The 115,783-nt window shown below is 43.9% G+C and overlaps 8 protein-coding genes across 14 annotated transcripts; 4 read left to right on the forward strand and 4 right to left on the reverse strand.

Moving 5' to 3' along the window:
- Positions 1-6,769: 6,769 nt before the first annotated feature.
- Positions 6,770-29,611, reverse strand: rab15 (RAB15, member RAS oncogene family). 2 transcript variants are annotated; one of them, XM_078093058.1, is made up of 7 exons: positions 29,477-29,611; positions 11,016-11,076; positions 10,700-10,760; positions 10,271-10,348; positions 9,701-9,790; positions 8,767-8,832; positions 6,770-8,501 (listed from the first exon to the last, which is right to left on the reverse strand). In XM_078093058.1, exons 2-7 carry the CDS (start codon positions 11,060-11,062, stop codon positions 8,340-8,342), a joined length of 504 nt encoding a protein of 167 aa, XP_077949184.1. In that variant the 5' UTR covers positions 11,063-11,076; positions 29,477-29,611; the 3' UTR covers positions 6,770-8,339. The 2 variants fall into 2 exon arrangements, with proteins under 2 accessions (XP_077949184.1, XP_040015956.1); XM_040160022.2 differs by lacking the exon at positions 29,477-29,611 and adding an exon at positions 19,625-20,004.
- Positions 20,204-31,537, forward strand: fntb (farnesyltransferase, CAAX box, subunit beta). Of its 2 annotated transcripts, none has more exons than XM_040160021.2 (12): positions 20,204-20,632; positions 21,998-22,062; positions 23,798-23,870; positions 24,371-24,462; positions 26,343-26,489; positions 26,769-26,852; positions 27,287-27,373; positions 27,480-27,609; positions 29,506-29,638; positions 30,078-30,189; positions 30,306-30,420; positions 30,976-31,537. In XM_040160021.2, the coding sequence occupies exons 1-12, from the start codon at positions 20,534-20,536 to the stop codon at positions 31,093-31,095; spliced, it is 1,257 nt and encodes a 418-aa protein (XP_040015955.2). In that variant the 5' UTR covers positions 20,204-20,533; the 3' UTR covers positions 31,096-31,537. The 2 variants fall into 2 exon arrangements, with proteins under 2 accessions (XP_040015955.2, XP_040015954.2); XM_040160020.2 differs by having other exon boundaries at positions 20,236-20,632; positions 29,955-30,189.
- A 363-nt stretch (positions 31,538-31,900) lies between these two features.
- On the reverse strand, positions 31,901-39,948 carry max (myc associated factor X). Of its 4 annotated transcripts, none has more exons than XM_040160025.2 (5): positions 39,727-39,941; positions 39,423-39,449; positions 34,447-34,608; positions 33,625-33,748; positions 31,901-33,312 (listed from the first exon to the last, which is right to left on the reverse strand). In XM_040160025.2, exons 1-5 carry the CDS (start codon positions 39,760-39,762, stop codon positions 33,125-33,127), a joined length of 537 nt encoding a protein of 178 aa, XP_040015959.2. In that variant the 5' UTR covers positions 39,763-39,941; the 3' UTR covers positions 31,901-33,124. The 4 variants fall into 4 exon arrangements, with proteins under 4 accessions (XP_040015959.2, XP_077949186.1, XP_077949185.1 ...); XM_078093060.1 differs by having other exon boundaries at positions 34,501-34,608; positions 39,727-39,930; XM_078093059.1 differs by lacking the exon at positions 39,423-39,449 and having other exon boundaries at positions 39,727-39,948.
- A 2,536-nt stretch (positions 39,949-42,484) lies between these two features.
- On the forward strand, positions 42,485-49,126 carry slc10a1 (solute carrier family 10 member 1). The gene is made up of 8 exons (XM_040160031.2): positions 42,485-42,589; positions 44,604-44,814; positions 44,906-44,992; positions 45,870-45,982; positions 46,287-46,488; positions 46,734-46,912; positions 47,007-47,206; positions 47,352-49,126. The coding sequence occupies exons 2-8, from the start codon at positions 44,614-44,616 to the stop codon at positions 47,450-47,452; spliced, it is 1,083 nt and encodes a 360-aa protein (XP_040015965.1). The 5' UTR covers positions 42,485-42,589; positions 44,604-44,613; the 3' UTR covers positions 47,453-49,126.
- srsf5b (serine and arginine rich splicing factor 5b) lies at positions 49,023-54,235 on the reverse strand. The gene is made up of 9 exons (XM_040160034.2): positions 54,045-54,235; positions 53,591-53,764; positions 53,057-53,274; positions 52,810-52,880; positions 52,581-52,718; positions 52,189-52,261; positions 50,786-50,859; positions 50,537-50,644; positions 49,023-50,443 (listed from the first exon to the last, which is right to left on the reverse strand). Exons 3-9 carry the CDS (start codon positions 53,180-53,182, stop codon positions 50,083-50,085), a joined length of 951 nt encoding a protein of 316 aa, XP_040015968.1. The 5' UTR covers positions 53,183-53,274; positions 53,591-53,764; positions 54,045-54,235; the 3' UTR covers positions 49,023-50,082.
- A 938-nt stretch (positions 54,236-55,173) lies between these two features.
- On the reverse strand, positions 55,174-83,323 carry susd6 (sushi domain containing 6). Its single transcript, XM_040160030.2, has 7 exons — positions 83,052-83,323; positions 77,803-77,980; positions 60,562-60,756; positions 59,906-60,100; positions 59,631-59,769; positions 58,058-58,539; positions 55,174-57,533 (listed from the first exon to the last, which is right to left on the reverse strand). Exons 2-7 carry the CDS (start codon positions 77,936-77,938, stop codon positions 57,508-57,510), a joined length of 1,173 nt encoding a protein of 390 aa, XP_040015964.1. The 5' UTR covers positions 77,939-77,980; positions 83,052-83,323; the 3' UTR covers positions 55,174-57,507.
- A 1,556-nt stretch (positions 83,324-84,879) lies between these two features.
- On the forward strand, positions 84,880-88,356 carry LOC120807715 (acyl-coenzyme A thioesterase 2, mitochondrial). Of its 2 annotated transcripts, none has more exons than XM_040160027.2 (4): positions 84,880-85,149; positions 86,150-86,638; positions 86,727-86,929; positions 87,421-88,356. In XM_040160027.2, exons 2-4 carry the CDS (start codon positions 86,182-86,184, stop codon positions 88,009-88,011), a joined length of 1,251 nt encoding a protein of 416 aa, XP_040015961.2. In that variant the 5' UTR covers positions 84,880-85,149; positions 86,150-86,181; the 3' UTR covers positions 88,012-88,356. The 2 variants fall into 2 exon arrangements, with proteins under 2 accessions (XP_040015961.2, XP_040015963.2); XM_040160029.2 differs by having other exon boundaries at positions 85,113-85,162.
- Positions 88,357-89,154: 798 nt separating this feature from the next.
- On the forward strand, positions 89,155-99,001 carry gpr176 (G protein-coupled receptor 176). The gene is made up of 3 exons (XM_040160026.2): positions 89,155-90,137; positions 94,819-95,071; positions 96,892-99,001. Exons 1-3 carry the CDS (start codon positions 89,906-89,908, stop codon positions 98,123-98,125), a joined length of 1,719 nt encoding a protein of 572 aa, XP_040015960.1. The 5' UTR covers positions 89,155-89,905; the 3' UTR covers positions 98,126-99,001.
- The last annotated feature ends 16,782 nt before the right edge of the window (positions 99,002-115,783 follow it).

Below are 115,783 nucleotides of genomic sequence, written 5' to 3' on the forward strand. Positions count from 1 at the left end.
ACAATGTCAAATGTTTATTATTCGGCCTCGATCTGTTAATGTTGTTTCATTGGATAAAGATAATTTTGAGCTTGCAGAAAAAACCCACCAAGGTTTCCTGCGTTATTTTGCTAGTCACTTTGTGTCACCGGCCTGCAGGGAGTTTGCGTGATTCTGGAGGCCCCTGGCTGTGGGGGAAGGAGCACGGGGCACTGAGCCAGTCTTTTATTGACTGTATATTATGTTACAATAAGCCAGTTTTGCCTCAGAAAGCAATACAAGTCACTTAACAAAGTAAACCTTTCTAAACAGAAAGGCAGTAACGTATCATTTTTGTACGCATGCACACATTTAGAAGCCAGACAAACAATATGCTGGAAAAGTGTATAGCCTGCTAGAATTAGCATACACTTTGATGGATCTGTTTATTTACAATCTAATATCATTTAGGTTAATCAGTCACAGTAAACCAACCAAATACGTTCAGATAGCAAACAGATCTGGGATACTGCTTTATTTGGTCATTTTCTTTCTATGCAAAGAATTATTATTCAAATAATGGAAATATATTCAATAGAATAATTATGAAATCATATCATAAAAAACAAGGTCCACTGACAAAGTCACAGTATTTAATTGCAGGTATTTAATTTCAAGGCTGGCACGATGAATTCTCAAGCTGCACGGTCATCTCCCACCTGGGAAAGACTATTTTGTCGACTTGTGCAGGAGTGTCCGAGGCTGGGAGCCGTACGTTAGTTAGACGAACAGTTGGATGACGGGTTGTACAGAATCTGTTGAATGAAAACCACAACAGCGCTGGTGAGGGCAGGTGTCTCAGTCTCGCGGCCGCATCCTGCCCGCCGCAGGTGTCCGACGAGCGCCGCCGGACCGTCAGCGCCGCCCCCTCGCCGGGTACCGGTCGCCGGTCGGACCGTCAGCACCACACTTCAATATTAACCCCGAAGTTTAGTTTCTGACTCACCGATCAGTCGATTATTTGTACGTAAAATCCACCCGCCGCTGTTTCCTCGTGAAGACGTCGATCGCAGCGGTGTAAACTCGTCTCAGATCGGTGATATCGTTGAACACCGCCGTCATATTGAATTTCGCGGGGATTAGCCTTACAACGTGGCTGGCGTAGTGACGTCACCGCGCAAATGTCCAGCAATATCTCGATTTTAATTGGTCCATGTGAAACGTAACGCAGATGATTACTTGTATAACTTGCAAAGGCACAGCAGAGTTGTAATTTTCGCCGTAACCCTGTGAGTGACTAATAATTGGCGCTATAAACACATAAAGTGTTCTCTTATAGTGTGAGGCACTTAAACAAACAGACCAAAAAAAATTGAATCGAAACCATATGTGCAAGTATTTACTCAGATACATCAGACATCTTTCCTCCAAGATTCACATGTTGCATGTAATATATTTCCACAAATACAAGTTGAAGTAGTCTAAAGGAAAGGATACGAATTCTTGAAAACAGCACATCGTTCAGTACAACATATTATCATTCTACACTGTGCACAGACCACAACTGATTTGAATAGCATTTAGTAATAAATAATTTAAAAAAATTGTAGCCAAATGTTTTTTAGTGATAGGGATTCTGTTTAGGTCTCAAACAGACAACTCTGGTCAAATGCTATTCTTGCATGGCCAGTTAACGATTCACTTCATTGAAGCTGCAATAAAACAAAGGAAAGAAGCGTGAACTTGCATGCAAAACCCTCAATTGTCCCCTTTTAAGTAAGACGTGGATGGGGAACCTTACTGGACTCTGACAAAACGGCAAGAAAAGGACCACCAAGTAAATATCTTCAAAGAGGGGAGGGGGAGGGCATTTCAGACCAGAATATCACTGTGCACTTTTCATAGTTCTACCATAGTTCACGTTTTGAAAAACCTGGTATGTACAATGCAATGAGCAGTTTTTAAACTCTTTGTGCTATATATTTTTATAGACACAGATAACATGAAAAAGCTCATCATTTTGCAACAGGGAAGTTGAATATCTTGTGCGGTCTTACGTCGCTGATATTGCAAGCTGCAAAATGTATTTACTTACCCGATAATTGAACAAAAAAAATGAAATAATATTGTCTGCATATATTTAGAATCCTTTCATTCCCTTAAATGGAGTAATTGCACGTGCAATTAGAACCAAAAACAAAAAATAAGAAATGTGAGCCTTATTTACAGTTTTTCTCGATTGCTTAAACACAATTTTGACTGCTTTGTTTTGTTTTTCATTTCACTCACACAATTAGCGCAACCACACACCCAATGAGCAAAACACCTCAGATCCATTGCAAAATGAAACACTCTTGTAAAAACTATACACTAATTTAACAAAACCATCTTTTGTTACCATATGAAACACACACGTTGCATATGACGGAATTCTGTTTGTACCACTTACACACTGCTGTTATAAACCTAAAACACTTTTAGCAAATCTATTTCTCAGTGATTAGAGTAGTGTAAGTGAAGTACACAGAGAAAGTGCAAATATTCAATAAATTCGCCAAACACTACACAAGACCAATGCTGCAGACTGATGAAAATATTATTTAATTCTCTCCATATACACAAACCAGTCAAACATGGAGAATCACAACAAAAACAACTAAACTTGTCCCAGTTTTCATAACTGCATAACACTGTAAGCTATCGGACAAACATAACATCATATCCAGTACCAAAAAAAAGATCTAACCCCCCCCCCGAAAATACTGTACTATGCATCATCTCTCCGCCTAGCTGGATCCGGCCAGAGAAACTCATCCACATCACAGGCAATATCCTCATTGGCCAGACAGCGTGGGAAGAACCGTCGGGAATGCCGAATCCATCCCTGTACTGCCACAGCGTCAATTTGGTCACAGGCGTCCTCCATGGCCTGAATGAGGGGTACCTGAGCCTGGAGCCGGAGATCGTACACCTTCCACCGCCATGCCGAGAAAAACTCCTCGATATTCTTACGTAGATGATATTGCAAGCTGCAAAATGTCTTTACTTACCCGATAAATAATATTGTCTGCATATATTTAGAATGCTTTCATGATCATGAACGCATATGAGGAGATAATATGTGAATTTGAATCATTTCTGTCGGATGATTTGAACGTATTATAGATATTTTACGTTGTTCATTCTGTACGTCCATCACAGTCTGTCCGTCCCAGGGAGGATCGTCCTGTGTCTCTCTAAAGGTTTCTTCCTTCCTTTCCTTTATTCTCCCCATCGAATACTTGTTCATTGTTTGGGGAGTTTTTCTTGAATTACATTCATGAACACGTGACATTTGAAAAAGAACAGAACAATCTATTGGCTCGTATAATATTTCCCTTCAACAACACAAAACACATTAACAGGTGATTACGCACAATGCCATCGACACACTTTCAGGGCACCCACGTGTTCTGCTCTGCCCTTATGCCGTTATATTTGTGCCACCATCCTGAGCGTGTAACTTTAAGTTTTGAGCACAGAGAACTATATTTTAGCAAAGAAAAACATATTCCGTGCGCGCAGTTCACAACGCTTCCTAAAGAAGACGGAAAAAAGTGATATTAGAAGTCCGGCTAGCCACCATCAGACATGACCCAAGCAAATGATGAGAACAGCAAGTGTTTTAATCCAGGCCATTAGCATTTAGCACAAATGCTGCAAACTTCAACAACTCGCTGAGCTTCCGCGATGCTGTAGGTAGTCCTACTAGCGTTGTGATTGAAGACCAACAGCCAATCACAATGGACCTTCTTTAGTTCTCTGATTGGTTGGTTTTGTGGCACAAATGTAACGCTGCTGCAAGTCGAGCGAGCGCAGAGCGAAGAGGTGGAGAGAGCGCAGCAACGGCTGCCTGCGCGCAGAAAACCAGTTTGTGGAGAGGGCACCTGAGTAAACTGCGCGCACGGAATATGTTTTTCTTTGCTAAAATATAGTTCTCCGTGCTCAAAATTTAAAATTACGCGCTCAGGATGGTGGCACAATGGTGGGGGGGCCCAAATATGTTCAATGAAATAATCAATCCCAGATTACATTAGTGAGCACGTATATGATGGAATATTTCCTACACTGAATATTTCAGTAAAAGAGACTTGTATAATTGTCTAAAATTTTATTCATTTCAAGTCACATCTACAAATACTTTTATCCGGCCAATTTAAGGTAATAGTAATAATAAATACCTGTTGAGTAATTCCACAACGTGTACTTGAAAAAGCAGACATTTTAATAACTGGACAATTACAACGGTTGTTTTAATATCTGACAACACACAATCCTTAAAGAGAACAAGAATCGCTGAAATTGCTAAAATTTGATTATTGAAAGCGTTGGCAACGAATTTCATTATCGATTCGTTGTGTCGGTTCAAAGAAAGACGCAGAATGCTTTTGTCTGCATATATTTCTATTTCTATTGCATCAATGTAATTTCATTTAATATTGCACTTTTTGTATATATTGTGGATGTAGTAAAATTACCTGTTCACTGTTTATGTGTTTTGTGTTATTGACGGGAAATACGAGCCACTAGATTGCTGTGTTATTTTTCAATGGTCACGCGTTGACGATCTCCTAAATGCGTGTACAACGTACAAGGTTTGGGGATTGGTCATTTCATTGAACATATTTGGCTTCACCCAGCCACCTAGCTGACCGGCCGGCGCCCGACCCACCACCTTGCCAGTCGGTCAGCTAGGCGGCCAAGCCAGCAAACTTACATTGCTAAGTTGAATAAACAGGTACTATACGGTCATGTGAACTTAGAGAGATCAGTCCAGAGCTGAGTTAAACACAACATTACGAGTTGTACCAAATTGTAAATCCAATTTGATTTTTCTCAAAAGTCTCCAACATTTGGTGGCAGAATACGTGTATTTTAACCATTTATTTAATTATATTAAACTGTTTATTTTATTTAGCCAGGTTAGTACAGATGTATTTAATGCAGTTCATTTTATGTGATTTTTATGGTTCATTTGCAACCATTGTTGCATAATCTTGTTATATTTATTTTAGGGAAGAGGGAACACGTGTTTATTAAGCAGTACGTAATGAGAGTTTATGAATACAGACGTTTGTTTTCATTAATTGTGGTTTATTTGTCACACTTCCATCCAAAATGGAACGGTTAGGCCCAAGAGGTCAAAGGGCCCTGATGATAAGAAATAATGTTGGTCAAATGCTGCGGTATAAGGAAAATGACTTGTATGGCTTCATGGCATTCAGACATTTTGACTGTAGAATATTTGACATGTTTCTCACTAGGCAAGAACAATTAAGAAATTAATTGATTCTCTTTTCTCCATTGCCTCCATGTAATATTTCACGTGACCCTTAGAGTGAATCACCTGTTCACTATTCATGCGATTGCCAGGGAACACTGCCATGACATTTTTGAGAATTGTCATAACTACATGTACAAGGTTTTAAGTAATTGATATAGTACAAAAGGTTTTCTTTTGATTTGAAGATTTTTGGTTTCAGTCACGGTTTGCCCCCATTGCATTGTGGGTAATGACGAAAATGAACAAAAGTGTAATCCTATTCATATGAGAATAAGAAATGAACGTGTTCACTAGTGGAATTTGGGATTGATTATTTCATTAAACATATTTGCCCTCCCACCACCCACCGAAATTTGGCTCTCACCCAAATCTCAGAAATTTGGCAACCCAATTTTGAATTTTGGCACTCACACACCGAATCTTCAATTTGGGACCGAATCTTTGCGGCCAGACCAGCTCGCGACAGCCTCCTGGCTGCAGGGCCAGGAGGCTGGCCGCGAGCTGGTCAGCCGACTTCCACATGCCTTATGTTTGGACTCGGGGCCTATAACTAAACGTCCCAGTGACGTTTGGTGAGGTCAGTAAGTGTCATATCGCCGCTAATTATAGTGGACACGTCATTACCCACAATGCAATGGGGTGGGGGCGGTGATGTTTAGAACTAGATCTCAAGATTCTTACAGCTTGTAGTAGGACCACCATTTACGCTGCGTTTTGATACAGCTGCAGCGGTCGGTTGAGTTGGTCCATCAGTAGGTGGGCTTGATCCGGATGATCCTGCACCTCGCTGTCCAGCACCACCAGGCGGCTGTGACATGCATCCAGCCAGACCGTCAGCGCCGCCCCCTCGCCGGGGACCGGTCGCCGGTCGGACCGTCAGCACCACACTTCAATATTAACCCCGAAGTTTAGTTTCTGACTCACCGATCAGTCGATTATTTGTACGTAAAATCCACCCGCCGCTGTTTCCTCGTGAAGACGTCGATCGCAGCGGTGTAAACTCGTCTCAGATCGGTGATATCGTTGAACACCGCCGTCATATTGACTTTGAATTTCGCGGGGATTAGCCTTACAACGCGGCTGGCGTAGTGACGTCACCGCGCAAATGTCCAGCAATATCTCGATTTTAATTGGTCCATGTGAAACGTAACGCAGATGCTTACTTGTATAACTTGCAAAGGTACAGCAGAGTTGTAATTTTCGCCGTAACCCTATGAGTGACTAATAATTGGCGCTATAAACACATAAAGTGTTCTCTTATAGTGTGAGGCACTTAAACAAACAGAAAAAAAAATCGAATCCAGTCGGCCAATGAGGAAGTAATACAAGTTTTGAGAATCTGCATCTATCCACCATATTATATTCAACTATATGATGAAACACCATCGGGTTTGAGTTCACCGCGATGTTAAAACACTCAGTGCCTTTATGTTACACAAGGAAATAAGTACCGGGAATACCGGGTCTCTGTATAAGCATGACGACGAGTCATATGTGCAAGTATTTACTCAGATACATCAGACATCTTTCCTCCAAGATTCACATGTTGCATGTAATATATTTCCACAAATACAAGTTGAAGTAGTCTAAAGGAAAGGATACGAATTCCTGAAAACACAGGTCATAGTGAACTTCGAGCTTAGTCCAGCACATCGTTCAGTACAACATATTATCATTCTACACTGTGCACAGACCACAACTGATTTGAATAGCATTTAGTAATAAATAATTTTAAAAAATTGTAGCCAAATGTTTTTTAGTGATAGGGATTCTGTTTAGGTCTCAAACAGACAACTCTGGTCAAATGCTATTCTTGTATGGTCAGTTAACGATTCGCTTCATTGAAGCTGCAATAAAACAAAGGAAAGAAGCGTGAACTTGCATGCAAAACCCTCAATTGTCCCCTTTTAAGTAAGAGGTGGATGGGGAACCTTACTGGACTCTGACAAAACGGCAAGAAAAGGACCACCAAGTAAATGTCTTCAAAGGGAAAGGAGGGCATTTCAGACCAGAATATCACTGTGCACTTTTTTTTAGATACCACCCTATAGTACATTAAATGAATACCCAATACCTTCATAGTTCTACAAACATATAATGTTTTGAAAAACCTGGTATGTACAATGCAATGAGCAGTTTTTAAACTCGTTGTGCTATATATTTTCATAGACACAGATAACATGAAAAAGCTCATCATCTTGCAACAGGAAAGTTGAATATCTTGTGCGGTCTTACGTAGATGATATTGCAAGCTGCAAAATGTATTTACTTACCCGATAAATAATATTGTCTGGATATATTTAGAATCCTTTCATTTCCTTAAATGGAGTAATTGAACGTGCAATTAGAACAAAAAAAAACAAAAATAAGAAACGTGAGCATTTTTTAACAGAACGACGCTCCAGTGTGTGAGCTCTTTTCACAATGCACGTAGCACCCTCTTGTGGCCGAGTTCTTACACTACATCTAACGCATTGACCAATAAAAAAGGCGGTGGCTGCAGCTTCATAGAATATACTCCTACATAGAAAGGAAAACACGGATAGGTTGAATGAAGGCCGAATGGAATCAACCGCCTTGTTGATTTGAAAGGCAACAGGCCCCATGATCAATATAAGAGATTGGAAAACAAAATACTACATTGTGGAAAATTTCAAGTGGTTCAGTGGTCGATAATTCATTCTCCATTTTCAAACACAGTATGAAACGATTCTGCAATCGTATCTTTGTGTTAAGTCCTTTTGGCTGTATCTCGATTGCAGAATATGTAGAGGACATGGAAATGTATTTGGTTACATTATAGACAACAAGTGAACTCAGCCAGAGACAATAAACATTCTGTCCCACCGAGGGGAACCTTGACATTTGAAGCTTCGGCTGGTTAGTCCACCGCACACACACGCACCTTTGTCCTCGAAGCCGCTCGCTAGCATTTTTGGCACATGGAACAAAGGAATAAAAATTGCTTCACTTTATTTCAACTAACGACAAAAAGAAACGTTTTGCCTAGTGTGCGAAGTGTCCAGTGGTAACAGACGATCAGATCTGAATTGTCTCTCTAACACCAGCAGCCTTTGCCTCGGTCGGCCGCCTCGCTGTCACAGAGTCCTTCCTCTTCCTCCAGAGCGGCAAGATTAATCTCGTCATTGACAGACATCCGGAGAAGATCCAGGTCCTTTTTATTAGCTGCCAGCACCTGTTCAGCCAATCGTGTGAAAGTCTTCGAGGGAGACACAGACACAGGTTGAAAGACATCTTTTTTTTTTAGTCTTCAATCAAGGTAATGCTTCAAAACGCAGGTTGGAAACACTGACACAAGGGTTGTGAGGTCGATTTCGACTGGGCCCCTCAGACCTTCAAATTCTTCGTCTGAGTGCAACGACATTGAATTCAATCAGGTCCCTCCCTCCCACCGTAACCATCTCTACATGTATTGTACATTAGATTGTAATGCTGCTCTGTACGTGGTCATAACATCATCTCACCTCGGATATATTTTGGTTGGTGAAGGCACTTGTCTCAAAGAAATCCATCCCGTAAGCCTTGGCCAGCTGTGAGACAGACATCAGTAAAGCATTGACTTAAGAAAACAACAACAACAACAACTGAATGTCATCCCCTTCCACACATGTGCAGTGTGATCTGCGGGCTGTCGGCTTTATGATGATTATAACAAACGATTATACGCGTTTTGAGGAAGTTGAACATTTTGGTAAAGAAGCTCGTGGACTTTGCTGCCTTGATTACATCTCTTATGTGCAATAATGATAAGAGTTAGTCGAGCTTAGCTTAAAAAGTGAAGCGGGATCAGACAGAGAGCCTCGATCTCTCCAAAGTTCAACATTCAGCCAAACAACACTGGCAACATTTTGCATCTCGAGTAGCCAAGCGCAGTGATTTGTGGTGACAGTGTGGTTGTTCAGCTGGAATCAAACTAAAATGCAAGTAGTCTGTCTACATTTATATCAGTCTCTCCTTTCTTTTTGCATTCGTCTGCTCGACTGGGTGAAGTTGTTTTACGACGAGCGGTTCTGGAGAGAGAATACGGGCGGCCGAGCCCTCAGCTCCGTCCTAACAGGCAGCTTTTTGTTTGGCCGATGCACGACTATGGGAGCACTGTCGCTCGTAACAGCACATAAAATGTCTAGGACATCCAACTGCATTTCTTCCATAAAGTGGCAACACGCTTTTCCTCAAATTTGAGCCAGTTTTCTCACGGAACCCAAATGGCTTTGAGTGCTCAGTGAACCAATTTCTCACAGAAAAAACAGCATCATAATAAATGTTAAAACATTATTTTTAAACCGTGTTAAGGAAGGCCCTATGTAAAGTGTCTTTGGATATCTAGAAAAGCCATATGTACAACGTATAATTATAAAGTATAATTTTTATTATTAATCCATTATGAGACTAACCCACCTTGACTCCTTGCTCCGTGGCCACCTGCCTCTTGTCCACCTCATCTGACTTGTTCCCTACGAGTATCTTCCGGACCTTCTCAGGAGCGTACTGCAGGGGTTTGTCAAGGGAATGTGAAGAAAGAACGAAAGAAAACAAAATTAAAGAGGATATTTCAAATGTCATAAGCTCGCAAAGGGGAGAAAACACAGCACTCAGGAAATGAGAACTAGATTAAAAGTAAACTGCAAATGTGCCAAGATCTTCAGAGTGTATATTCAGACGGACCCATAGAGGAAATTAGGTCCATCATGACTAAATTAATAGAATAAAGTCATCTGGGGAAACGACAGCGGGAAGCAAATCAGACAAGATTGCTTCCTGGAGCCTTTGAAGCAGACAGAAAAATGTGACTGAGGAAAACAAACATTCAGACAGATATCAGAAAGGGAGGATGGAGCACAACAAACACCGTAAAGCATCATCCGTCGGGCCTCAGCATTTGGTGGTTCTCACACCGTGTAAAGCAGCTGTTCCTGGTCAACCTGAACCTCAGTGCTGCCGGTTTAATCACCAACCTCCGTGACTCACCTCATCCACATCACTGGCCCACTTCATGATGTGTTGGAAGGATCGCTCACTCGTGATATCATACACCAGGAAGATTCCCTGAACAGAGATTTACATGGCTTTAAAAAAAGAAAAAACTAGTGCATTTTAAAGCATGACTAAATGACTACATTTGGAAAAATATATACTATTCTACATAAAACAGACCACCACTTTAAATTAATAGTCTCTACCAACAATTTATTTTTCATTGTAAGCCACTGGCAGATTGTAAAAACACAAAACAGGAACCGGATGTAATATCATTACAAGTTTCTGGTAAATGGACAATTTCATTTCAGGCATTTTGACCCATTTAACCGGCACATAACACTGTAAGACACGTGAAACAGTCTCACAAGTTAAAGGTCTTTGGGGTCTGAGTCAGTGAAGAGAGTGGAGGTGGACTACCTGTGCTCGTCTGTAGTATTGCTTAGTGATGGTCTGGTACCTTTCTTGTCCCGCAGTGTCCCTGGAGAGAAAACAAACTGATATGAACATTGGCATTGTACATCTTTTTATGATTCCACATCCCTGAAGATATTCAGACATCTCAAAGTTTAATTATTTAGATTTTGTCACTGTCCAATGTGAAACCCTTGTACTCAGGCGTGTCTCTAGATTTAAAAATGATTCATCATCCCTCCATCCAACGGTTTACTGTGTAATATCCAACAACATTTTTTAATCTCCTGCACAAGGTCTTCCAGCGAAGCCACAGTCTTACCATATCTGTATCCGTACTTTGATACCATCTATTACTAGCGTCTTCATTTTGAAGTCGACTCCTGTAAGAGAGGAAGAAAACGGTAAGGGAACACAACAACATCACAGAGGAGCTGCAAATGTACTCAGACTAAACGTTCTGGCTTTCATCTCAGTTATTGACTGAAATCGATGGACCCGGCGCGTCTTCTATAGACGGAGGGTCACCACTACACCCTGCAGCTTTGTACCATCACAGGGCGGATCAACGTTGATAGAATCAGCCTGTTAGGAGATGGGGATGATGATCCAGCCGTTCAGTTCTTCTCTTGCATCACACAGGAGTTGAAATGAGGGAGCGGGGGTAAATAAATACTGATTATTGGACAGATGTCAAGTTGTCCAAAAAGAAATGGCTCCACTCTGCTCTCTTTTTTTAGACGTTGGACCGTCTCCTTGGAGTAAAACACTCGTTTTAGGGCTTCTAGAGACCACACGAATCCCCAAGAAATCCATTAACAGTTCATCCCAATTAACCCGCCGCTCTGCATTTGTCACAGCCAACATCGGCGTCAGAGAAAGAGCTACCGAGTCCAATCGATTCATATCAGAACTGTTGTTTGTGGGGGGGGGGGCGTCTCTGCAGAAACAGCTGAGCTATTGGCGGCCTGGTAAGTTTCAGAGCTCTTCAAAAACAAGCTGGAGTCAAGGAGAGACTCGACGGCTTGCACTGCACTGACTCCACAGTGTAAGGCCTCGTTTAAGTGGTGATGCAGCCTTTGCCTAGAGAGCATTGAGACTAGGGCTGCAACAAACGATTATTTTTTCAATTAATTGGTCGATTATTTCTTCAATGAATCAGATAAAACAAAAACAGCATTAAAAAGTTTAATTTCAAACCCTTTATTCTAAAACAGAACTGCAAATTCACATTGCAAAAATACAGGTTGCTCCTTGAACACAATCATTTATTAAAAAAGAAAATAAAAATATAAGTCTCCCTCACAGTCTCCCTCACAAACACACCCCCATGTTCACTTGAAGCTTATTCATTGAATAATTACCATCATTGTAGTGCAAGTTAAGTAAATATATACACCCCATCTAAGTACAGCTAAACAACAACCAAGTGCTATGTGATTAATTTAAAATGGCATTTGTTAACAAATGTCAGGCGTCAAGTTGGGAGAATTGATTTAAGTATTGAATGGGTTTCTGATGCAGCGGTTCTTTTTGTCCTTTTTGTCTTTGCAGTTGGTAAATACCAGGTTTTTCAAGATCATGTTCCTCGTACGTGGTTCAACTAAGTCGATCAAATGTCCGATTATCCAGCTCAAATTATCCCACTAAACATGGGACGTCGGATAGACGTGCAGATCATGTCTATATTGGGTTCGTCGGTCCCTGACCAATTGTGGACATCTATTCGACGTCCATACTAGGTCCACTATTTGGACGTCCAACCATGACCCAACTTGGACGACATATTTACGTTCAAAATTTGACCTTCGAAGCGGGTAATTTTTGTGGACGTCATCTGGACGTCAATGACAGGCTGTTTATTTATTTATTCAGTGGGTAATTTTCCTGTTTTAGTGAAAAAAACCTACTGAACAAAACTAATAATAAAAAAATGTTTAATTTTATTAAATTAATAAATACATTCGAAGTAGCCGAGAGGGGGGGCTTTGGCCACTGATCTCAAAATAACCAACAACAGCAGAAAAGTCACAGCCGAGGACAGGCTTTGGATTTCAACCAGAGATGGGTCGTCGTGGCGCAGGGGTTAGAGAAGGTGGGCTGGGAAGCACAAGGTTGGTGGTTTTGAGTCCAGGCTGCCCCATGTTCCATGTCGAAGTGTCCCTGAGCAAGACACCTAACCCTTAATTGCTCCCCAGGCAAAAATGTGAAAAAGCCATGGGTTTAAATGTGTGATGTAAGTCCCTCTGGATAAAAGCGTCTGCTAAATGACATGAATGTAATGTCATTTGAAAACCAGTCAACGTCACTCTGATTGGCTGAAGCACACACATCATGTAAACGCCACTTGGTCAAGGCTACACGCCAGACATATGGCACGATTCAGCGTGAATTTCCTCTAAGTTGAAGGTAAGTTCTATAAGCCTAATGCATTCTATGTCCATGCCCTATTTCGTAGCGAATGGCAAAGCATGCCTTAACGACACACATTTTTATTTTGCGTTAGCTAAACAAAAGGAAATTAACTGGTACAGAAAACATGTCCCCTACCTCTTAGTTAGTATAAAACGTCTAAAATTAGTCTAAATTTGACGTTGAAAAGACGTCTAAAACGACCACATTTGTACTATAAATAGCCCTTATATGGAGGTCCCACGGACATGAACATTAGACGTGCAGTAGACGTCAAAAAAAAAGTAACACAAAAAAAGTAACGCTCACACATCCTCGTTAGTTTGAACCAGATGTCAATCATCAGGATAATGGCGCGTGCGCGTCCTACTTTAGAAGGCGGAAGAGTCGATCAACGAAAAAAGGATTTTTAACAGTATAACGGCAAACAAACTTAAAGGAAGAGCGTCTTTTTTCTCCGCTGACGAGCAGGAAATGATCATGAACGCATATGAGGAGATAATATGTGAATTTGAATAATTTCTGTGGGATGAATTGAACGCATTATACATATTTTACGTTGTGCTGTCACCGTACGGGGAGGTCAGGTCAGGTGAACTCAGAATGACCTTATTCTCTAGGCACCACGTGCCGCGTTCCAGTGACGTTTGCTGAGGTCAGTAAGTGACATGTCGCCGCTGCTTACAGGTCATTACCCGCAATGCTGGGACGTTACCAAGCCATCCAGAAAAAGTGACTGAAAAAAACGTGACTGAAACCACTAGTCGAGGCACAGTTGTCTACCTAGAGAACTCCTATACAGCAGTACCTTACCATCTTCCTCCAATAGTTGGTCGACTGGTGTGGTGCTTCCTCCGAGCTGTGCGAGCGCCTCCTGCCTTCCGAAAGGCAGCAGTGACGCTCTAGGTATCGGTAGGTTACTAGTCTGTAATTGCATCTAGTTCAGACGAGCCAGAATATGTAAAATCTGTCAAAACACACGCCAAAGGGTGCGTGTACGTGCAGTGACGTAGGGGCATGTCAGTGACTTTTGGGAGAGAAATCCCATCATCATTGATTTCAATCATTTAAAAGGAACTAGTGGCTCTTATTTTCCATCAACAACACAGGACACATTAACAGCGTTAGGCGTCCAAGCGTCTCGCTTGGGTTAACAACAACATTAACCCATAATGCCATTGACACGCTTGATCGTCGTCAGGTCCCGTGGCCCACTAGCACCTCACATAGGTTCCCAGGCCAGAAACCTTGGTGTGATTATTGATGGGGCGTTTAAATTAGACAAGCAGGTCAGCTCTGTAGTTACGGCTAGCTTCTTCCAGCTTCGGCTTCTAGCCAAAGTCAAACCCATCTAAACAGGGCTGACCTCAAAAAAAGTCATGCTTGCTTTTATATCTTCGCGCTTGGACTATTGCAACTCCCTGTATGTCGGTATCGGCCAATCAGAACTCAACCGTCTACAGCTATTGCAGAATGCAGCAGCCCGTCTCCTAACCGGAACAAAGAAGCATGGGCACATAACGCCAGTGCTTTCCTCTCTCCACTGGCTTACGGTTAGGTTCAGAATTGATTTTAAGAGTCTTTTATTGGTTTTTAAGTCCCTGCATGGACTGGTCCCAGAATATTTATCCAGCCTTATTAATGTGCATCAACCCTCCAGAGCCCTGAGGTCAGCTGACCATCTGGTTCTAAACGTTCCTCAGTCGTTCCTTAAAACAAAAGGAGATCGAGCCTTCGCAGTAGCGGCAGACTGTGGAATGCTTTGCCGTTTTCTGTGCGGTCTGCGACGAGCCTTTCACTTTTAAAACTCGCCTTAAGACTCACTTGTTCACATTGGCCTTTGGCTGAGTTAAGCCACCTGCATTGATCTTTTATGAGTTTGCCTTTTACCGTTTTACTGTTTATTTTTATTTATTTTTATTTTATTTTTTGCTTGCTTGTTTGTTTTACGTTTGCTTGTGTAGTTTTTATCCTGTAAAGCACTTTGGCTGGCCACTGGCCTTTAAAAGTGCTGTATAAATAAAATTGACATTGACATTTACACAATGCAATGTGGCAGCGTCTTTCAGACCCAATAACGTGAAAACTAAAGTACTTAATGCAACTATAAAAAGGTTGGAGCCAAATTACTAATTCATTTGGTAATCAGGATGACATATCATTACTATTCTCTCTACACACCTGTAGTTATTACTTAGATTCGGTGGCGATTTCGCGGGGATTAAGTTTACGGACGTCAGCCATACGTATCAACATTAGTCCATGTTTGATAGGTAACGTAGATGATTACTTGCATAACCTCTTTACGTCAAAAGGCACAGCAGAGTTGTGATTTTCGCCGTACGTGTACGTTTCCCTTATTCGCAATGAATGGACGGCGCTGATTATTTCTTTTTGATTATGCGTGGGCTATATTTGTCATCGTAACGTCTAGACAATTGGAATAACACACATATTGCATATATTATAAGAACAGTAAAATACATAAGTTTATTAAATTAAACGATCTTTACCTGACGCTACGTCACTGGTGTGCATATGTGGCCGAACCCTTTTGAGAAGGAAAACATGTATAAGGCAAATTAAATGGTTTGATAACACTTATGAATTTGTATACGTGTATATGTTGGGGATTCCCCCAGTAACTTTCAATTATCCTTTTCATCAGGCTTTGGGAATAAATTGATTGAGTACAGATAAAAGTACGTCTGTCAGGTGTCATGTTTGGAGAATTGATAATTGATAATAAGTATTGATTGCGTTTGATTCATTTGTCCTTTTTTCCCTCCCAATTCGAAATTTGATATTCAAAATGTATTGTAACACAAACAAATTAGCATAAACATATCAATCTATCCATCTTGAAAGAGCGCCGCCCAATGGCACATCGTTGCATTGGAGAATTCCAAACAATCCATTGGCTCGTATTTCCGGTTAACAACACAAAACACATAAAAAGTAGGATAATCACCACGGTGGCTGGAACAAACGTGATTTAGTCTGAGGGCCATCCCACCAAATCAGCACATAAACTGATACAAGTGATTTCTTTATCAATATTCTAAATAAATTTGTGTTTATCAAGTTTGGGATTTTCAATCTTTGTGATAAACTGGGAGAGGAAGGATGTTTCTTCATGGGTCAAGAGTATTCTGCTTCTTTAAGATACATCAGCTATTTAAAAGCACTCTTGGGTCAAGGTTGCCAACTGTTAGTTTCATCATGTAAAGTAGACATTAAAGTACTTTAAAAGAGACAAAACTCATGTACACAGAAATGGGCAGTATTTCTATTACTTGTATTTACGTATTTCAATGACTTGAGTATTTTGTAATTTGCATTCAACACGACCAATAAAAAAAAAAATCTAAATCAATTTAGAGTGGAAATGTTGTATTTAAAATGCTCAATACACACTGGATTTCATCCACCCGTATTCTAATCAGCTATATTGACGAAACAAATAGACGCTCCAGTCCACATTGTCTGCTTGTTTTGTTCAGTTGAGTCAAATGAGGCCCTTTTATTGAAGCAGGTGTTCTTACTACAATGCAAAAAAAGGAATGACGCAGCAGACTGTTTGATATTTTACTGAATCTGGGTGTTCATCACAACAGCGGAAGTTCTGCAACAATTTGTCAATCTGCATGAGACTTATGTGCTTAAAATTTGCTTTCACTGCAAAATAAATGCTTAAAAGAAATGAGTCAGTTGTCTTGGCTTCCAACACTTAAATCAAAGACTTGTTTTGAAACCAAAGTAATTATTCCCGCTCCTCTTCGGAAGGAACTGTGACAATGGAGAAGAGCACAATGTGCAAGGACAGGCCGATGTTAACTTAAGGTGGCAGCCTTTCACAATCAGCAGTGTGAAAGCCATGTACAAGCTAATGGGTACACACCCAATTGCCTTAACACATTAGCAGGGTTCCACGATACAAGGCGGCAACACACGTCGGTGTGCTGTGACAGGCTCACTAATGGACGGATGGGCGCCCTGGCACTAGTACACCGGGAATGGGTCTGTGGACGGCCATTTGAGGCCTTGAGGTGAGTATTTGGGGGATTGACACACAGACAACAGCGTGGTGGCAGCCAGTCAAACACAAGGTGGGCAACAAAAAGGACACCCTGCTTACTTTTTGATTCTAAAACAAGGGCATATTTTGGATTAACATCCTGGTGTATTGAAGGAGACTTTACACTAGTGATTGACACTATAAACTCATGTTTCCAATGTAAACTGAGATAACCTCAGGATAACCCTGAGATGTGCGGTGGACGTGTCCCATTGTCCGGCCCCTTAGAGACCACAACACCGCTGGGATCGCGACTCGGAGGACAGACGCTTGTTGAGCGGTGAGTTAGGGCAGCGGCTGGGCTCGTACTTCAGGTGCAGAGACAGCAAAGAGCTCCGAGCAGGGACGGTTAGGAAGATTAAAGTCAGCAGTGTGACTGAAAAGCATTAATAAATCACCTCAGCAGCTGCTCAGTGTCACAGAAACGTGCACTCGGGGGCCAAGACTGAAGTCTTCGAAAAACGGAGTGACTTGTTAAAATAAAGTGTGATAACCGGACGAGTGAGGGGGTGTCCTCAAAACATTTTTGGACCAGAGGGATTTTTCTGATAATGGAGACTGAAAGTTGAGCTTTTATTTTAGTGAGCTGTAGTTCTTTGTGGATTCCACTATTTAGCCAGATGTGCCATTCATTGTTATCTAGATTTCAGTGTCCCACTCATGTCAAAAAGCTGTGGTTTCGACCAACTCTTCGGAAATTGATTGTCTGAAGGCCTCAGGGATAACTATATACATCCTACCTACCGGTATTTTATGAAGCTTGTAAAATACCTTTTATTATTACTGGCCACGAGAAGCCGCATTTAACATGAAAAAGAGAACTTCAAACCCAGTCATAGTTTGAGCCAAATCTTGATGCTAGAAAATCCAATAATATCTTAGATGGTATTGTTCAAACTTTGTGGCAGTCCAAAAATGTATGGTCTCGCAGTCTTTGCTGGTCATATAGGTTCAGATTTCATCTGCAGGGATCAGTTTAAACTATCGCGCATCCGTTAGAGTCTGCTGCTCACAACTATTCCTCTGAATGCATTTTCTGTATTCTATTGCCTTTTAACACTTATTTTGAGCAAAAGCTGAAACAAAGATGACTACATGCAGACATGATTGCAATTATATAAATAGGACTACTGGGAGGAATAGACAAAAAAAAGGGCAGTTAAATGCAGAATGACGAGCAGAGGAGTCTAAAACTTGAGCCTCCTGCTGTGGATGTGGGTTAGTTGGTTTGCAGAGAGCTTGGGCATCAGAAAGCTTTTGAATTGACCATAATAACAGCGATGCAAACGCATCATTGGCTGGAATATGTTTATAAATGATGTTAACATGAACCTTGAATAATCAGCTTTATTTCCCTGAAGACGTTTTGAGCAACATCTGCCTGCAAATTACAGCTTGACAACCAGCTTCATAATTATTCTCACGACCTTATTCAGGCAGATATTTTCGACTAGAAAAAAAAAGAAAAGAAAAAAATCTGTCAAATCCAGGAAGAGCATTTCCTGACATCAGCTTATCTCAAGCTACACTGGTACCGACACGTCACCTTCCATCCAATTACTACTATGTCAGAAAATAGTTGCTACCACAAACAATAGAAGCCAACTAGGACACAACTTCTCCATTAACCGGATACACCCACGGATGAGAGACAATTGCACTATGTGACGGAAAAGAAAAAAAAAAAAAAAAAAGAGTAAATGCGTTTATTGTCCTTCCTCATTGCCCTCACCTCAAAGTGAAGCACGATAATGTGCTCGTCAGGTTCATGTTCTGTCCTAACCATGGAGGTAGATTGCACAGCCCATGTTTACTATGAGGGAAGAGGTGAATAGTTCAGGTAAGTTTTAAATCCATGACCAAAATGCTACAAGGTTTGCTCTGTATACACTGAATTAAAAATCAATAACCTTCAATCTATCAAATTCATTTAACAAAACCACTTGTGTCATGGCTTGGCAGGGAGCAATGGAGACTGAATCACACAAAAGGTTGTGTGTGTTGGTTTGTTTTTACAAACAAACATTAAAACCAAATTATACAAAATATTACAGGCATCTAACTCTACTTATTAAAACGGAGTAAATTAAAACTGTCAAAAAGCAGCTTATCCCCAAATATGAAAAGTGGCTTTGCCACTTTTAAAGGTACTGGTTAGTGTGCTGTTAACTCATCTGCATGGCTGCCAAGTGTTGGACCCCCCACCCCAACCAATGCAATCACACTGATTTTATAGTCGACACTTCTTTATTGTGGGTGAACAACGCACCAGAACCACTTAGTGGATCAGAATTTAAATATACAATGCAATGACGACAGGGAGAGAATTACGCGCAAACGACATGAAACGTTAGAAATTCCCGGCGAAAATATGTGGCTGTTAATTAACGCAATTGACTGATGCAATTGAATTAACTCGTGGTGGTAAGGCAGAGTCTTACCGATTGTGGAGATGTGAGACGGGTGAAACTCGTTGTCCGTGAATCTGCACAACAAACATGTTTTCCCAACCCCGGAATCTCCAAGGAGCAGGAGTCGGAAGAGCACATCGTACTGCTTCGCCATGGTGTTCGGATGTAGAGTTGAATTATTAATTCATTAATAATTAAAATGGCAGTCAGCTAACTCGGCGACGGATGACTGATCCTTCCCCGGCTGCTTCCCATGTCTGCTCAGGTGGTCCACATGAGGCGTTGACGACGCTGCTTCTGTGTCTTTTTGTTAAGTGACGCTGGGCGACTAAACGGGGATGCTCAGGCTCCGCGTGCAGCCTCCAGCTTCCAGTGGGTGCGGTGGACCATTGTCAAGTACGACCCGATAAGAATAGAGACTTCCGGTGGGGTTCTCTCCAGCATAAAAGCAAATGACACATCAGGGTGACCCATCCTGCACTAAGATATCCACACTTGAAGGACCTTTTTTATGTACTTAAAAAAGGACATTTTATTCTGAAGCATCAGTGACGATTATACATTTTATATGTTGCTTTATCTAAGATTTGGCAGGAAATTGACGTTTGAATGCACTTTTATTTTGAAGGCAAAGACATACCATTTCCGGTATTTTGTTGATGCACTATAGATTCGCGAGAGAAAGCGCGCGGTGAGCTTGTCCTCGTTTTTCTTGATGTTGGCGACGTATCGCCAATTAAAAACAACGTATTGTTTTTACGTTAAATTACTCGTTAACCCTGCCGTTACCTAATAAATCTCACTTTCGACTCAAGAGGCTGCGCGTATCGGGTTTTTTCAGCGATTAAGATCGTCCTCCTGGAGACACCGTAGTGGGTCATCGCGTAGTTTCCGCCACACTTTCCGCACCCCTGTTGCTAACGGTTCCCTCAAATCAACATGGACGGTTTACCGACGCCTTTGCGGTGCTTCAATGAGTGCCACCCGGCAGAAAAGTTCGCGGATGACGGCGTGGAAACGGTGACTTCTGTGGAGCAGGTGAGGGGAGGCAAAGAGGATCGGCGTTAGGGGAGGGGGCTCATGCTAATGTTAGTGGAGTTTGCTGCTCTTCAGGTCTGGAAAAGTGATTGAAAATAAAACTCAACACTTCTTAGTTCTTATTGTTATGAATCAGCCCATGTATTCGACGCATGCTTGATAATTATAAGCATTCATAGCTAGCTGGTCAGCGAACTAGAACTTTTAGCTAGCATCTTCAATGTTACTATAATGGGATTAGGCATTAATTCAATTAGCTGTTGGCTAAACCCGAGACGCCGCCATGTGAACTAACGAGACTCCAAATGGGAAAAAAGCTCCAAATAAATGAGATATGTATTGATCCAGAGTTAGTGTGTTATTGGATTCAAACACGGGCCTTTTAAGTAAGAGACCCCTGAGAGTATAGTGACCCCTTCTCGTTGTTTGTTGGCCAGACATCGGCCTCGGAGTCCAGGATTGTCGGCTTGTATTAGCTAATCAGATATTGTAATTGGCATAATAATACTTTATTACAGGAGATTGCTTATGAATGGATCTAACCTTACTTGACCCGCGAGAGAACCTCTACATTTTGTTTTAGTATCAGGCACCTGTACAGCTAAGTTACTGCCAGTTACCTTTTCCCCCTCATCACTGCCCACCTCTCACCTGAAGGGGAAACTCCATTTAAACCAGATCCGCCGGGACACAAAGTCGAGTGGGTCCCACATCTGTGAGGAGGGGCTCGAACTGCTCACTTTCTTTCCCTCCGAAATGAGCCACGTCCACGTTGCCGGACCTATAAGCTGCCTCTCTGCACACCTGCTCTGATTAAGGTGCCTCCGTCCTGTTGCTTGAAGGGGAGGCCGGGGCCTCCACCCACTCTGCAATCCATCCCACAGTCGAAGTCCTAACGGCGCTCTGGGTATTTTGTAGGCAGTGAAATTGAACGTGTGTCTCTTTTCAGAAATGTAATTGGAGTTCCTGTTCCCGGTCTATGCCCGTTCACACTTCTTAGGGTTACAGTCTTAACCTTAAGGTACTGTTTGTCAGGGTCATAAACACACCCACCAGACAATATAAAAAACAACAACATACAAACAAAAAAACGATCATCCTCCCCACAAATCATCAACGGAGACGCAGCCCGGCCCACGACTACCTCCAGTGTCCCCTCGTAGGACTGGCTAAGCTGTGAGAGACATAGAAACATCTGCACCAGGAGGATAAGGAAGCCTAAATCCAATTATTGTCAGTCAGCTCTTTCTGTTGGTGACAGCTCCACTAAATGTTGGCTCACAGTTTTGTTTTTGCTATTCTTTAGCTCACACTGACCTTTTGTGATGTTAACACTTCTTTTCTCGCCCTTTTGTTTTCCACTAGAGAAAAGTGGAACAGAGTATTGAAGAAGTCATCAGTGTTTACAAGCAAATACACAGCGTACCACAGTAAGTATCCAGAGTGAAATGCGCTAGTCGAACAAATTGAAGGAAATACCGCGGTTGAGTTTGAGTTTTCTCTGATTATCTCTGATATATGAAAAGATGTGCATTATTTTAAGAATCGTCCGAGGATATATGTGCTGCATCGGTTTTAAAACTGTCCATGAGTTTGACAATCTTTTATTACATGTAATTTTCTCAGAGTGCAATGCTAAATGGGAGAAGTTTATTAAAAAGAGAATTGAATCTGCATCATCTATATCTATAAAAAGGAGTCTAGAAAATAAGTACATTTTCAAACCCATGGAAACAAATTGGTCAGATAATGTGCGGCTGTAGTCATGACGATCACCTATTTAAAGGGCTCATACCATCGTTGAACGCATTTACTGCCATTAGGAGGGATTTCCCAGGAGGTCGCTCATTGGCTGTGGCTGCTGTAGATCACAAACACCTGCTGTGCGCCTGTAGAGACGGCCGCAGGGTGATGCGCGATGGCTGTTATCTAAAGGGTGTGTTGATCAGCCCACGTTTTGCTGCTGTCAGCTGTCATCAGTCGCCTCTTAACGGGGTGACTCATCTCATTACTATGACAACTGCATGCCCCGTAATGTCACTGCTATAGCAGCCAATGGGAGATGTTCTATACTATAGTGGAGCGGTATTATTCATTATTCCACTTGAAGTCATTTAGAACGTTTTTAATATTGCATTAGACTTCCCGCTGTTCGCCCTCTCTGTCCGCGCCGACATGTAAACAAGCCGAGTTGAAGTCCTCTTGACAACATAACCGGGTGGGCTGGGTGGCTTTTTATCCCTCGTCCTCCCTTTCCGATTGCTGTTGTGTTTCGTGTCGAGCCGTGAATCGCGGGGCAGCGATCTGTGACCCGCCCTTTGTAGGCGGAGCATGATGACATTCGTTCTTTGGCGTTTGGTGTTTCTGTGGAGCACACGGTAATTAAAGTTACTTTCACAGCCAAAGATTAGGCCTTCCACGAAAATATTATTCGTGGCGTACACTGATGCAATTTTGCTCCAATAGGTGACACGATAGAACAAATTGAAAATGGCTTTTTCCACCACCACTAGTTGAGGCTTTATTGTCTTACAGGCGCACCGCCGTATTACCGGTTAAAATTATTATATCATCACTTTAAAAATAAAAACCACCTAAAAAGGGGTTGGATCAACGGTAGAAATGGTATTACAATCTTAGTCAGGATGATTTATTATATTACTTATGCTTACCTACTTACTTGCATTGTTAGGAAAACTTGTTTTTTCAGGAATATATATTTATTTATTACATTATTTGGTGGGACAACACATAAGTGTTGATGTTGAATGTATTGTGCAGCAGACAAAGTAGTCCCAAAGGTTTACCCAAACTCACCAAAAGTACTGACAACACAAACCCATCAATGTTTCAGCAATGTAATATTCTGCATTTCAGTGTCTTTAACCCTTTATTAATAGTTATTTGGTTTTATTTTCCTTGGTTGTTCTTAATAAGAAGTTACACCCTAATGACTTCCTGTTGACAGAAAGTAAAGAGCTGACTGCGGTTGTATTCACTGCTTTCTCTCACACTTTCTCCAGTACTTTTTAATCTGAAAAGAGAAGTTTCCTTTCTCCAAAGGGTGTGAAATGAGTTTGTTTCTCAGACGTCTGTTTTGACATTTTCCCTTCAAGCTGCGAGTCTTTTTCTAACTGCTCCTTCTGTCCTATGTTTGTTCTTCAGGCCAACGTTGTTGCGGGAACAACACTACCAATATCTCAAGAAGGGCTTACGTCACCTATCAGATGCTTACGAGGTACAGTATCCCACGGGTCGAAACCTCTTCCACGGCCATCTTAAGTGTGCGATAAACCCAGTGACCCGTCGAGCCCGTCCCCCGACGTCCACTCGGGCGCTGCTTTGGTTCCTGCGAGTCAGTGAAAGGAGCAACGCTCTCTGGACGTAGAAACTAAAGCGAGTGTGCGTCGCAGAAATAACACGTCCGATCACCGCGGCAATGTTTGGCCACGGAAATTCCAATCTGAGCCTTGCCGTGATACAAGAAAACGGCACATTAGACCTCCAACTGCTGTATTGTTTTGATCATGAACACTGAAGACGTGATATTCATCCCTGCGTCTCTCAGCTCTTCATCATTTTCGTCTCCGAAGGCCGAGTCTCTGCTGCTGCGTTTGCTGCTGTCTCACTGACTGATCTCACCATCTTGTTTACTGCTGCAATTGTTCATCTGATGCCCATCTGATCGTGTGTGTGTGTGTGTGTGTGTGTGTGTGTGTGTGTGTGTGGTCTATGTAGTGTCTAGATGCCAGCAGACCGTGGCTTTGCTTCTGGATTCTTCACAGTCTGGAGTTACTAGAGGAGCCCATTCCTGCAGCTGTCGCCTCGGAGTGAGTTACACACTCTAACAACCAGACTCCTGTCGAGGGACACTGCCAACGATTTATTAACCTTGCATAGTTCTCATAATAACTGGAGGAGAGCAAATGGTGCTGTAATGAAAATGCTTCTAATAAGCAGCAGCTACACATACAGTGTAGTTATATTATTATCATCACACCTGAAGATTCATCATAGATGGAAAAGACTAGAAAGATAAACAAAAATCCTCTAATGAGCAGTGGTCTGTGCATTTTTCCAGCATAACATCAATAATAATCAGCGTTGTACTGTTATAGTAGTTTGGTGCCTTTTGTAGTCCATAACTGCAACACTCAGCGTGGTTACATGGATTCAAATAACTGGCTTAGTTGGACTGAAATCGAATGATCCGTTTCACGTAAACACCTTTGTCCGACTATGTGCGGTCCGACTACGATCCGATGAACACCCCTGGATAACTCAATCCGATCCAGTTGATAGTTCGACTATTGCGGCATGTAACGGTGAATCGGATAAGGAACTGGGCGTCTTCTCTCCGTTATCAAATCAGCCAATAGCGCCATTCGCATTCGCTGTACTCCTATTAACATCATGCAAACATAGTAGAGGGATGTAGCTTCACCTTGCTCTCCGTTCGCCATCTTTCTCGTAATGTTGATGTTGTTGTTGGTGGTTGTTGTTGGTAGTGGTGAAGCGGTCAAGCGGAAATGGCTGTATCACAACTAGTCGTAATGAAAACAGCGCCACCTATCGTATCGGATATGACATGCTTTCGGCCAATGATTCGATTTATTCACTGCCATGTATATTGGGATAATAGCACTTGCCCCGAAAGATAGCATAGTCCGACTAAGCAAAGATTCGAATTATACCATCATGTAAACACGCTGACTTAAATCAAGAGTAGTGCAGGAAGGAATTTGTGTTTTTTCCCCTCCAGTCGAGTGTCACGACGCTACTGGGCAGAGCGAGCAGGTGTTTCCTTTGAGACACTGTTGCTTTTATTGCCATTAAAATGTCATCTGATTAAATCACTGCCAGTCCAAAGTAACACTCAGCCCACCCCCCCGGTGAGCGGCACGTCCAGGCTGCCAACCCACTCTCATTATTACAGCGCGGCGTGCCAACACACCGGCTGGCACTGCCCAGCGCCAACATAACACACACACACACACACAGAGGATTCATAACAATGCATCCTACAGCAGATTGCTTCCTCCGTCCCATGAAATGCTCACTGTTCACAGGTCAGTGGTGCCACCCGACTGGTGAGCAAAGGTCATCGGCTTTTCCTTCCAGAGCAGTTTTTCTTACTTCTCTCCGTGGGGGAGGGTGATGTCAGGGGGAGAGGATGGGAGGATGAGGGGACCGGCCCGGCGCACAGAGGCTGGAGAGAAACGAAAGTCTTCTGCTCTGTGCCACGTCGGCTCCAGGGAGCCGAGCCAGGGGCCGCTGGGCGGAAACAAGCCGGTACATTATGCTTGTTCTGCAGAATACTCCCCAGCCGTGTAGTTCTCGTGGTTTGAAACTGTAATTACGTTTTTAATGCGTGACAAAAGGGGTCGTCAGAGGAGGATGTGCACCGTATTAGGTTTTGTTTTTATCTCACAGGAAAATGTATGACGTGTCTTTTTCTTTTAACCAGCGTTGCACGTAATTAGACACAATCGCGCCGAGATTCTGCACAGCCTCTGACAGCAGCTCAGACCTTCTGTATAAACCACGCTGACGGTGCATTGACACACGCTCCAATGTCTCCATCCTCAGTGATCCAATGTACCGCTTCTGTTATTTGACTTTTCAGCATTAGTCGAGTGACGTTTGACTGTCTGTCTGTCTGTCCGTCCGTCCGCTCTTGGTCTAAACTCTGCGACGTTCTTCTGTCCAGCGTGTGTCAGTTTCTGGCTCGCTGTCAGAGCGCCGCGGGCGGTTTCGCCGGAGGACCGGGACAACACGCCCACCTCGCGCCTACCTACGCCGCCGTCAACGCGCTGTGCATCATCGGCACAGAGGAGGCCTACAATATCATAGACCGGTACGGTGCACCCACTCACCAAGAATATACAAAACACTGTGTATCCAATCAACTTAAGGGTGTCCCTGTGTTCACATCCAGCCTCAATGAAGAGGCTGCAGATTATAATAGCTAATATTCACAATGTCTTCAGTCAATGGCTGTATAATGAAGTTTTCCATTAAAAATCATTTAGTATAATTGATTTATTAATCACTAGCTAATTATACGAGCATGCAGGTTGTGTTCACAAGGCTTTGACGTCTCTCCCTCTCTCTCTCCCCCCTTCCTGCTGTCCAGGGAGAAGCTGCTAGATTTCCTAATGTCCGTGAAGCAGCCAGATGGCTCGTTTGTGATGCACGTTGGGGGAGAGGTGGACGTCAGGTGAGATCCCACAAAGTAACGCTACTTCCTGCCCCTCTGTTCGGTTCCCTCCCTCCCTTCCTTTTTTTTTTTTTTTTTCCAGCGTGCCACAGAACTTCAAAAGTCAAACTCTTTCACTCTTTGTTGTTTTGTTGCCAAGCAGCTAATGTTCTGCCGTCATCTATTATTCAAACTCTCTTCCTCTCCGACGCATTTGCTTAACTGTCTCGGTGTGAAACTAAACTATGAGTGAACAACCAGGATTTAAATTCAATCATGACTGAATCTGACTAATAGGTGGAGAGAAACTAGTCCAGTCACTGAGCACGCTCTGACATAAAAAAACATTTTAAGTTTTTCGGGTTAAGAACCGACTTCCTCCATCTGTCTCTCTGTCTCTCTCTCTCCCTCTTGATCCACATCCACCTGCTTTTTTCTCCCTCTTTTCTCTGTAGGAGTGCGTACTGTGCAGCTTCTGTAGCGTCGCTCACAAACATCCTCCTCCCTAAAGTGTTTGAGGACACGCCCAACTGGATCCTCAGGTACGGCCCACCGCCGACTCGTCAAAGACCCATTTGTACCGTTCCTTTCCTGCGTCAACCAGGGTGTGTATTTTCAGTGTGTGTGTTTTGTTCCCCCCCACCCAAGCTGTCAGAACTGGGAAGGTGGTCTGAGCGGGGTGCCGGGTTTGGAGGCCCACGGCGGGTACACGTTCTGCGGCACGGCGGCACTTGTCATCCTGGGAAAAGAGCACATGCTGGACCTTAAAGCGCTGCTGGTGAGAAGCTCATCGCTCTGCTTTTAAAAAAAAAACATTTTCTTGCTTGTCCAACAAAAACCAATTGGTTTTCAAAAAACGGGCTGACCTGGGGGGGCCGCCTGGACGCTATCGGTGTCAGTCACAGCAGGGCCTTTTGTGCTCAGGCAATATCCCGTGTACAGTGTGCTCGCTGGCGTGAGCAGACCAATAAGAATAAGACCGTACCACCCACAGAAGGTTCCATTAAGTAAAAGAACTGATAACGCCTGCTGGAGACTCATTCGGATTCATTTTGTGCTTGTTTAGATAAGAGTTGGTCCTGTATCTTGATCCAATATTTTCTTTCCTGCAGATCCATTTAGAAACATCGCCGCGAGTGTTCTTTGTAACAACATTTTTTTGTTTATTTGGTCGCCGGGCTCTTATTGGAGGTCAAAGTTTCCGCCAGGTCGTGTCACAGCGGCGTGTGATGTCCCCTCTGGGATACTTTAGTTTCTCTTGTCATGTCGCTGCTCCGGGAGAAAAGAGAGGGGGAGAAGCGCCGCCCTGGAGCCTCAGGTTGGGGGAGGCTTGTGCTCAGGGACAGTGGCTGTTTTATACATCTCTTATTCAAAGAATAAAAGCAGCTTGGGTTGGTTGCTGTGGATTATTTTAGTCAACACTTTGTAGATTTAAAGGCAGTTATGGAATATGAAACGGATTACCATCTCTTCAGTTTAAAATCCCCTGATACTTAAGAATCGTATCTACACAAAGACTGGGTCCTCTTCAGGGAGGAGGATGTTCAGTTGGTTGCAATCTGCAATCTTCCCTCTAGATGCCACTGAATTCTGCCCACTGGTCCTCTTTTAATAACCTGAAACAGGAAGCCTGTTTAACGCTCCACCGGCGGCCGTCGCGCCGTCAATATTTACACACCATGTTCTAGTGTCAGTGTGATCGTAAAGGGAAACGTGCCTCTGACCGGTCTGAACCAGTTCCCCACCCCGCATGCTATCCGACTGCTGCCCTCTGAAGTACCGTGTGTCTGTGCAGGTCGGGTACCATCATGCAGAACGCGAGTGGATGTGAACCCAAACCAAAAGCCTTCATCAATTTGTCCCTTCTACCGAGTGAAGCCGGATGAGTCACGCTGCGCAAAAGCCGCCCCGGCTTTCGTCTCTGGGAGAATTAATTTGCCTTCCGGGACCTGAGCGTCCCCCGCTTCGCTAAACGAGACCCGTGCTTCATTTGAATGTGGGAACATTTCACCGGCAGAGAAGACTTTTACATATTGCCCGGCGGTGTACAGAAAAGGGGAGCGGCGTAATTCCCACAGAGCAGCGTGTTTATTCTAATCGAATAAAGACGGCGCTGAACTCAGCCGCAGCGCGCGTGAAGCATTTATGGTGTAGATTACTGCAGGAGGACCACGTGCCTTTATTTAAAAGCGAGAGCGTTTGGCTATTTGCATGTTACAGCTGCATAACCGGCGCTGTGGAAAGTCTCTTTCCGCTCTTCTTTGTTTCACACTGTTCTGCAAATGTGTGAAGGCCGGTAAAGAGAAAAACCGTGAATATGATGGCTAATTATAAAGCGCGCGTGTCCTTTTTGTTTCACAAGCGCAACTACAGAAACTGGTGTTTGTCTTAAAGACGTTTCCTTCCCTAAGGGCCGAAATGAATGCCTCAACCGTTAATAAGCTGAACGTTGTTCCCCCCCCTTCATCCGGCAGACTGGACCCCGGCGGGTATTAAACTCCGCAGGACTGGATGTGCACCAATTAGCTGTTTGTCGACAACATCGCAAGTTCTTCTATTTAAATAATATGAAGATGTTTCCCCTCTGGGCCCCGACGCTTAAAGCGAGTAGAGGATCAGAGTGGAGCCCCCGGCAGGTCACTCACGGTGTGTGTTTGTCGCGTGTCCTCCTCAGCGGTGGGTCGTCAGCAGGCAGATGCGGTTCGAAGGCGGCTTCCAGGGCCGCTGTAACAAACTGGTGGACGGCTGCTACTCCTTCTGGCAGGCGGGACTGCTGCCTCTACTCCACAGGGCCTTGTTCAAAGAAGGTACTGCATGTTTCCCCTTAAAGCCTCCACAAAGTCATTGTCAAGATGTGTGTGTGTGTGTGTGTGTCCTACAGTAAACGCCTTGCAGGTATTCTGTGTAATTGATAGTTTTCAGAGCTGAAGAATCCGTCGGGAGGGATTGATTGAGTGCTGTGTTTACTCTCGCTACACTGCGCGGATGATGTGCAGATAAACACACGGGCTCGTCGTTTCCAGTCTTACCAGTTCCTCCGACCAAACATTCTGAGCACATGTTCTACTATTTTTTGGTTTCGGACGGATTTTGAAAGACACTGTAAACACGGTATTCCCGTAGCAGCCACTGCTCCGCAAACGCATCGCACACGGAGAGATGGAGATGAAGATGTGGGGCTAAACTGTAAAGAAGCTGCTGGTGCTCGTACCTCTGGAAGTGGTTTCAGTCTGAAGTTGTGTGCAGGGGTATCTGAGCTGAGTCGGCAGCGGTGGATGTTCGAGCAGCAGGCCTTGCAGGAGTACATCCTCCTGTGCTGCCAGAACCCGACGGGGGGCCTTCTGGATAAGCCTGGCAAGTCAGTACCCCACCATCTGGACACACATGCGCTCTGCACACAGTTCAATGTGATTCACGTGTTGTTTTCTTCCCCCTCATGAACATGATTTACGCCGTTCTTTGTTGCGTGTCCAGATCCAGAGACTTCTACCACACGTGTTACTGCCTGAGCGGCCTCTCGATAGCGCAACACTTTGGAAACATGGACCTCCATCACGAGATGATCCTCGGCAGGGAGGAGAACAGACTGGTGAGGATGAAATGACACCGATATTGGCAATTTTCGATATTCTTTAATAGTAGTGCAGCCCCTCATGGATTTTGGTAATAAATAAAAAATCAGCTCAGGGTTCATATTTTAAGATTTAATGGTCTCAATATCTCAAGATTAAGATGAATGGTGAATAGAGCGTGACACCGTTGCTTTGAACGAAGGGCGTGCCTTTCATTTCCAGTGTGAACGTCTGATTTAAATGTGTGGTGTTGATAAGATCGCATGTGGTTTCACATGTCGGTGGAGCTGGTTTCATTTTTTTTTCATGTTTCCTGTCGCATTCCTGGCAATTAGGGTCGGTTACAGTAACCCCCCCCCCAGATATGCATATACCAACACTGGATTATAATACAGAACTAAGGAGCCAGCCAGCCGGTAAAAGTAGAATGGCTTCATGCTCGGGACATCTGAAATGTCTCCATGGAGACCAGAGGACAGTTTCCGCTGTGCTGTAATTAAAAGGCACATTATAGGCAATAGACAAACTGAGAAACAACGCAGGTTTTATATTTCCCTCTGATTGTCTCGCAGGCGCCGACTCATCCAGTTTACAACATTTGTCCGGAGAAGGTGGCGAAGGCTCTGCAGCACTTCCACCGGCAGCCCGTCCCCCACGACGACACCGCCGGATCACGTGACCATCAGTCCTAGCTGGCCACCAGTGAAGCCGGGACCGCCCGCGGGGCAGCAGACCCGACCCCCCCCCCTACGAACGGTTGACTGCAGCTTAAAGGCGGGCCGGACTTCGTCTGAATAGGTCAACTGTTTGCGGGGCATCTTAGCATTCGGCTGGATTTTTGCTTGCGCTGCGTAACGTTTTCTATACCTGAAATAAAAGTAGAACCTCAGTTAATAAATCTTTGCAAAGAACTTCTTGGTATGGTTATGAAATGGTTCACTGCAACGGTCGACCGTTAAGAACTTCATGGTCCTGCAAAATCTACATGTGTGGACGGATGTAACTGACACCAGTATTTTAAGCCTAAGTATACTCAAATGTGGTTATTTTTAGGCCAACAAAATAAGATTCAATACATTGTTAATCTTTTTATTTTCTATAATTTACTAATAAAATGACTTATTAAAAACCGAACAGTGAGAATGTCTGTTGGCTTGACAATTAGCAATATAAATGTTCATATTCCCAATAATGCTGCTCTGTTTAAAACTAATGTACAAAAAAATCTGCTTACTCTGTAAAAGAAACATACTTTTTGCGGTCCGTGTGGGCTCTGACATGCATGTTGGCTGGTTCCCCTCCACACATTTTAAACTAAACCAGTGGGAGAGGAGGAAAGGACGTTTTGTTCTTGGCCTTAATTCTAGACACTTGTCAGCATCGCTGGAACTAATGAACCAGCAAGTCGCGTTTGCCTCCTGAAAGCTTTAGGTTGGAGGGAAGAAAGCTGACGACCCGATTGTGTTCTTCTGCAGCTAAATGACCACAAGGAGCACGTTAAAGGATAAAATAGTTTATTTTATAGTCTCATAGTAAAGGTAGGCCTTAACTTGCAAGACAATTGATGGCAGTATGTACAACATACTTGTAATCTCCATGGAATGGAACGAACAAATAACTATCACTAATTATATCCTCAAATGGAAACAATATAAATACACATGTTTCCTAGAGACGCAAAATGCTTCCTTTTTTTCCTTGGGGGCGGGGTGGGGATTCAGCAACATTGACTTTTACTGTGTAAAGCACGACACATCGACAGGAAATTATTTTGCCTCCTCGTACTGCAAACCACGGGAGCTACTGTTGGACATTCAATACCTATTTCAAGGAAAACTACATGTGTTAAATTGGCCTTTTCCATGACTCGTGAGATTACTAAAAAATGCATAACATACTTTAGAACTTAAACATCCAATCAATGCATTTGAATAATATATAGAACGAGATGCCTAACGTATTCAGCCACCTAAAGTCATCACTACTTCAAGCTAAAGGACAAAATACGATACAAGTTTAGGAATATTCTGCTTCAAAACATCAATTTCAACAAAAGGAGTCATGTTTTCTTTTTTTTAATTTTAATCCTGTGATCACGTGTCAGGCAGAATTCGTCTGCAATCCAGGGGGCCTGAGGTGGGTTTCACTAACATTTGCTTCAAAGCGTCTTCACATTCTTTAGTGGAAAAAGCTACAAATTCATTTCTCGTTTTTAAAAAGGTAAACTTCTCTTGGACAATTTATCTACGTATGTGTGTAAATTCTGAACTGATTTTTTTATTTCATCAAGAATAACAAAAAAGAAGCAATATAGCAGTGCTTTGAGTACGTAGGAGCACCGCCCCCCCTTAAAAAACCTGGGGAGGAGGAGGAGCTTTTTTGAGGGTACAAAGAAAAGCACCAAGTCCTTAAATAGCCGAGCTGCCTCTTTCTGGGCTTTAGATTGTAGATGTTGGGGGGGGGGTAGCAATGAAGGAGAACCAAATTAAAAGAGGGGAGGCGAGCGAGGGGAGGGGGAGACGACAACCTGAAGCTCTCTAAATTGGTTGAAGCGGTCATCCGCCACCCTGCTGTTCTGGGGCGAGAAACAATGGTTTGGTGTGAGGATGTTAGCGGGGAGTCTCCAGTGTCAGCCAAGCCACGTACGGCGGGGGGGGGGGGCGCTGGAGGTGGTTGCTGATGGCACGCGGGAGGGAGGGAACCGCCTCAATCCGGCGCCGTCTAGCTGGCCTCCACGCGCAGCTTCTTCCTGTTGGGCGGCTCCTCGGCCTCCGACTCGGAGCTGGAGTCGGAGCCCCCGTCGAACGCCGACACGGCGCTGCCCTTGGGGTTGGTGTACAGGCTGCTGTCAGACGAGGAGTAGCTGGCCTGGAGCTGGGCGGAGCCCTTCACCTTCTCCAGAGCGCGGACTGCGCGGCGACACCACGGGAACCAACGGGGGGGAGACGAGGTCGGTGAGCAAAAGGAAGGGTTTCAAAACGATGGTGGGGGAAGAAATATTCTGGCCGGAGGTCACATTTGCTTTTTCCCTATCAATCAATTAGTGGCATAAACAGTTTAAGCGTAACAATTTAAATAACAGTGTGTGGCATATGTTCCAAAGAGGACATTGGCGACTATCAGCAGGCTACAAATATGGAATTTGCCCCAAACCTCGGAGTACTGCTCGGTTAACAGAAGGCGGAAGGTGTTATTGGTGTGAACCCGTCGAGCTTTGTTACCTTGCTGCTCCAGCAGCGCGTTCTGCCTCTTCAGGTCGTCGATGTCCTGCTGGTGCGTGTGATTTTTTCGCCTCATGTATTGGATGTACTCTGTGGCTTTGTCTAGGATCTGAGCTCTCGACGCCTGTTTGGTAGACGCTTGTTAGTGACACGTGCAGAAGTGAAGCAGTGACGACATTTTGCGGAGTCTCACGTCACACCTTCACGCGCAGACATTCGCTCTCTTTTCGTTGTACTGCAGACCGAATCAACCCGGAGAGAAAAGGCACCTGGAGGCTGGACGGCGACATTTTTATGAGGAAACGAGGCGCCTCGCTCCGGCTCTTATTGATTAAGTAAGAAGGGCCTCCCTCATGGACTAAAGTGAGGTTTGTACTTTGGCCCCTGAATCCGTTCAGCTCAAACTCCGCCTCCGGCCATGTGAGGAAACTATTGAGGAAAAGAGCACAGACGTTCCCCTCACGTCATCCCATGAGTCCCGCCGTGGGAGCCATGAAGCGGTGTCAAGGGGAGGACTGGTGTGTTCCCGCGTTACTGAGCCAGCTCTCCAAATGTCCTCATAACTTGTTGACGCCGGTCCAAGTATTTAGACCGCGTCGCCGTCTCGCTGCTGCCAATCTGCACTCGCCCGCCATCTTCCCTCCTCCCAGTGCCATTTCTCTCCACTGACACACACGCATGCACAAACACACACAAACACTATAAAGACAAAGAAATCACAACACAAAACGCACTCGTCCCCCACGCAGCCTCTGCAGTACAACAACACATAATACTTCACCTTTCAGAACACACATGGTCAAAAGTTCAAAATTTCCTTACATGGGAGCCTGAACATCGTGTGCCTGGAGGACTTGCAGGCTGAGCTTTACCAACCTTTTCTCCCTGCAGGGCGGGGACAGAGTCCCGAAGGCTGTGAAAGCTGTCTTTGATGTGGTCCCTACGTTTGCGCTCCAGGGCATTGTGGTGTGCCCGTTTGTCTGCCTGCAATGACAAGAGCCACACAGCCTTTAGCCCGCGCAGCAGAGCAGTGTGGGTGGAGGACGGCGAGGGGGGGCGAGGCCCCCCCCCGGTCCGCCTGCACAAACGGCTCTGCTGCCGTCATGGCGACGAAAACGCCGCTGCAGTTGTGTCAAAGGGGGTCATTTTCATTATTGATTCTCTGCAGATTATTTTTAATTGCTAAATTGCTTAAACAAATAATACTGAAGAATGGTCAAACAGAAATGGTGTAAACACGACAGGAAAACAAAGATCTAACCCTAATTTCTGCCAGATTAACTTTAACAAAACATTTGTACGGTCATTATTCTTGGTTGGGTTATATTTGATTTAAACGAACAACTTGAACATTAAAGAACGCTCTGAGGACAGATTTTATTTACATGAAGCCTTCACATACGTGAGAACTCCAGCTCTTGTGTCAGTAGTGATGGTTGCGGTTAGACCTTGCAAACCACTTCACAAAGGACAGAAAATAACCATCTTGTATATAGTCCGTAAATAGATTAGAAAGTGTCTAATATATAAACTACATTTTTACAGCAGCAGAACCGTCTAAAGACAATACAGGCTGTTGAAACCTGCCGGATATTTTATGTTCTCAGTCATCTTGAGATTGAAAACAAGAAAATATTGAAAACTGAATCCGGTTAAACAAAAAGTTTCAGAAACCATAAAAAAAATTCTGTATTCCAACTAAAGAACACAACCCAATTATAATAATGAGGATACACCGGGAATTGGCCGAAATATGTGTAATGAAAGAGTTGTGTAATTAATGTGACACCGTGGTGTTATTCAAACTAATCACATGCTGCTTGGCCGGACTGCGTGGGCTCCAAGTAGCGCTTCGCTTTGGGTTCATCCCAACAAACAAACCGCCAGGGAGAAGGACGATTGACAGCAGTCGACCACCGAGGTAAAACCAAAACAATCAATTCAAATTGAGAGTTACATGGGCCTCTATCCTGTGGCCTTTTTGTCTTACGGCCCCCTAGTGAGAACTACCCTCCCCCACCCCCACCATTACATTTGAGCTCCTCCTTCACTGCAGGAGCGGCCTCAGATGGGGAGAGACCAGGACATCCAGAGTGAATCAAAGAGCAGAACTTGTGCCGTTTAGTTGAAGGCTGCTGAGAAGTGCAGCGCCGCCTTATTCATATTACAACAGCCACACTGTCCAATGGGATTTCAGCCAGCGGTTTGCAACCAAACCCTTATTGTATACGTCCCCAATTAAAATGCCACGGCTCATCTAACGGCGCCTGACGGGCTACAAAATTCAGCCACACACATTTGAATTGTAATTAGACTGTAAATGCACAAGATGGCTGCCGTGATCACATGACCTGAGGCAGCCGGGAGATCAGTTTGCTGCCCGTCGTCCGACCTGTTTTTAGGCCAAGCCGCCCCGGCCTCCAATCACATGTGATTCCGGGCTTAATCCAGGCTGTCACCAGGCCCAAGAGACATTAAGTCCAACGGCCAATCAAAGCCTGCGCAAGCTCGACCCATCATCACGCTTCACGCGCCTCCGACAAAGCGAAGCCCTGACTTTGAGATCAGCAGTCGAAGGGAGACAAAGCAGAAGTCACGTCGGTGTCACGTGACTCATTTAGAGAAAGAAGAAGCCACAAGCGAGACAACACGCAGGTCAAGACAAGCCCGCCGCGTGCTGCGCGCTTGGTGGGAAGGGCGGCGCGTTGCGCGTGACCAAACGCAAGTTCTCACTGAGCAACGTGGCGCTCGATAACAACTGATCCCACCAGATGCCTCGCAAGGGAAACCGAAACCATGATAAAAATCACGTTATCAAAACATGACGTAGTCCGACTGCCATGGTTTCATACACAAAGCCACAGAGGGGACGAGGCTCCACTCCCTCCGTGCACGCACACAAACACATGACGGGCATGATTGGCATGTGCCAGTAGACGATACGGTGATACGGATGGTTTCGGTTTACAGGGAAGACGAGGCTGATTCCTGCAACTGAAGTTTAAATACCAATCATAATATATATATTTTTTAAATTAGGGTAAGGGTTTTTTGTAAATATGTGAAGTTAGATGTACACACATACATATATATATATTTTTGTATCTATAGTTTGTTTGCATTTCCGACCCCAGGTTTGAGGGAACTTTTCATCAATCACATCTTCCGGTTAGATTTCATGTTGCTGACAACCTGTAACACTAAAGACTGTAATTTGTATCATTAATATTTGTAATTAAGATCCTGGGATGTATTTAAACACTACTCTCTGGAGCTGCTCTGTGTATAATTATTTTGCAATTATGGACATTAAAGTGCCGTGGGGGACTCCATGTGAACACGTAATATGCTTCTTCCAGATATCAATTCTTTGAACCTTTCAACGTTGTGGTTGAATCCCACAATAATCTCGTTTAAAACTATTCTACAAGGAAAGCCACGTGCCATTTTACTCCCCCCCCCCTACAGATGTCGAAAGTGTGTTTAGAGAAGGTCTGCCACCTCTATATGCTCCTGTGATGTAAATGATACTCTTAAATGGAAGAGGACAGAACAGTAGATTCTGTATGACTGCAGGGATCAGAAGACTAGACGCATCCGGATCGCAGCGGTTTAACCATATGGATAAAATATGTAATCGTTATACATTCAATAATATCAATACAGGCTACATTTTCTGATGGACAAATATACTAACCAGACAGAAATGTGAGTTAAATTGATGGAGCAACGGCCAACAAAGGTTGACTAATTTAGATACTATTTCATTCCAGCTCACTTGATGACAAACAAACCGGTTCATTAAAACCAAGTTGTGCTACGTGGTTCAAGCCTGCGCAAAAAACAGGTGTCCAGTTACCTGAGAACCACCATTATCAGTTCATCGTAAAAACGGTAGCTTTAGCCACCCGCCGGACAGGACACGGCAGCAGGGCCGCCCCCTCCGCTCCATTCATACCCGACCACGACGTCTTACATAACGGGTGCCGGGTGGAGGAGCTGGTAGCTGCCTGCTTCTTTGGTGCTGATGACCAACTCGCCGGCTTTCTGCGTGGAAGCAAGCAGACGTTTTGGGGCGGGTGGCTTGCATGGAAAAACAACAATCGTCCTCTGCCGATAACCGCAGACACACCAATAAACCAGAAACTGCAGCGGGCGAATGCCGCCCCTGTTGCAAAAATAAAAAGACTGCGGCATGAAATCAAAAGCCCCTGTTCTTCGCCCGTGAAGATTGATTCCACATTGAGCTGCAACGACGAGCGGTTTGCTTTTACTTCAATTTAGCTCAGAGTGTAAACGGTCTATCACACGTTCTGAGAATCCACGGTGACGCGTTTCAGTCTTGGTTGGTTCAAGTGATTTAGAATGTGCAACAATATTAAAAAACAATCCTCAAATTTGAAAATCAATCCCGGGAATTGCAGATTTTTTTTCTTAACAATTTAATCAACTACGTAAACTGTTGCCTGTTCATTTTGTGTCCATCACCTCCAAACTTTAGCATTACGTGTCATAAGGCTGGCCCTCGGTATATTATCTCACAAACAAAGACCCACCATATAGAAAACAATATCTGCCACACCCTCAGGGATTCACATCCTTTCTTCAACGCTCAGCTGAATGACGCCTCGTTTTTAAATCAAAAGTGTAATTTAACAGGCAGCAGTCAAAGCTATTAATCATTTCCCAAATTCAGCTGTATTTGTATACTGGCAGGTATTAGAACTCTTTACACAACCATTTAGGACAAGATGGAAGCAACTGACTCAAATGATGAACTAAAATCAGGTTGGAGTTTCTCACATGGCTCTGCGAGGAAGCAAAGGGGAATGGCCTGAGCCAAATATACCACTAATGTATTTTCTCAAAATGGAATCGATCTCCGATTGTCTTTCTGTTCTCCCCTTCTGGTAATCTGGGTGGGGGGGGGGGGGGTGTGCAGCCTGTGCATTGTTATGTTCTCTCTCTCTGTGATGCGGCTGTACGTCATTCATTGAGGCTGCCAACCCTTTGGTGGCCTGTAGGGAGAAGATGGCTCTAATCACTGGCTGTGCAACACAGGAAAACATCCCCCCCACTAACACCACCCAACCCCCCCTACCACTCGTCCGAGATGCAGGAGCGGCTGCGCTCCACCCCCCCCCCCCTACACCTTCACCACTGTATCATCATCATCATCATCATCGTGGTGTTGAATGCAGCACAGATGCAAACGGATCTCTCTGTATGGAGATGACCTAGATGTGTAATTTGCAAAGAGGGGAAAAAAAACCCCCCAAAAGGCACACTGATCACGAGCGGACCCCCGTGGTGAACCGCTGGGGGGGCTTGGGAAGGGAGACTCGGACTGACTATCGGACTAACACCGATCACGGAAAGCTATGTATTAAAGGGGGGGGGGGGGGGGTATAAAACACGCAACAATTTGTAGCGGGATAAAGCTTTGGTCTAAATATAGACGTCGTGCCATCGTCTCTCTACGGCCGCGGACAGACGGGATGGGGGAAACCCTGCAGTGCAGAACGCCGATGCAGAGGAATAATCGCAACGTCAAAATGTACGATTGCACCATAGTTCAAAGCCCCAGAAAATGACGTGCACACACACACACACACACACACGGGTTAGAATAAATGTAGGTCCGCCACGAGGCAGAAATAAGTACACCAACCTCCACGATGTAGGCCTAGCAGTCGATTAAATACCAATAAAATAAGCAGAATGTGATGGATGAATAAACTTTACAACAGTGAAACATTTTTCGACATTGGAAAAAAAAATCCCCCAGCATTACGCACCACACAGTGATATCTCGGTGAGTCTTCCTGCAAAGAAACAGAACAAAAAGTACAATTGTAGCCATAATTGTTCAGCAAATCGTACTGCCACGCTGACGTCACTATAAGGTCAAACTTGGTAGGTTTATAATGCTACAAGGCAAGAAAGGATAGTGCGGAGTAGGATCCCGACAAAAAACACTTAAAACAGAGAGGCTAGCAGGCGTATGGGTAGCTAACGTTAGCTGAGCCGCTAGGTCGGCTAACGTTAAATCGTAAGCTAGCAAAATAACATCGGTAAAAAGACAAGCGTGGTCATACTCACGTCACTATCGACTTCGATATCGTCGTTATCACTCATTCTTCGATACAATAGTCTACTTTAAAAGGGACAAGTGGCTAAAAAAACAACATGAATCGGTTTAGCACCGACCGGCGCTCTAGCAGGCAGACTGGTTAACGCTCACGTTCTGTTTGGACAGGACTGAGGAGGATTGCACGTGACTGCCCTCACCGCACGCAGAGGCCACTGCGCAGCGCGGGTGCGCAGCCTCCCCGGGGGGTGGGAAATGTAGTTTCTCAAGCTATTTCTTCCGTCGATTCTTTCAGAAATTGTACGTTTCTGAAGGATATTTGAAGTCAAATAACTTCGCAAAGAGAGATATTCATCAAGCCACGAGCGGTTCAAATATTAGAACGTTCTTTGATACTATCAAAATAGAAGGCCATTCTTATTTATACTCTACACTATCCAGAAGGCATTAATCCCGAACATGACGTCACAGCGTCTCTCCCTAGAGGAGCATTATGGGAATTGCTGTAAGAGTATATATTTGTATATATATATCACACACACACACACACACACACACACACACCGGCATACACGTATAAATATATATATATTTTACACAACACATTTTTTTTTATTTTAGATTATTTTATTTCCATGTCCTGGTGGAGAAAAACATGTCAGAACACATTGCAAATAATCTGCTGTGGTGCTTATTTTTTTCACTAAATTGTGCTGTAAGGAGCTTACACTGTGGATTATTGTGCGCTGCAACAGTGGATCAGCAAATGTATTGAAAAAATTGGAAGCCCCCCCCCAGCAGGTCAAGAGGCCACAGCAGCTGCGGGCGACACCCTGGCCTCCGTGTCCAATATGGGGCTTTAGACCTGCCTTCGTCCTACCTTCTCTTTTTCCAACTTCTAGGACCACTTATGCCCCCCCCCCCCCATCAGTTTGACCTCTGAATCTAGCCCCCTGCCAATTTTTCACCCCATGTACCATTTTATAAACTTGTCCTGCAAACAGGGTCACCCAGAAACATGGTCTGGAGCAGTAAAGTCTATGTAAAGGATGAATAAGGCCAGGCTTTTAATAATGCATCCGCTGAGTGACGTCCCTCTGCCTCCATGAATACCATCAAGAAAGCATCTATATGCATTTGTGCGCTACGATTGCATTTGCAATTACCTCTAGGGATGGGTAATGTCACAAAAAATATATGCCAATGAGAAAAACAAGAACCAAGATTTTTTATATTGGCCGTCTCGCCTCAACCTCAATGTTATCCCCCCCCCCTCTCGGCCTGAGTTTCAGCCAATATTATTCAAGCTGCAGGGAGCTCAGGCAGTGATTAGTTGCGGCCGGGGCAGGGAAGGTAGTAACGGGATTGTGAAACATATTTGTTCTGTATTTCTGTATTTGCCTCTTTCGACCCCGGCTCCCAGGTACGTCACTAATGTTACCAGCACACATATCTTATGCAGGTTGATGGGAAATGTTCAGGCTTGGGCCTTTTTGCAGCTGATTGGTTGACGTGACAGTGGATACACACTGAAGATCTGCCTCGCACCAATTTAAAACTTTATTTTACTGTTAATGGTTCTTCTTGAATGATCTGCTCTATAAATCCACATGTGGTGGAATGTTACCAAGTCAATTTCCTCAAGTACTGCATTTGGGTACAAATTATACTTTCAATTATACTCTGAAAACAGAGAGGCCTTTCAGTGCTCATGGGAAGTTCACTTTTCACACTTTTCTCAACTCCGCAGAGAGGTTTTGCAGCCTGCTTAGCGACGGCAGGACTACGCAGCAAAGGGAAAGCTATCAGAAACTATGGCGTTAGCTTTAAAGAAATAATCTGTGTACTGCCCATTGTTCGGCATCGTGTGCAGAGTTGGTACTGTGGCGAAAGCAAAGCCTCTAGTGTTTCTGTTGCTCTGGGGACATTTCTGGCCTCCTCTTTCACTGCATCATTTATTAACCAAGAGCAGAGGATATTTCTATAACTAGTTACCCCCAAAACTGTCGTTTACACCTCTCAATCTGCTGTTACGTGCCACTTTCTATTGTGGCGTGCGATGATATTTGCAGCCTCTTGAGGCTGCTAGAAGGTCTTGTAGACGTTTGTCTGTGAGGTGAACAGATCAAACAGAGAGGACTCAAAGGGGTTTTTGATGAGACGCTCACGGGCTCTCCACTGATCATTTGCAAAATGCACAAAGCTTCACAAGAGATAATCATATAAAGTCTGCATTCTCTTTTTTTAATATCACAGATCTATGTAAATTCTCTGAAAGGCTTCTGACAGGCTAAACAATATATTTAAAGTATATTTTAAAATGAATATGTTATTTCATTGGTCCGGCTGTGGGGAGTCACGGCATGACCGATCTCAGAGCGCTTCTCACAGTAAGTCTGTGGCATGCGCTCACTCATGCAGACCCCCAGTCTGCTGATTAGGAATAGCAGCTACTTTTATAGAAATGCAATTTGTGTCTTTCTGTAATTCTCACGCAAGCAAACTCATCCAGCGGGCTGAGCTGGACCAACTAGCGGCCCGTTGACACCTCTGATGTAGACCATCATTTAAGGCACCACGAGATTCTGAAAAATGACTGATAAACATTTGCATTTATCAGATGATGCGGATGATCTGCCTCTGTGTGCGAGAGAGACTTTCTACCATCTAACTGATATTGAATAAGGTGAAACATTACTGCAGTTTTTCTCATTTAGTGCTCACGGTGCACAAGTCAACAGTTGCACTAGATGGCACATCTGGGTGACTTGTAGCCTCCACGTGTCATTTATGATTGATAGAAAAGAGCCCGCAAACACAGACTGAGTAGATTTGGCGCAGCAGTGAAGAGCACAGGAACCTCTGTCCCCAAAGGTAAAGACACTATTTATGAAACAATGGCTGTAAACAAATCTGTCGGTTTCACACTTTAAACAGAGGTAAGTGTTTTGCTTCTGGTGAATCCTCTCGGGCTTCTTCTTTTTTATTCAAGCTGATCTCCAAGAATAGGTGTGCAATTCTCACCTTCACCCCGGCGATCGAGAAGTCAATACGCAGTTGAATGACACATTTATGAAGCCGTGGGCTCTTGTTTTCTGATTAAGATTTTATGGGTGCAAAATTAACGTGAGAGGCAATTTGTCTGCACACAGCATGCGAGCATGCCAGTCGGGAGGATGTGGTGGTTTTAATCTAAGCACAAAGAACAGGAAGGTTTGGAGCGAGCAAACAATGTGTGTGTGTCATTTAAGTGACTTGCTGCGGAAATATATGTTTTAGGTTGGAAAATATAAATATGAAACAAGAGTAAAGTCATAACTCTATGGGGGGAAATACAGTTGCAATGAAACATAATGTGTCTTTGTAGGAAAAGTCACAATGGCTGATAAGTACTGGCCTCAACTAACACATATATTTGTTGGAAGCTACTATACTATAAAATGCTCAGATGTTTGTATTCAGCTTATGAAGGATAAAGTGAAGTGCTGCCATTTCTTTGCATGTAGGGAAGCTGGTCTATCAGTATGTGCTGAACAAACATACATATATTTATAATTGGAATATCACATGTTTCTATGAAGTTTTTTCTTTAGTACTTTTAGGTTATTGCATTTGTCCTTTTCTTGACATTTAATCATATTTTGAAAATACCGGTTGTTAGCTGTTAGCTGTCAGTGTTTCAGGCTGTAACGCTAAATTACCATTATGTAAAAGGTTGCTGGGCTCATATTGTGTGTACTATGACCTGACAGATAACGCGGCTTATCAACAGAACAGTGACCTGTTCACAGGAGTACGCAGTCATTTATTGAATCAAAGTATCTGACCTTGGGATCTCAATAATTCTGTCGGGGACTGGTGCCCGTTGCTTTCTTATTTGAATGACCTCATAATGGTTGGAATTTCAAGAAGAATAGTTTAATATATTTTTCAGCACTTTCTGTGACGTACATAACTGTAATGCACAGTAATTGCATGATTTGCAATCTCCCTCGTAATTTTTAAAGTGTGGTTGTAAAGTATTATAGACACAGCCATCACCGAAAGTGCAACTGAAAATGGACTTTGTATCAAAAAGAATACGGACAGCACTATCTTTACAGGCAGTTCATCACGCCTATAGGGCGTCCTTAGTAACTTGAGTAAGCTGATGGAGCGTAGGATGAAACGTCTGTTTGAGCCTGCTCAGCCTCTCTGCAGGACCTTTCCTCCTCCTGTCTGCTTAAATCTCAGCTCTGTTTATGGGGCAATGCAGGTAATGGACAATCTAAGTGTGCCTGGGCCTTTTTCTTCCCCCGAGAGAGCAGCTAAGACCAGCCTCTGTTTGGTGACTGATTTGGAAGGCTTCTTTTTGTATAAATACATTTTAAAAGCACAATTTTGTTTCTTTATTTAATTATACATAAATAGGTGGAGGCAGTTAGCACTGTCGCCTCACAGCAGGAAGGTCCTGGGTTCGACTCCCCAAGTGACCTTTCTGTGTGGAGTCTGCATGTTCTCCCCGTGTCTGCGTGGGTTCTCTCCGGGTTCTCCGGCTTCCTCCCACAGTCCAAAGACATGCTCTGGGGATCAGGTTAATTGGGAACTTTAAATTGCCCGTAGATGTGTGAATGTGAGTGTGAATGGTTGTATGTCACTGTGTAGCCCTGTGATTGGCTGGCGACCAGTCCAGGATGTACCCTGTCTATCGCCCGAAGTTGGCTGGGATGGACTCTAGCCCCCCCCCGCGACCCTGTGTGCAGGATAAGCGGTTTGACGATGGATGGATGGAAGGATGGATGGATAAATAGGTGGAAACTATGAAAACATTTTAAATCCCCGTTGTAGGGGCCGGGCCTTTTCTGTCTTTTGGTCCAACACATTGTGTTTCCACATCACCCCTCCCAAGCTGCTGCGACATGGCGGACTCCTCGGACTTCACAGGTTCTCCATGGGGAAACCACAGCGTCTCCTTAAACGCGACGGCTGCCACCAACGGCTCCGCTTTCCATGACCCAATGTCGCCGGAGATGAATAAAGTCATCAACGTACTCCTGCTAGTCGTCGTTTTCATTACCATGGTTTCCCTGGGATGCACCATGGAGGTGTCTAGGATCAAGGTGACGCATTTACATCTCTACGGCATTTATGAATAGGCTTCACCATCATGCTGACAGTTCTGTACTAAAGCCTCGTTTTCCTTCTTTCCAGCGCCACATACTGAGACCTAAAGGGCTCATCATAGCAGTGGTGTCCCAGTATGTTGTCATGCCACTAGTAGCATTTTGTCTAGTTCAGGTTGGTATTCCTTTACAATACTGGGGGCAAAGGCTGCAGTCCACCTGCAGTCTCAATGTCTGCAACTTATCCTACTGATTTATACATTATTAATGCCGTTAAATATATTTGTTTTCATCTATTTTCTCACATTTAATGGCATTTGGTTATGCATGTATCCTCCTAATCTAGTTCTGTTTTTTGATTGTTTAATACATTTTGATATATTGTTTATTCAGCCTCTCAATGAAGATTTGCCCCTTGTGTTTGATTTCTTATATTATCGTTTGCTGGTTAAACTGCACTGGATTATGAGACTGGATTATGACATTATTAATGCCGTTAAATATATTTGTTTTCATCTATTTTCTCACATTTAATGGCATTTGGTTATGCATGTATCCTCCTAATCTAGTTCTGTTTTTTGATTGTTTAATACATTTTGATATATTGTTTATTCAGCCTCTCAATGAAGATTTGCCCCTTGTGTTTGATTTCTTATATTATCGTTTGCTGGTTAAACTGCACTGGATTATGAGATGCTACTTATCTGAGTATTTCTAGGATGAACAATTAGTTTTAAGGGATACAATTAAGTTGAGTCTGTAATGTTTAGGACATATTCCCTCAGACAGTAAAAACCTCCAGATTTCTTACAGCCACAAAGTGAGAAAAGGGACAATAACAACAATTATGATCATTGTGACAAAATTCAAGATTCATGCACAAGATTCAAAGTTCCAAAGGATGAAATAATAAGCAACGCTCACTTGCATTGGTGTTTCCTACTTTTCCACATTTTACTCACTTACTGGGCATCACCACCACCAGTAATCAGTAATGGGCGACACACTCCGGCATACGAGCCGTGTATTATTGACATTGTTTCACTCCGTAGGCGTTCCAGCTAACTGAAATCAGGGCGGTGGTGGTTCTGATCTGCGGCTGCTGTCCTGGAGGGAACCTCTCCAACATCCTGGCCCTGGCTCTGCAGGGAGACATGAACCTCAGGTACACGCCAGCTCAACAATCCTCCCCCAACTGCCAGCCACCCGTTTGGTGCTAATTACGTAAAAGTAGAAACAGCACAGTGTGAAAAATACCAACTAATAACAAAAGTACTGGTACCCTCACAACTAATCACTCACAACCACGGCGCACAAAACAATCAGAGTATTTCTCAACTGGCTTTTTTGACATCCCATGAATTCAGTTTGAAGGATAAATGGTGGCCCGGTAGCGGTTGTTTAGCTGCCCCCCCCATCACCAGGCTGGGATTAAGTGAGTTACCCCCCCGCTGTGTGTTTCCCCCCAGCATTTTGATGACAACCTGCTCCACGTTGTTGGCATTCGGCACGATGCCGCTGCTGCTCTCCATCTACTGTCGAGGCTTCGACCTGCACGCCGCCATCCCCTACGGCGAGATCAGCATATCGCTGGTCATGACCCTCATACCCTGCGGCATCGGCGTCCTCGTCAACTACTACAGGCCAAAGTATGCTAAGATCATCACAAAGGTCCGTGCACCCACGAGAGGGTTGTGACAGAAATCTTTTCTTTATTTATTTATCCTTTGATTGTCAATAAAGGCTCATTCATTTCTTTAAACAGCTGTGGCATTAAGCCAATTTGGGGAGTATTTAACGGAGGCGAATTGATTGGCATTTGGAGCTTTTGGAGGGTAAACAACAGTGTTTTCAGTATCAAGGAGCCAAATCAAAGGCCAATGAGTCTAATTTGTCTCCTGTGTGGCTGTTCTCAGGTGGGCCTCTCTTTCACAATGATAGCTGTGGTGAGCATCATCATCATGACCTCCTACACCAACGGGGGCTCAATCCTGACGGTGCTCTCCGGTCCCCTCATGGCCATCAGCGCTCTCATGCCCTTCATCGGCTACGCCTTTGGATACTTCATCTCCTGGCCTTTCAAACTAAACCAATCGTGAGTTATTCGGCGTAAAACACAACGCGCCGCGGTGACCACGTGGGAGAATAAATAGCCTTTCCTTTCTATGCATCCTCGGCTCATGAATCAGGGAGATGAGGACAGTTTCCATGGAAACAGGCTGCCAGAACACCCAGCTGTGCACCACCATCCTGAAGCTGGCCTTTCCCCGGGAGCTGGTTGGCACCCTGTTCCTGTTCCCCATGGTCTACGGGTTTTTCCAGGGGATGGAGGCGGCGCTGCTCATCTTGGTGTTCAGGTGTCACCAAGGATTCACACTCAAAAAGAAAGGTGAGACTGACCCGGCGGTGTTGAAGGGTCAGTAGAAAAAGAAAGCGATGCGAGGACCACACAAACCGTAACTATGTAAATACAATACTTGTGTATGTTTTAAACCGTTCGTCTGATTTAGGTTTATAATCTGTGTGACCTACAGAGAAATACCAGACTGCCAACACTGAAGACCGGCTGAAGGACGCCTCTGAGGGGGACAGCATGACAGAAGCACCTAAACTCACCAACGCCGCCACTTCCTGAACAGAAAGACTCTAGAAACAGACAGCCGGGGACCTTTCAGGCCAAGTCCTTTTTTATATTGAGATGTTTTGTGAAACCCAATTTGAACTTTATATTGTTTGCAATAAAAAGCCTGTATGAACTAGATGTAGACGTAAAAGGTCAACATAAGAATCAGTGGCTTGCTTTGCCCGGAGGGTTGAGAGGAGATGAAGAAGGAGAAGCAGTCGTCACGAGTCCCCGTCCAGCTGCATAGGCAGGGATTGAAGCTCCAGTCAGACCTCATTCATGCAAACAGCAGGATTCCGGATATGGGCTCATTTTTTCTTCAGCTCTAGGAGGAGCTGGACCAAATCTGGAAACCTAAGAAAATATCTCCACAGGCAAGTCTTTTTAGGATAAATAAAAATGAGTACCTATTAAAGAAATAAGGTACGAGGGCCGCGAGATCCAAAAGAGTTTAAGGACGAAAGGGATTAAACACCTCGGAGACATCAATCAATTATCTTTACTTGGGATTCCCCCCGTGACTTTCAATTATCCTTTTATTCAGGCTTTGGGATTGAATTGAGTACAGATGGAGTTGACCTGCGGAAAGGTGTCTAAGGTCGAGTATGTCAGGTGTCAAGTTGGGAGAATTGATTTAAGTATTGAATGTGTTTCTGATGCATCGGTTCTTTTTTGTCCTCTTCTGGAGTCACTTTCACCACAATCCACCAACACAGAGGGAAAACTATTGGTTATTTTTCATAAATTAATCCTTTGCAGTTGGTAAATACAAGGTTTTTCAAGATCAGAACAGTTTCAAAAATTAATTTAAAACTTTTAACTGAGACTGTGGCGGCTGATTTTGTCGGTATGGCTATCCAATTAATTCAGAAAACATTGTAGAATGATTCAATCCAAAACCATAGAGGCATCAAACACGCAATACTAATTCGAAGTTTGATATTCAAAATGTATTGCAACACAGACGAATATCAACATGCAATGTGTCAGCGTCCAGCCCCATTCAGACCCAATAAAGTGAAAACTAAAGTATTTAATGCGACAAAAAAAGGTCGGAAAACAAGGTCTGGGACGTCACCAAGCCAGGGACATAAAAAAAAAAAACCTAACCTAGAAATAGCCAGAAAAAGTGCACCGTGACTGAAACCGCTAGTCGAGGTTCAGATGCATAACTCGAGTAGTTCTATGAGGCAGTAGCCCCTGCATCGTAAATCCCCCTGTCTTCATTGGCTGGTAGGTCGATGTGTTGGCTGGCTGCTGGTAGGCGGGCGGAGGTGCAGGCGAAGCACATGTTGAATGGAAATAGGGAGTCCCAGATCCCTGCGTACTTACGGTACTGTAATCTGGTTGACGTTGTTCACGCATTGATTCCATTCGTGAACACGTGACCTTTGAGAAATAACAGAACAATCTATTGGCTCGTATTTCCCTTCAACAACACAAAAAACAAACAGTTAACAGGTGATTACGCACAATGCCATCGACACACTTTCAGGGCTCTTACGTGTCGCGCATCGATAATGAAATTCGTTGCCAATGCTTTGAATAATCGAATTTGATCGATTCGTTGTTGCAGCCTAAGTAATGATGTAGTTAAAATTGTTTATTGTTTCAATACACCGTATTCCTTACACCATAAGAAACGTCCATATTTTTCACTGAAAATAAAATCCATACATACAAAAAGGTTGCATTTATTTCCTTACCTCTTGTCTACATGTTCATTTAAACCACAGTAACAGACACCATACCTACATGCATTCTTGGAATTACATTATACACTTATGTAGAAACAAAAGTCAGCAATGCTGTACACAAATCTAAACAAAAAAAATACAAATTGTAATTACAATGCTAGAATAAACTGCATTTTTTAAATAATTTGTATGCGTTGACCTCATATTCAAGATTTTACAACAAAATAAAAGTTAAACAGTCAAAGACAAAAAAATGTCAAATCAATAAGATTAACAGTGATTTACTGTACAGCTGTTTAACTGTGCTGTCTGTGCACATCTGTACAGTGTTCTTGATACTGCCAATAGTACAACTCGAAAGTTTGATCAAACGAAAACCACGTGCAGGCATCCTCAGGTACACACACACACACACACACACACACACGCACACACGCGCTGTTGAGACTACAAAAAAAAGACATAACTTGGAAATTGATAAAAAGATCGCAAACGAAGCACAAAGCAAAAAACAAAACAGATTGCGATAAAAAGAAAGTGGTCACACAACGTATCAAAAGCATTGTAGTTCTGCCCAACAAAAAAAAATACAGATTCCCTCTTTACGGAGCCAATAACGGGGAAACTTGGCGCTGGTTCACTTGAGCTTTTGTGAGACGATGGATGAACTGGGAGTAAACACACACACAGGGCAAATGACCGTGGAACAAATATCTTCCGTTCATGGTATTTAACTTTAACGCCCTATAATAGCAAATATATGAATGAATATAATAGTTCCTGTCTGACAATGTGTGTGTGTTTTAAAACGTGAAAAGCTTCAGGATCATTATGAGAATCCACACAGAAACAAAAAGCTTGTGTCTGCGTGGTCACGGAAGTTCCAGATCCGGCTTAAATCAAGTTGATTCTGCTGCTGATTTCCATTTAACGGCAGCGCAGCGCTTAGCGCTGGCTGTCGGTAGAAGGGGAGCGAGAACGGGAGCGGGAGCGGGAGGCTCTCTGGGCGGGCGGAGGGGACGGCGGGGTGGCGGATTTGCTCGTCTTGGACAACCGTTTGGCGGCCTCCTTGGACTTGGAGCCCGGAGACAACGAGCCGCCGACCGGGGACCTGCTGGGGGAGTGGGACCGGGACCGGGAGTGGGAGCGGGAGCGGGACCGGGAACGGGAGTGGGAGCGAGAATGGGAGCGGTTGTGGGGCTTGTGGGGGGGGCTCCGGGAACGCCTTGGGGAGCGAGACGCCGAGCGACCACGAGAGCGGGACCGGGAGCGAGAGGAGCTGTCAGAACGGGAACGACTTCTCGACCTAACAATAAAAGAGAAGGTTAATATTAGGAATCACATACGCGCGTGTGTGTGTGTGTGTGTGTGTGTGTGCATGAGATAGAAAGCAGCTCACCTCTTCCTGGTTGCCTCAATGAGCTTGATTTTCCTGCCATTGATTTCTTTTCCAGACAATTTGTCCATGGCATTTTTCAGATCGCTGCCAGAAGCAAACTCAACGACCCTTTGAAAACACCACGAGGGGACCTCGATTACAACGTGCATGTGCTTATTTGTAATGAATTGAATAGTCTACTTCTTCAAATGACAAGACATAAGCCTGATGTGCCACCCAGGACAGCCACCAGGGAGCGAATGGTCTCACCCTTCGTTGAGCTTGGGCCGATGTGCGTCTGCAAATGTCACCTCTCCAGCTTGTCTCATGAAATCTTTCAGGTCCTACACATGTAAACATCAGTCAACGTAGGGGAGAGGCTCAGGACACAAGCACAGGCAGAGACACATTACAGGACTAATTTACCCAAAAAGAGAGATGGTTAGATTTTCTGAGAGAACTACACAGGGTACTGCAGATAAGGAGGAGGAGTCCAAAAACCTGGTTGGCTGTTTAGTTATTAAACAGTGTGTGTGTGGGTTGCAGAAAGTAAACAGAGAAATACAACAGCTTACTAAATATACAATGTTTGCCAATTTGGATATGAGCCAATTCATTTTAGCATTAGCATTTGTTTACAGGTACAACAAAAGAAGTATTTGTGAAAAGCTTTGAGATTCTTGGACTCGTCACAACTACAGAGACATGAACACCATCTGCATGAAGTGAACTGCAGTGGTGCCACTTGGGCAGCCTTTGGCACTGAGAGCCCCATTGTCCCTGGCAAGGAGGGCACAGGGCTCCATGCCGGGGACCACCCGGTCTCGGCACCCTGCCTCGGTAAAGAGAGTGAACAGGGTGGAAGAGAGGAAACTACTACCTGAGAGCGAAACCCCTCGGGGTGGGCCGCAGGCTCTCCGAGCCCACCATAACCTCGGGATAACAGCAGATTTTATCCATGGGCACCTGGGAGGAACTCGCACTCTCTCTCTCGCGATGTGCGGGGGAAGGGAGGGGGGTAATCGATCGACCCGAAGCCCCTCAAATTAACGAACCATCGATCAATACGGCACCACCATCGACTCTCGCTCTTTCCTCTCCTTTCCTTCTCTGCCAACTCTCTGTTTCCTCTCTCTCGCTCTCAGCCACACACCGGTCATCCCCCTGCATTCGACGGGGGGCGTTGCGGGCGAGTGAAGGGGGGGCCGGCAGCACCTCTAGTGTGGAGCGATCGCTCACATGACCAGCAGGCGTCAACTAGGAGTAGGACAGACTGACGCCAGAGGCTCAACCCAGACAGAAGGACCCAGAAGGGGTAAATTCCACCATAAGCGAGCTCCATATGACACAACAGTCAGGCTGGCAAATAAAGGGGTGAAGAATTGGTTAAAATTTTGAAAAAAAGGAACAAATTCAGTGTTTGCTTGTTGTTATAGTCAATTGAGTCATTACATAGCTGCATGAGATTTAATATGAGCACATTCTTAAAAAAAACAATTCAGGCCTCGTCACAATAAAATAGCTGTTTTTTTAATACACATTAACAAGTTATCATTTAGTTATTTAGCAGCATGACAATCTACAATTGTACGTGTGTATTGTTGGAGGCCATAACATGTGTGGTGTAGCAGATTGTAGAGACTCGCTAATTATGAATATGTTGCAATACTAACCTGCCAGCTGACTCGAGAGGACAAATTCTCTACGATCAGGCGGTTCTCAGTGCGCATCGGAGGAGGATTTCGGCTGCAAGCGGGAAAATCAAGCTTTCAATGGCTGCTCATCAATAGCAAAACTTCACTTAAAACAAAAGATGCAAGACAGTTTCAGCGTGTAGTTAATTCATGGAATCCTAAATGAAACTGCTTCACCGAACCCAAAAAGTGAAGCGTGGACAAGAGCACTTCTAAACATCTGCTGCAAAAATCAAAACAAATTAAAAAACTTTAAAATGAAAATAGATATGGAAAATAAAAACACGTTCGTTAACATTTTCCCACACACGGTGCATCCTAGAATGACGTCATGAAAACATGCGAAAACACGGGTGGCCTAAGAACTTTACCTCCGACTGTTCTGGGAGCCGCGGCCAAAGCGATCAGGGAAACGTCCTCCTGCACCTCCGCCTCCGCCTCCACCCCCGACTCCAGCGCCTCTGCCACGGCCGCCGCGCAGACGGACGCGGGCGTGCTCAATAGTGACCCTGAAATAACAGGAAATGCTTTTTCCCCCCGTTTGGGTTCCTTTTTTAGAGGTAAACCTGATTTCCGTGGAAACCGTTAAAACAGTCCTACCTTTCACTGCACAGCTCTTTGCCATCGAGCTCATAAACAGCATCTTCAGCGTCTCTGGGGTCCTCAAACTCCTACAACACAACAGCACGTCTTGACCCTTCTGCTCCGCAAACGGTCACGCGTCACCTTTAGGGCGTCTTATTGTGGCACAACAGCATCCGTCTCACCGAGAAGACCAGAGATATTGCAAGTAAATGGAACAGGACCCATTTGGACCCCCCCACTCACCCCCCCACCGAGGACTCACCACAAAGCCGAAGCCTCTCTTGAGGTCGATGTCTCGGATGCGGCCGTATCCTTTGAAGAATCTCTCCACGTCCTTCTCTCTGGCAGAGGGACTCAGCCGGCCGATGAAAATACGACATCCGCTCATTGTTGATGTCGTCTTGGGGGAGCAGCAGCAGCAGCAGCAGCAGCAGGAGGAGGAGGAGGAGGAGCAGGAGGAGGAGGAGGAGGCGGCGCTACCTGCGAACAAGACGCAACGGCACCCTCGATGAATAGCTCTGACGGGCGTGACGTCAGCCGGCACGGAGATGAGAGACACACGGCAGAGACACGCGTTGGGGACATTCAGTAGTTTTTCGGGGGACGTGACACCCGTGTCATTGTTGTGTCGCTGTTGTGTCAAATTGTGTCTTGCTGGCCTCAACAACCTGCGGGGCCTCGAGACCCAAGACGCTGCACGGCTCGCTGCTTTGAACTAACGGCTCGCTCACGCGGCGGATAATGTTCATGTTTAACAGAAACGACATTGGGTTTTTTTAGAATGGGAAACACGTACGTTTGAGGTGGTGCTGGTGGTGATGTTTTCCTTGCAGGATGTAGAGAGTGACCCGCAAAAATAATCAAACAAAATGGATCCTCTGCTGTTCACGGAGGGGGGCGTAAACGTAGGATGGTCCTCCTCGTTCTTCTTCTCCTTCTACGTATTTTTCTTCTTCATTTGCGTCTTCTTCTGCTCGGGAGAGATTACCGCCACCATGTGGTTGTTAGCGAACTCTACGCTGATTTTTTTATCTTCATATCTTTAGGTGAAATGGATGATTCTGAACGATTCATAACAAAAATGACCTTGAACGGCATATATTTATTATGTCTTCCGATAACAAACGTGTTCTCATCCAGAGAAATGTCAGGGAGAGAGTTAGTGTCCAGCATTAAAATGAGGCATGAAGAAAATAATAAAAAAGCAGTTGAAATATTAAGGTTAAGTGCAAAATAAATTTGTCACTCACCACATCGATCACAGGGCTCCATGTTTACCGTTGTAGAACGTAGTAGAGTAAGTCATCGTTTACAACGAGTTTTGGACAATTATTGAATTTAATATCTTCCTTGGGTGGATGCTGTCTATTAGACTTTGGGTTAAATGTTAAGGAATATATATTCCCAGACATGTTGTTGGTCTCTCACCTTTTCACAGTTCCAAACCCAATGAAAACGTATTCATCCGTCCAGGACTAAAACACGTCCTGGATGGCGCAGTGGATCGAAACGGTTGGATTTTCATTTATCGTAAAAAATATGATTGTATCCATTATATCATTTACATTTTACCCGAATACAAGTACACGTATAGTACACTTTTGCTAAAAAGGGAGATAACATTTCGTGTTACGCTGCAGAACAAGAACATGACGTTACCAATGGTGTAGTTTCAAAATCTGAACCCTAACCCTCATACACCGTAATGTTATATAGGGAGGGAGAATGGATCACAGAACAGTAGGACAAATAAAAAAGAAACTAGAAGTTCTGCCAGTAAAACATTTCCATCATACATAATTGTTTAGAGGAAGTCATTTCAAATGTGCTGTGGCTTTAAAGCTTCACAGACAGGTAATTACGCAGTCAAATAAAACACAGAGGCATATTCCAGGAAGCAGCTGAGGATCAGTCATAAAAAATAAATTAAACTGCCACCACAACGGACCAAGTAAACTTCCCCTCAGAATGGTAAAAGGTGGGTTTTGAATTGATGGACCGGATGAGTACCACCCTACTCGGCATATATAGTTGGTAAAGGTATCATGGGTGCAATGTGATTAATGTCGCACCGCATGCCTATAGACGCAGACCAGGAATAGCTTTTGAGTTATTTTTATTGCCGGCTGTGCAGTGCCAGGAACAAGGTTCGTGTGTTCATTCAAGCTGGAATTGAACAGAAGCAGAATTGTCATGTGCAGAGGTTCGAATGTTTCAGGATTTTTTAAACGATGGATGAAAAGTACTCGAAACGTCTTGACAGCTGACCTAATTTACAGCATGAAAATGTTTACCGTATGTTAATTTCATACATATTTTCCAAAGTGACTCAGCATAGGACAATATCCTGACATTGGCTTGAATAAATGACACGTCATCTTCCACATTCAAAAGAAAGCTTTAATTAGAAAGTTATGTACACACACTGTAAAATTAAATTAAACTTTATACAAATATTAAATTACTATCTTCACACCCACTGCCATGTACAGAGAGAAAAAAACGTAATGCTGAAAGCATTTGAAACCAAGAATCAAGATGTGTACTTTTTTACCTGTAATTTTCAGGGACGCAACACCGTACAACAGTGCTTCTGAATGCAAAGTTAATTAAGTTTCTTTTCTTTTCAATCCCATAATATTGTGATGCCTTGAAGCAAAGTAGTAGCAACAGAATATTGAAATATAGGTGCTTATAGGTTCATCATCACCATCACAGTAGCTGTAAAAGCTAAGGGAGGACAGAGAAGAATGGACATTCGTTTAGTCGTGTCCACAACTAAAGTAAACTGATAAATACACAAAGACAGTTGTATGCATAGAATAGAAAAGAACAGATTAAGGCCATTGGGAAAACAGAATCTGTTGCAATATCGTAAAGCAACCAACAAGGAGGCTTAAGTTTATACAAAAAAAAAGAAAATGTACAACTCTAAGGCAACATTCTGTTTGCATTAATAACGGAGCAGACAATGACAGACAACCACAATTGCCAAATCAAATCAGAATAAAAGGTGAACGTTGTTCTGGGTTGGGTTTTTGCTGAAGTTCTCGGATACAGGACTTCGGAGCCATGCCTTTTCCAGGGTTACCAGCTCAACTACCAAAGCTTCTCAACTGGAGATGAAAAACAGAGACAACATGTCACGATTCTCTCTCAAATTTGCACTTGGCGTGAGGAGGGTGAGCGAGTGTACGTGGCGGGTGTGGGGAGGGGGGAAGGGGCTGCAGCGCTATGAAACAACACCAAAGCCTTTCACTGCAACCAGTTGCAGTTGTGCCCATAACGCACTAAAGTGTAGAGTCTTCTGTCCGGTGGGGAGGTGGACGGGAGCCGGTTCTTCTAAAGGGACTTTGCTTTTTCCAGCCGTTCAGCAGAAAATGGTAAATATTCTAGCTTGAGAGCAGATGAATAATACACACATTGTGTAGACGAGTTGTTGCCTGAAGTGACGCTGGTCATTGCAGGGAGGGACATTTTCCTTTGGTGAAAGACAGGGGAAATTGTGAAGTGTCTGCTCTGAAGAGCGGCAAATTCAGGAAGCGGCTCTATCGAGGCCTCCAATATGAGGACATGTCCTCTCCTGCCTGGCTGAACCACAATGACGCACGCACGCACGCACACGCACACACAGCAACTCAAAGCAAACCCAGCAACACACCAATAAATACAGGGAAGAACACTCGACACGCACAACCCTAGAGTAAAGCCCACTCGGCACATTGAAAGAGGAGCGTCTCCTCGGCTTTCAGACCCAATGTGAAATGACGTCTCCTCCTCCTCGTTCAAGTAAGATGCACAGCGCGGCCCGGGAACCAAAGCACCAATCAACCCCACTCACGCAACAGGAGGAGCCCCTTCCAGACCGCCGGCAACAGAAAGGGGTGGAGGGGGTCTCCTCACCGTTGCGATATGGTACTTGGTAAATCGCTGTACCCTGCTTTTAGCTCCCGGGAAGTGCTTCTCAATCCCACCGATCCAAATGCGGGACGCCGCCCTGATGCTCCGAAAGCTGGAGAGAGAAACGCAGAGAGAACGACAGAGAGACAGAGAGAGCGAGAGGGAGAGAAAGAGAGAGGGGGGGACGGGGGCAGAGGAGGCTTCATGCTTCTTAGAGTGCCACCGTGCAGCAATAACAAAAAAAAAAAAACATGCAGCATTCACCAAGCACCCAGCCGTCACTCACAAGTTTTCAAGTACAGCGGGAAGACGATTCTGAGCGCCGCGGCGTCGGGAGCGGGTTGTTCATTATTCGTTTTTAGCTTCTGTTGTTTGACCTGTCTCGGTCGCTGTGGCCTCCTCCGATGAAGCCTCCTCGAGCAATGTTTTCCTAGAGACCTGCACCTGGGAGGAGGCCACGGTAGGCCGCTGACATGGCCTAAAGTACACATCTGTGACTCGGTATGCACGTTGCACATATACATCGGATCTACAGGGTTTATGTTGAGCTGGCACCACTTATGTTTGTCCAGATCGTCTCAGTCTTTTCATCCGCTGGTGTCGGTTGTTGGCTTTGCTCTGCGCGGGCAGTAATGGTAGGAGAGGTTGCATGGGTGATGAAGGGAATAGTTCAAGTCTTTTCTCTGCTGGCGGCTGAGTGGGAATGGGGAGGGGGGGTCAGATTGTGGACAGCATCAGTCAGTCCTGGTCAGCGTTTGGGAGATGGAGAAAATAGGCCTCCGCCGTCGGATGTCGATTGCAGGCTGGGACGCTTCATGCTTCCTTCAGCAGGGGAATATCTGCAGGGAGAAGCGGACACACGGGTCATCAGCTGTCCAACCAACACACGGCCGCGTAGGCGTCACATCCTCCGATTGAGATCTTAGTCGATGAGTATTAAGCACGTTCACAATTTGTAACAATATTGCAAATACCGAAAGGTAGTCTGAATGTCTCTAAAGCAACTCCCGACTCCACACAGTAAATAACGCTGGGAATGCATTTCAATTGAAAATGTATTGATTATGTCAACCAATGAAACCACTCTGAAAGGCTGCTTACTTTAAGTATTGTGTGAATCGTCAGATATTTGCAAACTGCATTTGGAAGCAGGAACATTGTTTATATTTCAACCTTTTTTCCTAAGATAATACTTCTGTTTAGAACAGTTTGGTAATAATTATGTTAAAGAATCTGTCCCAATATGGTGTACATTTTGTATTTGTGTAGAAAGAAAATACTGCTGATTTGTCAAATAGTAATATTGGTATCTGTCTTTCTCTTTGTAACAAAGACATCGTGTGCAATACACGTTTTCTCTCACCATCAGAAAAGTCATCTGTAGAGGTGATGGAAAGCACACTGTGCTGGTCGCTGCTCCCGGAGTCTCTACGGAGAGGAAGGGGGCCTGCGCATGCACCCCCGGGGTGCTCTCGAGCCCACGATGATGATGAGGAGGAGGAAGAACAGGGGGCCTGATGATCTAGCACCGTCTCTGCGTGACGGCGGGAGGAGAAGGACGTCAAGGAGGACGTGGACGGGAGACAGAAGTCCAAGTCTCTGCTGAGGCGGGCTCTGCTGGCGCTTTGGCCCCCCGAGGCGCCCTGAGGGAGACCCTCAGAGAGCACGATCGGTACGCGGGTCTCCGGGGGAGCTGGAGGAGGAGGAGGAGAAGGAGAAGGAGGAACACCCGAATCGTCACCGGGTCCGCCGCTTCCGTACACGGCTTCTTCGTAAGAGGGCAGCGCCACCTGGACGCCCTCCACCATGATGGAGCTGGACTGGCCCGAGACCCCCTGCTCCCTCCTGATTGGTCGGAGAGAGACGGAGAGAAGGTGTGAGACAGGTGGACCACGACGGCAGGCTCAGCCCGATTTGGTCCACGCGCGTCACCGCTGAGCTACGCAGCCCACAACACAATCAGCAGGATTGCCAATGAGCATTAGACTAGTCATCGTTTATTTTAATCCATTTTTTTAAATCACCGAGGCGGTTACCGACGGTAATGGGATAAACTCCTCCTGCGTCATTTCTCAAGTATTTAAGAAATGCTAACTTGTATAACCCGTTGCCAGGCATTTTATGTCACTAGTTTCGCCCACAGCTGAACAACAGGTGTGTCCACAGAAGGAGGGAAAGTCTTAACCTGCTGTATCACTTTGTTAAGTACTGTGAGGTGGTTTTACACCAGAAACTGTTCTGAGTAAAGACAAACACGGATTTCAAGCATTTCTGGCAACAAACAAAACATCTGTTTCAATATTATCCCCCTCCTCAGTCCGGTGAGTGGGATAGAAAAATGCACAGAAAGCTAAATTTGCGTTGATGGCTCAAGGTCAAACGGGGCAATCAATCTACGGCAAAGAACAAAGGGGTTATTTTGTCATTAACATAATATTGTATTTATGTCACGTGTCAGCTACCCTACGAAATGATTCAAAATGGAGTCAAGTGAAGGACATTTGAAGGAAGAAGAATAAAGAGGCAGGATATCGTCCACCATTTCTTTCATCTGTCTCATTCTCCGAAGACGGTTCTATATTACACAAAGCAGTGGTCTAAGTGGGCCTTTTAATACCTGTATTTTATGCAGAAACTGCAGGAACACAAGTGTAAGTAAACAGTTATGTAAAGCCATGCTAAACATGACGTTAGTGTGACTATAAATAGGATTTGGCATGGCTACAAATCAAAAAGTGACATGACAGAACTAAGCACTCAAAACCGCAAATGGGTCCACAGTTATCATATCAGGCTTAAATTCTAAAATGAATGCATGATATTCTAACAAAACTTGACAGTCTTGATACAGATATGGGGATGCTTGCTAAATATTGGGGGTGAGAACCCAGTGATACCAGTGTGTGTTTGTGTGTGTGTGTGTGTGTGTGTCTTACCTGTTGTGATGGAATGACTTGAGCTTTGGCTGCACAAGAACAAACAGCACCACCAACAGCAGGATGAGGGCCACAGAACTGGCTGTGGACGCCACGATGGACAGAGCGGGTATACCCAGCGGAGAGCTCGGCTCCTTGTCTGACCGCCACAGGAAGACACAGGGAGGAAGTGAAAAGCGTGTTCACGTGTCTTAACTTTCCATTTCCTGCATGACGCTTTGCATTCGTGGGCATACGTGATCCGCTAAAGGTGAAAGCCAGCCGGGGGGTCTGACCTTGCGTGAGTCGGCAGCTGATCTGCATGGGGCCGTCCCACTCGCCATTCTGGCAGGTGAGGAACTTGTAGTCTCCCTTCAGAGCGTAACCCTCGTCGCAGAAGTACTCGATGACGGTCTTCTGGGTGAGGCTGGGGCAGGGAGACGGGTGACAGCGGTAGCCGCCGTTCTCCGGCTCAGTGGGGGGTGAACACACTGAGGAGAGACGAGGCAGTAGAGGGTTGAATGAGCCCGCGTTATTTCTACCCGCGGTGAGGTTTGGTTCCTGCGGTTTCAATGCTCAAATTGCACGAGGCATCCCAGCGTTCCCTGCTAAATCTCAAGGACGATCCTCGCTACTGGTGCAACGATAATACGATGAGACATTGAACTGACGCCGCATTTCAGTATTTTTGTCCATCATTCTATGAACTTAACCTTGACATTTTTCAATAGAAAAAAGCAATGCTAATTAATTATTCTACTTAAAATAAATGTTTTCGACACGCCGACGAATTAGGCCTGCATGCGAGGACACTTGGCAAATAATGATCTTTTAAAAAACTGCAAAACAGACCATAATAATGGATTAATAATGCATTGAGAAACAGAAAGTATACAAAATGAGGTTGTTGGAAGCTTTGTACCATGTGGCTGCGTCTCTCAGACTGACTCACCGCTGATCCTGATGCAGCGTGGGGGTTGATGGGACCAGGCCCCGGAGCTGGTACAAATGATGCTGGTGGTTCCATCTGCGGTGTAGCCAGACTCGCAGCCATAAGTCAGCAGGGTGCCCGGGGGAAAGGAGCCACGGTTAGCCTCGGTCTGGTTCAGCAAGTCTCCGTGCTGGACGCCAGGGGGCCGCGCACAGCCTAACAGGACCCACGAGAACGAGAACAGGAATGAGCCGGCTTATGAGAGAGCTCAAAGTCTCCGGACAGGCTGGAGTTATGATCACCCAGCAGCAGCACAATCCCGAAGCACATTTTAATTATTATGTATTATTTAATTAAGAGGTCACAAGGTAATTGAAACATGCAGGTAAACTAAGTAGCGCTGGAAACTGCCACACAGGATGTGAGACAATTTAAGTCGGGGTGTAAATGCTTTAGAGGCCTGCTGGGGGAACAAGGACTATTTGTCTCACATGTGGCCTGGTTCTCTGACAAATAATGTGCTAATATTTACGAATCGCCATCAATGCTTGTTCCGACAGGCTCTGTCACGGTCTAACAGACAACCATGAGGATTTCACCATTACAATAATTCTATCATCATGCCGATATAATCTGCCTGCTGGTCTGTGCCACCGGGTCAAGGCCTTCTTCACAGCAGAGAAACACTGTCAAGTTAAGCTCGTAATTAAAACTTCGAAGTATTGCTACTTGAAACTCGGCCGCATTTGACACCGGCACGAGAGAAGCACTGTGTCAACACGGCAAGCTAAGGTGGAGACAGCCATGTTGCGCCATGCAGAAAACACCTGAAGCCCCATCAGTGGGTAGAAATGCCACACGGCGCTTGAAGTAGATCCAATTTCTCTCCATTATATGCTGCTCACTAAAGTGTCTTCATCCCAATTCAGGGTCTATTCGTCCGGCGGTGGGACAGGAGCTTCATTCCCTTCACTCTAATGACAGACACGAGGCTCTAGGCCAGTCACAGTATGAGGCATGAAAACCTAAAGACAATTGAGCTTTGATCCACCCTCCCACGCGTCATCGATGATGTTGCTGCATCACGCCAGCTCTTTGTGTCGCGCGTGACAGAGTGCAGCACGTATTATCAAAATGTATGCTGCACTCCCTCAGCTCCAAACACTGTCCACACACACCTACCTACCCAAACACTTCGACCTGCAAGCTGGAGCGATTAGAGCATCTAAATCTAGCCGGACTGACATAACACCTGTGTGAAGTGAGACGTGAAAGCTTAATGTCCAGTAATTCGGATCTTAGAGAACGGCCCACAGACATGCCAATTGTATTACTCTGATGTGGTTATGTAAAGACTTCGGTGGAAATGTTTCCGATACTAAAGGCCACGGCTACGGTTTCCTTTTCAATGGGACTTTCGTGATTGGAAGTCAGCTGGGTCGGCATTGTGTCCCCACTCAAAGAAACCAGCCAATCCGATAGCGATCGGATATATTATGCGGACAAAGGAGCGGCAATGTATTGGTGAATAAACATAAAACAATTCCTAGAAACTCTTTGTTCATTTTGTTTCTTCCATTAGAAAAGTCTTCCTCCCCACAGACTTGATTTATTGAAGAAAAGCTGACAATTAAAGGCTTTGGCTATTTTGTTATTTAAAAGCTTTTATTTTGAAGCAGTACAATTGGGGAACGTTGGGATGTCATTAGCAGCAACTTAACAGGACTCGGCTGTGCTCCATCTTTGTCCGGATTGTGCCCACATGCTGTCCAAATCTCAGGAGATCCTCACTCAATGTGAGCCAAGCCCCCTCGGCATGTGGTCCTGCTAATCGGATCTCAATGCAAGAAAGAACCGATCTTGGAGTGTAAAGACTTTACCATTAATGCGTCCTGGCATGATCGGATGATGCAAGTGTAAACAAGGCCTTCAACACTACGAGCAACTAAGCAGCTATACGAATATATATAATGTATAATATATATGTCTTTCATGAGAAGATTTATCGGATTATCTCATCTAGTACAACAAATTTGTCCCCACAATAAAAGACCATAAATAACTCCATCAACACTAATGACCACACGGCTCATTATTTAATCCTTTGCCTTCATTCATAAAATCATATTAGCCGTGGTCTATTGCAGGGCCTTATCGCTTGCTTGACGTAAACAAGCACAGCAAACATTGCAAAGAGACACTTTGTTTTGCCTGTGTGTGTGTTTAGTTTGAAAGGCAGACCATTTCCACAGCAGTGCCTCGAACATCCTCTAATCTCCTGGAAGCAAGCTGGCAGCACGAGATTAAAAGCAAACACTTAAATGTGCGAGCGCCTACTCATCCAAACACACGGACACATTCGACACCCACAAAGGCGCTCCGAGGAACAAGTGGTCTGACACCCAACAGTGCTTTACTGAATTTGGCGTGGGGACATTATTGGCGTGTGCTCAAGGCATGCAAACACGGTTTACTACAGGTACACTATAAAACTAATAGTTATCTTACAATTACTTAAGATATTAGGTCGCTTATATTCAAACATTTTTCTTTCTTGATCACAATATAATTATAGGGCTACAACTCCCCTTCTGTTTGAGCTATAAAACGAAACTAGTGAAAAATTAACAATGCCACAAGGTAAGCTGGAAATAGTCAAATTTCAGGCTGGTACCAAAGAGGTTTGGTCAGTAAAAACCCCCCCCTGAAACATTAAAGCTATTGTTGAATATTCATAATATATTTTGTTGCTTGAGTAAGTTAATTAATCAACGTATCATTTAAACTCAAGCTAGCTCTTCAAATACAGAATGAAAATAGCAGTTGTCATTCAAACCACTCACCCATTAAAAAAACAGCAACTATTTTGATTAAAGCAAAGATTGATTTAGTTCTGACTTGTGTTAGCGGATCCACTATTAATACTGATAAGAGCAATCTGGTTTAATGAGTCAAACACAAGCTTAAGATCTGTGTGTTAACACAGTATTAGTCTTTTCTCACTCAAAACACACCAACGCAGAAACACAAGCTGCACAAGCCACGTCCCGGGACGCCATCGGACACCGTGACCTGTGCAGTTGTTCCCGGGGCGGTTTGAGGGCGGCTAAAAGCTCTCCGAGGAAGAGATGGAATTAAGAGGCGCTAGAGGTGATTAATTGATGACCCACGGTTGGGAAGCAGCAGGGGGGGGGGGTGGCCCTTAGGGGCCAGTTGAGGACAATAGCTACGAGCCATCAGCCGCTGGTGTGATCTTTTGTGGAGAAGAGTTAACGGCATCCATTTTTCTGCTTTTGCATGGCTTTGTTATCTGCAGGATTGTGCACTAAATAATGGCACGTGCATACAAAGTACCTCCATTCATTTCGTATATTAACAGCTATACAGTGGTGTCTTTACACACCAAACATCATGCATTGATTTACAACCGTGGGAATTTAACACAAAGGCTTCGCACAACAATGTATTTTTTTTCTCCAAATGCCATGTGGATCTACTGAAGTTACACAAGCACCAGCAGTTGGACGACAAATTCCGCTACAAGCCTTTACCTGCTGCAAAGAAATTGCACTTAAAATCACTCTCCCCTCTGGGATTACACTTGAGCTGTCTCATTATGAAACAGATAAAAATATATTGAGCATAAAAACATGAAACTACACTTCTGCAGATTAGCAGGAAAGAAAAACATCAGGGGAGTAAGTGAGAATCCAAAAACTAAAAAAAAAGAGACAAAAATACTGACACAACGAGGTAGTCATCATCAGATCAACCAGCAGAAAGAGTTGGTTGGGAGCGCAGAAAAGGCGTTGGCATGGTGGAGCTCCGCAGCCCCGAGCAATTACAAGGCACAACGAGACGTGTCGTGGCAGGTCGACCAACACTTCTCTGAGCAAGGGAGCGGCCAGAGGAACATGCCGCGCTGCACACCGTGTTACAGGAGAGGAGGAATGCTGCTTCGCTATCTAGAGAGGGCCGAGTGAAGCACTCGGCCCTCTCGGACCAGGTTGAATGTTGGCTTTGAAAGACTGAGTGGAAGAAAACTAACAAACGACAATCGTTTTTTTTTTTAGTGGATTTTGGAACGTCCATGTTTTGTGCTCTTGAGGAAGGGAATGAGTCACGGTTAAACACAAGCTGTTCTCCCACTGGTCCGATGGTAAGAGTTTGCCCGAGAGAACGAGATTGCTGAAAACACAAAGTCACAAGCGCCTTTTGAAAGCCGGAGGAAAAAGGCGAGTGAGGCAAAAAACATAGAGAAGAATCCAAAAATAACAGATGTAGATTTGTGTTTCTAAGACAGTGATTATCCCATGTTTGCTTTGAATATCCACTGAAGACTCAAGTGCTTAAGATCGGTCACTTGCAATGTAAAGAGTTAAATAAAGTGGACATATAAAAAGGTCATGCTATTAGAAATCTCCCCGGCACACCACTGTAAGATGATCAAAGAGCTTAAATGCTGAAAGGTCATGTAGTGTGTGAGGACTGGGCCGGATTGCTAATCCCAATATACAGCCCCTTGAGGCGGTGCCGGAGGACACTCAGGCTATCGGGGGGGAGGTGGAAATCCCAATCTTTGCTCCAATGTCCCTGGCTGTGAAATCTCCCTTTCCCCATCTGTTACTGGTGGCAATCGCCCGCTAGGAGCAAGAGGGTGGATTGAGGAAAACACGGGTGGGCGGTGGGTGAGACGGGGCTTTTAGCCCACTTTGCTAAGGCAAATTAAAACTGTAATTATCCTCTATTACAAGCCGGGAGCGTTCTTAAGCAGATCAGATACTGAGGACTTCTGCAGCCAGCTGTTTTGATGCTCTATAGACAATAGGCCACAAAAGAGGTTGTGTTCTCAAGACCCGGTGAATTTGTGTGTGTGTGTGTGTGTGTGTGCGTAGGTGCACGACTGTATGCTAAAGGGGGAGTTGTGTGTCGGATTAAAGATAAAGACCAAGAGGATGATGATGCGCTCTTTGGCCTGGTAAATATGTTTTGTTCCTCCGTAAGCCTCTGCCCAGGTCCTCTGTTGTTTCTCATGATGTTGCGGCCATTTTTTTGGCCGAGGGTGTTTTTGTTATTTTCAACGTTCCCGTCTCTCCCGCTAATCCCTGGGATTTTTTTAGCCAAGCTGTTGTTATTAGAGTGCAGTACATTGCAGCAGGGCTCACAGAGGGCTGGCAAAAGAACAGGAGGGGGTCACGAGTCATTTCTTCCATCTGTGGATACCAGTTGCTAAAAAAAGGCAGTTTTTCCTTTTTCTTTCAGAGATTATTCTCTGCCTTTATTGGACAGCGGACAGTGTAGTCGAGGACAGGAAATGGGACGATTAGGAGAGAAGGAAATGACACGCGATACAGGAAGTACAGTAGCCAAACAAAAACCAGGACCATACTTGGACTGTTAGACTTTTAGACTGTGTGAGATGCGACAACGGTCGTAACACATTTGATGACATCAGCATGGCCTCTGGAACTTATAATGGACATTGCAGATTATTTATCTTGAACAAAATAACTGGTATGAATGGGAAGAACAAAATAGAAACAACGGTCGGTGTTGCGAAATGCAGCTCAATAGCACCAAAGACTGAAACCTTCCACATTATCAATCATTGGAATGGACTCCTCTGTAAAACAGAGAAACAGAAAACTAAAGGGGAGGCAGGATTTACTTCAGGAGTGTTGAACTGCATTAGTTTTCAGCGGCATACAGAGGCAGTACAGTGCATGAGTAACACAGGCATTAACATGTTTTTCAGTATTCAGTCCCAGTGTTGATGAATTGATCCAAATATCTTATGTATTAAGCTTCTAATCCTATTTCCAAATGCAAAGATATCCAATTTACAGTAAAGAGATACAAAAAAGGCCCCAAATTGCTACATTTATTTAATTGCTTATTATTTTTCAATATATTAACCGGCTTTATCTGATCTTAAAAAGGAATCTTGTTTAACAGTGTTTCCTAGAGTGGTGCGTATAGATCTGGTCTGATAGATGATACAAAATAAGTCAGTTTAAGTTTGGAAAATCGAGATGGCGTACTCGGATCTAGCTGCAGTCCAACTGAAACCATAAATCATTAGGAGAGTCATGACACGTTTGTAAAATTGGATACTGTGCATGAGAGGGAGCCTCCTGCACTAGTTGTCATTCTTTCACACATATAAGAAGATCAGATGAGCCTTCAGACAGAGACACTTCACACAGTATGAAGTGACAACTCTGGGTGGGAGACGCGGGGCCGTAACATAGGACGCTTAATGTCTGGGTGAGCGATACTAGCCGGGTCATATTATACACTGAGCGAGCTAGAAGTCGTCATGCTGCAACACCGACACCGACACACACCGACACACACACACACACACACACCGACACACACACACACACACACACACACACACACACCAACTCATTTCTGCTTTCATATGTCCTTATACAACAGCCGGTAACCAACTCAAGCAGAAAACTGAAGCTGAATTTGATAGACATGAGGAAAGAAAATGGAAAAAAAAAAGAAGAAATTGCCGATAAAACGTGTACTTAAAAGTGTATGTATTAATGTAGAAATGCAGAACAAAGCTGAAACCACAAAGCATTAAACCCATTTTTTCTTTTTTTCCATCAGAAAGTGCCATTGTCCCATCTCCAGGGCCTCTGGGGGCAGGTGGAGGGACCTAAATGAGCAGGATAGGGGGGGGTGTAGGTGAAGAAGGATCAAGAACAGGGAGTTGCCGGCACATTTATACAATAGCCTGAGTACACATAAGATACAGGCGGACAGTTTACCCACCATGCTTAGTGCGGGTTTGGAAGTGACCCAAGCGGCCCTTTTTTAAACAGCGGGTTTCTGTTGCTCACTGAAATTCTATCTGTTTTAAAAGAGAGCGTGTGTGTGTGTCTCTCTCTCTCTCTCTCTCTCTCAAGAGGACAGAGCAGTGGAGAACAAAGTCATTTCCACAGTAAACCGAGAGCTTTGCCAGAAAACCTGACTCAGACAGCTGTGGCCTCCAAAAAAACATTTCCAGAGAAGTTAGGCGTCCACTCGTCTCTTCATGCAGCTGCAACAAACGCGCGTACACAGCATACACCCAGGGTCAAGGAGGACTCCAAACAGACAGAAACATCCTCACCCTGTCCCCCCCCCGCTCGCTGAGGGACGGGGCACAGCCACAGATTTAAGCAGTGTCCCTCCGAATAGGACAACGGACAACTTTACATTTGAAGGGTTAAATATGCATGAGAGGCCAAAGTGGGCCGTGGAGGAGGGGGTGGGGGGGGTTAACTATTGTGTGACCCCCTTTCGAACCCTATATATACAATCACTAACACACACACACATACATACACACTCTTCTCTCGAGTAACAGATGGGTGGGTGTTAGTGAAGGTGAACAGTGAGCCCCCCCCTTCTCTCCTCCATCAGCCTCACTGTTGAGGACAGCTGGGAGGCAGACATTCCTTCTTCTCAGCTTTCAGAGGAAAACAAAAGAGTGTGTGGGACCCCTCCCACAAGCACGTGCATGTGTTCAGACACACGCGCACACACACCCCTACCCTAAAAAAAAGAAGAAAAAACTGACAACGCAACTGTTGGCTGATCGTATTTCAGCAGCCAGGACGAAGCCAGCCGGCCGGCGGAGGCGGAAGAGCCGAGTCTGATGAAGGTGAAAGTCGGGGAGATAATCCAAAAAGCGCTTAGCAGTGCTGGCACGCTGATATAGCAGCAGTCCCAGCGAGGGGAGGGCGGTTTAAGTCGGTCGAGAGTTGTAATGGAGTGGATATTTGCAAAAACTGCAGTAAGACCTGGCTTAGTCTGCAGCTGGCGTCAAATGCGCAGGCAGTGATCGCACTCGCACTTGCTCACAGGACCACTGCGATAGCACGGCACATACTGTACTTTCCTGGGGAGGGAAGACACTTAACTGAGCAGTCATATTGCACAGAGCGGGAAGATTTAGAACAGGATTAAGGGATCCTTGATTGTGTTGATTTAGACTAAGCAGCAGCGGGGGGGAGAGATGCCGCCCCACGCTTTGCATTACATCTCCCGTGATATAACAAAGCAGTCTCTGTTGCCACTGGAATGCTGTCCGACTGAACCTTGACAGAATAACTGATGCTAAAATGCTACTGCAGATTTCTGACACCTCATATACACGAGAAAGACCTGAAACAGCAACATCTCCTCACACCCCATTGTATCCAATCAAAAGGAGGTACTGGCTAAAGGCAACTGCGGAAACCGCAAGAGTGCCAACGTTTTTGCTCAGGTTGCCCTGGGGACAATCCAGGCATTGAAAAATCGTACTGGCTATATAGTTCAAAGCCTGATCCCTTCCTGGATTGTTGAATGCTCTGACTATAACTGCTGCTCCTAACGGACACCAACATGAGCGTATGAACGCGTCTTGGGTGTAGACATAACCCACTGACTGGTAGGACAGCGTTGGTTCTTCTGAAAACATTTAGACACCTACCTGCCTGGGGCACGATTGTAGCAAGATGGACACAGCTTTGAGTCTGTCAACTCAAATCTTTTTCTTTTTTTCTTTAAATAATCAAAACAATTCTGGAAGAGGAATTTAAAAAGCACAAAAAGGAGGGAAGCGTATGAAGCAAGTATTGTTTATATTGCCGGCTAGACTTCCAACACAGCAGTTTGTGGACGCAAATGCAGATATACAACTACATCATCATCCTCCTTCATGGGTTATCACCCAATGACCATCACAGAGCACAGTAATATCACCTCCACTCCTCTGACTTGGAACTGTGCAAGTGTGAAAGGAAGCACAGCACCATGTGCAGGTCAGGAACAGCTACAGAAATAAATGTTGCAGCTTAGAAGTCCACAAATCTGTCACAAGCTATTGTTACATGCCAGACAGGGACGGTCTGCATGTGTTCTTGTCGTTCTCCCTCCTGCTCATTGTTTCTCTCTCCAGGTGATTACGCTGATTGGCCAACTCCAAACACAGGTGGAAAGCAATCAGCAGTCCCGGTGGCAGTCCATAAAGAAGGACTCCTGAGAAGTGAAAGGGGGGTGTTCTGCGCTGCGGGCTGGTGGCCAGTCTTCCTGTCCGTGAGCTGTAGCTGGCTGCTAGCAAAGCTGGAGTTTTGTACGGTGGAGGTTGAGGACCTTAGTAAGTTGGGGTACCCTGTACATTTTTGCACGTAGGTATACCTTTGTATAGATGCACCAGATGTAGGGGTTGTTGCCTCCTGTGTAACGTTTTCCTTTAGTCCTTTTTAGAGAAGCGGGTAAGGTATTTTGTTTGGCTTGTTTGGGATGAAGAGCCAGTGGTGAGCTAGGCCTTGTTTTGTTATATTCATTTCATTTGTTTGGCACAACCTGTAGGTCCCATCTTCCACCATCTCCCTCCCTCCTGTTGGGAGCCATCTTTGTGTGTAATAAAAACCAGAAAGACCCCTTTTACCCTGACTGTCGCCTGTCGTTGATGTTACTGTCCTGGAATCTACAAAAGGGCCGTAACACTATTTTAAACTGTGAATTGAAACTACAAATAACCTAATAGGTGACTCAAGCCCATCTACGTTATAAACAATGGCTCCATCTGACACATGTAAACGCAAGCTGTTAAAGGGAACGCGTGAAAACAAAAAAAGGCTGTTACTTACAATGCTGAATGGATTAGCATTTCAACAGAAAATATATGAAATACTGTTATGACAAAAAAAAAAACACGTAATGTATGTTAATTAAAAATATATATAAATATATGCAGATTGCCGCTTTCCAAATACTTAAGCATTCCCCATTTTGCATTGTAAACTAATTATTAAGGCTGATCAGATTAAGATGTCTTTGGACTCCGATAGGTTGTGATGTGCGATTGTGATTACTTCAAAATTGAATACACATTCAAAGCTCGTCTTTTTGGAATCTACAGATCTGTACAGATAATTATAGGTAAGACAGACAAGCACGCTTCTCGTAAATCCTGACACAATTATCCAAATGGACTCTGTGTAGCCCGTGCAAAGGCCTCGTTACAGATGATGTAATAAAGGACAGAGGGGCATTAGAGTGGAGCTCAGCCAACCGGCCACTAAACATCGCAGCGCGGCATCTAATGGACTGGCTTCGGATTGAGACTAGACAATACAAACAGGAAGATACTGAATGATCATAGGACGTTTCACAAGTCACAAAAGGACAGTAGAAACTAAAGTTTACATCCTGGGTGGTGCAGAAACTAGAGATGCCACGCTTTGTGAGCTCCTTTAAGGAAGGCATTTCGTTCCTTACAGCTTCGTTGGTTTTTCATAAACTTTTGATTGCCACGGAGCTTATTTCCCGCAATAATCCCAAAGTAAAAATATTTTGCTCAGCGGGCCCGTGCGACGCTAACTCCGAATCAGGCAGCGATGAAGATGAAGCCTTTCCTGCTGAAATGCACACAGTTAAAGAGAAACAGCTGGACGTCGCATTCATGAAAACAACAAACGGAAATGCAGCAGGATAGCACATGTGCGGCCCAGCCCTTCCCCTCAGCAGGCCTGTCCGATAAAGAGGTTTGCTGCCTGAGACGGACTGCGGCCTTCAACTCAAAAGATGAGAGCTTCCGCCGAAGCTAAAGTTGAATCAACGGATTACGTTCTTGTGCGTAATGCAGTTCGCCGCGGTGTGAATGTCTCATCACAGCTCAGCGTGTTGAAGCATATTCCGGTGTGTCTCCACTTCGTGTTTCAATGTGCATTTCTAGCAGAACAGAACCACGCGAACTGGGACATGTTGATCCAAACATGACAGTTGCTGCACTTGACTGAGTTGCTGTGCCAAACTTAATGACGGTGCAGGAAGATAAAAGAAAGCAGAGCAGGAAGCAGAGCACTTCAGTATTTACTGTCAAGCCACAAGAAATGTTCCAGGATGAAGTCGTATTTTCTGCGTTAACATGGTGCTCCTGTGAGCCACAATGTACCGTTTCTTCCAAACGCCACGAAGCTTTAATGTGAAAGCTGTTAAAAAAAAAGAGCAGCTTCATTCCTCACAAAAGGTTAGCGAAGAAATTCTCATTTATCTATTAGGCTGTCGCTCTGCGTCTTATGTCAGCTTACTTTTTTACGATTTCCCTGTGATATTAAAAGGGAAATTAAAAAAGCCACAGAAAACTGTTCTGATGATTGAACCTCAAGCAGTAAAGTAAAAAAAGTATGAACTTCCCTTCCTCATACTGTTGGGGCAAAACCCTTCATGCCCGAACTGCGCAACAACCTCATAGTGCTCATAGTCTGACTCCTCAAACGTGGTGCGGCATGTGTGTAGGTTGCTTGGTGTCTTATGTGTAAGCTGTTGAATTTGTTTGAACAGGCTGCTACTGTTGAATAAAATAAAATAAAATAAAATAAAATAAAAGAAAGAAATCAGCCCACACGGTTACAGTGGGAATAAAAAACAAACACTAGAGAGGACATGGAAAAAGACAAGAATAAAATGAGCAATATGGGAGACAGAAGAGTTTTTTTTAATGAAAATGAAAAGACATTAACATGAGTATGTCCTAGGCAGACCTGTCGATGCAAATACAAAACTCAGAAAATGAAAGAAGAAACACAGTCTAAATCAAAATGAAGGAACGAAGAAAAACAGCTAAACGAAAAGAATGAATAAAAGGCCGTATGAAAGAAGCGACCCCAACAGAAAAGAGGAGAGGCTGGGGGATATATTTAGCAGCTCATTAGTCAGAGATGTCCTCTACTCAGCAGGCTGGTACCTCAGATGAGGCCCTTTGGAAATCATTATTATTGCCTGCTGCTTCAGACAACCACACACATTTAAAAAAAAAAACTGCCTCTCTTCAGTTTTAATGTTGCTTCAAAATAATCTGCGGAGAGGCCCAAAGAAAAGTTTTCGACGACGTTAAAGTAGGTTTTGATCCTTGTGTTCACTGCGTTAGCGTGACAAAAAAGCGACGTGGTTATAAATGCTCCACATTTCTCAGCTTGCAATCAGACTTGACTGTTGGTGTGCGCGGTTTTCCCAGTGCCACCACTTCCTCCTTTGACATTCATTAACCTTTACAATGCTCGGCCTGTCACTGGATGACAGACACTGCACGCACGACCAACGCAACCAAAAATATCTCTCCCAGACGACAAATATTGTCCCACCAAACACCAGAAATCAAATGAAATGAGACAGAAAATGAGAATCCCAGACTATGAGGAACGCGAGGCGCAGCTAAAACCAATCTCGGCCATCTGGGATCGAACTGCCTGGTCGACTGGTTAAAAGCAAATGAAACGGCCCTGCGTCGCCTTTGGACAGGCGCAGCATTAGAAGGAGCGTTTCTTTATCTGGTGAAGCGTTTTAAAAGTTTCCCCTCCCCTTTGATTGGACGGGCGAGCCGTTAAAGGTGAAATGGCACGGGGCGAGAGTAGAGAGGGACGGCTCAAGTGATAAACAGACAGCTAATGAAAGAGAAAGGCTCGCTAACAGGACTTGGGGGGACCGTTTGGAACCGTTAATTGCTCAGGACCCATTGTTTCCCTCCCTCGGGCTGCCCTGTTTATATATACGGCCGATACAGCAAACTTTGTGCACAAGACAAACACCATTTTGTTTGGCAACAGAAAGTGACGCGTTTTAAGACTCTACATTTGCTTGAAGATGCTTGAAGTAGGCAAAGGCTCAGACTTTTGCCTCCTGTGGTCAGCGCAGTGACGCTATCCTAGCCACTGGATTCTACTCTGCTATTAAACAGAAAAAAGGGCGGTTGTTGAGTCTTTTCCCTTGTGCTTGACTTGCGAGAAAACACCCTCATGTCCTTGAGCCGGTCCTACGCCGTGATGCAAGAGCTGCCAAAACAAAAAGGCATGAGAGGCCTTCTAACGGTGAGAGAAGGGCACTAAACTCAAGCAGAGAATGGACACCAATCGATTGTCAAAAAACAAGCATAAATCCCTGAGGAAATAAGAAGGGCAGCTCTCCGCTCCGTCTCTTGCTGTCCTCCCCCTGCTCTCGACTTTACCCTATGACTCTACTTTTCTTCCAGGCCGGGGGAAAGCCATTTCCCGTTCTCACACATTGACATAAATAAACGTCACCACCACAGAGAGAACGCAGCGGGCCTGTTTGTGGGAGTCTTCTGGCCCTCGCCGGCACTTTCCTGTACAGCTTCAGCTAAACTTCAGAAGACAATGGCTTTTCAGACGGCGTCGTTTATCTGCTTAAGTGGACCCACAACGCCGGTCCGTGTCGTCGTGCCTACTGACACACAGCGCTGGAAAGAGCAGAAAACACGGCATGTGATCCATGTGAATAGAGCCTTTAGGGCTCAGAGTTTCCATCTTTATCACTGTGTCAGTTCTGACTCACTGTCTATGTCTGCTCCCCATGAAACAAACCACAAAAGGCTCACTGTAAGGAATTGGGACCATATTAGGAACTGAGCTTTATGCAGCCATCGTCAGTGGGATGCCACATAGACTCAGAAAAAGTGTTTTAATGTTTTAAAACCCCTCGACACAGATGCCATTTATTTTGTGCATACAGAAAAGCTACAGTGCCGTTTTGTTGCTTTGCTTGTTCACTGGCATCCTGCCTTAAAGCAGAGGATGTTGCTACTTTTGTAAAAACAAGGCAGCCATTTACATTAGCTAGGCAGCTAATTGGTAATATTGTTTAAAATGTACACAGATAAAAAGAAGAAAAGCACAGCATGGACTGTGATTGTTCTAAAAATATCACGGCATCAAAAGGCTTTGTGACTTCTCCCTATGTGAGCATATTAACAGGTACAAGGAATTGTTGTTGTGGAACGCCAATGCGGAAGCTAAAAGCGCTTCCTTTCTTTGTTGAAGGAACAAGAATTTGGAGCGGAAAGTCGCTCAATCCTCCCGTCTCTCCATCTTATTTCCCATCGCTTTAAAAGGGTCAAATACCTAAAAGAATTAAATTAAATAAAAAGGAAAAATAATGTTTCACACCACTCTCTGCTTTAGCTCTCGTATGCAAGTGCTGCGCGGTATATATTCTAGTAGTAGTCATTTCTATTCACACATCACGCTGCTATTTGTATGAGTCTGGAGTAAGCCTGTCAGCAGTCATACAATTTCATATTCATGAAAATTTCAAGAGCAATCTCCATCCCTTGGACCACGTCAACAACCTATGTGAATTATGTATGCCAAGCAGGAGCGAGAGGACGCGAAGCGAACAGAAGAACTAATAACATAATGCGTCTAAAGCATTAAAATAACTACCTCATCTTTATGGTAATATGTCTAATAATAGATTATATTTTATATTTCCATTTTGTGATCACTGACATTCATTTCTTGAGTGTTTTGGTATTTGAATACCTTTCATTTAAATTTGAATCCTCTTTTTCGTGATTCTAAATATTTCATTCCTCAATACGAGTAACTTGTGATGTGTGATTCAATATTTAGGTTCCCACTACAGTGGCTGAATTGACAATTCCCTCATCAGATATATCCAAAATAAGGTCAATCCTAAACAACAAGTTAGGAATATTCCCCCCTCCTGTGATCCAGGGTTTGTCGGTATGTGTATTCAGAGCCAGTGAGCAATGGACTGAAATCTAGGTTAATTACAACATAAAAATAGTACAGGCATTAATAAGGAACAGTCAAAAGGTTGGTTTGATTTGGGGAGTTGTCCATTTAACGACATAGTGGGTCCAGGCCTTTCAAACATGCCAGTGGAAACAGTCCTAGCGATGAAGCCTAGAGAACTTCCTGTACTTTTCCAGTCTTAAAGGCATATGTGCATTGTGGATACTGAAGATACATTTTAAGCAAACGAATGTGTCCCCATTAAGCACCAACCGTCATGGACATGGTGGATGCAGGGCTGGTCTTTTGACATCACATGATTTGGGGGTGCAATCAATTAGTAAATATCATACGTATAACATATAATATGTAGAGTATGTGGAGCAGACAAGGAAAGACACAAATATGCGCACACAGCTACACATGCTGATTCAGTACACAGGGCACGTGGGCTGGAGTATGTGTGTGTGTGTGTGCGAGTGTTGAACGCAGAACGTGAGCGTGATATCCGTCCCTCTGGGCTGCGCTTGAATCATGTGTGTTACATAAGCGAGGGACAGAGAGAACAGTTGGGATCGGCACTGCCCTCCCCCTGCTCATCCGTCCATCTCTCACGCACCTCTAATCCTTCCTTTGCCGTTTGTCACACACATTGCTTTATTCAAGCCATTAAGGAAAGTTAATCAATTAAAGCTTTAAAAACATCCCAAAGCCTTAAAACACCCTCGCACACATTTACTTATTCACACACACGCAGTCTGCCTCTCCTCTGTGGCAAGGACATCTGGCACATTTCACAAGCTGACTATGTGAGAGGAGAGTGTGTGTGCGTGCGTGTGTGTAGGCCGATGTGTGTTTTTGTGGGGGGAGGGGGATGGGAACATTGGAGAGCCGAAGTGAAAGGAAAGCTGGCACACGTGAAGGGGTTCAACGAGTACGTCATTAACATTGTATTGTAGGAAGAAAGAAGAAGCAAAGGCACACGCGCTCTAAAAAAGGCCCGTGGTGGTTGTGTTACCCATAATAATCGAAGATCAAAAGCAGAAGCTTGTGGGGCAATAGATAAAGCTCGCTAGTAGCGGTGTAACAGACCACTGCCCACCTCAAGATTTGGCTCCATGTTAACCGTGGACTAATTACAGTAACCATCACAGTGTGAAATAAAGATTTACTGACAATCGTTATCCGCCAATATTCAGTCAAATCTGCCAATTAGGATGTGGACATCCATCTGACGGTTTTATGTTGTAAACAGTGATTCCATGTTTAAATCCGCAGGGGAAGAGCTGGTAACAAAGGCACTGTTCGGTGAAAAGGAGTGTTGGTCGAAGTTATATAATTTTACTGATAAGGTCACGTGTAAGCTCATAAAAGTTCCTCTGTGAGAAACTTCAATGAATCCTATTTTCTGGAATAGATATTTTCACATTAATAAAGATATATTAGACATGAATTGTACCGGTCTACGGACCGGTTATACAGTTAAGCCTAGTATATGCTTCTGCGTTTTCAGAGCGACGCAGACGCAAGACCCCCTTGCGTGTAACCTTGCGTGCCTTTTCACACCTCCTTGCGTCCTTGCGTGTGAGGACCCATTTTTTTTGCGTTGCAAGCCTCCCGCAGCGCACCAGGCTGCGATTGGTCCGCTAACTACGTCCTTTACGGAGTCTCACATTTCCGCTTTCATAGCCCGATACCGCCATTATTAAAACGAAGAATGTTTACGACAAAACGGATCAGATTAAAGAACTTTTGTCGGAAGAAATGCGTAAATATGACCGCTTCTACAAGACGTCATTTACGGGTTGTAGAAGCGGGTTGGATTCACGGAGGGAGATCGCCGCAAACGCCGGTTTGCCGGTCGAGAGGTGCACAAAGTTGTGGAAGAAAATACGGGACCAATGTGTCCGCGATGAAAAGCAGCAGTGGCGATGCACGGGGCAATAAAGTCTATGATAAATAAATAAACAAACCAATGACTTCCACACACAAAGACGTGACTCTCTAGGTCGTCTTCAACAAAACATGTTACTCCACGTGTTGTTCTGGCGGTGAATTGCTCTGCAACACACGCAAGACTTTTAGAACCATGAGTTGAAACGAGTGCGTCAGCCTTTCAACAATGTATAATATTTAACATTTAGAATTATTGATGGTTTACACCGACCTCCGAGCAGTTGAAATGACCTTTTGGGCGGTGACAAAAATATTTGTCTGAAGCCTTGCTTGACAAGCCAGTGTAGGTTATCAATGATCAGCAATTAGTATCAAGGATCCCTAAAAGTTATATTTACTCCCTTTTTTCCTTTGCGGTGATCCAATCTGTGCCTCTGATCAGTGATACGATCCAAACCTTGAGTTTTATGATCCGCTGCACCACTACTTGTTAGCCACGGTAAAAATTCTCTGGGGAAACTAAATGTCATTGCTGACTAAAACTTCACTACAGTAATCTGACTGCAGATTCTGTTTCGTTTGTGACTCATTAGGGCAGTGAACGCATTCACAGAGCGGGAGGGATTGGACGTCTCGGCTGCAGCTCTGAGGATGAGCCACCTCAAAGACCCTAGGAAGCCAATTTAAATCTAACTTACCTGCAAGAACGGAGGGGGGGGACTCAAACCACTCACAAGAGACCTTTTACTCGACACGTATCATATGGGAGACAGAGGGAGAGAAAAACGTGTGTGTGTGTATTTGTGTGTCCGCGTCTTACCTGATGCGTGACCATTGGGGATCAGGGTGAAGAGGAGGAATAGCGCGGAGGCAGCCAGCCTGTGGGCCGGGGAGGAGGAGGAGATTGAGGAAGAGGACGGGGCTCTCGTCTGAAACGCTACCATTCCATTGCACATCTTTTCCCTCCGGCAACCAGCGAGAGTCCTCTACGGCTTTACCTGTCCAGGCCACATGGAAGAGGAAGGGATGTAGAGGGACGGGGAGGAAGGACGCGGATTACTATCAACGCTCAGCGAGGATTATGTAACCAAAAGCAACACAGAAAGAGACAGGAGGGAATAGAGTGAGAGAGCTCTATAAACTAAGGGACAGAGAGTGACAGTTTAAAGCCCTTCACTGCATGTCATCAAGGAGCGCTTGGTTCACGGGTATTACAAATTCTCACACCTCGATTCTCTAAATAGCAGCCTTCGATTTAAACCACCAACAGGCAGACAAACTGCAATTTCCAGTATTTTTTTTTTCTTCAAATACCACTAATGGCATCAACAGCAGGAGAGTTCCTCTGATCTCCCCTGGATCCCCACTCCTGCCTCAGCCACGAGATCAAACTAAATGAACCTCTGCCGTAGATGATGTAACAGGGAAACAGATCCTTGCTGCTGATGAGATAGGAGCATTGTGGGTAAAGAGGCTAAAAGTGTGCGAGAGAGTCAGCGTAAAATAAGACAGTGACTACCATCGCTTCATTGTACAAGTAAAATAAATCCAGGGCTCCCTTGGGATTTGGGCAGTATTTCTTATTGGTCATTATTAGTTCAATAATGCATATGCACTAAACATGTTTACAGCAGGGAACACTCAATTGTAGTTACTGAAGGGTTTCAATAAAAAGTGTAGAGTAATTTACAGATGAATGATTAACAGATGCCCTACCGCCGTCTGCTCGGCTGTGATGCAACTCAGCCATATGCTGCACACCGTTAGAAGCAATAGAGTGAAGGGAGTGTGATGGATCATTTATTTGAAGACAACTCCACCGGGTGCTACTTTCATTAATATGTCCGGCATTTTTCCGGCTGCTCATAAGGCCAACATACGATGTCGACTCATGAAGTGTCTTTCGGCGACCATTTCAGTCAACAATATCAGCCAAATAATACGCTGCCGTTTTGTTCCTTGCCCTGCACTCGCTACTGCTGAAATGTTATTGTTGCACTTGAAGTTTTTACTTAGTAAGTGGTTATTGTAGATGTCTGCAAAATAAATAAATAAATACGGCATTCAGTGCAGAGAAAAATAGGGAGGAGATATCCACACCTCCATCCTCTTCACAAATCTCTCTCAAAGAACAGCTCCTGAAAGTGTTTGTTGTTGCCTGAGCCTGCAATCAGACTTACATTATCATTACATTAATGACAACCAGGTGCACGGTCTTGATTTTTTTTTGTTGTTGCCACAGACAGATCGGGATGATGTAGCAGTACCTGCGTTGGTGGGAAATGAGAGTGCTGGCTGGCAGAATATCCTCAAGAGAGGGCAGAAGGCCCATTACATTGACTCAAGGCTGCGGAGCTAATGGCTACAGTGATGACACGGCTGCACGTAGGGAGCTGGGAACTCGATTGCAGATTGGCTGCGTGGCCACTGCCTCCGATGACCCAGAACACCAGCGACGAGGGGAAGTGAGTGTAAACACACACGCACATTCATTTGCATCTACCTGCACATTTGCGGGTCCTACACCAGGTTTGATATTACGATACGTTGAATTGGCAGAAGTGTCCCAGCACACTCACTAAAGAAAAACCCTTCTGCCTGCCATCTCTCTGAGGCCTACCTGCATGTGGCCTGTGCCATTGGGAGAGAGTGACGTGAGTCAGATTTGGCAGGACAGTTTGGGTTCTTCATTGAGCCAAGAAGCAGATGGTAAAAAACACATGCATGGGACCACTGCCAGGCATTTGATCCGTAGACACTTTCTCATTTCGCCCACGTTGGGATCAGAGCACTTGTGCTCAGGTTTGGGTTACAGAGAGGCCCTGCGGTAACTCGCATGCTGATATGCCAGATGAACGTCTTATGAATGTAGAGGACAAACAAGAGTCCCACCCAGGACAAACAACCGCACGAGTTTTGTGTACTTGTTGAGATGTAAATAACCACTTGGGATAGCATTTATAATTCAGCGCGGACCCCCTGAGAGAGCTGAGGGCAGAGTATTGACCGTCTGGTATGTTTGCAAAGTGAAAACTTAAGCAGAATTAGCCCAATTGCTTTCACACAACAGCGTCCTAGAAAAGGACAAAGCCATTAACTCCGTGCAGAGGTACAATAAAATACTGCATTCCAATTAGCTTGAACAAGATAGCTCGGAGCCTGAAGATCATTTTTGCAGATCTTTTCATCCACTGACTGTATGCTTGTGCATTTAATTGATTAAAAACACATTATGGAGTTTGACAGCGAAAGCACAAAAATACTTCATGTATGCATGTCAACTTTAGAACTAGCTGTGCGTTTCCTGTCAGACCCTCCCAACCACGTTGAGCTTGACAGAGCACATGAAAGAAGGTGTTGCTATTTTTGAACTTCAAGAAAAAAAAGATTCGAAGCACGTAAAGAAACGCTTCCGGTCGGGAGGAGGGGTATGCAACATCGGTTTACCTGATCACTAATTACAGCCTGTGGTGCCATTGCTGTATTTGCAGTTACAAGGTGTGTGTTGAAATAGTTTCATATATAGAGAGAGAGAGAAAAACAAGACAACTCTTTCTGTTTTATAAGCTTGAAAACTGACTATCTTGGAGTTTTAATTGTTTAATTGTTAAATTAAAAAAACTAAATTGAAGACATTACCATACTCAAAGCAACAATGCATAGTGTAAATAATCTTTAGTTGGGGGAACGAGTAACATCGGTAAACATCGCAATGCTATTTGTCATTTACGTGGGCCATGTTTGGGCCCATTCCATCACAAAATGGCAGGTTTATATAGCCTAAATACTGCCTGTTAGGGCCTCCACTTGGGGAAAAAACTATGCAACTTCCACTTCAGACACCAGTTAGACAGCCAGCCAGCCAGCAGGCTGCTACTGCAGTTTTTCAGCTGCCCGAGGCTCCTGGAATGCAAAGGGAGCCAAGGAGAGCAGCAGCGCAGGCATGTGTCCGGGAACAGAGAGCACTCAGTGTGCCAAGGAAACAGCCGGGAGGAGATTTCCACCCGATAGACCCCAATGCTGCTGCTGCTGCTGGTGGAGCTCGCCTGGGCCTGTGGAGGGAGCCCAGAGATGGGGCTCTGCATCGCAGCACAGAAAGGACCCTTTGTTGAAGAAAAATGTAGTGTTAAGCTCCACAGTGCCCAGCATCCCTCTGTACTTTCGCAAGAAGGGGGACGGATAGAGAGTGAAAGATGGAGAAAAGGGAAATAAGGAAGAAGTGAGATGAAACAAGAGGGACACTGTCACATGTTATGTTGACAGTGGGGAGAGGTTGGGAAAGCTGTGAATGGGATTGAAGCCAAACACAGTGTTCTTATCTTTACTCACAGGGTGTTTTCTCTGAGCAGAAAAAAAAGGCTTCTGAATGCTGGACTGGGAGTTATAGAAATCTTACTGCAGTCACAAAATGATTTAAAGGAGAGCCATTAATGCTGCCCATGGTATATCTGCTATTTCCTCTGTGAAAGCCAGAGTGTGTACAATATGTAAGAACAAAACAAGTCCCTCTGAACTATGCGAGTCAAATGAGTGATTGACGCTTCAAAAAGAATCATCTAAATTTTTACAATTGTCAAATAACTTAAAAGTTGCCAGCATAAATCCTATTGCAATCCTAAGGCAAAAAGTAGATGAATGACTGAGTGCAAACAACATACTGCTTGGTCAGAGTTTATATTTGGTTAGTGAACGCTGGTCTGTCCCACAAAGTGGTCTACTGTCTGGAAAATGTTTAATAACACTGGGTTTTATAATTGCGGGGAATTATGTTTCAGCAATGGCATTTCGTCCAAGAAGAAACTTCTTTGGTGGTGGACAATATGGTAAAATCGTCCATCATGGTAACTATATACATTACTTAATAACGCCATAGAGCCTTATATAACACACTTACTGCAGAAAATCTAATGAGAAATGACTTATTTGTGCTACAGCAGGATTATCGGTTTTTGGCTAAGCCTGTCATATCAAAGCAGTTCAACAAGCTTATGAAAACAAAAACAAACTGACTATAACCCGATCTCTCCATAAAGTAAGGATGGCTTCCACAGATTACAGATATATTATAATATGGTTCAACATGCGTGGCACAGTGTTTGATCCCAATGTCAGACCCAGAACAGATTCCGCCTCCCTGACTTTATTCCTATTTGCCATTAGTAAGAAACTTCCAGGTTGTGTGTTCCTCATTACAACACTTTGGACTTCCCTGCCCCATGCAGTGACGTGACATTTGTTACCCTGCCACACAAGAACGCCTCAAAACTATTGCTGGCGAGTGGGAAATTACAACGTGAGTCATATTCGAGCAACAGAAGAACTCATCCGCACGTCTCTGCAACTTTAGGAAACGTCGCCGACAGCGTCCGCGACAGCTCTGAAGCGGCCACGCGCCCCGATGCGTGCGACTGTACAGCGAGCTATTTAAACAAAGAGCACTACGCGCGCGCGCGCGCGCACACACACACACACACGCCTACCTACACGTACAGATACGTGCACACGCACCAGTGGACAAAAACAAAGACAAAACCGAGGCAAACTCATTCTAAAAAAGTGGCTACGCAGACAATTGCTGGGTCTTTGTCCCAGCTAATTCTGATAGACGACATTGTCGAGCAATCGTCTATCTGTGCTAACGTATACCGCCCAAATAATGTGAAAAGATCAACAATACAGTAATGCTACAGCTGTTAACTGCTGGAGACTGGACGAACTAACGTTACCTACGCAAGGCGGTTTTCGATTACAATTAAAGCCGAACAGAATAAGACACCACGTCAGAAATAAAATATACCATAGCGTTTTCATAACGCTTAACGTTTGTCCCGGACGGACCACGGCTAGCTTAATTAACGACACACTTAAGCCAGTTACGTTAGTTGATAAACACAACATTGACAACTCATTTTTCTCCTCGACGAATAAATGTTGCTGGAGCGTGGTAAACATTCTCCCTGCTTTCAGTGATTCAATAGTCAAATACAACCGGGGGTGGAAAGAGAAAGACAAGTCATTCCCGTAGTGGCCTGTGTGTGCTTAGCTTGCGAGAAAACGGACAAGACTCACCAACGTAAAGGTTAAATGCGGCGAGCCCTCCTCTCGCTGCTTCACATTCGACGCATTAACGGCTATAAAAAATGGACACGCCCAAAGACCAGGAGGTGGCAAAACTGTATTAAAAAAATATTGAGTGTTTTTTGTCGTCTAGTTCCGTACTGTTGCGTTGTTCCTCGTCCTCCTCGGCTCGGCAGCTCCTTGTTTTAGGTGAGCGGAAACACTCGCCGCGAGAACTCTACCAGCTGCCTCGCTCTCGCGCGGTCTCCATGGCTACCTCGTTAAAAGGGCGGGCCCTAATCTGTCAAGCCAACTACACGGAGCGACTTCAGAATAAAAGCACCGTCTTTATTTTCTTTGTCTGAAATCATTTCCAAAAGGGTCAATGCTATTGCAATATTCCCTTCATCCCTGATATCTTCTTCAGATGGCTGTATCTTCTGCTGAAATATTTCATTTCCTAAGTTTGATATGTTATATTGTTTTGAGCTGTGGGTGCAAGTGAGTCCATCAACAGCATCTGCATCAGTACCCACTGAAATGACTAGCTTCTCAGTACAATAGGTGGTAAATAAATAAACAAGTGATTTAAATGTTCATATAAATGATTAGCATTCACTAAGTGGGGAAATAAAGTTAGATCTCTCATACTCCTAACCATAGTTCAACTGTAACCTTGCAAAACATTGCGGCACTGTAAAGAAACATCAAAAGAGGCCCTCTTATTTTAAGTCCCACACCCAAAGAGAGTTGATAAGTAAACGCATCTTTCAAATAGCTAAAGATCAGAAAACTATGTCTTCCACATATATGAGGTGATCCTTTGAGGGAAATTAATGTGTTATTGATTTTCAGGATCCATGAAACATCAAAAGATCTGGCATCAAAGTGAGTTTTTTTTTATAGAAAACTGATAGCAAGAAAAATATAATACGAATTTGGCTTAAATGTGGGAATCATTTCACCCATATAATTCAATAATCTTTCATATATGCTTTTAGTGTTTTTCACCTAACATAGAAACTAGGGGCATTTGAGAAACTGCAGTCCTATCATAGCAAATAGTCCTGTTCGATGGCTCATGTGTTGTTTATAGTATTCATGATATTTGTACAGTTTTTCAATTTGTGTTCTTCTACTTTTGAAAAATGTCTTGTACTCGCCATCACATGTTAATCTTATCTGTACTTGTTATTGCCCTTAGCAAACGTTCCAAAGGTCCACTCCAGTAATATGACCCTTGTAAGGGTTGTTGTAAATGAAATTCATATGACTGCTACAATTCCTCAATGTCCAAAATGAAATGGTTGGTTTCTACATACATTCCCTACAGTCATATTTCGTTCTCTCCTCCTCAATGAGGGATTATTTTCTTTTCCTCATCCCAGAGGGTTTGAGTCATTGACACTGACTAACCAATGAATGAGTAATTAAACTCCAGCAGTCATGTAAAGAACATCTGAGAGGACACACACACACACACACACACACACACACACACACACACACACACACACACACACACACACACACACACACACACACACACACACGTTTTCTGACCTTGGTGTCCAGCAATTTTGTTCAGTAATATGGAAATATATGTAGGAAGGTGGATGTAACTAATCAGATAATGTATTCCATATGGGAAACATGTGTTGTAAATAGTTTCATAGCGCGTAGGCTGCTGTACCTGTCTTACTGTTTACATGTCGATAACACAAGTACATGCTGAGAATCTTGTGAATCGTGTCGGGAGATCGTAATTAAATGTTTGTCTAATACCGGAAGGACGTCTTAACCTTTAATGCTTTTGGGCCAATGCTGACACCTAGCGGCTGCTTCACCTCCCTACAACGCATCAACCGGTTCCTGAGTTGATCAAATTATTTCTGCAAATAGTTATTCATTATTCAAATTAAATGTTTTTTTTCTTTGATAATAACACAATTACTTTAACATATCTTGTGAATCATTTGTGCAAGAAACGAACTGACATCACGGGCAGCTGATCCAGAAAGTGGTTCCCCCCTTTTTGGCAAAGTGGTCGCGCCCATTTTCCTTCCTTACATTTCAATTTCTTCTGTAAACAAACTGCTTCGTAGTGCACGTAAGTCAACATTGTGCGTTTCCGTGATTTCTATCGATTGGTATTCACTGTCTGATCCCCACTAGTCTGTGGCTAATGATTTGCAGTTTGTTTAAAAAACGCGAGAAAATAAAACAAAGCAAACAGTAGTACTGCCAAAGCTGTTGAGCTATTTCTTGCTAACTATCGGTATCGAGCTACCGGAGGATTTAACGTTAAACAAGGCTTTCATGTTTGGTTGCTGACGACTCTTCGAATGTATTTTTAGATGAATGAGTTGTGCGATCTTGACCTTTTCTCCAGTTGGGCGCTACTGTGTCGCAGAAAGGACACTTCTCAATTTCTTAATTGCCAACCTACAGAGTCAACTCCATCAATTACATCACGGATTGTTTACGTGACGTCAGCGGTGTGCCTTTCAGAAAGGGATTTTAAGCCCTCATTTCTTAATGTGGGACTGTCTGTCTTCAGGTTTCATTGGTGCGTGTACATGCATTTGACTTCTAACCGCGAACATATTCATGCCCTTTCAATCTCTTCAATGCAGCACAGGTCATGTTGCATGTCATGATTTGGCTTCTTGATGAATTTAGCCATGGCAGTATGACACAAGCGCAATATGGAAAATTAATTAATTCATATAGAAGTACAGAGGCCGTAAACAAAATAACTAATATAGATATAAAATACCAAAAAATTAAAACCAGTGTGAGGCAATCCACTGACGCATTTTGAATTTAAATTCAAGCATAGCTGACTGAGATAAACACACATTCTGGGTCCCAACAATTAGGTCTTACAAAATAAATCCTTCCTTTGCATCCACCGAATATCACTGTGCAATAATTGGGAGACAATTTAATATTTGTGTTAATCCACACAGCATATTCTGTCAGTTACACTATGATGATCCACAATGGAGAAGGTTTATAATGATTAGCATGATATTTGACAGAGCTGACGATGACACAATACGCTGTATTTAATGTGAAAACTATTTCATTCTTGATCGCCTTGACAGAACTCGATTGATTCCCGTCTTGAAGAGCCGCAATGGCTTCCTCGCAGATCCGCCTGAAAATTCTCCCCAGTCTTCGCTGTCTCTTTGATAAACCAGTGCAGGTAAAAGTAGAGGGACTCGCTCCACACAAACAAGTTAAATTAACATCCAAACTAGTGGATGACAGAGGGGCGATGTTCAGGGCCTCTGCCCTGTTCAAAGCAGATGCCACTGGCCTGGTGGATGTCTGCCGAGCACCCTCCCTGCGAGGAAGCTACACCGGAGTGGAGCCCATGGGGTTGTTTTGGGCCATGGCGCCAGAGACTCCACACAGTAAACTCCTGAAGAAGAATGTGCTCAGCCCTACAGTGGTGGAGATAGAAGCACTGTGTGCAGAAACGGGCGAGGTCTTAGCCTCTGAAACCAACGAGAGAGGATACATGACAGAGGGGATGAAGAGAGTACCTGTGCAAGAGGGAAGAATACGAGGAGTCCTCTTCGTACCACCGGGTTGGTTTTGTACTGTAGACAAGAGCGATAGAGAGATGGGAGGGATATCGGTGTTCTACTTAACCTCTGCCCCCTTTTCTCCCTCCAGGAAAGGGTCCATTCCCAGGAATAGTGGATTTGCACACATTCGGGGGACGTCTAACTGAGCCCAGGGCCAGCCTCCTGGCAAGTAAAGGTTTTGTTGTCCTGGCGCTGGCCTATATAGGCTACATGGATTTACCCCGAAACCCCCAAAAGTTGGATCTGGAGTACTTTGAAGAGGCTGTAACATTTCTGAGGAAACAGACAGAGGTTAGTGTTGATGATCAAAACAGAAAAGATAATCATCTTTACACTGCGCCGCAATTGTTTTGTATTTATTTTGAATTATGTGTCCCATTCAATTTATAACATACACACACGTATTAGATTCATATACCCATATTTTACATACTATAACAGCGTCAATGTTGCCATCTACTGGCTACTTTCTGACACCACAAAGACCGTTTTAGAATGACACAGTGGACAGGAGATTAATAACTGATTTACTCGTTCCACCCTCGTATATGACAATTTGTTAATATTATATGATAATCAAGTGTTGGAATTTTTTACCCTTAACACAGCTAATTGATTCATTTAGAAAGTAATGTGCAGAGCAATAAGTTATGGCACTTATTGGTATTGTCATATGGAATTGAGGCATTTAAAAAAAATATATATATTTTTATGAAACCGAACATTTTAGCAGGAGTACGTTGTTCTTAACACGATAACCAACCCGATACCTTTCTCTGCAGGTCAAAGGTCCTGGGATTGGCATCATATCAATCTCCCACAGCGGCTGTGTGGCGTTGGCCATGTCTTCCTTCCTCTCTGGCATCTCAGCGACCGTGTGTATTAATGGCTGCAGTGCAAATGTAGTGATCCCTGTGCACTACAAAGACGCCATTCTGCCTCCGCTTCAACCGATCATGAAGAACATCAAAGTCACAGACTCTGGTGTTCTAGATGTACGCGACGCCTTACCCGACCCGTATTTGGAAAAGAACAGGGCGTCATTGATCCCGATTGAACGGGCCAGCTGCCGGTTCCTGTTGGCCGCTTCTGAAGACGACCGCAACTGGAACAGCGTTCTTTTCGCCGAGGGCGCCGCCGCCACGCTGAGGAGTCACGGCAAGGAGCATTTTGAGGTGGCGACGTACCCCAAAGCCGGCCACTTTTTGGAAGTCCCTCACACGCCTCACTGTGCGTCCGGGTTTCACGGGGCAGTCGGCTCTGAGGTGGTGTTTGGTGGCGAGCCGAAAGCTCACGCTGAGGCTCAGCAGGACCTGTGGGAGAGAGTCCAGGAGTTTTTCAAGAGCCACTTGGACAGTAAGGGTGCTTGTTAGCGAGCCACGCTGCGTCAAGTGTGTCGAGCATCCAGGAATGGCTATCATTAGCGACACTTCACTTTGCCTTGTAGATTCCTACCGAGGACGTTTTCAACATGGTATTGAGTGAGTCTTCTGTTGATGCTTAGTGCTCCTCTCAAACTGAAACAAACTCGCCGTGCTTTGGCGCTTTTGCCCAAAATGATGCAGAGTACGACGCCCCGGATGCATCAACATGCTCTGCAGCCGTCACTACTGTTTTGAATTATCCAGCACGTACTGTTCTTTGTTCATGTATTAATACTCTAGTTGTCGTTGGAGGTTTAGTAAACTAAACGCACAATAAACTATTTTGATGATGAAGTTAACGTGTTGATCTATATGAATTACAATGTTACACTTAGCAAATTAGCATCATCTGGTGGCTTCACCGTGTATTTTTAAAGCATCCTCTTACAACTGAAATTCATCAAGTCTCCCAGAAGGAGTCGGTTGTGGCCTGCAAGCCTTATGTTTTAAGGAGTCTATCTCATAATGCCGCGTATGATTTGGTCACATACTATGTAATGTGGAACGGATCATCATGGATAACAGGAATCCCAGTGTTGTGGTTTTATTGCCTTATTAAAGTTAAAACCCTCGAAATTGTACACGGCGGGCTTTAGTCTGTTTCAAAGGGAAGTACATTTACATTGAGGGTGTAAGCTTTTCTCTTAGGGATTTATTCGCGATGTAGCCTGCATCAAAGAAGGTAGTGTGATTCTGAAGTTGGAGACAAACACGTGTGTTACATCCACCTGAATGAATGTTTCCCTACACGGGGTCCACGTGAGCGTCTCTTGGGGCCCCTGCCAGCTTGCACAAACTCACTCACTGTTATAAATTAAAACCTGGATGAATGTATAAAATATTGCTTTGCTGGGGAATGTCCTCTCCTATTTTGGGTATTTCCAGCAATCCAAAGAGGAATGTCACACGTTGCTGTGAGTGGACAGTTGGAGAGAGACAACATCAGGGTTGTGCTTGAGGTCAAACCCCATAAAATGTCTGGTTATCTTCACCTATCTAATAAACAACCGTGATGACAATGTGGCACAATATTGAAAAGCGCCTAGCCTTTAAAACAATGATTTAGCTGCTTTTGTGTTTGTTTTGACCCACCTGCACGTGCCAGCGGGCGGTTCTGATCGGTGCGTGGTTGTCATTCATAAGATTCCGTGGAGTTCCTCGGTGGCTCACCGGGGGGGCGGGGCTCCTCCCCCCGGTCTCGCACCTCACGCTGCGAGGTTTTTCTCCACACCGTCTCCCAGTCTGTGACCGCATCGGCAAGTAACACCAGCAATATTCTCCCTTTTTCTTCCTAGACTGCTGAAAAAAAAGGTGTTGGTAGTGCTGTTGGTTTTTTTTCTTTCTCGTTTCCTGCTAACGGACACTTTGCCACCCGGTGTGGTTTTCGGTGCGCCGGGGGTGTCACGGTGCAGCATCCAGCTAACCCCCTCACTGCGCACGGATCTCCGTGATTTCTGCCATGCATCCGCATCGGGGCATTACGGGTCATGCAGCATAGGCTTCTTTTTATGTCTTCTGTCCCCGTGTGTGTGTGTGTGTGAGCTTTGATCTGTGATTATCACACCATGTTTCCTCCTGATTTGTCAGACACATGCACTGACAAAACATCATCTCACTGCTGGCAGCCGCACGCATTGCCTGCCCGTGTCCGTCTCACATCTTCCCTCACATCCCCGCCTGCACGCTGTGTTTTGTAGACCCATATATTTTGTTGTTGTTGTCGGGCAACGCATCTCCATCGTCCCCTCCGAAATGCCACTCCAATGGTGGCTGTTGACATCCCCGCAGCCCTCTTAAAAAAAAAAAAAAAACAAGACGTCCAGATCGCGGGGTTTGAACCGAGATGGATAGTGGGAGTCGGGCTGCGACGGTCGGAGACGGTGCAGGCAATTTCACCGCAGCCCGCCTCTGGCTGGATCCGCTGAACGCTTCGAGTCCGCCGCCGACGTGGTGGGACAGCAGCCCGCCTCACGAGGGCACCGAGCTGGATGAGCAGCAGCGCCTCGTCCGGGAGCAAGCCTACCGGGACTTCACCACCACCATCCAGGTCTTCATCCTCATAGGTTCGCTGCTCGGTAAGTCGCCTTCATAGAAAACACGCGTATTGTTAGTGCATGCTTAGCCCGCACCCAAAAAACAACAACACACCTTCCGCAGAGATGGAAACCGTACATGTTTCCCCTTGAGCATCAACAGTTTGATTCCTAAGTGTGGGGACACTTCTTATAGAAGACTAACTAAATATTTCAGGAAATAACCCAAACAATTCCCCCCCAAAAAAGTTTCCTCATCATCAATACCTAAAATACTTTGATGTGAAGCTGCAGTGTGGTGTCTTCTGGGCACTTTACATGCATTTCAGTCAGCTTTGTCTTCTGTCACTTAAGAAAAAGTCCCCTCTAAAGAACAAGAAGATACAAATATAAAAAAACAGTACTCATACTTCAAATTCGCCGTCTCAATTAATCCTTTGATCAAAGTGCAAACAATCTCATTTAGCAATACATTTTTTACTGAAGAAGGACAGAAGGAGAAGGGATAATGTTACTAATCCACATTGTTGAATACAAGCATCATAACCCAACAGCCCTTTAAACTTAAAACAAATACCGCATGCCCTCTCACAAAACCCTTTTCATTGTCGGTCATACCTAATATTCTTTCAACTGCGTGGGATGCAAGTATTTTTCCTGACATGATGTAGGACATGGTGAGCTCATTTATACCATTTTGATAATGTACATGGTTTGAGTTGCTCCGGCTCAGACTCTGCACGTCCGCCACTCAATTTTCATTTGGAATGCACGTTGTCGTTTTAAAACTAAAGGGACAACAAGACAAACAAAGGCTGTAGTGGCCATTTGACGTTTGGATCAATAAACAATTGTGTCAAAGGGCTACTGATGCACCACTGGTTCGCTCCTTTTACGCAGCAAGAGAGTAGATTATCCAAGGTAGTAGCTCCCACAAAAGGTCCTGTTGATTTTCGAAAATATTGTATCAGCAGCCCGTATGGGGCATAACGTCCCAGGACTCGTCATATTTTTTATGTACTGGTTTGCTGCTAATTTCAATATTGGATTGGACAGAAAAAATACATGAATATGTTAATACAATAATTCAAGTATCAAATTTAGTGTATTCTGCCAGTAGAATAAAAGGCTTCTGACGGTGATGATGGAAGTGAGGAAGCAGCTGTGTGAACGGATGGGCGGCACCAACGCATCAGTCAATCTCCTCCATCTCTTCGGTAGCCAAAACCAAACACACGATCCCGCCTAAAACGGGCAGCGCGTGGAAACGATTTGATCTGTCACAAATGTGGATATAACACCCTGTTTCATTGCTGCTAAAACTACACACAGAGCCACAATTGCTGCCGCTGATTGAGAAAGTGTGGACTGTCACAGGCTGCACAAATAGTTCGGTGCGATGAAAGCGACATAAAATGGCACAAAACAATCCTGACCAAGTAAGAATTGCTCTGACTCAGTACCACCTCCTGCTGTGCAGTGCAATGTGGCAGAGACACACAGCCACCAGGGCCTTTTGACAGCAGGGCTCAGCATGTCTACTTGTTCGGGTCCCACCAGTTGAGAATCACAGATTTAAATAACAATGACAACTTCAGCACCCCAAGTAGCACCAAGGCCGCTGAATAATTGTAGCGATTTTCCTGCCTGGAATGTATGATGCATGAATACAAATACATGTGTGTTTCATGATACAAGGGGTATAAAAAATAAATCTCAGGTTATTAATAACCTAAATGCTTTATGTCTGTCCTTGTAGCATGTGTGGAGGTAAAAATAAAATGTGGCCTCATGTTGCTTATAACTACATACTGTATATAAGAAGTCAATTCGACAACTCATTCAATTGTAGCGCTGATTGGTGCGATTGACATAAATACCTTTCGCTGGTGTTATTCTGATGTTATAATTATTCCACACTCACTGGAAAATTGACCGTTCGTTGAAGAGAGCGAGGTTAGCTGTTTCCCGCTGCCTCAGAAAGAAAGCAAATACTCAAAAGCATTGATTTGACCATCTAATTTGACCGAACCTCACCATGCCTCTGCCATTGGCTGGCGACCAGTCCAAGGTGTCCATCGCCCAAAGTTGGATCGTGCAGGATAAGCGGTTAGCAGATGGATGGATTACCATGCCTGTGATGAATTACATATATTGGGATCTATGTTTATTCTGAAGTTTATCATTGATAAAAAGCTCTCTTTTTGAAGCTACATTAATTATAACTTCACGGTGATAGAAGGTGTTAAAACCGTTAATAACGTTTCACACCAATTAAACTATGTTTGACACCTTTGATCGATTGGATGAGACAATAACAGCAGCTTATTGCGACCAATTCACAGTGACAAAAACATGCTTTCTTGTGTTTGAAGCAACAAACTAATTTTTTTTTAGAATTGTGAGTTTTAATTTGTTGGGGAAAACAATCAATTGTGTTTAGAGCTCGCTCTTTCTCCCCAATGGCTGTATTGAATAAGGTTGCCAGGGTGTTTCTCAACTGCCAAGTGAGTATTTCAGGCACAAAGGGATTTTACAGACACTGAACGCTCTGATTACAAAAGAGTCAACGTGCCAATGCTGTCTGTGTGAACACTAAGGACACATTTTATCAGTTAGTTTGCCTGAAGCGCTTTGCAATCAGGACTTCAAAACTGCAACAAACATTATTCTCTGTGGATGTTTTCAACAAGCAAATTGTTATTTTTCACACACATAAATGGCATGCTTTATGCCAAAATGCTTATAGAGCACATATGTCCTACTCGCGGGCCAAATCCGTCCATCCGTCTGTCCAGTATATGTATGTAAGTATACGTAGAGTATACTTTATGTATACTATTATATGTATGCTCTTATTGATAGTATTTGTATTGGCTTAATCATTGGCCAGTAAACTAACTATATAATGTAGATACAGAGTCTATAGCTGTAGGAATGTTTTACAAACATATTTGCTCTAAACATCCTCTTTTATGTCGTGATGCCATTGAGAAGATGAATATTTTTTTGCTGATTTCATGATCCCATCTGAGTCAGCCTCACAGAATGCAGAGGCTGAGCATTAATTAACGCCCAATTAGGGATTCCCCGAACTGCTCGGAAATCCAACACAGGTAGACACGAGCAGTCAAGTACACCATGTTCCCTCAAAAACAGCTCCTTCCGGCTCCATCTAAAACCTCACTGGCCATGTTTCAACAGCCTCATCCACCGTAATTGATTTGTAAATCTATCCTTGCTTGTACAGCGTTCATATCTCAGTAAGCTCTACTAATTACATTCTGTTGTTGTTGCAATTGATGGTTAGTGCTTGTATTTCAGCTTTTTATAATAAAAATAGCATGGTTTTCTCCACAGAGAATATCTTGCTCCGTCTCTTGCAATGAGAGCATAGCTAGCACTCATTACATTTGGAGAGGTTGGTTACATGAATCCCTGTGTGACATGACGTCGGTCAATGCACCGCACGGAGTATGACTTTTAAAACCTTACAATCGTTGCGGTCACCATGTTCCAAATGATGGAGGGATCCGGACATAGAAATGTCACAGCTCCCCCGCTTCCCCCAGGTCGAACAAAACCACTATTTAAGACAAAACACTGTTTAAATTTTCTTTTTAAAGCAATACATCAAAGACCAGCAAGTTGAAGGAGTAAACGCTGCACCTCATGTTATTTTAAACTAAAACACATTTAACAATAAGATCAAAATCATCAGTGTTCAATATAAACCATGTATTCTGGAAACAAGCAGTCAATGAATTAGACTTTCACTTGCAATTAGGGCTGCAACAACGAATCGATGAAATCGATAAAATTTGATTATTAAAAGCGTTGGCTACGAATTTCATTATCGATTGGTTGAATATCGAACTTCGAATTAGTATTACGTTTTTGATTCCTTTCCGGTTTGCTTTAAGTCATGCTGGGATGTTTGCTGATACTGATTAGATGGCCACACCCAGGAAATCTTCCACCAGCCGCCACTGCAGAGTCTGTATGTCGAACTGGATTATAAGAAAGCTTTGTTTATAAGGATTATTAAGAAACAATTGTGATACAACTTTCTACCTGCTGATGTCAGTGACGTTATAAAGTGATGTTATATTGTATTATATTATTGAGTTAGTTTGTAAGTCTGCAAAAGATAGACGGATTTTATATTATATACATGATATTTTATATACATTTTATATACATGATACTAGTTTTTATTTTCTAAATATAATACATACTGTAGGTCTGCAAACTATTGTAAACAAGTTAACAGATGAACAGACTCATAGACATATAGATGCACAAATTGATTTACAATTGCAACAATCAGCATTGTTCCCTGACGTAAAAGATGTTTTTTCCTCCTTTATCGTTTTTATTAATGAACCTTGAGTGTGTAGTCGTATAGGTTTTGGGATTCAGTATTTCAATTCAACATATTTGCCCCCCTCCCTCCACCTGCCTGGCTCCCAAAACTCACTGACATGCCCGTACTTCCCTGATAGGCGACAATCATGACTGCAGCTCGATGCGTGACACGTGGGTGCCCTAAAAGTGTGTCGATGGCATTGTGGGTAATCACCTGTTAACTGTTTATGTGTTTTGTGTTGTTGAAGGGAAACACAAGCCAATAGATTGTTCTGTTATTTCTCAAAGGTCACGTGTTCACGAATGTAATTCTTATCAATGCCTGATTACCAAATTAGGTCTTTTGGCCCCACAGGAAACGCCTCAGTGTTGTGGTGCACCTGCTGCACAAACGTCTTTAAATCCGTGACCAACCGATTCGTCAAGAACCTGGCCTACTCGGGTATCTGCGCCGGCCTGGCGTGCGTTCCCTTCGACGTGGCGTTCGGCGCCAGCCCTCGCTGCTGCTGGTGGCTTCACACTCTGCTGCTCTGCAAGGCCATCAAGTTCCTCCATAAGCTCTTCTGCTCGGTCACTGTGCTCAGCTTCAGCGCCATCGCACTCGACAGGTCAGTGATTTACACGCGTGGTTGAAGTAGGCAGAGATGGTACCATGGTGGATGCTGTTTTTGGAGATCACTTGGCTGATCAGTGAGAAGAAGAGTGTCTTGGGCTTGTACGCTGGAGCAACATCAAACCATGGGCTGAACTCTAGAAAATAGTTTGTTGTAAATGGAGAAAGTCCTTTCAATCTCAATCTACACCCTGTGGCGTTGACAAGAGTCGTGGGGTCGATGGAGCATTTGAACGCCTCGCTGAGTGGCCGTGTTCCAGTTCCCCCTGTGGTGCTGAAAGCTACAGCTAAAAGCAGCCTGAGATCCACACACGCACACACACACACACACACACACACACACACACACACACACAAGCGCACGCAGATGCTAACTATGCTCCTGCCTTTAATGATCAGGAAAGTAAAATTTATTAAGTAAATAAGGGCTGTGGCAAATATTCTTCATCATTTAAAAACAAGGAAGCGCTTCATCACCCCAGCGACTACAATATAACACACGTAAGTTAGAGTATCATTTATTTTTTAAGCCGATTGCAGTGTGATCGTGCCTTGTTGCAGCTTCCCCTCAGCCATAGTTTCCCTGATGCAGTCAGAATACTCCCTAACGTATGAATTATTCATTTTCAAGGAGGACATTTGAGGCTGTGTATGTACCGGCGGGCCGAGAATGCAGCAGTTATCGGCTGGTTAACACACACACACACACACACACACACACACACACACTCACACAGTTGCATCTACAGTATTCAAGAGCAAACTATCTTGATTAATAAACAAGTTCTTCACGTGATTTGTTTAGTTAATTATTCAGGAATCACGGAATGATCAGTGCATACTTGTATGTTTAAGATGGAAATCAGATGTAGTTTGTGGGTGTGATATGAAAAACAACCACACATGATAACAAGTTACGCACAAGCAAAACGAAGAGAACATCTGTTCATTCCATTCTAACAAAACTAAGTTCAATATTCACAGTTTTCCCTTTACCCCAGATTCTATAATCCGCTTACAATCTTACGCTTATGTCGCAGCCATCTTTGGGGGAGTTATCGCATTATGAGAAGTGAGTCCAATTCAGATAACAATCTTTTTATTTTATTTATTAAATTTATTGGGGGGGGATTGTTATTGGTAAAAAATTTACCAACAATGAATTGCTTAATAAATGGCAGATTTGTCCTTTACTTAATATGTTTATTCTATATATAAATATGCAGTTATAAATGATAGTAATGAGCCTCTGTAATGCAGTAACACCATAAATATGATAAGAGGCTAAAGGACACATTTGGGTTTACAAATGTTCTTTCCTTTTTGTCAGCACATCAGCTTACATAATAGGCGCATTCATTTTATATTTGTATTCCCTCTCCAGCAAAACCACTTGATGCTCTCAGCGGTGAGAGGTTCCGTTTTTTTTCTAACTTACATGATTAACAGCGGCCCGCCAAAAATAGTGGAAATGCATTTTCATGCAGTTTCATGCAGGACGCCGTTTCTGTTACATTTGAGGTCTGTCCACTTTTCATTTCCACCTGTATTTCCACATAAATTATCCACTGAGAGACATTTTTAAGCGGAATCAGCACGACTGCATTCAGGCAAACACTCAAGTCAAGTGTTACTAAATAAATAGTGGATTACAGAGTAGAGAACAGAGGATACATTTTGTAAGTAAGTCATAATGAAGTGTATCAGTGATACAGAGTCAGCATGCACCATACAAGGAGTCTGAAACGTAAACAGCTAAATAGAACCCAGCCCTTTTATCTGTTAGCAGAGATCAGTCTGTCCTTGTGTCTCTAGATACTACTCTGTTCTGTACCCGTTGGAGAAGAAGATCTCAGATGCAAGATCCCGCGATCTGGTCATCTACATCTGGATCCATGCGACGGTGGCGAGCCTCCCGGTGTTCGCCGTGACCAACGTGACGGATTTGTACGTGACCTCATCCTGCTCCGATGACCACGCCCGCTCCCCGGGCCACATGGTGTACGTGTTGATCTACAACGTCACCACGGTGATCCTCCCCCTCGCTCTGGTCTTCATCTTAATGCTGCTGATCCGCAGAGCGCTCAGTGCCAGCCAGAAGAAGAAGGTGATAATCGCGGCGCTGCGGACTCCCCAGACCAGCATCTCCATCCCGTACGTGTCCCAAAGAGAAGCCGAGCTCCACGCCACTCTTCTGGCCGTGGTGCTGGCCTTCTCGGCCTGCAGCGCCCCCTACGGGGCACTGGTGGTTTATCGCACAATTTTGGCAGACACTACGGAACTGCCAATTTCGCTGTACCTGACGGCTCTGTGGCTACCCAAGGTTTCCCTGCTCACCAACCCCCTTTTGTTTCTGACCGTTAACCGCTCGGCGCGCCACAGCTGGCTGGACCTGCTGGCCAGAACCCACAGACGTTACAGCCGCCGAAACGTGGTCAGCAGCGGCGCTCTGGCCTCTCTAGGAGTGGAGGGTGTGATCGGGGAGCCGGTGGGACTGGAGACAGCCGGTCGCTCGGGGAGCCAGCTCCTGGAGATGTTTAACATTGGCCAGCAGCAGATCTACAGGCCCTCCGAGGAGGAAGGGGAGGAAGAGGGTGCAGAGAAAGAGATCCCTGCTCAAGCGTCAGCAGGCTGCTCAGGGCCTAAAGAGGACCTGAAGGGCGGATCGAGACTAGGGAGCTTCAGAGGGGAGTCGATCACTAAGGATCCTCTGCAGGGGACAGGGGGAGGGCTGGTCATCACAAAGGACGGCCCTCCTTCCACCATGGCACCGCGGGCCTCTCCGGTCCACACGTGTGCTTACGCCTCTTCGTCGCAGGTAGCACCCGCCACGCCTACAGACGCTGAGGACTCCACACAGTTTGGTTTCGGACCCTTCGAGCTGCCGCCCCAGTGGTTACCGGAGACCAGGAACAGCAAGAAGAGACTGCTGCCCCCGCTGGGTAACACACCCGAGGAGCTGATCCAGACCAAACTGCCCAGGCCGCGGCCTGAACGTAGAATCAGCAGAAACAACAAGGTCAGCATCATCCCTACCGGCACCCCATGAACTATCCTGGCCTCTGACCTTCAACACTGGACACAACTCGTTACAGGGGAGGCCTCTTGGGTTGACCAGGCCTGCACAGGATATCAATGCTGCTTAGTCAGATACTCGGTTTCTTTTAGCTGATTTAACGCATTGTAGAGGGACAAAAGCTACACCTGAAGCAGTGTAGTTTTCTTATTGGACGAGAATCAATTTCATACTTAACATTTAATGATGGGAGAAATGTGTCTGCTAGATCCAACTCAACTACTACTTGATACAGACCCGAAAACCACGATCGAGGACTCATCTGCATGATTATCGAGAATGCAAAAATCTTTTACAATGCGCCTATTTGGATTAGTGCTAGTGCTGGTTTAATGTACACTGTACAAATGATATTGTCCTGAGCGATGCACCGGTAGAATAACATATATCGGTAAAAGAACATCCATGTCAGCCCTTTCACTTCAACCTTTGTGGTACTGTTATTTTTTGTAACATGGATTTACGTTTTTGGATTAATGTTTTCTCAAGTCTGACTTTTGCATAATATTGAGATTTCTTCTAATTTGGTAGATGTTGTCGTTTGTACTTTAAATGTATGTGGATTTGATAAAAATGAGTAATGCAGATGTATGCAAATACATGTTGAAAGGATGTGAGTTTAGAAGGTGTTTAGACGTGTTTTCTGGAACACAAAGTGCATCAAATTGACAGGAAACGGAAAGAATATTTCATATTGTGTGTTTTGATAACAACAAGAAAAGAAAATCCAGGTCCGAAAATCCAATCTTTTAGTCCCCTCCAATCAATGTTAGTGATTTCTCCCAGGTTTCCTGAAAATCAATTGCTTAATCAAATGACTGTGAAATAAAGCAAATAAGAGGTACAAGCACATTTTTATATCGCCAAATATCTGTTAAATGTTTTTTTACTTCTCTGCCCATGGTACTGTGGGCCTAGTCTCCTTTTGTGATGCTTAATTCAATGGTAGCGGCCTCCACCTGAGGCTTTGGATGAGGTAAACAGAGCTGGGCTACACTTCAAATATTTGTCAAGTCGTAACTCCTCTGGTCTACCCGCAATCCCCTGTTGTGTCCACAAAGGACCTAAATCAATGCTGCATCCCACCAATGCTGTTATCAGTCAAAATTGTGCAGTCGTGCCTGGCGGAAAAAACGGTATCCATCGGTGCCACTTAAAAGCAGGAAAGGGATGAGAAACATGTTTATTCTTATACGTCTGCTTTGGTGATTCAAAGGGTTTCATGAAAGGCTGGAACATCCTTGATTTAGTTCAGTTGTTTATTATGTTATTGATTTAAGGCTTATCAAACCAGCTTTAACTCAAAAACCCATTAAGACCGTGACAACAAAAATATGGTGCGTATAATGTGTATATACTGTGCATGCGGAGGCTTTATATGAGTGAACTTCAAAATCATTTTGCATTCATTTGCACAAAAGCCTCAATAGTTTGAGTGTAAAGGGTACTTAAACTTACTTTCTCTAGTACCTTCTTAAAATGAATGAAGGGATCAATTTCACAACCGATTCTTCCTTTTGATATTTTTGTCCATGTCTTTTTTTTCTCCGGCTTGAAGGAGGCCGGGCTCAGGTGAGTTTGTACAAAGGCACTGCTGAAGCTGAAGCTCAACCTCCATTATTGACACTGGCAACAGCAGCCCCCCCCCCAAGGTGACTCTCCTTCTTCAGCTTTCGATCGTATTTAAGGATCTTCATCAGGAGATGGAATGGGCCCATTTGTGGGCTTCTACGTGTTGGTCTTTGATCATAAAACAAGGTCCATTTAGCAGCTATGCTGGAGCTTTTCGGCAAGCTCACGTGATCCTCATCAGCACTAATTAACGATAATCTAAAACACATCTGAGGGGAGGAAGATCATGTGATATGATTGAAAGCCCCAGAACAGCTTTTCTTTTACTGCTGAGCAATTGTTGGTCAGTTATTGAATTTTCACCATTTGAAAGCTCCACATACTTACCATATTTACAGTGATCAAGTAGAATGCAGCATTAGTTTGGCATCCTTACACAACCACTGTACACTGTTAGTAAAATCCAGGACTTACTTTTGATCAGTGCAAGTCTAGACGCTTTAATGAGCAATTGGAGGCACAATGCCTACGCAAAAGCTCTTAAGTATTTTGTCCGCAGCACAACCACTGGGTTTGGAGATCCAGCAGCATGTTGACTATAACATTTCAAAAACAGTATTGTTTAATCTTCTTTGCAGTCTGTGTAAGAAGGAGCACATGAGGGGCTTTTCCAGCTCCAGAAGCAGAGAACAAAGTCTCTGTTTGTTGTCAGCTTTGGTTTATTGTAATCCAAGCAGGAATTGTCGTCAGCGGTTTTTATTCATGTGGTGACTGGTATCGTCATCCTTGCCCCCCCTGACCGCCCCCCTACACCCCACTCCCCCTGACCGCCCGTCCATGGAAAGTCCCCTATGGAAAATGGTATTACTGCTGCAGTCTGAAGCCAGTGGGCACAATCAATTCACTGGTGTTATCGAGGAGTACAGCACTGAAAACATATTCTAATTATCCATAAAAACATCCTCAGGATTATAGAATCTGTCAGCAGCTCGCTGCTCTTGAAGGATCACGGCGTAAAACTCGAAGGTCAACATTTAATTCAATGAGGATTAAAATTAAGTTTAAGTTCAGGAACAACCACTTGGTTGAGGAACCGAAACAACTAAAGCTCTCTTGTATCAAAGGTTAATGTGTTTCAATGTCACGCTACTTCAGCCACCAGAGGTTAGTTTCTACAGAAAATGTAACATAAATTGTTCAAGAAAATTGAACGTACCCAGGCGGTCATTTTCCACATGTGTGTCCTTGTAAATCTGTCTGTGGTTAATACTAATATATTTTTTACAACAACCTGGCTCAATAAAAGTAATAGAGATGGCTTAATCAGCTTAAGCTAGGGTCAATACCTTTGTCAATAATATATAATGACTCAAAATGTGGAGTACACTGATGTAGTTGAGGTCATTTATATCTTCTGAATTCTGGATTGATTGTCTGATTATTTCTTCCATGAATAAATGTATCCTTCAATCTTGTTCACATTCATTAAATAGAAATGTTGCTTCCAGCTGCAGCTGTGAGGGCTGTGAGGTAACAGGAAGTTATAGAAAACAACAGTGCAGAATAACATGAAATTGGTTAATTCAAATGCACAACAATAACGCTGATGCACATGAACATGCTTTTGTCAAAGCTTATTTTCATTGGAGAAAGTTGACTGAGTCATTATCGGCATTATCGGCATTTCACTTACAAGACATACAAATTCAGCATGAGTTTTTTAACATTATGTTTAAATTTTTATTTTTGGTAATCATTATTCATAATAACTGGAAGCCTGATTTAATCAGCATGGTTGCTTGGTAACAGGTAACCCAGGTGCTTTAGCGCAGGTTTTACACCAGCTACAGTGTTTTTTCCTCTTTGCAGGCTTCAAACACAGAGCTGAGGACAGTTCAAGTGTGAGGTGAAGGACAAGATATGCAATGATGGTGCGATGTAGAGTGAGTCAGTGCAAGAAAAGCCCCCTTTGGTTCATTTCAAGAGACCCAGTTTCTCCTCCATATAACTGAGATCTTTTTTTAGTTTTTTGATGATGCAATACAGTTCAGTTGTGAGAATCAAATCTCATGCTGCCAAGGACAAAGTAGCACACTGATGTTTATCAAGTATGATGTTTTGCATGTTTCCATTCTTGCTTGAGTGTGTTAGAATGCTAACAAGCGCAAAATAGTACAAAGCCCAACGGAGGCTGATGAGAATGTCGTTAATTTTACAGGTATTTGGTAATAAAGCAAAGTATTTTATACTTGTATACTCCCCATGATGATGCTAGATGGACACTCAGAAGATCACCAAAATAATTCAAACTCACATTGAAAGGATCATAAATGTGCACATCATACGTGACAAATAGTTGTGGAAACATTTCATTCAAAATAACAAAGCAATATTGTGGTGGTGTTAAGAGACAACTCAGAAGATCATCAAATTTCTGATGATTAATACTAAAAGAACAAGACGTGGTGATTAAATGTATTTGCTGCTTTATGTATTTCACATGGCTTTGAGTGAGTCAAGCAATTACCTCGGCCTGAAACCCACTAGCAGCACGTCCCTGTGTGTGTGTGTGTGTGTGTGTGTGTGTGTGTGTGTGTGTGTGTGTGTGTGTGTGTGTGTGTGTGTGTGTGTGTGTGTGAGGACAAACGTACAGGTGTTAATAACGTGTGTGTAAGGTGTGATCACTGTCAGGTCACCTCAACACCGGACCATGATCACATCTGTGAAAGCTTGACATTAATATAGCAGTGTGTTCCAATCACTTCAGCATGCGGACAAAACCCCTAAAATAAGAAATATGTGTACATTTTGGGAGCTGAGATGTACAGTGTGTACGTGGCTTCAGAGCTCAGTCGGCACCTTTGCTTTGGAGCCGCCGCCAACTGCCTCTCCTCCTCCATCAGGTATTTCTTGGACACCTCCCGTGATGATGTTCTCGATGTTCTTAATGGGAATTGCATTCTTTCTATGCATCACAGAGAGAAAGGAAAATGTTGTGGGGAGACGGATATGATAAAAACATATTAGTGATGTAGACAATATGCACCACAAAAAGAAATGCAGAGATGTAAAACTTAGCCACAAAAAATGAATTTATGAACACTAATACTCCCCATTCAGCTAATTTAAAAGCTGGTTCACGACTCCCGTTTGTGTCTGCTAACACGTTGGAAAAAAAATACATTAACAAATTTGAATCAGAATCAGAATTCTTAAACTTCCCATTGTAGTGAAGGAGTGTTGGCTAATCCAGAGCAGTGAGCATCTGTAGTTCTGATGCTTTATCAAAATCAAAATTACAAATAAGTTAATGTGCTTAAAGAAATGTCCTAATAAAGGAAACATATTCAGTATATTCACTGGATCCTCATTACAACTTTATTTCACCTTTAATCCCTACTTTATCACAAATCAGCAAAAGCTTATGACCTAACACATATTCTACTTGATTAGTTAACACTGTTCAAACTAAGCAAATTGTACCTTTTGTTGTCTGTTTTGTCAGAACTCCCTCGCTTGTGTGTCAAGTGGTGAATGAGAGCAGGGAGGAGGCCATAAGAGGGAGAGAAACAGCGAGCAGGAACAATTTCCTGGGCAAAGTATTCCCATGGCAACTACTATCCCGATGCTCAGTACAATGGTGATGGTGGTGAAAGCAGCAATAGTCTGCATAATCTCTGCTGTAAGATTTTTAAAGGACAACACATGCCTCTTTTCCATCCTTTCCTGTTGATTTCCTGTGGGGGAAACGGGTTTCAAGTATCACCGGTGATCAGGTGATCACAGCTAAAACGTGTAAAGAAATGTCAACATCATTTAGGTGTTAGAGACAGACAGAGCGCGCAGGGCAGCACCTAACCAGAGCTTTAGATAGAGAGCATCATCCCACTGCAGGGCATCGCCTGCCCTCTGGGACTCACACAGGGGTCGTGTCGGAGCGTTTTTTTTTCCAGGAACGACAACAGCGAAACAGGTGCAGGAGTCGGGAGGTCTTCCGGAAGGCAGGTGATGAACAGACATCCCAGACAGAGAGTGTGAAGAGTGTCTTTTCCAAAAAACGTCCCGAATCCACGAAAGCTGATACGTGTTCCCTTCAAACACAATCATTCATTTCTCAGTGTGGATGCGGCTTATAAACTACTTCTCAGTTACATCATCAATCACTTCCATATAGCTTCATCTGAATGTGATGCTACATTCTTTTAGCGGTCTCGTTACGTGGCCAATCATTCGGCTGACCTTTTGTCCCAAATATCACTGTAATTCTGGTTTCTGCTGTGACATTCAGCACTAATGTAGTCTGACATTTCATTTTCTAAATTGGTCTACTTGAGCAGAAACATGAGGTGACAAGTTTAGGTGTTAAAAAATACTAATTATAATTTACCTGACCTTTATTTAAGAATGAAGTAGCTTGGTACTCAGTTCGACGTATATAGACTTAGTTACCTCCTTCAGGGAAATTCAGCAAAACAGTGCTGTAGTATGTCATTCACATTGCACCAAATGAAGTAAAACCGTCACTGATACGGAATGTATCTGCTTTAAAAAAATAAATACAAAAAATAAAAATGTAATGGATTAAACCTTTATATTCTTCTTCATCTTTCTAGAGAAATTAGTCGTAGGAAAAAACCCAACTGCTGTCTGCCAACAGGGGGCAGTAGTGTCTTAGAGGAAACACTATTCTTTCCATTTACTGACTGAAGCATTTTGAGACATGTACACATTTCCTGCAGACAGAAGACACGATGCATCACACTTAAATAAGCTATCATCATCTGACGTTAGTAGAACTGTTTGGGGTTGAGGAATCTAAACTTGGTAACAGCGGTGGTTTTCCAGGCGAGGCTGCTGCAGTGAAAGACGGACGTCTGGCCTCGGTGACCAGTCGTGACAACAGGCCGTCCCGTCCTTTAGGCACTTTCTCCATTCCAGACAATTAAAGAAACTTCTGAACAGCTTTCACACTCGAAACTGGCACATTTTCATGCTTATCGTGTTCTCGTGACAGCTGACAGTTTTTTGAGGGGATTTAGAGCAGATTCACACGTGGAATGTGAGCGGCAGGCAGAGAGATCAACCTCTTTTTGAAAAAAAGATCACAGACAAACACGGCAGGCGTCTGATGGAAAACTTTTGCTCAGTTGAAAGTTTGTTCTGTGTCTGGAACATGACGCCCAGGTTCAACCCTGTGAACACAATGTTCACAACCTCACTTTATGTACGGACTTCAGCAGGATTAACGCTAAATGTTGAAGACCTTGACAGATTAGTGGATATGGAAATATATGATCTTCAGGCTGAATGAAAAAAACAAAATAAAAAATGGCCAGTGGATGATATAATAAATGTTTGTGATGATGACAATAATCACAGAGACGATATTACATGTGGTTTGACAAAAGGGAAGTTCAGGGCCGGAGGACTCAAGGGCAGATTGTAAGAACAAAACCACTTTATTTAAGGGAAATCAAAAAGGCCTCGGGGAAAAACATGGACCAGGAACACGAACAAACAAACTCGCTGACATAGACAAGACACTCAGCAGCAACAGGACACTCGATGAACAAGGGACAAGGGACACGCGTGGTTTAAATACACTGGGAAGGTGCAGGCGATTGGACACAGGAGGAAACAAACGTGGACGCGGCAGACAATCACCCACAGGAGAAAACACCAGGGCAGGAGGTGAAGTTAACCCAGGGACACGAGAGGCAGGAAACGACAAAATAAAACAGGAAACAAACCCACACCGTGACATAGTTTGAATGAATTTATGAATGAAAAGTAGTTATGCATCTATGCATAGATACCTCAGATAAACCAAATGCTAAGGCGTCTTCCTGAAGATTTGTCATCTTTTGTTTAATAAATACAAACATAGTGTGATGAGCGCAGACAACAGCGACAAAATCTGTACAAAACAGAGATACAGCTTCATCCTATCCAGCATGATATGTTTTATTGCTAATTGTCAATAAAAGTAGTTGCTGTATGCTGATTATTTCTCCCTCCAAAGACCCGGTGAGACTGGAAAAGCTCTCAAAGGTCTCGGTATGTTATCAGGTTTGTGGATGGGCTCTGGTTCAAAAATGTTGTTGGAAACGGTTCCGCTGAAAGGAATTCTTCATCAGATTTTAATTAGGATGTGTGCGCTTTTCTTGGGTTTGGCAGGACATTCCAGTCAATGTTTCAAGCCCTTTCAAAGTCATTGTTCCTTATTCATTCGACTGCACGAGGTAAGACTCACCGGAAAAAACGACCTCTGAATGGATTGTAATGGAATACCTGACCCAGCCAGAACGCAGCCGTAATTATCCCAAATCAAGGACTTCCAGCTCCGCCTGCTGGATGAAGCAGGCAAAAAAAAATTTTTATGTGGACCGACATTATTATTATTTTCCAAAACAAATATGTCTGGCAGACCGGGCAGGCATGAGACAATCTGCAGGCCAAATATTATAAGGAAACTTTTGTCATTGACAAACATGAATGTAGAGAATGAAGTTAGAACAGGTGGATCCTTTATATGGTGTTGGATTTTCAATTTACACAGCCAATATGTGTAAGAAAACCACAAACTGGTCCCATCCATTTTGCCATTCAGTAACGGCAACTAAGTGTACATTTGGAAGTCATGAGTCATTAATGTCACAGCCGTCGGGCCGTTACGCTTTCGCCTTTAGATCAATTGAACCTTGTTTTGAAGCTTGTGTGGTTTTGGAAAATAAAAGTTTTCTTCCGTGTCAACTTGGATCAAGATGTCTTTTGGATAAAGAATTTCCATGAATTGTTCATGTTCATGAATTTGGCTCAGCAGGGTTCACGTGAGGGGAACTTTTTTCTTTTTGTTTTTGCTAAACTAATTTGACCTCTGGGAAGAGCCTGAAACAGCATTCTCGTCTGCGAGGCGGGAAAGAACACGAAGGGCTTCCCATGTGACGGTGGTAAGAGAGCTAACGGTACTGAATAACCGCTGGAAAAGCTGAGCTCAGACATTCGGGGTGACATGGAGCAGCAGAAGAAGAAGCAACCATACTGTCGTCCGGCAACACTGAGTCCATTGACCCATTTGCATGGCTCAGAGGTCAACACAAGACTACGGCAAAAAACTCTGCGTGAGAACAATATGAGTTTCTGATACAGCCGATTCCGTCCGAAAAGGCAAGAAATAAGATGGGTCAGGTGTGGTGTCGAGAATGTAGCATGCAGGCGTCTCCCGGCAGACCCTGGAGCAGTCAGTCCTGGAGCCCGGAGATGATGTAAGACCTGAAAAGCAACACAAAGACTTATTTGTGCCACTGTGCCACACAGGACCTCACAGTGCCCTCGGCGTGCACCACAGCGCTCTGTGAGATTAGGTTTCAGGAAGAAATACCTCACGGTGCAGAAACTGTTTCAATATGTATCCTCAAGGTCACAGGTTGTATTTTTTCTTAGGCAGCCCTCAAAAATCTGTTTGTTCGGTTACAAGCCACAGAGGGCAGGGGCGCAGCGTTAGGACCCCCACCCACCACCTGTCACCGCAGGATAATTACTTCAGCCGGCGGATGTGATGGACATGAGCCACACCTGGTGATTCATCAAATGAACCGGCGTGCCAGCAGAAGCCCGGCCCGTCACGTTAGGAAGGGCTTAATGAGTAGCTCACCTCTCAGGTGGCCGGATCCGCGAGCACAGCTGTGTTTCTGAGTCATGTTCTTCTTCAGGTAGAGACACTGGAGGAGATGGAGGAAGTAATGTGTGATTAAACAACAAGATCTCGTTACTCATTTTACGTGGATTGATTTATGTTCATTATAATATTTTGTCTACTGCTTGTCAGTTGTTGTTGTTGGGGTTGCGGTGTCCGGTGTTAAAAAACCCAACAATTCAGTTTTTTTACAGCGTTGGTGTGTAGACGGATAAAGAGGTTAAACTCCCCGGGCAACGTGTTCACTGTGAGATTTGCAGATACTACGATACCTCCCTCAGGTGCCCCGTTTGAAAACAAATTAAATGCAATAAAATAATAAAAGCACAACACTACTTTTCCCTACCGGTCAACATGTGACCAACTTTCCACAACTAAAACGTCTTTCCAATCGTCCTTATTCCTTTCCATTAATCCTTAGGTATGTCTGTCTGTTTATTTAGTAATTGAAATGCGTCTGTGTGGACTGGTAAAGGGAAATGGATGGTGGACAGCGATGTCTTTTTCCACAACATGTGCAGGACGTCCAGGAAAGCTCCAGCGACAACAACACGCACCGGCTGGTGGCCTCTCCGCCCGGCAGGGGCCTGTGCGGGGCCACGTTTCCCACTGGTACGTGCCGTGATGTACGATGTGAACGGCTGTCCCCTCTGCTTCGACTGTAAGAACACATCCACGTGATGGAGCTTTCTTTAGACATTTTATCGAAATGTTCTCTGTGTAAATGCGAGGGAATTCAGCCTCAAACCGGATTTATTCTCTTACAGCTTTTAACTCGCATAAATGCAACACACCGGGAGAATCACTGAGCAACTTGAGGGACAAGTATCCAAAAAAATAAACTCCTGATACATCAGTATCCAGTCTTCTAAGCGAATGCTGGTGCAGGGAAAGAGGTTCAACCATCTTTGGGGAGTTCTAGATCAACAAATGAATTCATATGCAGTAAAATAAATCCATCAATTGAACAGAAATATAACAAATCTAATAAACAAAATTTGGTTTCAAGAATAACCGATGATAAATATATAACAATAAATGACAAAAACGGTGTACGTTTTTAGGACAAATTACACCACAGAGTGAAAATGGAGATGAAAACAGTCACACAAAGAACTAAAATAAACCATATGGTATCTTATGGTTATAAACGAGGAAAATCTGCAATTAAAGTCTAAATCTAACATTTAATTTCCAGAAAATCCCCAAAAGTCTCGTTTTGAGATCCACGCAGGAGACCACAGAGGTTGGACATCAGCACTCAGTCTGGGACCATCATGGACCGGAGCCCTTTCATCTCTCAGGGCTACTATGCTGCAGACAGGCTTCATTAGGCCGCTTGAAGAGTGACCCCGGGCTCGCATTCATCAGCTGTTGATTAGTGACACGCAGCCTGTGGACTGTGACATGTAATGATGAGCACTTGTGTCCCGGGAGGACTTAATCAGTGACCTCTGACATCTGGAGAAGGATTTCAAGCCTTTTATCACAGCCGATGTCGAGACTCGATGGGATGTTGTTTGTGGAGGCTGTGAGGGTTTTGGTTTGAATGTATGAATGCTGTGGTTTTTAGTATGCATACAGTTAAAGAGAGGGCTTTGTCTTTGAGTCTATATGTGTCTCTGAATACCCTACTTTGTTTTCTTCTTCATTGAATATCTGTAATCCAGCAATCCAGAACAGCAGCCTGATGCCATTATGAGTTTTTCCAGATGTCTTTGTCAATATAAGCTCTTTACTTTGAGGGAGTTGGAACAGAGGTTAATAAAGGGAATTCATGGTCATCCGCAGCCAGAGAGAGAGAGAGAGAGAGAGAGAGAGAGAGAGAGAGAGAGAGAGAGAGAGAGAGAGAGAGAGAGAGAGTATCTGAGTATCCGCCTCAGTTGTATCTGAGGCGGAGGAGACATGTAAGTCACAATGCTGCAAACCAGTGAAACCACATCTGTTCCTCCACAACCGCCATTCATGTGTAATCAAATCGTCGTGAGCCAAGGTCTCGCGCTACCTCGGGGTCACCAGCATTGGCTCCTGCTCCCTTTGGAAGGCATTTTTACTGTTTCAAAAACAAAACTTTGATTCATCCACGCTTGACTGTGTCCCTGGGAAGAGCGTTACAAACAAATACTGCCGTGGTTGAAATGCCTGTTTGACATCCATCACATTTCTAGAGGTATTGGTTGATGCTCACGGCTCTCCGGTTGAGGACCACATTCCCCATAAACACTCAGCTCTCAGCAAATCTGTAAAAGATGGAGAAAAACAAGGCTGGGATTGTCTGCTGCGCTGCTACGTCCACGCTTCTATTTGAGAAAGCTTGCAGATGGGAAGTCTTTCGACGAGGAGAACGCACCTGGTTGAGAAATGTAATGGTGGACAAAGACAATTTTACACTTTCACACTTTTTGTGGCCTTCACATAAAAAACTAATTCAATCCGGAGAGACTCTGGAGAAATTTGAACAATGCTTTATTTTAAACAGGCATAACTATTTATTGTGCAAGGTTTTTTGGGCCACCACTAGACACTAGTGGTGGTGCTGGTAGAGAATACGTTGCTCCAATCTTCTGATATGCCAGGTTCTGCTGCAGATTGGAGGTTTTCAGGGCTGGTGGCGGGTCGCCTTTGGTGCGCGTTGAAATGACAACTGACGGCGAGGAGAGGAGGCCTCCACAAAACGGCACAGCCTGTCCAGTCTTCCTGACTGAACTTTCGCCTAAGCTTCATTAAAATGTTTTTCTCTGAACTCTCCACATAGTTGACTCCCGTGTTGCAGTGGTAGGATGATCTTCTACATTGCAATTAAAATTGATGAATTCAGCTGACACTAATTTGTGACCTTGTTTGTAACCTCCGGCAGCACGTTCACAATGAGGAAATGTGGGATAAACAAAGACCTGCTTAGTGACCAAGCGCTTGCTTAAGGGAATTCCCTATAAACAAATAGGCGTTGATGTGGCAACCTTGTTGATGTTTTATTTTTGTTGACTGCGTTCATGCATGTGGTTATGAAGTCACAGTTACCCGCCGGAGGTACAGTTTGTGTGGCGAGGCCGCGCCATGGCGGCGTCCAATTAACGGTTCAGCCTCCCACTGACCATAATGACGGGTCCAAAATACAAATGTTCATGGAAACACAACAAACAAGGAATTGAAGGTCAACAAAATGGAATTACTTTGACATTTCATTGCGTTTAACTCAAAATAAATAGCTTTTCAGAGTTCATTAGTGCAGTCAAGGTATTGTTTGAGCACTGTAAATGTCAGGTGGCATTAACTCTTTGGTGACACCATTTCAAATGGACAAAACATGTCACACATCCCTTTGCAATGGAACTTTTGAACCAGAAGGCCCTCGCCCTGTACCGCTATTTGTTTTTAGAAGAGCGTTCAAAGTCTTGGAACCACATGTGAGCCCCAAATCTTTTTATTACGTTGTATTGCCTGATTGTCTTTGTCGGGGCTGTGTCAGTCAGGGTAAACAAATTGCAATATCTCTGCTGTGATGAAGGCAGGATTGCATTCCTGGTTAAGAGCAAATTGATTCGCTGCTGATGGGTCAGTTAGACTCTAGCCAGCCGCCATGAAAATGAACTCATTGAGTTGAGTAAAGACACCATCTGCTCAGAATCAACCCCGCATCACTGAAACCACACAAGTGCTGGATGGACTCTGATTGGTGATGTGCTATTCTATGTAATCCATGTGGGAGTTTGGGTAACTTTAATGTCTAAGATCTAAGTGTGTGTGTTTGTGTCCCAAGCAAGAGATAAAATGAGACTTTTCAGGAAAATGCTGGAACATGTTATTATACTTTTTATTTCATTACAATGGATATAAAGGAAGTTGAACTTAATTTGCAAAAGTAAGCATGCGTGGTTAACCGGTCCACGTTTTCAGTTGCAATCTCACTGAACACTAAAGGCTACAACACGTACATTATGCTGCGGGATTGCAGGTTATTTGTAACAGAGTTCTCTTAACACAACACGAGTACTGCTTTGTAACATCTTTGAGATATTTGTGGCATTTTGTTCCTGACGTGATTGTGGCGCACAGGGTGTGGCACTTGAACATATGACAACGTGCACCTTTGGAACCTCTATCCTACATGAATGTAGTCCCGTTTAACTAATCATCCAATGAGAATTGTAGACCTGTTCTGGTTGACTATGTGAGTGGCCCTTTGTCCGTGCGTCTTGACAAAGGAGATGCATGTCAATCTTTTGGGTCCGAGGGCTGCAAGTCATTGTGCTCCTGTTCCTTCTTTTCCCTTGGGAGGGTATCAGGTTATGTTGGATAAAGCTTCTGGATACTACCATCTTTTACAGTACGATCAGCAGCTAAAGTTATATTTGTAATCTCCGTATAGCAACCGCAGAAAAATATTGATACCCACATTACCTGAGGCGAAACTACATTTGCCAGACAAACCGGTGAGTCATCATTGTCAAATCTTTTTTGACAGTGTTTATAATACAAAAAGAAATATGAATTTGTCAGGGTGGCATGCGTGTGGTTGGCAGAGGGGGATTTTATAGAATGATCACGGTTCAAACTCTCTACTTTCTTCCTGTGGCTTTGTTGGCTATTTCGGCACCAGTCACAACGGCATGACATGTGTGTGTTTGCTCTGGGATTAGTGAGCTCAGGCAACGGAAGGAGGAGGATGCAATTGCACACAAACGGTCATAATTCAGACCAACTAAATGAAGGGAACAGAACCAATGGGAATGAGAGTGACTGGTGGTTACACACCCTTATTTTCTGACTTGTGGAGTTGAGATTAAGAGAAGATGGGGAAACACACGTGATATAAATCACATCTTTGACGTTGATAGAAGATATCCTCACAAAAGGGCCACATAAAACACACTTCAAAGAACAAAGTGCTGCGTAGAGTGAACAGCTTGATTTACTGCTAACCGCTTTGGGAACGCCTTCACATTTTTGCAAGTGCGTGCCTAGATAGGAACATTGATGCTTTAATAATGTGTGCCCCCCCCCTGTGTGTGTAGGTGTGTGTCTCTGTGCGTTCCTACATCAATGGGATCCACATCCCAACCCCGGCCCCTGGCCTCTAATCCAGACTCTTGTAATCTGGCCAGCTGTGGTTTGGCTGAGGGGACGACAGGCGGCCGTCCGCTTCTACTCATTCCCTCACATTCCCTCCGTCACATTCAAACCCCACGGTGACCCATATAGACTGCCAGCCCTGTTATTCACAGAAACTCTGCACACCATCAAAGTGTTGGTTACGACGTTTAATCATAAGGAGCAGAGCCCTCATTTGGCTCAGATCGCTTCAGAACCGACATGAGAATTTATAATGTGCTGACATATTTTTTCGAGGCAGATTCTGTATGTTTTCTAAGAAGTGATGTATAAAAGATTCATGATTCATGATTTTACAATAAAGAAAAGTAAACCAGCGCTCCAACAAAAATATATTTTGTTTTCAGGCCCTGTTTTTAAAACAATATTTTTGGGATAGAAAATCTTTCATATTCCTTTCATGTTTTGTACATTTGATACTTTTTGTACCAAACAAAGGAAGAATGCATAATCCGTCTGTGCAAGGTGAAGTGATTGTTGACTCACCGGTCGGCTCGCAAAATATAGATTCTACATTGGACATTATCATCAAAAGGTTTCTTCAACTCTGCCAGTTAATCTGAATTCATTCCATTTCAACATTTAGCTGTGATTCTGCATAAGTACTTTGGTCAACAGCTCATTCAATCGCTCTTCTTGGTAGAAAACTGTCAACAAAGCAAACACAAATAAGCAGTTGTAAGACACTTTATCAGTGGCCGGCACCAATCTAATAATTCAGTTTGTATTTTAGCTGCACATAAGACATTAAAAAGGCCTTATGTTTGTCTGACAAGCATTGGAAAATACTGCAACCATTATAAAAAGCCTGGATATTGTGTGTGAATGCACTGTTTTTGACCCCGCTATTTATAAAATGATATAAGTATCCATCAACTCTCACAATGCATTTGGCTCCCGCTGCAGATTTAAAATACTCCCTTGCTGTTTGTGTGGTCTTTTATGCACACAGTTAGTCTGCATCACAGGCAGCCATGACACTGCCGACCGCCATCGATCGCTCACAGCCTTTTTTTAAACGTTTGCGTTTGAAATTGTGACCCAACTGGTTACGTGCTGCGCAGCTTGTGGTACGATCATCCCACCGAGGCCCATCAGGAGTCCGAGCAGCGTATCATTTAATGGTGACATCGTATGGTAATGGCTGGTTGGGTTGTGCAGTCTTAAATAGAAGTGGGGGTTGGATGACAACAACATCCGTCTCTGGCACAGAAACCTAGTGGGGAAGGAAACAGCCACTTTATGAAGTGCCTGAGCTGGACCGAGGTCAAATGACGAGTGACAAGTGTGACGTGTTTATCTGTTTTGGGTGTATGCTCTGGCTTTTTCTGATTGATTTACATTACTTTCAAAACCAGGGTGCGAATTGAGGGAGTTGAATTAGAATTGAAGAGTTGAAAGTAGAATTGAACTCCCTCAAAGATGACGGCTATAAGAACCCTTCTCAAAAATTAGTTCCTCTGGTGCTTTCTCAATGCTGCTTCGTTGCAGGGATAACCTGATCGGATTGATTAGTCTAGTCATTGGTATTGGATATCTGCTGACACCGAGCCCCGACCTTTTGTTGTTTGTAGTTGGTAACCTTTGCCTGAGTTACCTAAATATAATGTATCCCGTGTTTATTTTCCTCATGTTTACCTGAATACATTCCTCCTACTGGAGTAAATGACAGCAGAATGCCTCTCAGAGTAAAAGGTGGGCACATAAACACGTCCTATGTATGACAGCTCATGTAAAAATAATGATTGGATTGGGCTCAATGGCTGCATATGGATCAGCTTTATACCGATCTCTGAGATAGGATTGTTAAATTATGGAACACCTCCTTCTTTTAGTCTATTTTTGGGGGGGTTGTTAACTGCCAGACGGCCGCACCCGAACACCTGATCTGTTTTCATTATTTCTCCGGCAATACAATAGAATACGAAGCAAATGGAGGTGATAACCCCAAATCGTGACGGTTTATGGTCCTACAGAACCAGATGTTGACATCTGATAACCAGAAGTTCCTCATGCTCCGAAAGCTGAGCACAACCAAATGAACTGACGCCAAACCCGGAGTCTCACGAGGTGAAATCTGCTCAGTGCCTTTGTGATCATCCGAGGTCAGTCAGAGCAAAAGCTTAGATTTATTTCATTATGGAATCAGAAAAATTCCATACTGAGCGAAAACTGTCTTCATCTAATAATCAAGCAGTAGTATTGTGTAATTGGCTGCTTTATATATTAATATTCCCCACTCAAGCTTCCTCTTTCAGACTAGTTTTTCCTTTAAACCATATTATTAATGCTGCTTAACATCAGATTGTTATCATGGATGTCTATAGGTTCTACCGTACCCACAGTATTTCGTTAAGGAATCCAGTCCAAATAAAATGAGATGCTTGGTCTGTTACCGAAAATTTACAAAGAATCAGAAAGTAAATTGTCTTTGAGATTGTGTTGTACATTCACTAACCTTCTTCTCAAAATGTTTAGATGAACAGTCTCCTGACAGACCGTAAATAAAATAGCTTTTATTGCTTCTGTGGAAATGATGCAATCACTTCATGCTCTCGGAGAGGCCGAAAGCGCAGGCTGACATCTCTCAATGTTCTCCTCCTCGCGCACTAATGAAACGATTTTGAACTGGCCTGCTTCACCGGTGACAACAATAACTCAGCCCAGCCCAAGATCTGAAACGTGGGACCGTTTTGACATTCAAGTGCTTGTACTTCCTTTACGAGAAGTTGAGCACATGGCATGACACAACCTAGAGTTCATCGGTAGTTGAGCCTGTGTGCGTCACTTGCAGATCCATTTGATATTCAGTCAGATTCAAATATTGATTTATTCTGGTGTTGTTGAGTTTTTGGTGCGAGTTGACTGTTTCAATGTGTAATTCACATGAATTCGTTTGCAATAATTGGATTTCAGTGTCATTGTTTGCTACAGAGCAGCTGTGCCAACAGCTGGTGTTTGTGTTGGTGATGCATTCCTTTACCAAGCGTTGTTTCACAATGTTGTTGAGAGTTCTGATTTGGTGAGCTGCAAAACCACAGGTGCCGATCTGACTCAAAATTGCAATCAATCACCTCGTATTTCAGAGCGGAATATTTAGTTCCAACAGAGTTCAGTGGTGAGGTCCTTTCTATCATTCAGGCCACCCAAACTTCCGCTGGTAAAATAGTTGAATCCTTTGCTGGGAATAAAACAGTTTTATATGAATTGATTAATGTGTTTAATTGTGTGTCAAATTATAGGGACAGGCC

The sequence above is a fragment of the Gasterosteus aculeatus genome, chromosome 18, assembly GCF_964276395.1.
Source record: "Gasterosteus aculeatus chromosome 18, fGasAcu3.hap1.1, whole genome shotgun sequence".
NCBI classification, from domain to species: Eukaryota; Metazoa; Chordata; class Actinopteri; order Perciformes; family Gasterosteidae; genus Gasterosteus; species Gasterosteus aculeatus.

Coding starts and splice junctions, on each gene's coding strand:
- rab15 (XM_040160022.2), bottom strand. CDS start 19,748: ATGGCGAAGCAGTACGATGTGCTCTTCCGACTCCTGCTCCTTGGAGAT. Junction 9,791..10,270: donor GGGCCAGTGATGTGGATGAG/GTGAGTCACGGA, acceptor AAACCCCTGCAG/TACGCTCCTGAGAAGGTCCG. Junction 8,833..9,700: donor CCACGGAGCAAGGAGTCAAG/GTGGGTTAGTCT, acceptor TCTGTCTCACAG/CTGGCCAAGGCTTACGGGAT.
- fntb (XM_040160020.2), top strand. CDS start 20,534: ATGGACGGTTTACCGACGCCTTTGCGGTGCTTCAATGAGTGCCACCCG. Junction 20,633..21,997: donor CGGTGACTTCTGTGGAGCAG/GTGAGGGGAGGC, acceptor GTTTTCCACTAG/AGAAAAGTGGAACAGAGTAT. Junction 23,871..24,370: donor ACCTATCAGATGCTTACGAG/GTACAGTATCCC, acceptor TGGTCTATGTAG/TGTCTAGATGCCAGCAGACC.
- max (XM_040160025.2), bottom strand. CDS start 39,762: ATGAGTGATAACGACGATATCGAAGTCGATAGTGAC. Junction 39,450..39,726: donor ATATCGAAGTCGATAGTGAC/GTGAGTATGACC, acceptor GTTTCTTTGCAG/GAAGACTCACCGAGATATCA. Junction 34,609..39,422: donor CACCGAGATATCACTGTGTG/GTGCGTAATGCT, acceptor TTGTCATTGCAG/GCAGACAAACGGGCACACCA.
- slc10a1 (XM_040160031.2), top strand. CDS start 44,614: ATGGCGGACTCCTCGGACTTCACAGGTTCTCCATGGGGAAACCACAGC. Junction 44,815..44,905: donor TGGAGGTGTCTAGGATCAAG/GTGACGCATTTA, acceptor CCTTCTTTCCAG/CGCCACATACTGAGACCTAA. Junction 45,983..46,286: donor CAGGGAGACATGAACCTCAG/GTACACGCCAGC, acceptor GTTTCCCCCCAG/CATTTTGATGACAACCTGCT.
- srsf5b (XM_040160034.2), bottom strand. CDS start 53,182: ATGAGCGGATGTCGTATTTTCATCGGCCGGCTGAGTCCCTCTGCCAGA. Junction 50,860..52,188: donor CCTCTCGAGTCAGCTGGCAG/GTTAGTATTGCA, acceptor TTACATGTGTAG/GACCTGAAAGATTTCATGAG. Junction 50,444..50,536: donor ATTGAGGCAACCAGGAAGAG/GTGAGCTGCTTT, acceptor TTTTATTGTTAG/GTCGAGAAGTCGTTCCCGTT.
- susd6 (XM_040160030.2), bottom strand. CDS start 77,938: ATGTGCAATGGAATGGTAGCGTTTCAGACGAGAGCCCCGTCCTCTTCC. Junction 59,770..59,905: donor CAGCTGCCGACTCACGCAAG/GTCAGACCCCCC, acceptor TGTGGCGGTCAG/ACAAGGAGCCGAGCTCTCCG. Junction 58,540..59,630: donor AAGTCATTCCATCACAACAG/GTAAGACACACA, acceptor CCGACCAATCAG/GAGGGAGCAGGGGGTCTCGG.
- LOC120807715 (XM_040160027.2), top strand. CDS start 86,182: ATGGCTTCCTCGCAGATCCGCCTGAAAATTCTCCCCAGTCTTCGCTGT. Junction 86,639..86,726: donor AGTCCTCTTCGTACCACCGG/GTTGGTTTTGTA, acceptor TTCTCCCTCCAG/GAAAGGGTCCATTCCCAGGA. Junction 86,930..87,420: donor TTCTGAGGAAACAGACAGAG/GTTAGTGTTGAT, acceptor CTTTCTCTGCAG/GTCAAAGGTCCTGGGATTGG.
- gpr176 (XM_040160026.2), top strand. CDS start 89,906: ATGGATAGTGGGAGTCGGGCTGCGACGGTCGGAGACGGTGCAGGCAAT. Junction 90,138..94,818: donor CCTCATAGGTTCGCTGCTCG/GTAAGTCGCCTT, acceptor TTGGCCCCACAG/GAAACGCCTCAGTGTTGTGG. Junction 95,072..96,891: donor AGCGCCATCGCACTCGACAG/GTCAGTGATTTA, acceptor TTGTGTCTCTAG/ATACTACTCTGTTCTGTACC.